The sequence below is a fragment of the Oncorhynchus mykiss genome, chromosome 5 (assembly GCF_057628025.1).
Source record: "Oncorhynchus mykiss isolate SJ-2025 chromosome 5, ASM5762802v1, whole genome shotgun sequence".
Taxonomy (NCBI): Eukaryota; Metazoa; Chordata; class Actinopteri; order Salmoniformes; family Salmonidae; genus Oncorhynchus; species Oncorhynchus mykiss.
Window position 1 is genome coordinate 56,283,512 of NC_143026.1, and position 118,840 is coordinate 56,402,351.

The window sequence follows — 118,840 nt, forward strand, 5'->3', positions numbered from 1 at the left end:
CTTGGGTGCTGCCGTAGAGTTACATTAGAAGTGCCAATCCAAGGAGGCTCAAGGTCATTGGCCACAGATAAAATGATGACAAATCACGTTATATCTACAGCAGCTTTGATTGGACTGAACATGTCAACATCATACTTTCAAAATCTTAGCAGCAGTCATCATCATGAATCAAGTCGACAATCTAACGGACAATCCTTTTTAAGCATTGTCATATGAAGAAAAAGAATGAAGAGAAATTATAGGTACATAAACATTACACAACAAGTTGGAAATCGCGAATTCAACAATCAGTGGTTTGGAAGGAATCACTGAAAGCATTGCAAAGCAATCACTAGCCTGCAATTCAGTGGATTGAGTGTGTGGTCCCAGGTATGGGTTTAAAGGTCTCTTTTTCCAAGTTTAAAAGGATAAACATTCAACATTGACCATGCTGTCTGTCCAGCATGACTTCTGCCACGCTCAAAAAAACTGGAAACTCAAAACTGGGAAATCTGACTTCAGTGAGTTCAAGACAACTGGGAACTCTGGAAAAAACAACCTCTGACTGGGAAAATACATATTGAAATTGTAAGCCGGGAAATCGGGCCTCTTTCTAGCACTCCGACCTGAAGATCACTGACATCATCATGATTCGACCATGTTTTTTCCCAGTTGTCTTGAAAGCACCATAAATCCAGAGAATGCCAGACTTTGATGTTTGATGACAAAGTTTGACCATGAAGGATCGCCACCCCACCTTCCTGTTCAAGTGAGAACAGCACAACAAGGTGAGTACAGTTATGTCTTGTATGCTGCTGCATAAATGATGTAATATGCCAGGGAAATATGTATACTGTAGCTAACAAAGTCATACTAATTGTATGTTGTGTAGTAAGCTGTTTGTAGCCCAAGTGCCTCACCCTAATAATTTGGTCCCTTTTCCCCTCTTAATTTCACCTACTGTTCTGACTTGGTGGTGCACATGTAGCTTATAGCCTGTTTTAGAGAAATGTAATCATCTAATATTTTAAGAGCTTCCATTGTCTGGTCATGTGCTCTCTTTATTTATCCTATGGTTCTGACTTGGTGTACAGGGAGAATATTGTAAAAACGGCCCATGTTTAGAATTCTGTCGCTGTACATCTCAAAAGTGCTGAACAAATAGATATATTGACTACGTCCATCCTAGCTCGCTCATTAATGCCTTAATCGACATTGCGGATTGTCTCTTATCCGCTCGTTGTCCCCTTAACCATAGTTTCAATGGCCATTAGAAACCACATTTGTTTAAGAAAGTCAGCCATATCAGCTGTTTTTTTTAAAGGCAGTAAATGAGGATGAATTAATTGTTTCACTGCCGACAAGGCTTCGCTGATAGCCAGGTGTAAGGTGTTGGGACTGCTGTTGGGACAGCTTTATGTAAGCCCTAAAAGTCTGTGGGCACCATTTGTCACAGTTATAGTGTAATTAATGCATTGTTTAGTGTTATAGTGATATTTTTTGGGGTGATATTTTTGCCCCACCAAGATTTACAAGCTAAAATCTCCAATGATCCAGACTGAAGAGAAATCTGCACATAATGTGTCCCTGATCACCTGAAGTGGTCAGCCAGATCTGAACCCAATCCTGTAGTTACATGTCAAACTCCGGTGGCCACGAAGTGTAAAATTTAACCAATTTAACCAACACTGCTGCATTTAAGGCATGTCTGACAAAATTATGATTCTAGCTTGTTAAAATATATATATACTGTAGAAACCATTGATTTTATCTTGAGTAAATTGGCTTAGTCTTGTAGTGAAGAGCCTAAAACGTAGCTAGATTCATAAACATATTTTTGGAATTCTGAAATGTATCGGAGTAAATGACCAAACTATTAAACTAGCTTGCCAGCTTGCCAGCTATGGGTAGCTAGCTACCTGACAAGAGTGCTAGCTAGCTATGTTAGCTTGCTAGGTGCATTAGTAGATTTAGGTGGGTTGCTATTAAGCTCAACTTCAAGATTTCCACAAAGGACTTGCCTCTCTGATCATCACTCTCCCTCGCTTGGGAAAGGGACATTTAAGGTACACTCGAATGTAACGATGTAAAACGTCATTCAAGGGCTGAGGGTTTAGGGCTGTCTACTTTAAGTTTGGACTGTAGCCCTGGAGTGAGGATTTTGTTCCAGCTAGGTACCTCAACTGACCAACTGAGCAAATTGATCAGTTCAGTGATTTCCTAAATTCAACACACCTGGTCTTCCAGTTCAGTTCAACCAAAAACATGAAGTGCCTGCGGCACTCCAAGACCTGGGTTGCCTACCCGTGGTTTAGCCTATCCATCTCTCTGTGACCACGATAACTACAGAACAAAGTTGACGACAAATAAAAAGTTGCCAGTGTCTTTGCAATTGATTCAAACAAGCAACATATACAAATACACAGTTGCCAATGTCTTTGAAATTGATACAAACAAGTGGCATATAAAAAAAAAAGCTTCAAATGAAAACCGAGAGGATTGCATTAAAATATAAACAGTAGGCCTGAGCTACAAGCCTATTCAGTGGCGATTTTTAGCATGTAAATCTTGGTGGGGCTAAAAAAAGAAAAGTGGGTTGCATGCCAGCAAAGCCACTACACAACACAACACTAAACAATACATTAATTGCACTAAAGCGGTGACAAAAAGTGCCCACAAACTGTTAGGGCCGACATAAAGCTGTCACAGCAGCAGAGTTCCAACAGCAGTCCCAAAACCTTACCACTGCTACCCCTGGCTTTCAGCGGAGCCTTGTCTGGCAGCGAAACTGTTCATTCAGCCTCATTTACTGCCTTTAAAAAAAAACATAGCTGATATGGCTGACTTGCTTAAACAAATGTGGTTGGTGCTGACAATTGAGATGTACAAACTATGGCATATGGGGACGACAAGTGGATAAGAGGAAATCCTTAATTTCGATTAAGACATTAATGAGCGAGCGGAAGTAGTTAATATAACTAATTGTTCAGCACTTTGAAATGTACAGTGACAGAATTTAGAACATGGGCCGTTCTTACAGTTTACTCCCTGTACAACAAGTCAGAACCGTAGGATAAATAAAGGGGGCATATAAAAAGAGACAATGAAAGCTCTTACAATATTCGATGATTACATTTCTCTAAAACAGGTTATAGGCTACATGTACCCCACCAAGTTCGAACAGTAGGCGAACGTAATAGGTGAAAATAAACCAAATTATTAGGGTGAGGCACATTGAGCGCCGTTTGGGTCTTTGCGTGTCAAAAAATATACACGTTATATACCACTATTTAACGCATTAAAATAATATTTTAATTTGACACGTCAAATAACACAATTCTAAAATAGAATGTTGTGTATGCTGAATGTGCACGTGCAAGCGAAGCGTCACCACTACTATCAGTAGCACTTTCAAAGCTGTACAAAAATAAGTTTGCAATCAAACACACACGGGCCACGAAAGATGTGTTTACAATACCACGCTGGTGAAAATAGATCCAAATAGACCAGGCACGTGGGCTGCTAACAGCTTACTACACAACATAAACTTAGTATTACTTTCTTAGCTGCAGTATACACATCTCCCTTGCATATGACATAATTTATGCAGCGGCATACAATACATTTTTGGACTCCCCTTGTGAAGGTGGCACAGCGGTCCTTTGTGGGCAAATTTTGTCACCAAAGTCTGGTATTCCCTGGATTTAAAACACACAGCCACTCAATTAAATAGCAGGCTAGTGGTTGCTATGCAATGCTTACAGTTAGCCACTGAGTCCTCATTGTTGAATTTATTTCCAACTTGTTGTGTAATCTTTATGTCCAATGGCCGATGAGCATCGATACGTTTCTATAATTTCTCTTAATTTTTTTATCTTCATATGACAAGGATTGAAAGTGATTTGCCAGTAGATTGTCAACTTCATTGATGATGATGACTGCTAGATAAGACTTTGAAAGTAAAATGTTGACATGATCAGTCCAATCAAAGCTACTGTACATATAACGTGATTTGACGTAATTTTATCTGTGGCCAATGACCTTGAGCCTTCTTGGAAGGGAACTTGTAATATAACTCTATGGCAGGACCCAAAGGGCTGAAATTTTGGATGTCTACACTTACTAAGGACTTACATTTGGCGAGGACGTACTGTCCCCATGAGTGACAGAACACTGAGCAAATCACAGAGCAATGCTCTTATTTTCTGCTGGCTCACACCACCGCCACAGAAAGCACTGAGCTAGGCTGAAACACCTGCATTCTGGAGCTGCCTCACTCAAGAAAATAATAAAAAGAGACCGTGCTTGTATGCGGCTTTATTAACTCAATGATTTATATATTTTTTCATTGTTTGCAAATTGATATGTGACACGTATTAATGCCAAAATAACATGCAAAGCTGGCAAGCCCCCCCCCCCCTAAAAAAAAATATTTATATTAAATATATTTTTTTATGGGGGGGCGGGGGTTGAAAATGAGGGGCTCAAAAGAGCCCCACCTGCCCTGAATGACGGGTCGCCACTGAGCCTATTTCAATCATATTGAAATACATTTCATGTTCAATCAATTGGGTTCTATTTTGGTACTTGTAGGCTGTTTGTAATTTGTCTCAAAATATTTAATGATGTGTAGCCTAAGATGTGTGCAATGATTTGTCAAATTGGTGATTTTGTGGATTTATATTGGCTAAGCATTAGAATAAGTCGCTTCAAAAGCAGCGCTCTCTTTCTTTCCGTCCCATCTCCATCGACACATGCTCCAACGACAGACTCAGCGACCGTTATCTCTGCGTGGCGTTTTGGGAAAAGCGTGATACATCTTCGGCCGTTGTAGGAAAGATGCATCGTTAAGATACTCGTAGGACTAAGTTCCATCGCTATCTGGAAACCGGTCCCAGACCTCGCCAGAGCTCACCCACGACAGTAAGGCAGTGATGGCAAGACAAAAGCTGGAAACTCTCCCCCAAAAAAAGTTCCTTGGCATGTTGATAGAGGAGGCACTTCTACCCTCTCTCTTATCGCTCATGTTTTGTCTGGTCCGCATCATGCGATACATTTGGGGATTCACTCAGCCATGCAAATGCCTAGAACTTTTAGTTCCTGGTTCAAACCTTACACATGCAACACTTGAAATCAGTTAAATATCCTATTGATATTGATTTTGTAATGTGATGTGACGCAGGTAAAGAAGTCAATGTTATTGGTTTGGTTCTGTGTTTTGATATCTGCGAGGATTCTATTAGGCACTCCTAGCCATGGGAATTTTGGTGGTGCATGTCCAGGGGTGCAGGACACATATTGCATTTGCCCCAGGCCGCTATTTTCATGCCACCCCCAAAAGTGTTTGTCTGCTACAATGCGCCATGCTTGAGATGAATGTTCTGATAGGAGAGTATTCATCTCCAGAAGGCGAAACAGGACGCATCTCGATGGAAGCACGCTAGGCCCTTTTATCCACCACTGCAGCGGAACTTAGATGGAATGATAAGGCACATTGCTCATACCACTGCAGGTCTCCTTTCTCCTTGTGTGAGAGCGAATGCGTGCGTAGGTGCATGTGTGTGCGTGCATGTTTTTTTCGAGTGTGTGTGTGTGTGTGTGAGAGAGAGAGAGAGAGAGAGAGAGAGAATGCAAAACACTGCATGTGTGTATCTGCTTGCAAGGCAGATATTTACAGAATTCCTTTTCCTCACTCCCACCCCTTCCCCTCATCTCACATGTATTGTTATCATCACCACTGACAAATGCTCAATCCAGTCAATTTGAGGTGAAAGAAAAATTGGTAGTGAGTCTTGTATGATAGTAACATTTAATGAATAGCCCCATATCATAAGATGAGTTGAGATGGATATGTTGATGATTTGCATGCTGATTTAGGAAGTATGGTAATAGTCATAAAACATGTTTTCCAATAGCCACCTCTCAGTCATGCAGAAACACTGTCCTCATCTGAAGGAGTTTGCATTTTGAGAGCATGTGAGCTGGCTCAATGGACTTCTTATGGAGACAGTCAATTCAATTCAAGTGCAATGGAGATTTTTATTTTGCATGTGGTTTATTATCAAAACCTAAGGGACTCACCGACAAAACCAATAAAATGAACCGCCTAATCGTTAATTTAATCAATGAATGAATAATCGTTTTACGATGAAAATAAATACCTACGACCAATAAAAGGAATGGAAAATAACACCCTGAAAAAAAACATGACATTCTAACCGACTTCAGCATGTTTCCAGCCTTGGGTGTGCCATAAAAAGCGACATAAGAGGACAAATGAATTTCACTGAAGGTAATACAGTATATGACAACTAGGTACAACTTCCTAGTACCGGACATGTGCTATCCTGTCAACTCCTTGTCCTGGAATGGCAAGGAGTGGCATGATGGCACAACAGACAGGCTATAACTCTCCTTCATCACGACAAATAAAAATATAGAGGTTGAGAGAGGTTGAGCTGAAAAGAACTTGAGGGTAAATTGAGATGACAATTCTTCACAATCTGATGGTATATGTTGAATTTGATAGTAAAACGAGCAATGACTATGAAACATCACTCAACACTCTAGCAAGCTTCGTGTAGAATTACTATTTCAATATCTTGTGAGATTTTGTCATGAAGCATTGGTTATGAAACACGAGATACAGGCTGGAACTAAGTGACATTTTGTTGCATCTTTTTATTCAAATAAATTAGGTAGTCTAATGATCATATTCAGATACTATACAACCAGCCTTTCATTACCAATGAATTTAAATAAATGTTGTATTGTCAAATGCCCATGCTATAAATACGCACACTGCCTAGCCTGTCGTTTCATTGTTTGTGCTCAAAATGTTCTGTGCCGTTTCATAAAAACGAATTTGAATCGAAAGTGATTTAATTTGAAATAACCACTTGGGCATACACTTACATGCCTTTACATAGGCTATCAAATACTCAAAAACAATGGCACCTATTAGAATACTCCATTGGGGTTAATTATATGCCATTGAATGGCATTTTCCTCCTCCTAGGCTTATACAGTAGGCCTATAGATTTTTTTTTTAAACGATAGTGAACATTTGACAGTAGGCGCGGCCAAAGCAGACAGGGAAATATGAATTATGTCCCTCCCTCAAGAAAACAAAACCTCCTGGGTTGGTATAGGCTAAATCTATAAGTAGGCTATTCTCGGAGTCGAAGGAGACAAAAGGAATAATCTTACCACAAATTTAACTACTCTTGAAAGGGATATTGACATTTGAAACTGTCAGGAAGTTGCTGTTGGGTTGTTTAGCGCACTACCGATAATTACATTTTAAATGCACTGGAAAAGTGAACAGAAATTAGAATGTTGCAATGTTGTTGACGAGAATGAAAACGTTTCCAACGATGGGGTAAGTTCTGTTTTTCTAGCCTAGGACTAACCTACTTAAAAAAGAAAAGGATGCGTCACAGATTCTGCTTTCATCGGAACAGGAATTGGGCCATCCTTTCACCGCAGCCTGCAAAGATATAGCTATAGGTGTATTGTAAAAAAAAAAGTGCGCAAAATGATAACAAAAGGGGTTGAAATAGAATTGCTTGAAATTACTTTGCCAATTATACCTGTCAACATTATATTGTCCGTCTTATATAGCGGCAGGTTCAGTGTTTTCACTTCCTAAATATTCAGCAATTAAGACTCCTCAAGTAGTTAATGAGACCTCTTCACCTTTAGGTTGTCCCGGGCAAACGTTTGTGTCAAAATTAATTGGTGTTATTAAATAAATCAATTCCCTTTCCCTGTCTACCTCGCGCTGGTTTTGATTGACATGCGAAATTGATACATTGGGGAGTCAAGCGATGTGCTAAGCAGTTCAAAATCCCCAAATGCAAATCTCAAGAGCATAATGCACATTTGATAACTATTACCTCAAGTGTCGCCTGTTTTTTTTTTTAAGTAATGGCTATCCTTCCCTTTTTAAATGTAATTTTGATAATCGCTGGGGTTGTCATGTTAAAAGGTGAAGAGGATGATAGTTATGGGATGTAGCTTGGGGAGGTTTTTTTTAAAGTCGCTGAGTGTGGCAGACCAAAATCCCCTGTTCCTATAGCTTGTAGTCATGTGTGAAGATTGCAAAGGCGACGTAGAGGTTATCAGTAGGTGGAGAGAGGGCAGGAGAGAAATTCGAATGGTAAAATTTCCTAATTTGATCTAATGAATAATTTGAAAACTAAAACATATGTTTTGCTTACAAATTCACCATGCACTAGGCTACTCACATGCGATTATTTTTAAATTATAAAGGTAGAGATGTTTGTTTGTTTGTTTGTTTTGTTTCAATCGCATGAGCCTGTCAAAATAATGTTAAAAAAAAGTCATTTAGCAAATAATAATAATAATTGGAATGAACCGGATAACCCGAGACGTCTAATTCCCGCATTAGTAACTGCCACTAATGCGTAATTTGCGCCAACGTTTTTGTTAGCAGGTGTATAAAGTAATATTCCGCAGAACCTGCGTCTTAACCGCGGTATGTTGTTCTATTCAGGGCACACCCGTGGAAGTTTTGGGTGACGATTCCTGCTCCCTCGGCTCATCCTCCCCGTCGCTACAGGCGATGGTGTCTGCACCTCTGTTGGGTAGAACTGTTTGTGCAAGTTGCAGTGAGGACATTTTGGATAAATACTTGCTGAAGGTAACATTTGTGATAGCATCTTGTTGCAACGTTTCACATTTTCTTGGGGTGGTAATTTTCGTGCATAGCTTGTACCTTTTGGTATTGATTTTAGTCGACTTACTATACCAAAATAGTCACTTTTTTCTATTAGCATTAGCCTACTACTAAATAACGTAAGAATATTCTTGTTATTTCATTACTGTATGTTTTTTTTTTCATAGGTTAACGACTTGTGCTGGCATGTGCGTTGTCTCTCCTGTAGCGTGTGCCAAACATCGCTTGGCAGTCATACAAGTTGTTACATCAAAGAAAAAGAGGTCTTTTGCAAATTGGACTACTTTAGGTATTTGAAATTGTTCTTGAATACATAAACGATACAATCGATTTTTTTTGTTTTGAATGTAAGGCATTTCTATGCGTGTTCACATCATCGTATTTGGCCTAAATAATACATCAATAAATAAACATATTATTATAATTTATTGGTGCATGTTATTTACAAGATTGGATAGCATGTTGCGGCTACATTTAAAAAATATATATTTTACCCTTATTTTACCATGTAAATTGACAGAACACATTCTCATTTACAGCAACGACCTTGGGAATGGTTAGGGGGGGGGGGGGGGGGGGAATAAGTCAATATGCTATTTATGATGTCCTTTTATTTGATTTAGCATTTAATTCCACGACTAAACCACCATCTAACCGAAATGGCGAGTATTTGCCTGACTATTAAAACCTGTAGACTATTTATTACAGAAGATATGGAACATGGTGCGCGTGCTGCGGTCGAAATATCCACTCTACAGACTGGGTCCGCCGGGCGAAGGGCAACGTGTACCACCTGGCGTGTTTCGCCTGTTTCTCCTGTAAGAGGCAGCTGTCCACGGGGGAAGAGTTTGCCCTGGTGGAGGAGAAGGTGCTGTGTCGTGTCCACTACGACTGTATGCTGGACAACCTGAAACGCGCCGTGGAGAAAGGTGAGCATTCTGCAGCAGAGTAATACAAATATTAGAACAATTTATGCTGGTATAGCGACCTGAATTATGATGGAAAATAAATCGAATAACCATTATGAAAAGCAGCAATCTTTGTCAATTCAAACATGTACTAATGTGTATTTATTATCAACATAGGTCAGGTGGAGGCTAAATAAGTAGTACTAACAAAATAGATGATGTTCAAAGTGTTTCTTACTTAAATATCTGATATTTCCACCTGTTCCTGAATAAACCAATGCTTAATGTGGTGCCCGGAGCACCAGCAATGTATATTGTATTATGTTTGTTAATACGTTCTGGAAACCACTGATGAAATAATAATACGATGAATGCATTGTCTTTGATTCATAATTTCTGGTCAAATTGATCATATATATGTATACCTTTACTATACTGTAAAATACATCAACCAAAAGATAAAGCCCCTTGACATTTATAATAAAACAGCCTAAATTAGTTTGTCAATTGATTTAAAAATAAATAAAAACTGCCTATTGTCTCTGATAGGGAACAAAAGTAACTTCCCATTTCTCAGATAAGAAGCCATTTGGTGTATAGATGTCAATAAACAAGATAAGCTTTAATATTATTGTCTTATGCTTGCCATGTCGAGTATCATGATTATGAGCTCATTAATTAAGAAGATCCATCATCTCTAATCAGGAAGTGGTGTGAACCTAGAGGGGGCGATGCCAACAGAACAGGAAGTGAATCAGCCTAAGCCGTCGAAAAGAGCGCGCACCAGCTTCACCGCTGACCAATTACAGGTGAGTATCACCGTACTGTCAATCTCTCCCAAACATAGCCACAATATATATTACATAGCATTGTGAGATAGCTGGATATTGAATTTTGGTTCAATATGGATTAATGCCACAAGTTTGTTCTATTGAGATTTCAAATCTTAATGGGAGCATAAATTCTGCTTGGCAAGCATTAATTGTCAATAGTGTCTGATTGTTCCCAGTCAATGGGTTCAGGCCAAGTGAGGAACAATGGATGACCACATGTGATTGACCTCTTTAGACCTTATGACCCCTCCAGGTGATGCAGGCCCAGTTTGCCCAGGACAACAACCCAGATGCCCAGACCCTGCAGAAGCTGGCAGAGCAGACAGGCCTGAGTAGGAGAGTCATACAGGTTAGATATTCATACACAGTTCTAATCAACGCATGCCTTAATCAGCATAGGATATGACTGAATTTCTGCAGTTCATTCGTAATATTTTTGAGGATTTGTTACGTTGAAAAACAACCTACGAAAAACACCCTTCTGGGTTTCCCGAAATTTCCTCAAAAACAGCATTCTGGGATTGGTACATCTGTTTACCAAAACAAGTGGTGGGGTGACGGCTTTGTTGTTGTTTGAATTTCAGATTTCCCCTTTAACCCTCACACTACCAACATATTTTACATAAATGGATTACCAACTGGGGTCATTTTGACCCAATAAGAAACGCCATTAGACATGTAATAATCAGCAATAAAAAAATTAATGAAAACAGACTGTTTAGTAAAAGTACAGTTAATTAGCATATTTTGTTAAAACCAAAAAATAATATATAATATATACACTACAGTTCAAAAGTTTGGGGCCACTTAGAAATGTCCTTGTTTTTTTAAAAGAAAAGCTAAAATTTTGTCCATTAAAATAACATCAAATTGATCAGAAATACAGTGTAGACATTGTTAATGTTGTAAATGACTATTGTCGCTGGAAACGGCAGATTTTTAATGGAATATCTACATAGGCGTACAGAGGCCCATTACCAGCAACCATCACTTCTGTGTTCCAATGGCGCGTTGTGTTAGCTAATCCAAGTTTATAATTTTAAAAGGCAAAACATTACAATTAAATCAATTTTAATCCCAACACAACACAATGTTGAAAAAGTAAAGGGGTGTGAATACTTTCTGAAGGCACTGTATGTGGATTGTACTTTGGAAATATTACATATATATATATACATATATATATACACTTACACAAAATACTGAACTCACACAAAATACTCTCTAATGTCATATATACAATCCACATACAGTGCCTACTCTCTAATGTCAAAGTGGATGAAAAATTCTAACATCTGTAAACAATTCATGAAACATAAAACAGAAATATATATTGATTAGATAAGTATTCAACCCCCTGAGTCAATACATGTTAGAATCACCTTTGGCAGCGATTAGAGCTGTGAGTCTTTCTGGGTAAGTTTCTAAGAGCTTTCCTCACCTGAATTGTGCAACATTTGCCCATATATTTTCAAGATGATTTAAGTCAAAACTGTAACTCGGCCACTTAGGAACATTCACCGTCTTTTTGGTAAGTAACTCCAGTGTAGATTTGGCCTGGTTTTTTAGGTTATTGTCCTGCTGAAAGGTGTCTCGTGGAAAGCAGACTGAACCAGGTTTTCCTCTAGGATTTTGCCTGTTCTTAGCTCCATTCCATTTCTTTTTTATCCTGAAAGACTCTGTAACTGTCTTAAAGTCCCCATTGGCCTCATGGTGAAATCCCTGAGCGTTTTCCTTCCTCTCTGGCAACTAAGATAGGAAGGATACCTGTATCTTTGTAGTGACTGGGTATATTGATACACCATCCAAAGTGTAATGAATAACTTTACCATGCTCAAAGGGATATTCAGTGTCTGCTTTTTAAAACGTTTACATATCTACCAATAGGTTCCCTTCTGCGATGCATTGGAAAACCTCCCTGGTCTAAGTGATTGAATCTGTGTTTGAAATTCACTGCTCGACTGATAGACCTTAAAGATAATCGTATGTGTGGGGTACAGAGATGAGGTAGTCATTTTAAAAAAGTATGTTAAACACTATTCTTGCATACAGAGTGAGTCCAACTTATTATGTGAAACGTTAAGCAAATCTGTACTCCTGAACATATTAGGCTTGCCATAACAAAGGGTTTGAATACTTATTGACTTTTTAGCTTTTAATTTTTTATTAATTTGTACAAATTTTGAAAAACATAATTCGACTTTGACACTATGGGGTATTCTGTGTAGGCCAGTAACAACACATCTCAATTTGATCCATTTTAAATTCAGGCTGTAACACAACAAAATGTGGAAAAAGTCAAGGGGTGTGAATACTTCCCGAAGGCACTGTCAGTACAAAAAAAAATCTGATTTAGCATCAGTTCATTGTAGTATCATTTCATTTTTAGAATTTTTAAGTAAATACTAATTACGTCATATTTATGTGGTAAAAACAACCCCAAAATTCGAAATATACTTCATTTTATTGACAAACATTTATTCATACATTGATCCTGAGAGACAAGGACCATGAATATGGCATAGTTTTCTTTAAGTACAGCCAGCAGTAGTACCTATGGCATAGTACCTATGGCAGGATGCTTCAAAAAGCATGCCCAAATCCTAAAAGTCACTTCAAACCAAATGTTACAGCAACCCAAATACCATAACAAGTGGTACATATAGAATATTGGACAATATTATAGGAAGTCTGGTATTTATATAACATTTCCCAAATAATAACTTTTTTCCCAGAAAGTAAACACCAATACAGCACTATGCACAGTGCATTCGGAAAGTATTCAGACCCCTTGACTTTTCCCACATTTTGTTACATTTTAGCCTTATTCTAAAATTGATGAAATAATTTCCCCCCTCATCAATCTATACACAATTCCCCATAATGAGAAAGCAAAATCAGGTTTAGAAATGTTTGCAAATGTATTAAAAATATAAAAAACTGAAATAACACATTTACGAAAGTATTCAGACCCTTTACTCAGTACTTTGTTGAAGAACCTTTGGCAGCGATTACAGCCTCAAGTCTTCTTGGAGATGACGCTACAAGCTTGGCACACCTGTATTTGGGGAGTTTCTCACATTCTTCTCTGCAGATCCTCTCAAGCTCTGTCCGGTTGGATGTGGAGTGTTGCTGCACAGCTATTTTCAGGTCTCTCCATAGATGTTCGATCGGGTTCAATTCTGGGCTCTGGCTGGGCCACTCAATGACATTCAGAGACTTGTCACGAAGCCACTCTTGCGTTATCTTGGCTGTGTGCTTAGGGTCGTTGTCCTGTTGAAAGGTGAACCTTCGACCCAGTCTGAGGTCCTGAGCGCTCTGGAGAAGGTTTTCATCAAGAATCTCTCTGTACTTTGCTCCGTTCATCTTTCCCTCAATCACAACTGGTGTCCCAGTCCCTACCACTGAAAAACATCTCAGCAGCATGATGCTGCCACCTCCGTGCTTCACCGTAGGGATGGTGCCGGGTTTCCTCCAGACGTGACACTTGGCATTCAGGCCAAAGAGTTCAATCCTGTATTGATCAAACCAGAGAATCTGGTTCCTCATGGTCTGAGAGTCCTTTAGGTGCCTTTTGGCAAACTCCAAGTGGGCTGTCATGTGCCTAAACTGAGGAGTGGCATGCATTTGCGACTCTACCATAAAGGTCTGATTGGTGGAGTGCTGCAGAGATGGTTGTCCTTCTTGACGGTTCTCCCATCTCCACAGAGGAACTCTTGAGCTCTGTCAGAAGGACCATCGGGTTATTGGTCACCTCGACTGACCAAGGCCCTTCTCCCTCGATTGCTCAGTTTGGCTGGTCGGTGAGCTGTAGGAAGAGTCTTGGTGGTTACAAACGTCAATTTATGAATGATGGAGGCCACTGTGTTCTTGGGGACCTTCAATGCTGCAGAAACTTTTTCGTACCCTTCCCCAGATCTGTGTCTCGACACAATCCTGTCTCTGAGGTCTATGGACAATGCCTTTGACCTCATGGCTTGGTTTTTGCGCTGACGTGCGCTGTCAACTGTAGGACCTTATATAGACAGGCGTGTGCCTTTCCAAATCATGTCAGGTGGACTCTAATCAAGTTGTAGAAACATCTCAAGGATGATCAATGGAAACATGATGCACCTGAGCTTAATTTCGAGTCTCATAGCAAAGGGTCTGAAAACTTATGTAAACAAGTTATTTCTGTTTTTGAATTGTAATACATTTTCTAACATTTCTAAAAAACATTATGGGGTATTGTGTGTAGATTGATGAGGATTTTTATTTGTATTTAATACATTTTAATCAAATCAGATCAAATTTATTTATATAGCCCTTTGTACATCAGCTGATATCTCAAAGTGCTGTACAGAAACCCAGCCTAAAACCCCAAACAGCAAGCAATGCAGGTGTAGAAGCACGGTGGCCTGGAAAAACTCCCTAGAAAGGCCAAAACCTAGGAAGAAACCTAGAGAGGAACCAGGCTATGTGGGTTGGCCAGTCCTCTTCTGTCTGTGCCGGGTGGAGATTTTAACAGAACATGGCCAAGATGTTCAAATGTTCACAAATGACCAGCATGGTCAAATAATAATAATCACAGGCAGAACAGTTGAAACTGGAGCAGCAGCACGGCCAGGTGGACTGGGTAACAGCAAGGAGTCATCATGTCAGGTAGTCCTGAGGCATGGTCCTAGGGCTCAGGTCCTCCGAGAGAGAGAAAGACAGAGAGAAAGAGAGAATTAGAGAGAGCATACTTAAATTCACACAGGACACCGGATAGGACAGGAGAAGTACTCCAGATATAACAAACTGACCCTAGCCCCCCGACACATAAACTACTGCAGCATAAATACTGGAGGCTGAGACAGGAGGGGTCAGGAGACACTGTGGCCCCACCCGATGACACCCCCGGACAGGGCCAAACAGGAAGGATATAACCCCACCCACTTTGCCAAAGCACAGCCCCCACACCACTAGAGGGATATCTTCATCCACAACCATCTTCAACCACCACATTTTAGAATAAGACCGTAATGTAACAAAATGTGGAAAAAGTCAAGGGGTCTGAATACTTTCCGAATGCACTGTATACATTTAGAGGGTTGCTGGTTTCTGTGTTACAGTTCTACCAAGTATTCATACCACTGAAATACTTTTATGAGCTGTTTTGACTGCAACAAAGCATATATGATTTTGTACAGTGTCATACATAGTTATACATAGTTATAACTTGGTATAACTATAGGACAGTGCATAAGGTGCTCCATATCTGCAGGTGATCTGTCTATCTGGACAAAATCACTGATACAGGGCCCCCTCCACCCACTGATGTATGTATAACTGAATGTTATGTCTCCAAAGAAACCTGGATTTAAAAAAAATACTTAAAAAAATTTGGCCTAGAAAAACGACCTTTCAGAGAAAACACACCAATACAACTCTCTGTAGATTCAGAGTGTTTCTGAGCTCTGTAGTGCAGTTCTATCAAATATTTATACCATTGACAGATGTTGTATACCTTTGGCAGATTTTTATTGCAAAAAAAAAGTAACTTTTTCTTTTGTACACAGTCGTACGAAACGTGGTATAGAAAAGTACAATGTCAGACAATGGTGTGCTATATCTCGGCAGATGATCGGTCTATCTGGTCAAATTCACTGATACAGGTCCCCCCTCCACCCTCTGGTGGTATGGATAACTTGAGTAACCTAGATTCACATAAAGGTCCTATTTATCAAATGACTACACTCTTCGAAAAAATAGTTCCCATAAGGGTTCTTTGTGGAGGGATAGGGTTCTACCAATAACATGTTTGATCAGAAGAACCCTTTTTGGAAGTCAAGGGTTCTTTGTAAGGCACAGAGTTCTACCAGGAACCTTTAACACATTAAGAACTGTTTTTGGAAGAAGAAAAAAAGGTTATTTGATGATTCTTTGGAAGGCAAGGAGGAGTATTTCAAATCAAATCAAATGTTATTGGTCAAATACAGATGGTTAGCAGATGTTAATGCGAGTGTAGCGAAATGCTTATGCTTCTGGATCCGACAGTGCAGTAATATCTAACAAGTTATCTAACAATTCCCCAACAACTACCTGTGAATGAGAATATGTACAAATAAATATATGGATGAGCGATGACTGAGCGGCATAGGCAAGGTGCAATAGATGGTATAAAATACAATATATACATATGATATGAGCAGTGTAAGATATGTAAACATTATTAAATTGGCATTATTTAAAGTGCCATTGTTTAAAGTGACTAGTGATCAATTTGTTAAAGTGACCAGTGATTGGGTCTCCATGTAGGCAGCAGCCTCTGAGTTAGTGATTACTGTTTAGCACTCAGATGGCCTTGAGATAGAAGCTGTTTTTCAGTCTCTCGGTCCCAGCTTTGATGCACCAGTACTGACCTCGCCTTCATGATGGTAGCGGGGTGAACAGCCAGCGGCTCGGGTGGTTGTTGTCTTTGATGATATTTTTGTCCTGTGACATCGGGTGGTGCAGGTGTCATGGAGGGCAGGTAGTTTGCCCCCGGTGATGCATTGTGCAGTCCCTCTGGAGAGCCTTGCGGTTGAGGGCGGTGCAGTTGCCGTACCAGGCTGTGATACAGCCCGGCAGGATGCTCTCGATTGTGGATCTTGTATAAGTTAGTCAGGGTTTTGGGTGATAAGCCAAATTTCTTCAGCCTCCTGAGGTTGAAGAGGCGCTATTTGCGCCTTCTTCACCACACTGACTGTGTGGGTGGACCATTTCAGTTTGTCGTTGATGTGTACACCGAGGAACCTAAAACTTCCCACTTTCTCCACTGCTGTCCCTTCGATGTGGATAGGGGGGTGCTCCCTCTACTGTTCCCGAAGTCCACAATAATCTCCTTTGTTTTGTTGACGTTGAGTGAGAGGTTGTTGTCCTGACACCACACTCCGAGTGCCCTCTCCTCCTCCCTGTAGGCTGTCTCGTCGTTGTTGGTAATCAAGCCCACTACTGTTGTGTCATCTGCAAACTTGATGATTGAGTTGGAGACGTGCGTGGTCACGCAGTCGTGGGGGAACAGGGAGTACAGGAGGGGGCTGAGCACACACCCTCGTGAGGCCCCAGTGTTGAGGGTCAGCGTGGTGGAGATGTTGTTTCCTACTTTCACCACCTGGGGGCGGCCCATCAGAATGTCCAGGACCCAAGTTTTACTCACATTGGCCACGGAGGGAGGGGGGGGGGCACAGTTCTTGTTAGCAGGCTGCGACGGTGGCACTGTATTGTCCTCAAAGTGGGCAAAGAAGGGGTTTATTTTGTCTGAAAGCGTGACGTCAGTGTCCGTGACGTGGCTGGTTTTATTTTTGTAGTCTGTGATTTCCTGTAGACACTGCCACATGTCTAAGCCGTTGAATTGCAACTTCATTTTGTCCCTATACCGGCTTTTCTCTTGTTTGATTGCCTTCCGGAGGGAATAACCACTTTTTATATTCATCCATATTCCCAGACCTCTTTCCATGGTTAAACACGGTGGTTAGGGTAGGTTTTTGAAGGGAAGGAGGGTTTCACATAGAACCATGAATTATATTTCCCAGCATGCTCTATTGCAGGGAGATTTTCTTTTACTTTGTAAACTGGGTGGTCCAAGCCCTGCATGCTGATTGGCTGAAAGCTGGGGTTTATCAGATCGTATAACATCGGTATGACAACAGTTTTATTTTTACTGGTCTAATTATATTGGTAACCAGTTTATAATAGCAATAAGGCACGTCATGGGTTTGTGATATATGGCCAATATACCACGGCGAGGTGCTGTGTCCTAGCACTCCGTGTTGCGTCGTACATAAGAATAGCCCTTAGCCTTATTGCTTAAGTAATAGCTTTGTTTTTCCATGCACATTGATTGGCTGATTAATTTAATGCTACACAAAGGTAAATAACATACCGTTTTCTAAACTAATCCAATCTGTTAGTAATTGGATTCATTGCACCAGTTACTGAGATGGTTGTTACAGTTTGAATACTGAGACTACCTCAATTATCTAATCTTCCCTACCTTGGAAGTCATTCTGACTGCAGGTTGTGGGTGATTAACAAATCCACTTGTTGGATACCCTAACTCTGGCTGGATTCCAATAGATATTACACATCACTTTGAAAGCCAGCACAATGTGACTTGCAGGCCCGATGTGGCCTGTCAACCAGGGGATTCCTAACACCTCTGCGTTAGGGTATAACTAGGCCCTCAAAGAAAGGCCTTATGACATACAGTACAGTATGTAATGTATTGTCATAAATAATACAATTTTAAATGCTAATAAGGCTGGTGGAACCGTTTATAGAGGGTTCTAGGAAGAACTCTCCAAAGATAAATGGGTTCTTGTTAGAACCCTTCATAGAGTGTTCTAGGTAGAACCATATAAAGGGGGTTATTTGAAGAACCCTACATATAGGGTTTTAGAACCCTCTGCAAAGGATTCTACCCAGCACCAAAAAGGGTTCCCCTATGGAGACAAACCGAAGAACCCTGTATGGTTCTACTTAGCCCCTTTTTTTCCCTTTTTTTTCCCCTTTTTTTCTGTAAAGGCAGAATTCGGTCCTTTTGGCTGGGGTCAAAATTACCCCAAAGGTCCATATTGATACAGAAACGCTAAACAATTGTATGGATTTATTAAGAACAAGTTGATTGACAGTCATGAAAAATTTGAGTAATTAAACAAACCACCCTAAAATGACCCCCAGTCGGTAGGTAGTAAGTATGAGGGTTAATTAAGTGTGTCCCTATTGAATGCCAGTACTAAAACATGACACTTCTTATATCCAATCCAGGTTTGGTTCCAGAACTGTAGAGCGCGCCATAAGAAGCATGTGAGCCCCAACCACTCCTCAGCCACTCCCCTGTCCTCCCTGCAGCCCGGTCGCCACTCCCAGCCCACCCCGGCCCCAGAAGAGCTGCAGTACACAGCCTACGGCACCCCGGAGGGCTCCATGCTCACCGCGCTGCACTCCTACATCGATGGTAAGCTGAGATAGCCCGCGAGATAGCTTACACCCCAAATGACACCCTAGTCCCTTTATAATGCACTACTTTTTGGCCCTATCAGCCCTGGTCAAATGTAGTGCACTATAAAGTGAATAGGGTGCCATTTGGGATACACAATAGGCTGCACCAGAGCCATATAGAAATACATATGAGTATATCTCTGGGCTGCAGTGTGTTCAGCAGTCAAATAGAGTTATAGGAGCAGTAATCTCTTCTGGACAGACTGGAACATAAATGGTATCATTTAAAGTTATGTCTGTCAAGAGACTGTGGGTTGCGATGACTTAAAAGAGACAGTATCTCCGGTGCTCTGGTTTTCTGCCACTGGTTATTTGGATGTATCAGGATTGGGTGATGGTGGTGCTTCAAGTGGGAGGGGGTATTTCTAGCAATGATTTCAAGCTTAACGTTTCGGAATGGGTCGAGTTTCTGACCCAATTACTCAAGATTTTAGTTCTGGTTTTCTGAAATTATAGAAAGATTTAATAGAAGAGATATTAGGGCTTTGACGAAACATTTGTTTTCAATATGGGATACGTCCCTAATGGCACCATATTCCCTATATAGTGCCCCTACTTTTGACCAGAGCTCTATGTGCCCTATAAGACCAGAGTAGTGCACTATAAAGTAGTGATGGATGTATTATTAGTGTCTCATGCTTGTCCTCTATCTCCACAGTGCACTCCCCTCAGTCTATGCTGTTCCATCCCCTGCTGCCCCCCCACGCCATGACCTCCCTTCCTGTGACCCACGCCTGAGCCAGACAAACACACACACACACGCACACACAATTTGCCAGAGCCTCACACACCACCAGGGATCTTCAGCCTAGTAGGTTTCTTCTTAACAAATTAATTAAGTGTAACATTTCATGTGACTTGTCAGTAAGGGTCATGTTAGAAGCCTTGTCTGTCTGAAAGGGGCCCCCATACACACTTAAGTTGTACAATTGATGTTCAATGCATTTGTCACAATGGTTGATAACAGCAGTTTATTTTTTCACTTCCAAAAATATACACACAAGTACAATGGTTGAGTAAACACGTTTGTGCGTACAAACTATTTTTTGTACAATACAAATATGAGTTGCATCACAACCATTGTGTCATACTTTATACATCAGTTGGATAACTGTAGTGTGTACAGAGCTTTGTGTATTTATTGCAAAGTGCCACAGTTTGATGCCGATCTTTTATCTAAGGGGGTGGGGGGGGGGGGGACTAGATTGCCATTGACAAACCATTGTGAAGTTTATCTTAAACGATGAATTATTTGTACATCAGTATTTTAAATTATTGTTGTTTCATGTATTTATTGTATGTGATTAAGAAAATAAATGTCTATTGACAAAATGACTTTATAGAATAGTGACCAGTTTTGACTCACAACAACAACCACAATGAAGCCGAGCTAAACAGGAAAAATGGACTCAACGTCATGAATGTAATGTACATTTTTTGAGATTGATACATGGCATGGAAGGCCCCTCCGTATACTCAATAAGGCACCAATGGTTGATTAGCATCAATTTCTAAAAAAAAAAATTTTTAAAGAAGCAAACCCCAATCAAATATTCGTGTTATTAAATAATATGCTTATATACAGTCCAAACATTCATACATACTCACTGTTATTTAAAATAAAGCATAGATATGCAAAATTCTTTACATAAAAAAAAAACACATCACTGAACAAAGTTAGGAATCTACCATTGGAGAGAAGATACAGTAGGCGTAGTGTATGCATCAGTCACAGACATGTCCGGCACTCTCTCCGAGTCTTTTGGCGCCTTGTCGCCGTGCTGTTTGTGATCCGTCCACGCGACGTGCTTGAGAGGTAGAGGGGAATGTAAGGCACACACTAACCATGAGCTTTTACGTGCGTCTACTCGTTGACGGTGGTAAACCAAAAATAATTCACATCCCAAAGAGGGAGGGATTCCTCTTATTGACCTCCTTGTCCGATTTGTCAAAAGGTAGTGTTCTACCACACGGCGATGGAAATGAACGGGTGAGTAGAAAGATACGACTCTACAGACGGTATATTATTTTGTCATCTTGTACAGTGCCTTCAGAGCGTATTCACACCCCTTGCCTTTTCCACATTTTGTTGTGTTACAGCCGGAATGTCAAATTGACTGGCCTACACACAATACCCCATAATGTCAAAGTGGACTTGTGTTTTTAGAAATGTTTACAAATTAATAAAAAATGAAAAGCTGAAATGTCTTGAGTCAATAAGTACTCAACCCCTTATGGCAAAACTAAAAAGTTCAGGAGTAAAAATGTACTTTAATGACTACCTCATCTCTGTACCCCAACGTTCAATTATCTTGAAGATCCCTCAGTCGAGCAGTGAATTTTAACACAGATTCAATCACAAAGACCAGGGAGGTTTTCCAATGCCAGGCATAGAAGGGCACCTATTGGTAGATATGTAAAAAAACAAAACAAAAACAAACAGACATTGAATATCTCTTTTAGCATGGTGCAATTAATCATTACACTTTGGGTGGTGTATCAATAAACCCAGTCACTACAAAGATACAGGCGTCCTTCCAAACTCAGTGGCCAGAGAGGAAGGAAACCCCTAGGAATTTCACCATGAGGCCAATGGTGACTTTAAAACAGTTACAGAGTTTAATGGCTGTGATAGGAGAAAATCGTAGTTACTCCACAATACTAACCTAAATGACAGTGAAAAGAAGGAAGCCTGTACAGAATAAAAAAATATTACAAAACATGCATCCTGTCTGCAATAATTCACTTACAGTACCAGTCAAACGTTTGGACACACCTACACATGCAAGAGTTTCTTTTATTTGACTATTTTCTACATTGTAGAATAATAGTGAAGATGTCAAAACTATGATATAACACATAGAATCATGTAGTAACCACAAAATAACAAAGTGTTAAACAAAACAAGATATATTTTATATCAAAGTAGCCACCCGTTGCCTTGATGACAGCTTTGCACACTCTTGGCATTCTCTCAAAATCTTCTTTCACTTACTGATTATTTAGTGTAGATCGTTGACAAAAATGACAATTCAATCCATTTGAATCCCACTTTGTAACACAACTAAATGTGGAAGAAGTCAAGGGGTTGTGAATATTGTCTGAAGGCACTGTACATACTATAGCATAGGCATAGATAGTTTATTGGCATCGTTGCATTAAAGCGGGACTGTTCTTTCATGGCAATAACAGGGAGAGAAGAAAACACAGGCGCCTGTAGTAATCCATTCAAATTATTCTCGGATGTGCATTACTTCCATATTTACACGATCATAAAGTTGTTGTGCCCTTACACAGGTCGAATTTCAATAACAAAAATGGTATTGGCGTGTGCATGTATGGGCATGTGCTACTGTACTGTGTACCAGTAGGAAAGGATGCTCCATCTCTGATACTGGCAGTGATGCCACTATGGGACAGACGACGCAGTAATGGCACATGATCTGTCCCCACAGTGCTGCTGCACAAAGAAGGAATGGGACGAAGACCTTCGACCAAAAACTTTGAATGGCATACAAGAGGGAAACATCATTTGTAACACTGTGATTTATGGTCAACGGTGGCTAGAATCCAATACAGGTAAGGGTCCTCAACGCTGCATTCCTGCTGATTTCCAGTTGCTCTTTGGCACTTACTGAAGCACCTAATTGTAGAGCTATTACATTCTTACAATTGGACAAGTTAGAAGGTTGCTACAACGAGACATTAGCACAATGGACAATGTATGGCAAATAGCTTTCTCAATAGGAGAAAATAAAAGTTAGTGCTCCAAGGAGCTTGAAGAGCATAATTATACATGGTAACTACGGACATTTCATGTACAGTATTAACCCAAGCAGCCCTTCACTCAGTTGTCTTGGTGTAACCTCTTGGGAGGTTTCTTAAAAGGCCCAGTGCAATCAACATTTATATTTCCTGTTTTGGTGGGATGGAGTTTTGGCCTGCCTGGTGACACCACCAGGTGACAAATGAGCTAATAGACCAATAAGAACCAGAGTTCCTAACCTCTCTGCCAATAAAAGCTGGTTTCCCCCTCCCGACTCAGACCAGTCCCAGACAGTCCTAGCATAATTCTTACTTGAGAAGATGCTCTTTCGCTAAGCTATTTTTGTTTCTCTTTGACCACTTTAATTGAAACCACAGTAACGCACCTAAATTGTTACCCAGACATGATTTGATATCGCAATTAAAAACCGCTGTACTGGACATTTAAGATGTCCACCTTAAGAGTGCCATCTTGTGGCTGGTTTGAGTTCCTGCATACAGAATGACACAGGCCTGCTGACAAGTAGCATGTGGTGCAAAATATTATTATACAAATGTACACTTCGCTGTTCCCTCAAGTAAGTGCTTCACAGTACATTGGTAAAACCAAGAACTTGCAGTTGCCTTTAAATGCATGATTTGGCCACAGATAAGCTAACTGCACTGTTGCCATTGTGCATTCATGGTGATACATTTGTTAGTACATCCAAGTACTGTAAGGCAAGATAAGACAATTCACATATTATGTCCAAAGAGCATAATAATAATGGTATCAGGTACAATATGGACCAGGATTAGAATAGTCTTGTCTTCTATCTCTACATCATGCACCGGTGCCTTCCCCCCAATCTCCATCACCTCTCCTGCCTCAGTCTCCTCCAGTCACCCTGTATCCATTCCTCTCTTCTCATGTTCCCCGCTCTCGCTTGTCTTTCCTCCTCTTGCTGTTCTTCTTGTCGAGAATTTGTCTCAGGGTGCTGCTCATGTAGAAGGGTCTGGCAGCAGAGCCGCTGTTCACCTCCAGATCCACCACTAAGGACAGGAACACAAAGCCAGTCACATACCACAGACACTATGTTACATACCCTTAACCTACCATTAAACATTCTCTAACACAGTCATATTCCTACAAATCTATTTGAAATGCCAAACTCATTTTTCATACTTACTCTCAAAGCATGGTTTCATAAAATCCACTTGATCCCAACCAAACCATCTTTTATTACCATTGTTTGAGAACAGGTCTTCCCCAAATCCTGTGCAATACCACAAACCCAGTGTCAACGTAAATATTTCATAAACCCTCTGTTTAATACAAATTAAGATATCAATTACCCAAGAGTTGTGCTATAATTGAACCTTTCACAAAAACAACCCCCCCCCCCCCCCCCAAAAAAAATGGAGTCATCGATACAAAATAATTCTGCTGTACAAAAACATTCAAAACATTCCAAAACAGATGCGAGTTACAGTACCTAGTATTAAAAACAGCACTACTATTCCATATAAAAGGACTAAAAATGGCTTTAACATCCTTGTAGAAACGGTATTTCTTTTAGAAACGGTTCTCGGCGTTAGAATGTAAAACCACAAAACCAATAAAGAGGAACATTTCTCCCATGTAGAATTAGGCACGTTTACTAGCAACTGCATTCGGGAATTCCTGAAATGTGTCAGGGTCTATTCAAATCTCATTCTTAGCATCAGCATCCGTGTGTACAAGAAGTCTTGAACCTTCGTCAGTCAACATTATATCGGTCACTTACAGCATATCAAGGATTGTTAAACCAAACCGTCCTACAAGTGTCTGTGACTCTGTAGACTCGTGGGTGTGTTCGGGTTTATCTATGTAGCGTTACACGTTACGTTTGGAGCAGTGTTCTTGTGCCCAGGACTCTGTAGAAGTATCTGTAACAGTGTCAATAAATATGGTGGACCAAAAGTGCCTCTTCACCTAATGTTAAGCATAAACAGCCAAAACAACAATCATGCTTGACAGAAAAGCCACCTCGAAGTTATTTTCCACACACGAGTGCCTAAAACAGCTCTGAGGTTGGGTAAAACCTCCCCCAATCCTAACCTTAACCACTGGTGAGGAAAATGCTAAACAGACCAACCCAAGATCAGCGTCTAAGGGCAACTTCACCTTAAACATGACCTTACATGACAGTACATATAACCGTTGCACAAACAGAGTAGTGTCAGAAGGGGGTGCCCTTGTACTGTGCCACCCCACAACTCCATAATGTCTTGACCATCTGAAAAAGTACACCAATTGCATCTGAAATACAGAGATCTCCTTTTGCAGTATGTGTGCCTCTAGCTATGTGTTGGGCTAATGGCAATTTCACCCTTGTCACACACACACACACACACACACACGTCCACTGTGCTGCTGCAGCGCTCTCCAAGTAAGGCAGAGATCAGCAGTGTCGGCACGGCAGAGAAAGAAAGGGACAGAAGCACGACAGAGGAAAAAAGGCAAGTATCAGAAGTATCAACGGCGGTGGCGGCGAGAGGGAGGAAGTTGAATAGACATAACCCCCACCCACATACACCACCCTCTTGGGCCCTGCCATGTCCTGCCAAGGCCTCTCTGGTCAGTCCTGGCCAGTCTGGAGTCTAGCCCAACCATTAGGCTCTGCTCTAGTATGCTCCAGACCACAAACACACCCACACAGACGGTGAATGGGCCAGTCCTTCAGCGAGTCAGTGTTCTTTCCTGTCACTAGGCAGATGTTCAGCGTGGTGGCCTATCAGGAGGCAGCATAGAGTTTGGAGCCCTGCTCTCTGCGGAGGATTCGGTGCAATTGAGGGGACATGTAAAAGGGCTTGAGGGGTGAGCCGTCGTTCCTCTCCAGGTCTTCACCTTAACCGGGCCCCAGGGGATAGGAAGCATTGCCACAGAGGAGAAGGAGGAGAGGAGCAGACAACATGTAGGTAGGAAGGCAGAAAGAGAGAATACGAGAGAAAGGAGTTAGCAGAGCCAAACGATTTAGAAAGTCAAGCAGCAAAATTAATTAGGAGAAAAGTTTAGGATGGTTCAAGTCAGCCAAAATGGCCAGTGAATTATAACCATCTAGATTAGAGTGCAGCCAAGGCAAGGTTTGACACGGGACATGCAAATAACACTGTCTCCATACAATTCAAATAAATTGTATAGTATAACATTTAATAGTCTTCACTAGTTCTTCACTGTAAGAACACGTGATAGAAACAATTTAATTGGTAAAACAATAATTACAGTGTAAAAAAACACTACGCAAGAATAACCTTTCGCCTGACTTATTTAAGAAAACGGTCCACCACTAACGTTCTAATAGGGTCATATGACATGGAAAACCTTTCAATTCACCAACAAAGTTCCAACACAGACCCCCTTTGTATCATATAAAAGGCCCTTGCACCCCCAGGCTGGGCTGTATTTAAAGAGGTGAATGGTGTACTTACAGAAACAAAGGAATAAGGTGTCCACACACATAGCATAGACATTGAAGAAGCCATGGGCAATTAGGTAGGATCCAAATATCACCGTCTGTCAATGAGAGAAGAGTCAAAGTCCGTGAACACACTTAGCAACAAGCAATGCTAACCCAAACTACATTTGATGTAATGATATTTCTTACCAGCAGGGGGACCCAGTAGTAATTTAGTGATGGCACTTCTTCTTGAATAACTGGTATCTTACGAGTGAAGAAGAAGAACGCTAGAACACCTGGGGGGGGGGGGGGAATAACAAAAGAAAAATGAACGACTAAAAACGAGAATACAAATAGTGCCTTTCAAAGAGATGCCTGAACTCCAGCATGCACAGTGTCACTGTTTCAAAGTACTCCTTCCCTTTGTGTATTGTGACTCATACAGTGGTTAGACATAGTCAGTACACCAGTGTGTGGGAAAGACAGGGAACTCACCAACACTCCCTGAAATAAGCACTTTTCCCAAGAAGAGCAGAAAGTCTGTCACCTTGTCCAGCACTGCCACCCTACAGAGGAGAGGAAACTCATTGGAGAAGCCCAGAGACAGACAGTCACCCCCATGATAGACAGACTCACTCTATTCTAATGGAAAGCAAGCTTTACAGTGCCTTACCTCACTACGTTCCTCATCAGGAGGAAGAAAGCATCCTTAGCCGAGGTGCAGAAGTTCTTCCCATATATCGCGATCTGGTGCGAGAAAGTATTCATGATTCCAACAGTTTGCGTAAGATAGTTATCAGAACTGCCATATCTGCTGTTCTTGAAGGAATGGTATCGAAAGTAAATGTCTGACAACAAGAGATTTAACTCCGCACCGTCCCAAACTCACCATGATGTAGGCGTTCCTGTTCATGAACTTGATGAAATGCTCCAGGCACCAGAAGCAGCATTTGAGACAGCAAATCAGGAAGCGGGCAAAAGCATTGTGCGCACCTGAAAAGACATGACGACCATGATCAAATAAATGTACACCACTGTATATAAACATATAAAAAAGGCAGTGGGTTTAGTATGAGCACAAAACCCACCTTTGAGTTTGTGATCCAGATACTCCAGAACAATGCGGAACATCTGCACTACAGCCAGAATCAGAGAGCCAAACGCCAGAGAGCCTGTGTGGTACCTGGAAGAGACACCATACACTCTATTACCAAACTGCTTGTGTGTGTGTTGAAACCATTTTGCTTAGAGTACATTTGGAAAGTATTCAGACCCTTTACTTTTTCCAAATTTTATTACATTACAGCCTAATTCTAAAATTGATTAAATTGTTTTTTCCCACCTTATCAATTTATACACAATACCCCATAATAACAAAGCAAAAACAGGTTTTTTAGAAATGTTTGAAAATATATTACAAATAAAAAAATTGAAATATCACATTTACCTAAGTATTCAGACCCTTTATTGAGTACTTTGTTGAAGCACCTTTGGCAGCGACTACATCCTAGAGCCTTCTTGGGTATGAGGCTACAAGCTTGGCATACCTCTGTTTGGGGAGTTTCTCCCATTCTTGAGATCCTCTCAAGCTCTGTCAGGATGGGGAGCACCGCTACACAGCTATTTTAAGGTCTCTCCAGAGATGTTAGATCGAGGTCAAGTCAGAGCTCTGGCTGGACCAATCAAGGATCTTCAGAGACTTGTCCCCAAGCCACTCCTGTGTTGCCTTGGCTATGTGCTTAATGTTGTTGTCCTGTTGGAAGGTGAGCACCTTCCCAACACCCTCCTCCTTCATTCATCGTTCCCTTGATCCTGACTAGTCTCCCAGTTCCTGCAGGTGAAAAACATCCCCACAGCATGATGCTGCACCACCATGCTTCACCGTAGGGATGGTGCAAGGTGTCCTCCAGATGGTGCCAGGTTTCCTCCTTCAATCTTGGTTTCATCAGACCAGAGAATCGTGTTTCTCATGGTCTGTCCTTTAGGTGCCTTTTGGAAAACTCCAAGCGGGCTGTCATGTGCCTTTTACTGAGGAGTGACTTACGTCTGGCCACTATACCATAAAGGCCTGATTGGTGGAGTACTGCAGAGATGGTTGTCCTTCTGGAAGAATGATGGAGGCCAATGTGTTCTTGGGGACATTCAATGCTGCAGAAATGTTTTGGTACCCTTCCCCAGATCTGTGCCTCGACACAATCCTGTTCCTTAAAGCTCATGGCTTGGTTTTTGCTCAAGTGTGTGCCCGTCTATATCAATTGAATTTACCACAGGTGGACTCCAATCAAGTTGTAGAAACATCTCAAGGATGATCAATGGAAACAGGATGCACCTGAGTTCAATTTCGAGTCAAAAGGCGAAGGGTCTGAATACTTATGTAAATAAGGTGTGTTTTTTTGCTATACATTTGCCAAAATGAAAAATAAAAAAATTATAAAAACTGTTTTCGATTTGTCATAATGGAATACTGTGTCTAGACTGATGAGGACACGTTTTTATTATTTAATCCTTTTTTAGAATAAGGCTGTAATGTATCAAAATGTGGAAAGAGTCAAGGGGTCTGAATACTTTCCGAATGCACTGTACACATCCACCATACACACACTCACTTCCCCCTTCAAATCATAGGCTTAAACACCTAAACGCACTTAGGGCCAGTTTCCTGGACACAGATTAAGAGTAGTCCTGGACTAGAAGGCATGCTTAATAGAGACTCTCCATTAATATAGCTTTTTAGTGCAGGACTAGGATTACTCAACCCCCTCCTCCTTATGTGCTAATCCCATATAACTGAGAAAGGGAAAGTCAGTTGAACGACCTTCCGCATTTAACCCAACCCCTCTGAATCAGAGAGTTGCGGGGGCCTGCCTTAATCGACATCCACGTCTTCGGCGTGCGCGGGAACAGTGCTCAGGAGCAGAACGACTGATTTTTTTTTACCTCGTCAGCTCAGAGGATTCGATCCAGCAACCATTCGGTTACTGGCCCAATGCTCTTACCGCTAGGCTACCTGCCGCCCCATTCAATGAACGTGAGCGTTTTCTGTCGAGTGAAGTGATTTGAGCAAGTCTACCTTACAGCCCTACTGAAGGAGGAGAACAGTGGACAGGACGGTATATCCTGGGGCTTCCTCAGGGCCCAGTAGTAGGAGGCGAAGGCCCCGGCCAGGGTGCACTGTCCCAGGGCGATGGTGAAGTTGACCAGCCACAGGAACACCAGCAGGTTACACAGCTGCAGCACAAATATGTAGCGGTGGTAGAGGCTCTCGCCGCCGTAGAAGGCAAAGGTGCACTGGGAGCCAGGGCACACCTTGGTCACGTTGGTCTGACTGAAGGTCTAGAGAGATAGGGGAAGTTATTCGGTTTGAAGGAAATGCCACCCAATTCCCTATATTGAGCACTCCCCTCTGATCAGAGCATACAACAGCACCCTTCTCCCATTCTCGATTTCCCTAGAATAGGGACTAGGGTGCCATTTCATGAAAGACCGAATGTAGCCAGAGCTCACAGATGTTGTCACTGGCTAGCTATTTCACAGCTGAATGATGTGTACTCCTGTTCAGGATTTCAAGGCCAATAGCATACAGTAGTTTTCAATACAGCTATAACACCAATGTGATAAAGAGGAAGAGAGCAGAGAGAAAAACAAACCTCTGGATCACAGGTGAGGTTGGCATACACGCATTTGTCCGGCGTCGACATGACCTTGTAGACAGCATCGCCGGAAGACGCCAAGAAGCTGAGGGCAAAACCAGTAAAGGGCAACACAGAGGAATGGAAGCAGAAACAAGCATCACAATTTGTACCTGCCTATGAGCCATCAATATTGGGATTTCCACTAATGGCTCAGCAGTTTTATTAGGTTCAATTCAATTCCAGTCAAGTTCAAGTATATTCCAATCACTATGACTCCATGGGTGATAGCTCAGAATGCGTCACCCGTAGCTACAATAGGTAACGCTGCATGTCAAGATAACTGTGTAAAGTGTACACATAGCAGAGTGAGGATGAGGCTTGGTAAATGTATAGAGAGGATACACAGCAGTGACCGCCCAGTACGCTATGCAGATGGCCAGCAGCACAAAAGTGATGATCGGATAGAAGAGAGTGGACATGATGTAGCCAATGGCCCTGGAGAAGAGAGAGAGGAAGAGAATGGAGAGAAAGTGGTTGTGTGGGGGGGGGGGGGTTAAAAGTTAGGTTAATTTTCCCACACCGAGCACACAGACGACGGGTTCGATTCAAAGTGACACAACAAGAGAAGGTCAAGAGGTCACTCTCCTGAGAAAAGATTGCCACTCACCTGCTCCCCTCCTTCAGCAGAGCGATGGCGATGCGTACTCTCCTCCTCAGGAATATCAGGATTATTATGATGACCGCCTCAATGACCGACAGGGAGATCACTGCAATATAAAATTATAACAATTAAGCAGAAGAAAAAAGATGCTATTCCTCAGACCAGAGACTCTCCTGGCGTTTGCCCAATTAATTTTAGCAATTTCAGGTTGCATACGGTTAACAGGAAATCCTATGGTTTCCCCATCTCTAATTCATCTACTGATTGAGAAGCAAAAGCAAAAACCAGCAGACATGCTTATCACCCAACTGCTTCACAGCAAGTCCAAGAGACTCTGCACCTTGTGATAAACACAGTAAAACTGAGTCGACAGCCTTGTGCTAGGCTAGTAGTTCCCGTGCTAAACAAATAGATGGGAGAAGTGGATGGCCACACACTGAAGATGAGCCAGGTCTGACTGAGCTGCAGGTAAACTCGGAAGTCCGTCTGAAAGCCGATGTCAGAGATGGTGACGTCCCCATCCCCGTATGGCTTCCCTCTCAGTGTACTGAACTCCCAGTAGCAGTGCCAGATCCCTGAGAAAGACAGAGGAGAGAGAAACAGAGAGAGAAAGAGATGTGACACGTTGAGATACTGCACCTGTACATCTGCTACATTTAGCTTGCCATGACAACAGAGGGGTTGACTGACAGCTGGAAGTGAGAAGATGTGGACACGGTCTCCCACACAAATCTACATACAGTAGCGGTATGTTGACCTTCAGTACAGTATGGGCTGGTGAAGTGTGGATAATGTACTCAGGCTAAAGATGGCATTGTGCTCTTTTAGTGAGGCAATAGTAGCTTTTGGGTCAGTGACGGAGAGCGTACTGCATTACTAACCGTAGCCCACCACAGCGATGACTCCGAAGATGATGAGCCACAGGAGCACTCCGGCTGTGAACCGCAGCAGCAGGATAAAGGCCAGACTGACCACCATGGTTATCACCAGACCTCTAGAAACACAAACACACCTGGAGTGAGGACCACAGTAAAACATATACACATACAAAAATACATGCATGAATGCATGAGGACACACGTGTGTCGGTCTTACATTAAGATCCAGTACCAGGAGTTGGCATAGTCCTCAAAGATCTTCATGCCAACCTCCTTGGCGTCTAGCAGACTGGTAATGCCACTGTGAGGGGAGGGAGAGGAGAAGCGAGAGCAAAAGATTGAGGGAGAAATAAAGAATGAGAACGTGCTCATTTACGGAGAGAACATTGGCCTGTGTTGTTTTGCAATCCCTCTCACTTGCACACACAGCACAGGGCCATGACACACTGCAGTTTATGAGGGGGCTGTACAGCCCTGGGAGACGGCACAGGTTGTAGGCAGGCGTCCCTTATAAATGTGTCACATGTCAACATATTAGTGTTATCAAAGCGCTAGGAAGCAGCAATGCTCTCTATGACTCTGAAGCAGCAGGTTACTACTCCACCACAGTAGCAAAATAACCCTCAGGAACGAGGATTGTTAACAGGAAAAATACATACAAATGAGTCTTGAAGCTTAGCTATTCCTGTAGGCATCTCTTTCTGTCATAACTACATGAACAAGCAGAAAATGGTAACAGTTCAATGTACAGTACAAGCTTGACAAAGAGCTGATGGCAACAATCACCAGGAATACTTCACCAGATATCCACTGTACCCACAGCTCTACCTACAGCTCTATCTAGAACCGTAGTGTTCTTCGGCTGTCCCCATAGGATAACCCTTGAAGAATCCTTGTTGGTTGCAAGTAGAACCATTTTACAGAGGGTTCTACCTGGAACCCAAAGGGGTTCTATCTGGAACCAATAGGGGTTATCCTGTGGAGACAGCCAAAGAACCCATTTGGAACCTTTTTTTCCTAGAGTGTTATTGTAGACATCGGACCCAAAGTATTCCCTGGTGCTTTTACTCACTATATTATCAGCCTCTACGGGACTGGTGAACAGCAGTAGCAAGAGACTAGAACCAACCTTCCCCTGGAGCTGTGCAGAATGTCTCGTGAGTGGAGCACCAATCTCCGTCTGTTTTATGAGGACAGCTACCACACGTCAGGAGGAAAGCTCACTCTAGGCATGAATTTCATCTCGACCATCATATTTCTCTAAAAAGCCCATGACCGTACAGCTATAATAGCACATAATGCAACCTACTCAAGTAATTCATGTTGTTATGAAAAAGGAGCCCTAGTAATACCAATGAAACCCTACCGATGTACCAATGAAACCAAAAGTGCTGTGCCACTGTGCCTAACGCACTCCACAGACCAGGCTATAACAGATGGAGTTTGGCCGAACCTGTCGAAAACAAAATAATTGATGCTTTGTTAAAGGTTTTGGTTGGAGGCAGTGTAATTGGAAGGAAATGCTCTGTCCTTGGACAACTCTTTGAAGTGCTTGGCATTCAGGGGAAAATATGTGAAAGGCACTAGTGGGCTGTTGACAAATCATGCGTGAGGGTGAGATGAGCCTAGCCATGCCTGAGGGTTCACCATCAGGCATAACAGAATAATAGCCGGAGAGATGATTATTATTATTATTTTTTTACTTTGACAAAAACGCCCCTCTACAAAGACTGTAATTTCTAATAGGAAATGGTGGCGCAGTCATCAACTACAGATGCTGAGGACATACACAGCTCAAAGTTTGGGCGAGATGAAAGATGGCATTACACCCGTCATAACAAAAGCATTACACCAGTCAAAACAATGACATTACCAGTCAAAACAATGCAGATGAAATTCACCTGTGGAACTCTATTTGTGTTCAAATATAGTCTATTAAAGTCAGAGGTAGGCATATATATATATATATATATATACATATATATACATACATACATACATACATACATACATATATATATATATAACTTGTGGTAATTACTGTGGTAATAACGCTAATTACTGCATTAATGTGATGCTGAGGCTGCTCTTATCCAGTTTCACGAAATGAACCTTTGCAAACATTATGATGAGAAAATATCACGGAAGGAAGATGTTGATGAAAGCTAGGGGGTGACGTAAGTCTCAGCTTTTAAAGCAATATAGTACATTAACTGTAAGCCAAGTTGTTACTCGTCTTTGCTAGGGCTTCAATATGGATGTTAGCTCCACATCAGGGCAACATTTGAAGGTAATCTGTCCTCTTTCCTTTCCACAGCCACAAGCCGGAGAGGAACAGCAGCAGATTACCCATGACGCACAGTCAGGTGGGAAGGTTAGTTTGCAGACAGTGAGCTCGGGGCTACAGAAGGTTACGGTTCAAGGTTAAAATACTGTAATTAGTTTGAGACCTTTCCACTCCTTGCTGCATGGCGGTAACTCGGCTAAAAAAGAAAAAAGCATTCAACTGGTCATAACATCCTTCTTTCAAAGGCAAACATGATGTACTAATGATGGCAGCTCGTTAACACAAAACGATCAAGACCCTGCATCGGTCTTAATTGCTGTTCTCTTATCTCTCCCACAAGTTAATCCATATACGTATTGATCGTTTTATAGACTGTATATGCATAGCATGAGGAAAGTCACTTAACTGTACTACTCTGAAGCTACAGCGTGAGCTGCATTTCCATGCAAACATGCATAGACGGATTTCAATGTGCATGAATGATCCACACTCTACTGGGCATGAGGGATCATGGCCCAGTTGTCCTACCCTGCAATAGCTGTCCAGTTGACTCTGGGTTCCAAGTTAGAATCCCTATGACAATATAATAGCTTAAATGCATTTGAATTCCCAAACATGGCCTCAATGAAGCCACAGTGAACAGATTTGTACAGCGTTAATTCATCTTTCAGGTTTACTGGTCAAAAGATATTCAACCATGTGAATCCACCACCCCTAATAGGCCTCCCACTTATACAATTCATCCCATAGTCTCTCTCGGCAGAAATTCCAAGATTTCGACAACAACAAAGGCTTCTGCAGAGCGACATTGGGGAGAGCAGGACTTACTTGGCAGCGTCTCGGAGATCGATCACGCTCCTTGTTTTACCTAAGCCGTCTTTGAAGACTGTCTTGTTGGCGACAGTTAGCGTCCCGTTCCTGGTGATGAAGTCTGGGAAGCACCGCTGGAGGACTGAAACACACAAACAAACAACTTGGTATTTCAATTTCATACACTGTGATATTATTATGGTTTTATATATATCCCTTTTCCAACCAGTCACATACCCTCCCCTCCCACAGAATCTAAGTCTTAGGAATAGACCGTATGAAAGTCACAATAAGGATAGTGGATGAACCGTGTGCAGAACTCGGATTCACTTACAAGGTCTGCTTGGCACTATCATGGAAGGGCAGTCCTCATCTCTCAAGACTTGTGCAACGGACTAAACAGAAAAAAGGCGAGAGGGAGAAGAAGTCAAACAATACCCACTGTGTGACGTCAAAGCCTCAGACTTGAGTTTTTAATAAGTCGTCTGTTCTTTCGACTAATAAATTGGTCGGAATATTAAAACGTGTATTTTAGGTTAGGATGACTGGTAAGACATCCTATCATCATATCCTATGACTTTGCCATTATCCAACAGGACCATGAGGAGAGTGGGCGTGTGGCTGAGTTGACTAGGAACAGACGACTGTCTGTCATACAGTACAGAACAGACTGGTAGGGAACCCTTTCTGCTCTATCTTCTATTCCTCAAATGAGCACTCTGCTCTGGGTACTGACTGAGTAGACACAGTGTGGGTGGGAGAACCAACGATTCAGCAGTAACAGTGTGATTGTGTGATTATGAGTTCCCACACACCATCTCACACACTCTCCCTTCCCCCCTTTCTCTCTCTTTCTGTCTCTCTAAGTCTCATCTGAGGTGCCATGCCAGCATGTCTGACGAACACGGACCAGTATCACAGTCTGTGTCCCACAAACCAACTCGTCAGAGCTGTGAGTGACATCAGCAGATGCCGCCTTCCTCACGCTTTTCTCTCACAGGACTTTCAAATGACATTCACATCATGTTTCCTTTACATAGTACATTAGGCCCAGTACTTACAGAAAAACGCATCCAATGATATTACTTTGTATCATTTCTATACAACAAGATATATTCTATGCAACAACTAAATGACTCAATCTGACTCCAATAAGATTTGAATTCCTGAAGAGGAAGGGCCTCGGTCGCTACTATTGAACACTATTATTGATCTTAATTTAATTCCAAAAACAAAAGAACGTTTGTTTAAAGGCCCAGTGTCGTCAAAATCATGATTGTCCTGTGTTGAATATAAATTTCCACTAGGGCTGTCCCCGTCTAAAACAAATCTTGGGTCGACCGAGAGTCACCTGTTCTTTCGACTAATAAATTGGTCTAAATATTAAAATTTGTATTTTCCATGTATAGACACACCCTGTGTGATTAAATAAAATCAACTATATGTATTGAGCTTATCTGATCCTTTCAGCACACTGTTTGATGAAATAAGACACAAATTACTCAAGAGAGAGCCAAATAACAAGATAACCCCCCCCCAAAAAAAAAAACTTAACCTGACCCGAACATCCTCCTCTCCCTCCTGCTGGCTTTTGCAGATTCTGACGTTACTCTCCTGAAGATGCTGGTAATAGGCTACACGAGGATTTGACAACCTTCCTCATAAGGAATGCCAATTTATCTTACCATTTCTACCCATCTGCCTTCCAGTTATGGTTTTCATATGCACATTTTCATGGAACTGATTCATTTCATTCATAATAACATCTTCATATCTCAAAATCATTGTCAAGTGGTTCATCTAAATTCTATCCAAATCTAAATGAAAAAGTGACACAAACCTAAAACATAACCTTCGTTGCCATTGCCATTGCCAATGCTGATACGCCTACTCCCGCTCCGGTGCTTGACGCCGCCAGACTACTAACCACCGGTCCTTGCAACCTACATTATGCACACCTGGCAACAATCATTACACACACCTGCTCCCCATCGTTATGCACACCTGGACATCATCATTACTTTTATTACTTCACCTTTATTTAGCCCTCATTAGCCTCAGTCTTCAGGCAGTATTGGTTTTGTATATCTTCATGTTCCTTGTAAACTTACCAACTGCACTTGCTTCCTGACTCCCTGTGTCTTCATTACAAACAATGTAAAAAAAAAAAAAAAGAAAGCCCACATAAAGCCAACAAATAAAAACATTGCAGCCTGCAGGTAGAAAATATCCCGATAAAAATAAATATCATCTAAATCACACTGGCAATGCATGGCCTGTCTGCAACAAACTTGAAGCACTGTATCAATTTGGGTCAGTCTCAAAGCTTGTGCTAGCAAACTTGCAACATCGTATAAAATATCCTGGGAGCTTATTGTTTCCTGCAGCAGTGAGCTCAGAACAGACACAGTTGTAGGCTATTTTGCGCAAGGGATAAGAGGTCATTAGGCAGGCCTGTTTCATGATGTTTCCACTGGATCACAGCGCTGTGATGTTTTTCCCCTTTCATGCGGAGTGGTTATTGAAAGGAAGAGCTGGAGAGACGTTTCTCAACGGATGTAAAAAAAAAAAAACAGACTTTGTTAACTTGCTGTTTGAGGTGAAAAAAAAGCATTACTTTGAGAAGCTCCACAACTCATTAGTGGTGGTGCATTAAGCCAATCAGAAATACTATCAGATCCCCAAATGGGCACATTTACATGCCTACATTTGTAGCCTATAAGCCTACTTCTATGCGTAATCAGGTGCACGTCCTTACTCAACATTGACATGAGGGCTCCAAACAAAAAATGACTAAATTGACAAAACTCGGAAATGGAATGAAATCAACCAAAACTGGTTTCTCACAAGCATAGGTTGTGTGTTCTGCAAACAACGTGTCCACTCCGACAATGAGAACGGTAAAAGACTGGAATAATAATATATTGAATGCATTAACAGAAATGACCGTAACATTGTAGATTAGAAATGATAGGAATTCATGGTAAATGTACTACTGGTGATATATGTAATGGGGAATTGATATACACTAACAATCCAACACAAACCATTCACAAAATGAAGTTACGAAAGAAACAATAAATGTGCACAAATTGTAGTGAGAGAGCGCATTCTGCAGAGAGATGTGCATTGTAGCCACACTCCCCTTCTTCTTGGGCTGTGCCATCCCTACGGCCTCCGCAATGGATTCGTTTACTGAGATGGATGTGAATCAGACAGGTTTCTCGTGTGCCATAAAAAAATATATATTTGCTACTGCTCAAAAAAAAATCTTGGTCGACCAACAGCCTATCGACCAAACAATCAACCAGTCGACTAATTGGGGTCAGCCCCAATTGGAATAATACTGTGGAATTGTGTAAGAGCTGTCTGAAAAGACTGCCTGAAATTTCTGCCTATTTTGGTGAGATGGAGTTTTGGCCTGTCTGGTGACATCACTAGGCGGTAAATTAGTTAATAGACCAATACGAAAGAGAGTTCCAAAACTTTCTGCCAATAACAGCTAGTTATCAGTTTTCCCCTCCCCACTCACACCACTCCCAGACAGTCCTAGCAAAATTCTTGCTTGCTCTTTGCTAGGTTTATTTTTGACCATTTTAATTTAAAACAAATCACAGTAATGTACTTAAATGCTCCATAGAAAATATTTTAATATTGAGAAAGAAAATGGCTGCAGTGGATGCGAGTACTCCACCGACTTATAGATCGATAACCATTACAGAAGATAGAACACTCAACGACTTGATAAGTGAGACCACAAGTAACTGGAGGCATCAGTCTCGGTACCTTTCTTGGATTGTCGAAGCCCGGCTTGCAGAACTGCCTGTAATACTCCCAGTAGCTCTTGTTGTACCTGTAGTTGTATTGCATGTCGAGGTATGTGGCAAATCTGTCTGGGCACTTGGAGACGCAGAGCTGGGAAGAGACGAGAAAGGGACAGCCAAGCATCAAATCAACGCTTAGTGACAGAGAACAAGCGAGAAAAAACGAGCAGGAACTTAATAGCATAATGTCTGCAGCGTTAAGAGGCAGCACTCACCTGGGTTGTAGGGCACTGGAGGTTAATGAGAACGGCAGGATTGGCACATTGCAATATGTTGAAGTAGAATAATATGGCTTTGTTGCTGTAACCACAGGGAAATGGAGAGAATAGTCATTAGTTTCCCAACACAAAGACAATGACAGTTTTATTAAGAGAACGCGGAGAACAAACGTGGTATGGAAAATCTAACAGCAGATTGATCCGTCTGTCAAACAGTGTGTAAAAACACAGGGAGCAGGAACGTCCGTGGCGGTTGTTGCAGGAACGTCCGTGGCGGTTGTTGCAGGAACGTCCGTGGCGGTTGTTGCAGGAGCGTCCGTGGCGGTTGTCAATGCTTCTTTGTTAAGCGCTTTTCATACATGGTGCGCAAAGCACTCAATAAACAAACTATTACAGACAACAATACAACTAGTAGGCAGCCAGTGCGGTGCAGGAAAACCCATTGAAAAATTATACTCAGATTATATTGACAAAGAATAGGTGTAAGGAGCAGATCAGCCTGTGATTGTCATAACAGGACGCACAACTGCAACTGCGTTTCAACTATAGTCTTCTTCAGGCAACGTTGCTCCTTATTTGTATTGTTATCAATCTAACTTGCATATAGTTAAAAAAAAAAAATTAAAAATCCTGCATCATACTGGCCTTGTTACATACTTGTTTTCTTTACTGGGTTACCTGCCATTTAGAGGGCCGACCTACCCCTGTCCTCAACTCACTGAGACTAATACAACTGACATGCTGAGGCCGGATATTAAAATGGTAGGAAATAGCAGTTTCTCTGCATTATGATTTCTCTCATATTGTTTGTGCCATATTGCGGGTGTCAAAAGTGTTCGAGCCGACACACCTCCCAAGCGGCTTTGGTATCTCTTCCAAGTGCACTAAAAGATTGGCATCCGTCTTTATACTCACGCGTTGGGGGTCCCCTGCTGTCCACAGAACTGTCCGTGGCTGTCGGTGGGGTAGACCACCTTCCTGGGGTCGCCATGGATCCAGGCTGAAACCAGACAAAAACGGCCGCATCATTAGCCTTTCCCTGCCCCTTCAACTGTCAATCACTCTGGGCATTTATGAGTCAGTGACAGGACCTCCCTGGCTGTGTGTGCATGGTAATACTCTGCCCGCCTGTAACGCACACTAACATAATCACTTCCGAATTTAAAGAAGCAGGTCAAATGGGATCAAAGGTAAGACTCCTATTATGAATCACAAATCAGAAAAACCAGATATGAAAAGATTAGCGAGTCAAGCTGAGAGCTGGCTGCTCAGCAATTACAGGACAACCTGAAAACCTTGAGACTACCCTTACAGAATACAGAGAGATCATTTGAGTGAAAACCACTGGGTTGTTTCACCAATTAGGTACCTTTTGAGAAGTGTAACCTAGTATAAAACGTTTTGATTTCAACTACTTTTAACATTGTCATAAAGAACACATGTTTAACTTCATAAAAAAAACAAGTTTTCCCATCTCAAGAGGTTACATTTAAAAAAATGACTTCAGTAAGTGCCTGTTAAGTGCCATATAAAGTAACAGCCAAAAATCCCCTTGTGACAGGGGGAATGGAAGCTTGATTTGTGCAACAGGGAGAGACAATTGAATGCAATACATTTAATTGTAGAGTAAACAGCCTATGGGTTACAGGGTTTACATATTATGGTCTGTTTTCCATCACAAAACACCAGAAAATGGCCAAAAAGGGTAAAACCAGCTCACCTGCTTTTACACTATGATTTGACCATTAGATGTTCAATGTTTCTTTAGAAAATAATACTTAAAAAGGAATAGTTTACCCATATGAAATCAAGAGTTCTGCTTTATGTAACAGGGTTGAACTTAAAATGAGGGCCATACGTAAATGAGTCACTAGTCACAATAAATAAATAATAATATTTTAGAAATGACTGTCAAGGCAACAAAATAACTAGGGTATAACAATAAATGGTGAAAACTTGTTGAAATCTTGGGATTAAGTGGGTTAAATTCTCCCTGGAAGTCACAGAAGGGGCCCCTGAGGGACATGTAAAAATGCTGAAATGTGGCACTTTAGCAAGTCTTTATTCACATCAAAAAATGTGTTTGTTGAAATTGTTGAAACAATTGATTTGTTGAATTTTCCTTGTGGTCTATATTAAAAAGGGCACTATATTAAAAAAGGGCACTTCAAAGTATTTTACAATTCAATGTTGGGGCACAATTTCTATTTGAAATATCAAAGTGATGCAAAATGCACTCTTTTCATGGAACGACACCACCAACAGAACCAAGGCCAGTCTGTATCTTTTGAGACTACTCTGAAATTCAATCCAAGCTGCAAATTTGTTTTTCTAACCTGTTTCAGTCATTAAAGTAATTATTTTCTGTTAGAGGACAAGGCATTCTATTCCCTTTCTAGCCAACAACACTGTACCTGCCTCACCCAATAGTCCGGATGAAACAGAGTTTATGCATGAGGAAGACCACGGGCGAGGAGAAAGAATGAAAAGCTGTTCACGTAATTGCAAACACGCCAGCGTCTATTTGAAGTCACCTCCATTTTCATGGCTCTGGCTCTCTTAAAGTAATTGGGCAACAGACAGTCCTTCCTCTGCCCAGACTGAGACGTGACTCCACTGCACACGGGAGTCAGAGGGACTGCACTTTGAGAAAAGACAGTTGATTTGACTCATTTAGGGTGTATGTGTGGGGGGGAGGGGTGTGTGTGTGTGTGTGTGTGTTTGGTTTTACTGTCCTTCTGGTTCTCACAAGGAAAAAAATATATTTTAAGTTTAGGGGTTAGCTTTAAGGTTAGGGTTAGAATTATGGTTAGGGGTAAGGTTTAGGAGATCGGGTTTTGAATGGGAATCAATTGTTTGGTCCCCACAAGAATAGTAAAACAAATGTGTTTGTGTGTGGGCACGTGTGTGTGTGTTTAAGCATGCATGTCTGTGTCTGTACAGACTGAGGTGTGTGCATGTGAGGAGAGTCACATGATTGATTCCAATCTACTGAGAGGAACACACTGCAGTAAGGCTGCGTTTACATCGTCAAGCACAACTTCTCTAAGTCCCTTAAAAGGAATGGAGGCCAGAGGATGTCACCCATAACCCTGGAGAACATGGTCAAAACCCCCAATCAAGAGATTAGACACACAGATTAGGGAGATGCCATACAGTAACCTCAGAAACAGAAAGTGACTCACATAAAATCATTAGACTCTGATGTTGCAGACTCCCACTCATTAAGGAATGGGTCTGACTCTGGGGAAATTCAAGTACTCATATTTCCACCTCCCACACACTTCACAACACCAGAAGCTCTGTTGCCCAACGCAAAACGGGATCCAATACAAAACGTTATCTAGCATTTAAATGGCAGTCGGTGGAACGCAGTTCGAATCCCGAGCCGGCAAGGTGTAAAAAAATTGCTCCCTGGGCGTCGATGACATGAACATCGATCAAGGCAGGCCCACGCACCTCTCTGATTCAGAAGGGTTGGGTTAAATGCAGAAGACACATTTTGCTCGAATGCATTTCCCTTTCCCACCCAAAGACTTTGTCAAGATGAGAGCTAGGCAAGCAGAAACTCATGAACACACACACACACACACACTCTCTCTCTCTCTCTACATGTACATGGGACTTCGACTCGCACAACGTGGAGCATCATCATAGGGTGGGCTGTGGTGTTACGAAACCAACGTGTCTGATGAAATAAGCAGCAACATGACAACTCACCCACGGTGCCCAGAGCGATGTAGCCGAGGATGAAGATGACGAATACGACACAGCACACCACATCCGTGCAGCCCCTGGAGAGAAGACAGAGAAAGAGAGGGACAGAAGGAGTGAGTTAAGAGAGAAAGAGTGTCAATTAGATGAGCCTAGTACCAAGGGCTCTGCCCTTGCCATGGCATCCCTGACAGTGGGCTTGTACTTGAGCTCCTAAGCTGGGTGCAGCATTTGCCACCTGACAAGACCAGGTGGCATCTCAAGACACAGGGCTCAGAGAAAAACATTCCGAGCTCCAATTTCTAATGAGACACGCTCCAACCCCCAGAGTTTATGTTCTCCACAGAGATCCCTCCAACAGAGGTTTTGAAGGTTGGATTGCACAATAGTATGTTACATCTCTGCTTTAGAGAGGGGAGGCTCTCTCTCACAGCTGGGGTTTCTCCTCCTGTCCACAAATAAGAAGTCCTCTCTCGTCTCTCACACTTCTCTCACCCCCAGAGAAGCTGTCAGCCTTGCCCCGCCAGGGCCCCGTCCTCAAAAACCCTTCCCAACTTCCACCCTGTTGTGTCCCCTCAGAGCGAGTACAATCCAAGTCTGAACTTTATCATACAGAGCATGCTCTGTGAAGGCTACAATAAGGAACTACACACCCGAAAGTAAGACCCTTGTGCTTTAAACACTCCTCTTTCATCCCCAGGAAGAAAGCCAGTGTCGAGTGGAGGCCAGAGGCAGGTCTGCTGTGGCGCTCCTTTGAGGTAGCTGCTTGTCCTTGTTTTGTATGCAGCGTGGTGCCACCATAGACTCCACGAGCAGTACATACGCACATTGCTTTTGAGCCTCCAAACACCATTTTTGTTATTAAATAGCAGATGGTCCTGCGGAGCTCAGGCCACAGATGCACATAGAATATCAATTTCATTGCAATGGATATTAAAAAGGATAAACTACTTAGATAGAGAAATACACAGAAACAAATATGCTGTATACACATACAAACACACATGCAAGAACGTTTAGGTTACCAAGGATGGCTCTTAAACTGATTTAGACTGAGGGAGTGGCACAGTTTAATCTTTGCATCACAAATTATCCAGGATTGTTTTGCTAGTGCTGTTGCTACTAAGCAGAAAGATCATAGCCCTACATAAATACTGTAGGTAATTGCAACTGCATTTGCATTCCATGCTAATGAGTTGTATTGGTGAAAATGGGGCTTGTTTTGTTCAACATTAGTGAAGATTTTGATTTCTTCACAGTTAAAAATGGCTGAAATCCAGAACTACAGTACCTATAATAAACAGATTTCTCACTGCTGAATTAAAATGGGCCTATTATTACCAATCTCATCTGAATTACATGGGCTTGATTGCAACAAACAGTCAGAACTTAACATGCTCCTGCAGGTTAACGCTGGATTCCTTTGAATCAAATCCAAATGTATTTATCACATGCGCCGAATACTACAGGTCAGCTCTGACAGCTGATGCTTAAAGTTAGAGAGGGAGATATAAGACTCCAGCTTCAGTGATTTTTGCAATTCGTTCCAGTCATTGGCAACAGAGAACTGGAAGGAAAGGCGGCCAAAGGAAGTGTTGGCTTTGGGGATACCAGTGAAATATACCACTATGGTGTTGAAAGCTGAGCTTTAGTCAATTAACAGTATTTTCACATAGGTGTTCCCTGTGTGTGGAGTGCGATTGAGATTGCATCATCTGTGGATCTGTTGTGGCGGTATGCGAATTGGAGTGGGTCTAGGGTTTCTGGGGTTATGGTGTTGATGTTAGTCATGACCTGCCTTTCAAAGCACTTTGTGGCTACTGACGTGAGTTCTACTGGGTGCTAGTCATTTAGGTAGGTTACTTTCGCTTTCTTGGGCACAGGGACTATGGTGTCCTGCTTGAAACATGTATACTACCATTCAAAAGTTTGGGGTCACTTAGAAATGTCCTTGTTTTTGAAAGAATTTTTTTTTTTTTTGTCCATTAAAATAACAGCAACTTGATCAGAGATGCAGTGTAGACATTGTTAATAATGTAAATGACTATTGTATCTGGAAACGGCAGATTTTCTATGGAATATCTACATAGGCGTACAGAGGCCCATTATCTGCAACCATCACACCTGTGTTCCAATGGCACGTTGTTAGCTAATCCAAGTGTATCATTTTAAAAGGCTAATTGATCATTAGAAAACCATTTTGCAATTATGTTAGCACTGTTAAAACATATATTTTTTTTTAAACAGCTGAAAACTGTTGTTCTGATTAAAGAAGCAATAAAACTGGCCTTCTTTAGACTAGTTGAGTATCTGGAGCATCAGCATTTGTGGATTCGATTACAGGGTCAAAATGGCCAGAAACAAATAACTTTCTTCTGAAACTCACCAGTCTATTCTTGTTCTGAGAAATGAAGGCTATTCCATGAAAGAAATTGCCAAGAAACTGAAGATCTTGTACAACGCTGTATACTATTCCCTTCAAAGAACAGCGCAAACTGGCTCTAACCAGAATAGAAAGAGGAGCGGGAGGCCCCGGTGCAAAACTGAGCAAGAGGCCAAGTAGATTAGTGTCTAGTTTGAGAAACAGACGCCTCACAAGTCCTCAACTGACAGCTTCATTAAATAATACCTGCAAAACACCAGTCTCAATGTCAACAGTGAAGAGGCGTCTCCAGGATGCTGGCCTTCTAGGCAGAGTTCCTCTGTCCAGTGTCTGTGTTATTTTGCACATCTTCATATTTTATTTTTATTGGCTAGTCTGAGATATGGCGTTTTCTTTGCAACTTTACCTAGAAGGCCAGCATCTCAGAGTTGCCTCTTCACTGCAGATGTTGAGACTGGTGTTTTGCGGGTGCTATTTAATGAAGCTGCCAGTTGAGGACTTGTGTCATTGCACATGGTGATCTTAGGCTTGTGTGCGGCTGCTCGGCCATGGAAACCCATTTCATGAAGCTCCAGATGAGCAGTTATTGTGCTGACGTTGCCTCTAGAGGCAGTTTGGAACTCTGTAGTGAGTGTTACAAATGACAGACAATTTTTGTTGCGCCTCAGCACTCGGCGGCCCCGTTCTGTGAGCTTGCGTGGCCTATCATTTCGAGGCTGAGCCATTGTTGCTCCTATGTCACACCCTGTTCTGTTTCACCTGTCTTTGTGATTGTCTCCACCCCCCTCCAGGTGTCGCTCATCTTCCCCATTTCCCCTGTGTATGTTTGTCTGTTGCCAGTTTGTCTTGTTTGTTCAAGTCAACCAGAGTTTTGTGTCTCTGCTCCTGCTTTTCCCAGTCTCTCTATTCTCGCCCTCCTGGTTTTGACCCATGCCTGTCCTGACTCCGAGCCCACCTGCCTGACCACTCTGCCTGCCCCTGAGCCTGCCACTGACCTGTACCTTTGCTCCCCTCTGGATTACCAACCTCTGCCTTGCCCTGACCCAGAGCCTGCCTACCGCCCGGTACCGTTGCCCCACCTCTGGTTTACAGTGAGGCCATTCTACTGCCAATGTTTGTCTGTGAAGATTGCATGGCTGTGTGCTCAAATAGCCGAATCCACTAAATAGCCAAATTCACATACTTTTTTATATGGAATGCAACAACATTGAAAGACAATTAAAATGTAATTATAAAACAAAGCACTTCGCAACGGTTTCTTTGGTTAAGATAACGATTTCCAAATAATAAGAAATTACTCTCCCTACCACATTTCTTTCCAATTCAGAAATCCACGTCACAGAGTGGTAAATCGGTGACGGATGATGGTTGCAATTGACATCAGCTGTGCGGGTGATTTTAGAGCGTAATGATGGTTTAACGAGAGATCAGCTGGTGATAATCTAGTGGCCATCAGTGATTACAATTTTCCCATTAAGACCTGATACTTAATTGTGAATGTCCAATTTGAGATATCTCTCCAAATGACATTGCCCATAAATCCCCTCCAGCTAATAACTGACCCATGGACCATCTGTTCAGATCTGCATTCTCCTGTCAAAGACCATTACCCACAAAAATCCTGACCGTAAATCATATTTGATGGCATAGACTCAAGGAATGACACAAGTCTATAACATGATGGCTATGGAACTGAGACTTTAAAGGCTAAGACATATTTCACAAACAAACCCAGTCCAAGGGAGCCGAGGCAGAAAATGTCTCCATCCTCACACCGACAACATTCCTGTAGAGACAGTGTGATACAGTGTGAAGTGGACCTGCGGTGTGCCCAAGGCACTGCCGGCTCTGATATTAAACACGGTATTAAAAAGAGGCAGACGAGGGACTACTTTTTCATTTCATTCAAAAGACAAGGAACAAGAGCTGTCGAGGTTGCCATGGTGAGGACTGAATTTCTCAGCGTCCATTAGGAGTTGAGTCAGGTAGCGGACCAGAGGGCAGCTAGGAATCATGGGTGATTAGTCGATGAGATCCAGGGGGTGGGACCCTGAAGCAGACCTTCTGTCACCTCTTCACCGTGAAGTGAGTCTCCACTGTCTTCTACCCAAACCCCCAGGGCCTAGAGACTTCCTAGTCCTCGCTGAATGAAAAGCATACCCATAATATGACGCAGCCATCACCATACTGAAAATATGAAGAGTGGTACTCAGCAGAGTATGTGAGCGGAGTTGAGCAGTCAGAAATCCCTCTTATCGCTCATGGAGTGGTGCTTTCCGGTGCGCCAAGTCCTTTCCAACTGCACCGCGAAAAACCGCTCCTCGCTCACAGGGGGGGAAAAAATGACACTCCAAATGTGTTCGATTCATTAAAATCACAATTTAACCAACACCCATCTATTTTTGTGACTACCTGGACCTCTCATCTGGTTTTGAAGTAATGAAACCAAACTGTACAACTTGAATGAAAAGTATTTTCATAAAAAAAAAAAAACAGGAAAAGGGGACTGTAAGAAGCGCTCATCATTTCAAATAGGCTACATTAGACAGAGACGACCTATTAAGGCAAAGTCAAAGCTAGCACTACAGAGCTAACACAGAACAACCTTTGAGTCAGGTGAACGCTGAAAGGAAGCTGGTAAACGAGACAAAAAAAAACTAGGTATCTTTCTCTCATCTCTGTGACGCAAAACGCAGCCCAACTGCAAATGTGGTCCAATGCCAAATCCCAGTCATAGTCTAAAAGTCTTAGATCTCCATAGCTGAACCAAAATCTCTTGGCTAGAACAATATCCTTTCCCCTGCTGGGTTGGTATGTACAGTGCCTTGCGAAAGTATTCGGCCCCCTTGAACTTTGCGACCTTTTTCCACATTTCAGGCTTCAAACATAAAGATGTAAAACTGTATTTTTTTGTGAAGAATCAACAACAAGTGGGACACAATCATGAAGTGGAACAACATTTATTGGATATTTCAAACTTTTTTAACAAATCAAAAACTGAAAAATCGGGCGTGCAAAATTATTCAGCCCCTTTACTTTCAGTGCAGCAAACTCTCTCCAGAAGTTCAGTGAGGATCTCTGAATGATCCAATGTTGACCTAAATGACTAATGATGATAAATACAATCCACCTGTGTGTAATCAAGTCTCCGTATAAATGCACCTGCACTGTGATAGTCTCAGAGGTCCGTTAAAAGCGCAGAGAGCATCATGAAGAACAAGGAACACACCAGGCAGGTCCGAGATACTGTTGTGAAGAAGTTTAAAGCCGGATTTGGATACAAAAAGATTTCCCAAGCTTTAAACATCCCAAGGAGCACTGTGCAAGCGATAATATTGAAATGGAAGGAGTATCAGACCACTGCAAATCTACCAAGACCTGGCCGTCCCTCTAAACTTTCAGCTCATACAAGGAGAAGACTGATCAGAGATGCAGCCAAGAGGCCCATGATCACTCTGGATGAACTGCAGAGATCTACAGCTGAGGTGGGAGACTCTGTCCATAGGACAACAATCAGTCGTATATTGCACAAATCTGGCCTTTATGGAAGAGTGGCAAGAAGAAAGCCATTTCTTAAAGATATCCATAAAAAGTGTCGTTTAAAGTTTGCCACAAGCCACCTGGGAGACACACCAAACATGTGGAAGAAGGTGCTCTGGTCAGATGAAACCAAAATTGTACTTTTTGGCAACAATGCAAAACGTTATGTTTGGCGTAAAAGCAACACAGCTGAACACACCATCCCCACTGTCAAACATGGTGGTGGCAGCATCATGGTTTGGGCCTGCTTTTCTTCAGCAGGGACAGGGAAGATGGTTAAAATTGATGGGAAGATGGATGGAGCCAAATACAGGACCATTCTGGAAGAAAACCTGATGGAGTCTGCAAAAGACCTGAGACTGGGACGGAGATTTGTCTTCCAACAAGACAATGATCCAAAACATAAAGCAAAATCTACAATGGAATGGTTCAAAAATAAACATATCCAGGTGTTAGAATGGCCAAGTCAAAGTCCAGACCTGAATCCAATCGAGAATCTGTGGAAAGAACTGAAAACTGCTGTTCACAAATGCTCTCCATCCAACCTCACTGAGCTTGAGCTGTTTTGCAAGTAGGAATGGGAAAAAAATTCAGTCTCTCGATGTGCAAAACTGATAGAGACATACCCCAAGCGACTTACAGCTGTAATCGCAGCAAAAGGTGGCGCTACAAAGTATTAACTTAAGGGGGCTGAATAATTTTGCACGCCCAATTTTTCAGTTTTTGATTTGTTAAAAAAGTTTGAAATATCCAATAAATGTTGTTCCACTTCATGATTGTGTCCCACTTGTTGTTGATTCTTCACAAAAAAATACAGTTTTATATCTTTATGTTTGAAGCCTGAAATGTGGCAAAAGGTTGCGAAGTTCGAATACTTTGGCAAGGCACTGTATGTGTGCTGCTACTCTAAGTGCTGTGAGGCAGTGGGTACCGGCTGGCATTCCTGTCAGTGACATGTGAAGCTCTGTGACAGAGTGTTCTATTCGTAAAGCTGACTCCACTTGGGGAGCCATTGGTGCCATGGCTGTGGTGGTGATGACCGGTCGACGCTGCCACAGAATAGCGTGGCTGAAATTCTGGTGTGTCACCATTGGCCGACTGTTTCCACCACACAATGGAAATTAACAGGGAGAGAGTTTGGGAGAGAGGGGTAGAGATAATGGATTCTCACATGTTGAAACACACCGGGAAGTTTCTCAAGGTCTGGAGAGCCAATAGATATAGCAGTGGAAGGCACAGGGGTTTTGAATGTTTTTCAACTTCCCTGCAGAAGTCTCAAGGACAAATTTACAGTCCATGTATGTGTATTGACTAAAAGGTGTGCAGTCCACTATTCAGGGCGGGACGATACCAATATCGGGATATTTTTTTCAAGGCAAAAATGAAAACAAAGCAGACCTGTATGTAAAATATTGTGTGCTGTAGCTTGGAAAATAAATAAAATGTGACTCTGGATGACAACATAATGATGTTGGTTTCCAACATTAGGGCTGTTTTCCTAAAGAATTGAAATCTGCTTCACATTTTGTTTCCTTGCCTCGATACTAATGGGAATCCCGATACTGGTATCGCGCCAGCCCTAGTCAATGGCATCATTCAATTCATACATTATTCAGATGTACTTTATGGATTGATATATCACCCGTACCGCAGCATAATGGAAGCCGGAATTATTCAGAGCTACAAGGCATCTCCATTTTCTCTACTCTTTTAGAGGACTGTTCAATAACCACAGATACAGACTTAATTTAGGCGGTGAGCTTCTGAGAAAAAAAGACAACCGAAGGAGAGTCAGTCCTCTCTCAGTTCTCATTTAAAAAGAAACTCTAAGCCAGATAAACATCAAAGTGTCTTCACTTTAGTCCACAGCTGTAGGAGTAAAACGAACTTGCGAGGGTGAGATAAAGGCTCGTGGGGGGGACGACATGCTTTCCCCAGCAGTGTATATGAAGCTGGTCCTGAATATGTCTATTCTACAGTATGAAGTAATGAAACGCTTCAGGGCAGAAATTAGTGGTGTAAAGAGTAAAATCACAAAGTTGAAAGGCTATAAGACATACACAGCTGCATCCTAAATTGGTAATTGAGAAATCTTGTTTACGATGTTGTCTTGTGGGATGGCGGACTCCAGTGAGAGCCAATGACAATCCAAACAAATGTAAACAAGACATAACAACAGGACATTGGTATATGTACTAGATAAAGCCAGGCATTCAAATAGAAAGGACGTAGCCAGGTTATACATGAATGGTATATGTTGGAAAGAAGTACTTAAATTGGCTGCTTCCCTGTGATATACGAGTTTGTGTTCCTCCGGTCTCCCAGGCTGGTTAACAATGTGTGTCATTGGGCTAACGCCAGCCGATCGTGTGACTAATAGCTATTGATCTGTGTGATGTAGCGAAGACAGCTGCCAGCACTCAGCCTCCCTCTCCATTAACAGTGCCTGGCAAATTATCAATCCGTCAACACATAGAGTGACGTGCAAAAGAGCTTATGAAACAATGAGGTTCATATTTTTATTTGGAGATAATAGAAGAAGAATAAAATAAGATGTGTAGTGGTTTTGATAGAATGCACAATTCAATTCTATGGCAGATTGAGAAGAAGACGATAGGCCCATCTTTGGCGCAAATCAAAAATCAACCTTTGGGGAATAACTATCAGTACGCTGTTGAACGTCCAACGTGGAGTCAATTACAAGCGCATTACTGAACATGTTTCTATTGCTTCTTCGTGCAAGGGAAGTTGGAGGAGACCAGAGGATACAGTACCTGTTATGGATAGGTCCTCTGAAGCCCGGGTCAAACTTGCGTGGCTCACCTGTAAGCGAAGCAGATCATTGCATGGTTAGCCTCTAACATGCAAAACAACTGTGCCCTTGGTGAACTACAAGGCTTAGAAACAGGAACATCCACAGTAAATCTCCAATAACCAGACAAGTGACATGTAAGAGAGCAAATTATAAGTTATTGCATGTAGACTTAGACTATAGAGCAGAAACTGTCCTCGAGAAACATACGATAACTGCACATGGCATTACTGACAGGAATGCTCATGGCGATCAATGAGAGAGTAAAACAACAGCACACATTAGTCATAATATTGTGTCTGGTCCTGTCCTGCAATAAACATAACATGCAACTGCCTGGGAGGGCACTAACTATCCCAGTTCACAAGTCCTTTCTGTGTCTGTGTCCAAAATGGCACCCTATTCCCTATATAGTGCACCACTTTTTACCAGGACCCATAGGGCTCTGGTTAAAAGCAGTGGACTATGTAGGGAATGGGGTGCCATTTGGGACACATCCTATGTAGCTGTACTGAGGTACTAACATGATGCCAAGCTACTATAGATCAGGGGTTCCCAAATTCAGCACGGGGGAACATCCCACGTCTATTTCTGTCTTATACTCTGTACACAAGCCTCTTGTTGGTGGAAGGCTTATTTCCTGCAATCCTACACATTTTGTCATAGGGTGAACAGAGCATTTTGCAGTTTTAAAGCTAATTGTCTTGTAATTCTATACATTTTGCCATGTCGTATGTGTATTCATGTGATATTTGAGTGACTCAAAGATTACAACAAAATCTATGGACTTAAAAAACATTAGCTGGCATAGACTAGTGGTTCTGGACATTTCTGACAAGTTATAAATAGATCTCTAAGGTATGCAATGACAAGAGGAAAACTGATGATGCATTACCCAATTTCAAAATTGCACCTTGTGCATTCTACTATTACAACTTTCAAGAGTAAGTTGAAAGCCGGACTGAGTCCCACCCCACAGTTTGGGAACCACTGCTACAGATAACAGAAAGTTCTGTGTTTCACACAGAGCCTTTGGGGGTATATAAATCATCGAATTTAACTGCACAGAAGCACAGAAGGCATATCTGGGTCACTGCACAGGAATCTCCACTTGACCCTGTAAATGTTATCAGTCCCACTTTAAACACACTATACACCACCCCACGTGGCCCTCCTAAAAATCTGGTTATGTGTGTGTGTGTGTATATGTGTGTGTGTGCATGCGCACGTGTGTGCCTGTTGCCTGTAAACTTGTGTGTGTGTGTGTCGACGTGTATGCCCACACGTGTGTGTATGCATAATGCATATGGTTTGCTAGTGCCCCCATGGAGTTGCAGTATGAACGGTTCCTGTGAGCACATTCATCATCACACAGAGTGTAATTTCTCAGAGCAGCATGAGTGGGCTTATCTCCCATCTGCCTGTCTCTGAAGACCTGCTTCTGCTCTGAGAGATACAGCTCACTTGGCAGAACCCAGAACCATGGATACTGTACTATGCACTGGGCCTCCTAACTGAGCACTCATTAATCACTGGATGTCATTGGCTGAGACGGCGAGAGAGTGAGAAAGACGCATGGAATCACTCTTATGTCGATGATCAATCCCATGGCTGTGATGTTCATCTTTTCTGGTTGAAGACATTCTCTGAGCGGCACTGTTAGGATATTCAGGGATGACATTCGGAAGAGTCATTAGTTAATTAGCATAACATTCGGAAGAGTCATTAGTTATTTAGCAGATGCTTTTATCCGAAGCGATGTACAGAATGTATCAGATCCAAGGGAATTGAACCCATAACCCTTGCGACAGAAACACTATAATCCAAACCACTGAGTATGGAGCCTATTGTTCTGTACTGCTGTTGTGTTTTGATTCTAAATAAAAAGATGGGGACCTTGGAGATTTTCTTGGATCTCTCAGCCAAGGACACGTAGACACAGGACCAGGTGCAGTCGTAGTTGATGTGTGTTAATAGCCTGGTCATGTTTTGCATGACAATGACCACAGGAGTTTGCAAAACAGCCCAAACAGATCTGGGACCAGGCTAGTGTGTGTGCTAGTGCCTTATACAGCACATTTACTTATTTTAATTGGCAAACTACATCGATATGATAGAGACACGGATGCAAATTGATGCTATAAAGATATGAGACATCAATGATGCAGTGAAATGCCATTTACTGTACTATGGCAGTATGCTTTAGCTTGCCATGTTCCAAGACGTGAAGGTCATGACAGCAACAACATCTATTTCCTTAGGCAAAAGCAGCAACAAAAAAAAAACTTGGCATTAAAATCAGTGCAAGATGTTGGAATGGGACCCAGGACACCTGCACCAGGTATAGACCTGGGGTTTTCAAACTGGGATCCGCGGACGAGGTACTGCAGGGGGCCCATGATTTTATTTGGGAGGGGGGGATTTTGGGGGATTTTTTATGTGGAACATTATTACTTTATGACCATCACTAGCTGCAACAGAATACCTTCGCGGATACCCTTTTTATGTCTCTGCATCCAGGAAATTACAGTCATTGGAGCATTTTATTTTTTTTTGTATAGAAAATTCTTAGGCAGGCCGTCTAAGTGTTAATTTTAAAGAATGGAAAATCTGTTTCAGTGTCAAGTTAACATTACTATCTTTGAAAAGTAAAGCCTCGTTCACACTGTAGGCCTTATTAACGCTCAAATCAGTTTTCCTTTTCAAATCCGTTTTCTTACAAGTGACCAAATCGTATGTGTGTGTTCTGACAAAAGTCCTTTGCTGACATGGCTACGCTAGTTGACATGGTAACGATGGGTCCGCGCACAGTGGTGTAGGCTAATTTATGGTGGTGCTCATGCTCGTGCAAGCTAAGGTGACAACAATGCCTGCCATGGACATTTCCCAGTTGCTTTGAATGTTCAAAATTGTAGTGTGATAATGATCTGACTTACAAAACAAGTCCTTTTTGGCTAGCCAAAGCAGTCAACTAGCTAGCTAGGTAGCTGCTTCGCTTTCTAGCACATTCCCTATTTGTTTGTGGACAATTACCAAGCTAGTTAGCTACCACATGTCCTTGTCAAACTGTCAACAGAGTAGCTAGCAAGCAACAAGATATGCCAAATAACAATGTAAAAACCACTTGAGGGGCAAATATATCCAATTGGCCAAGAATCAGATTTGTATCCGACTTCAAATAACCCATGAAGGTGGTTTTAAAATGTGGCTTAAAATATCAGTTTCCATGTGCTTTTTGGCTGTTCAGACTTCAAGAAAGAGAACAGTTTTGAATTGAATATGATTTATTTTTATATGATTTGAGTCACTTCTAACTGACAATAAGAACAAGGCTTTACAATCAAATAAAAGCTAGACACTCGGGGAGAATCAAAAGCGGAGAAACATAGCATTAGCCATGGCAAAATGCATAGACTTGCAGGAAATTAGCTTTAAAACTGCAAAATTGTCTCTCAGCTCCATGCCAAACTGTTTAGAATTGCTGGAAATTATCTTTACAACAGCAACATTTTCTCTACACCGCAAAGATACCTTTCTAGCTAATAGACTTAGATGTTAGTTTCCACTTCCTCTTCCAATGAACTGTGGGGAGGTCAAAATAATGACACTGTCTACCAAATCTATTAATTTGAAATATTGATTACTTATTTTCCATTAACATTCACGACAAGACATTACTTTTTTGTTGTTGATAACATGATGGGGGTCCCTGGGTTGCCGGTTTGCCTGTGTGGGGGGTCCCTGGGCAAGAAAAGTTTGAAATCCCCTGCTATAGACGCTTCCAACAGAACTTTCACAGCCAGCTCGAGTAACTGGCAATGACTATTGGCCAAACAGACTCGCCATTGACAATTCCTACAGTATATGGCTTCAGAGTAGATATTGAAAGTGGGTCCTGTGCAGTAGGAGATTGGTTGGATCTGTGTCAGCACTTCCGCAAGGCGTATGATACTAATAGAAACTTGCTACCTTTCTGTGATGCATCATTAGTTGCCTTAAGTTGTTTTTATATCCCGGTGGATGTTCTTACAAACCGGTGGCTGGCAGGTTGCATCACATTAACTCATATCAGAGCTAATTAGAGCTCCAGCTGCCGGGGGTTGTGAGCTGGCTATCTGTTGGACCGGAACTCAAGCAACCAGGCAGAATGCAAATCGACAGAAAACATTTTTTCATAGATATTGCTATGTGTGTGAATATTTCAAGCGACTGAGTGCTCCCTGGTCTTTGTCAGCCATCGTGGTGAAAACAGACGGGTCGGTATCAAGGGGAGGATTGAGGATGGGAATTCATACAGAGATGAAGGGAAGCCAACGGCAAGAGGACAGATTGTGCAACAGCAAGGGGCAGGAGGAAATTGTCTTGGGAGAGCCTGAGATATCGCTCTCTCTCTATGTCAGTGATGAACACTCAGTAAGTCCATGCAGAGGCCCGCCAGTGTGTTCTACTGGGGAACCAATGGGGGCCGTGGGCATCAGCCTCTTGTTAGGGTGTAAAAAGCGGTCACCAGCTTGGCGATCAATGTCTATACCATACTATTGGGTGCATATACTCACAGACCTAAATGCAAGTTTCCAGAGCACTCTTACAACATTAATCAACAACATGAGTGGCTGAAATTCACTAGATTCTCATCAGTACAAACACACCAAACCAGGATTTGCTTATTGGGCACAACCTGTGAATCCTGAACGCTTAGCTTTATTAGTGTACTCACCACAGTAGCCTGGCATTTCCTCCTCTCAGAAGGCCTCTGAGCTTTATTCTGGTTCACAAAACTGACTATAGACCCATTATACATTACCGGCGGGCCCGACATTCACCAGTAACACTGAACCACCAGTATACTTGGCCTTGGTTGATGACTGTACTCAGACTTGGCCAGTGCAAAGAGAGTAGTGGATGTGTGATGTGTTGCTGGGGTCAGGATGAACGAAGGGCTATAGTCAACAAAATGTGGAAAATGCCTGCGAGGCATATTGTGGCAGTTAGATAACATCATTGTGTTGGCTCTGTTGAACCCGTGCACAGCAACATCGAGGGTGCAAACTGATGGTGCCTGATGTCCTAAAGATAGCAGCATCATTTTTGAAGGTAAATATTGAACTTTTGCTAAATAAGGTGTTCAATAAACAGTCAAGTAACATATACTTATTTCAAATTTGATTCCCCAGCATTTAGAACTGCATGATTTTCTAAGCTTTGACTGTCATGTTTCTAACTAATTACTTCAAGAAATGTCTTCAAATGTGTCTGTCCCATTTTGTTTCCAAAGGCTGAAGTTAATTGAGAATTTCTGTGCAGCCCTGAAGATCATACTGTATGTGTAAGCACTAAGCAATGGTGAATAAGGCTTGGAATTGTGAGTCAATGCTAAGAATTTTGTCAAAGGGAATGGACTAAATGTGGAAGAAAAATGTTAAGACACGCTGCAATCCTTTTTCAGGATAATGCACATCATTTTAAATTCTAAATTGCTGATCTGCAATGAATACACCTAAGTACTAATTCCACTGTCCACACCAACATTGATGGTTTTTGGTCGTTTTTGGTTTTACTCTTATCAAAACATTGCATCTTTAATTTACAATCTGTAGAAACTTTGAGAATAGAAAGGTGCAACACTTTTGTCTAGCACAATTGAAACATATATGGCTAATAGAAGCTGAAGGGTCAGAGTAAAACATCTACCCAACACATTGATGGTGCCTGCCTGATGTCTTTATGATAGCAGCATCCTATTTGAAGGTAAGATTGAACTTAAATGGAATATCAGTTCAATAAACGCTCAAACAATTTTCTGTACAGCTATGAAATCAGATGAAATAACCCACCAAAGTCAATCAACAACCCATATTCAGTTCTAGAATAGTTTTAAATAAAATATTTACAGATTAAGAAGTAACTCAGTGTGTTTAGTTTATGTTACATTTAAAATATAGATATTTTTAGATCCATTTCCACAATGCATTAGATAATATAAAGATTTGGCCAAATCATATATTTTTCAGACACATTTTTTAAATGCAATTGTCTCAAGGCTTCAAAATCCTTTTTTAACATGTCTCCTCCCCTTTATCTACACTGGTTGAAGTGGATTTAACATCAATAAGGGATCATAGCTTTCACCTGGATTCACCTGGTCAGTCTATGTCAGGGAAAGAGCAGGTGTTTATAATGTCCAGATGTATTTCAATGTATTAAATACATTTTTGATAAATATATGATTTACGTATGAAATTAGAGATGACGGTGCATGTTGTGCACGTAGGGCACAGACAAATAGGTTGTCTGTAGTAGAGGTCGACTGATTATGAATTTTGAAAACTATTTCCCTCTATACCATTTGTATTTCATTAACCTTTGACTATTGGATGTTCTTATAGGCACTTTAGTATTGCCAGTGTAACAGTATAGCTTCCGTCCCTCTCATCGCTCCTCCCTGGGCTTCGAACCAGCAAGGCTGAGCGAAGGCTCAGAGCGAGTGACGTTTGAAATGCTATTAGCGTGCGCTAACTAGCTAGCCATTTCACTTCGGTTACACCAGCCTCATCTCGGGAGTTGATAGGCTTGAAGTCATAAACAGCGCAATGCTTGATGCACAACGAAGAGCTGCTGGCAAAACGCACGAAAGTGCTGTTTGAATGAATGTTTACACGCCTGCTTCTGCCTACCACCGCTCAGTCAGATACTTGTATGCTCAGTCAGATTATATGCAACGCAGGACACGCTAGATAATATCTAGTAATATCATCAACCATGTGTAGTTAACTAGTGATTATGATTGATTGTTTTTTATAAGATAAGTTTAATGCTAGCTAGAAACTTACCTTGGATTACTGCATTCGCGTAACAGGCAGTCTCCTTGTGGAGTGCAACGAGAGAGAGGCAGGTCGTTATTGCGTTGGACTAGTTAACTAAGGTTGCCAGACTGGATCCCTCGAGCTGACACGGTGAAAATCTGTCGTTCTGCCCCTGAACAAGGCAGTTAACCCACCGTTCCTAGACCGTCATTGAAAATAAGAATGTGTTCTTAACTGACTTGCCTAGTTAAATAAAAGGTATAAAAAAAATAATACAAATAAAAAAATCGTCACCCAAAAATATCGATTTCCGATTGTTATGAAAACTTGAAATCGTCCCTAATTAAATCGGCCATTCCGATTAATCGGTCGACCTCTAGTCTGTAGTTATCTGTAGGTAGTATGTGTCTGTAGTTGGTTTGTGTTTACAGTGTTTAAATATGGAATGAGGATGTTAGCAATATGTATACACAAATGCAATGTACAGTTTGCAAGTATGTGTGATGTGTGCTGTAGTGAGGGGTTAGTCTTGCGAAGCCAGATGCCGTAGTCTAGACAGAGGCTAGTGGCCATTATTTGTCCAAGCAAATAACAAGGCTCAGCAAATCTCTCATGTCTAATGTTAGCAATTTTTGTAGGAGAATTTCATCATCCAATGGAGATTTCATCATCCAATGCAAATGAACTGGTCATTATAGCTACTCTCTGGGGCATTGAGAGCAGACTGGGTATGGAATTACATATCACAAATCATTGTACTCCAATCCCATTTGCATCCTCTGTCTGCCAAAGCTAAAGATTATGGGTCAATCTACACCACAGCATTGACCTGCCATCATTGACCGTGACATAACAGATTGATGGTTTAACAAAGTTGTGTCACTCCCCTCAAATTCCACATTCCAATCATTCAGTGGTTAATCAATGGATGTCCTTGAAGATATACACTCACCGGACAGTTTATTAAGTACACCCATCTAGTACCGGGTCATAACCCCCCCTCTTTGCCTCCAAAACAGCCTGAATTCTACAAGGTGTTGGAGACATTCCACAGGGATGTTGGTCCATGCTGACGCGATGGCATCATGCAGTTGCTGCAGATTGGACGGCGGTACATTCATGCTGCAAACAACCCGTTCCATCTCATCCCAAAGATACTCTATTGGGTTGAGGTCTGGGGTCTGCGCAGGCCACTCACTGTCATGTTCCAGGCAATGTTTTCACACTCCTCAATTGTTCAGTGTTGGTGATCGCGTGCCCACTGGAGCCGCTTCTTGTTGTTTTTAGCTGATTTGAGTGGAACCCAATGTGGTCGTCAGTTGCAATAGCCCATCTGTGACAAGGATTGACAAGTTGTGCATTCCGAGAGGCATTTCTGCACACGACTGTTGTACTGTGCCGTTATTTGTCTGTTTGTGTCCTGCCTGTTAGCTTGCACGATTCTTGCGATTTTCCTTCAACCACTGACATCAACAAGCTGTTTTTCGCCCACAGGACTGCCGCTAACTGGATGTTTTTTGTTAATCGCACCATTCTCGGTAAACCCTAGACACTGTCGTGCGTGAAAAGCCCAGGAGGGCGGCCGTTTCTGAGATACTGGATTCGACGATCATACCACACTCAAAGTTGCTTAGGTCACTTGTTTTGCCCATTTTAACATTCAATCGAACAGTCACTGAATGCCTCGATACCGGTCTGCCTGCTTTATATAACAAGCCACAGCCATTTTCCTAAACGGGGTGGAGTACCTAAAAAAAATTGTCCGGTGAGTATTATAGGAGAGTTTCAACTAGACAGTCTTCGTTTCAGTCAGGCCGATTCCAAACAGTAAGCTGAGTGGTGGGAAGCAACTTCAAAATGCCTGTGCTGGAGCCTTTCCAAACGTAACAGCCCGGCGTGGGGTGATAAAGCTCAGCGCTTCAGGGAAAATCATTTGAGGGTGTTTTTCATCATGTTGTATTTCAAGTTTTTTGGTGGAAGAGAACATAATGCTGTTACTACTGGAGCCCTCCTGATGGGGCTGGTTGTAATAGTGTAGACTTATGGAGTTCGTGCCCAAACTGATTCACCAGGCAAATAGTCTGTCTGATACCGGATAATATAACAATTCATTCAGTCAATTCTTGGTCTAGTTCCATGTGAGAGCAACGTAGATATAGCAGAAACTAAAATGTATCTTATTACTGGGAGAGAGAAAAAACTACTAGGCAAAGATCTTTTCAAATCACTGTAAATGTAAAAATTCTCTTTTACTGAACTGAATTGTGTCATTAGCCTTGGTCGGACTGGATGTCCTTGGTAGAGGGCTGTGATAGGGCTGAAGAGGCTTTGTAAAAAGGCTAGAAAGGGATGCCAGACTGACTGTATTTGTGTCTGTTATAAAATCATTATTCAGGGATGAGGTAAGGCCACAAAAACAGCAGTATATTCCTTGATTAAATGCCTCTTTATGGAGATATATATTGGGCTTTTGTATTTTTGGTTGTCCTCATATACACTGTTGTCAATGTCAACCCAAGTACAGTATGGCACTGTTTCCCCTTGCTCTCATCTCTCTCCCCTCCTCCTCCTCCGACTTTCTCAGCCTTTCCCCATAAACACATCCAGTACACAGACACAACAACACAGGCGGACACAGGCACCAGTGTCCTCATGTTCCACTATGTAACACAGGCTTCTTTCATAGGGTGGCCAGGCAAACGGCTCCACCACTGCAGGTGCAGCGCCTGGGTTGGAGCTGAGACGCCTTTCAGTTGGCCTTTTCCATTCTGCCCATTCATGAACATAATTAGACGGAGTGGCTGGCTGCAGAATGTCGGGTGTTTCTCATCTTTGAGGGTCGGGTGTTTCTCAACCCCTTTCACCCTTTTTTCAGCATGGTGTCATGCAGGAAAAAAAAACTTCAACGTTCCGCATTGCAAATATCAATAGCTTAGCAAAGCAAGCACAGCGTGCAGGTTTGAGAGAACTTCTCTTTTCATTCATATTTGATGAGGCAAAGCCTTATTCTAAATTCAAATTTTTTATTTATTCATTCATCAATCTACACACAATGCCACATATTGACAAAGCAAAAACAGGTTTTAGACATTTGAAATATCACTTTTAAATAAGTATTCAGACCCATTACTCAGTACTTTGTTGAAGCACCTTTGGCAGCAATTACAGCATTGAGTCTTTTTTGGTTTCTCCCATTCTTCTCTGCAGATCGTCTCAAGCTCTGTCAGGTCTCCAGAGATGTTCGATCGGGTTCAAGTCCGGGCTCTGGCTGGGCCACTCAAGGACATTCAGAGACTTGTCTCGAAGCCACTCCTGCCTTGTTGTCTTGGCTGTGCGCTGAGGATCGTTGTCCTGTTGGAAGGGGAAATTTCACCCCAGTCTGAGGTCCTCAGTGCTCTGGAGCAGGTTTTCATCAAGGATCTCTCTTCACTTTGCTCCGTTCATCTATGCCTCGATCCGTACTAGTCTCCCAGTCCCTGCCGCTGAAAAACATCCCCACAGCATGATGCTGCCCCTACCAGGCTTCACCGTAGGGATGGTGCCATGTTTCCTCCAGTTGTTTCCTCCAGTTCAATCTTGGTTTCATCAGACCAGATAATCTTGTTTCTCATGGTCTGCGGGTCTTTAGGTGATTTTTGGCAAACTCCAAGCGTGCTGTCATGAGCCTTTTACTGAGGAGTGGCTTCCGTCCGGCCACTCTACCATAAAGGCCTAATCGTTACGATTTGGTCCTGCGGTACATACCTACACGTACGCTACGGTCAAAAGACGCAGGCCTCCTTACTGTCCCTAGAATTTCTAAGCATACAGCTGGAGGCAGGTCTTTCTCCTATAGAGCTCCATTTTTATGGAATGGTCTGCCTACCCATGTGAGAGACGCAGACTCGGTCTCAACCTTTAAGTCTTTATTTTATTGAAGTCCTATGATTGAGTGTAGTCTGGACCAGGAGTGTGAAGGTGAACGGAAAGGCGCTGAAGCAACTAACCACCCTTGCTGTCTCTGCCTGGCCGGTTCCCCTCTCTCCGGTTCCCCTCTGGGATTCTCTGCCTCAAACCCTGTTACAGGGGCTGAGTCACTGGCTTACTGGTGCTCTTCCATGCTATCCCTAGGAGGGGTGCATCACTTGAGTGGGTTAAGTCACTGATGTGATCTTCCTGTCCGGGTTAGCGCCCCCTCTTGGGTTGTGCCGTGGGGGAGATCTTTGTGGGCTATAGTCTGCCTTGTCTCAGGATGGTAAGTTGGTGGTTGAAGATTTCCCTCTAGTGGTGCTGTGCTTTGGCAAAGTGGGTGTGGTTATATCCTGCCTGTTTGGCCCTGTCCGGGAGTATTGTTGGACAGGGCCACAGTGTCTCCTGACCCCTCCTGTTTCATCCTCCAGTATTCATGCTGCAGTAGTTTATGTGTCGGGGGGCTAGGACCAGTCTGTTATATCTGGACCCTTTATCCTGTCTTATCCGGTGTCCTGTGTGAATTTAAGTATGCTCTCTCTAACGCGCTCTCTAATGCTCTCTCTCGGAGGACCTGAGCCCTAGGACCATGCCTCAGGACTACCTGGCCTGATGACTCCTTGCTGTCCCCAGTCCACCTGGTTGTGCTGCTGCTCCAGTTTCAACTGTTCTGCCTGCGTCTATGGAACCCTGACCTGTTCACCGGACGTGCTACCTGTCCGAGACATGCTGTTTTCAACTCTCTAGAGACAGCAGGAGCGGTAGAGATACTCTGAATGACAATTACTCCTGAGGTGCTGACCTGTTGCACCCTAGACAAACACTGTGATTATTATTATTTGACCCTGCTGGTCATCTATGAACATTTGAACATCTTGGCCATGTTCTGTTATAATCTCCACCCGGCACAGCCAGAAGAGGACTAGCCACCCCTCATAGCCTGGTTCCTCTCTAGGTTTCTTCCTAGGTTCTGGCCTTTCTAGGGAGTGTTTCCTAGCCACCGTGCTTCTACATCTGCATTGCTTGCTGTTTGGGGTTTTAGGCTGCGTTTCTGTACAGAACTTTGTGACATCAGTTGACGTTAGAAGGGCTTTATAAATGCATTTGATTGATGGATTGATTGATTGGTGGAGTGCTGCAGAGATGGTTGTCCTTCTGGAAGGGTCTCCCATATCCACAGAAGAACTCTAGACCTCTGTCAAAGTGACCATCGGATTCTTGGTCACCTTGTTTTTTACTCTGACAAGCACCTCCAACTGTGGGACCTTATAAAGACAAATCATGTCCAATCAATTGAATTTACCACAGGTGGACTCCAATCAAGTTGTAGAAACATCTCAAGGACAATCAAGGTTAACAGGATGCACCCGAGCTCAATTTCAAGTCTCATAGCAAAGAGACTGAATACTTATGTAAATAAGGTATTTCTGTTTTTATTTTTAATACATTTCAAAAAAATTCTAAAAACCTGTTTTCTCTTAGTCATTATGGGGTATTGTGTGTAGACTCCACACACAGAGACATGTACAAAGCTCTCCGTTGCCCTTACCATAACTCTACCCTGCAAAGCGCTACAGAGGGTAGTGCGTACGGCCCATTACATCACCGGGGGCCAGGTTTCCTGCCATCTAGGACCTCTATACCAGGCAGTGTCAGAGGAAGACCCCAAAAATTGCCAAAGAATCCAGCCACTCTGCTACCGCACAGAAAACGGTACCGGAGCATCAAGTCTTGGTCCAAAGGCCCCTCAACAGCTTCTTCCCTCAAGCCATAAGATGGGTGAACAGCTAATCAAATGCCTATCCGGACTATTTGCATTGACACCCCCCCCCCTTTTTTTTTTACGCTGCTGCTACTCACGGTTTATTATCTATGCAGAGTCACTTTACCCCTACCTACATGTACATATTACAATACCGGTACAGCCTGTGTATATAGCCTCATTATTGTGTTCCTTTTTTAAACTTTAGGTTATTTAGTAAATATTTTCTTAAGTCTTATTTTTCTTAAAACTGCATTGTTGGTTAAGGGCGTGTCAGTAAGCATTTCACGGTAAGGTCTACACCAGTTGTATTCGGTGCACGTGACAAATACAATTCCACTTGATTTGATTTGAAAACCGTAGCAGTTCTTTGAGGCTCATCTTCTTCTCTCTGGCCTGTATACTGTATCGACCCAGTCCGTCTGTGTTGTGTTCTGTCATAACCCTCCACCAAACCCAACTTATCACAAGCTTGGGACACCAAGGGTCAAGAGAGCGGATCTTTAGGGCAGACCTTCGGCTTCAAAGTGTTATTAGTATATTAGTAAACCCCACTGAACGTGCGAGCATGCACACACACACACACACACAGTGAGAACTGCCTTAACATAAAACCGCGCTGAGCCTCACATTGGGTGCAGCATGCTGATCACACTACCCACTCTCCCTGCTATGGCCCAACCTAAATAAAGGATTTGGAATCCATCACAGAAGAAATCAAAGCGGTCTAAACACTCTAGAGGGCTGTATTATATTTTAGTTTATTAGGACATGCATACACAACCACTCTCTTTCTATCAGCACTGTTCCCTATCGCTCTCACTAATGTCACATACACCTGGAAAAGTCTATCCTCTCCTTTAACAAACTAGAACTCCCAAATGTCTGCACTTATATCAGACTCCTGAGTCCTCACTCAGCTTAACTCAATTACCCCCAATAGATCCTCTGCCTATGCAGGAATCAAATCCACAACTCTGACTTAACAACCACCATGCTCCAACCAACTGAGCCACCAGAACCACAGATGCACTGTGGCTGGCATATCTGGAGTGGACTTCAACATAGGAGCAATATTTAAACAGCCCCCTGTTCCAAAACCGTAAGACACCACACTGACATCCACTCTGTAGGAGGGAGAGAGGCAGCAGGGCACAGGGTGGGCTCCCCCAGGGGGTTAGGGTTAGCATTTTAGTGTCAGCCTCTGACAGCTAGCCTGCAGCAGACAGAGCCAGAGTAGAGAGAAAGAGAGGCAAGCAGGCAGTGTGTTTGGGGGACTGTGACCTTGGCTACTTGTTTGATGTAGCAGGGTGTGATGGGAGGTGGGGGGGGGGGGGGGGGGCTAGGTCCCCAGGCATGTCACTAGCAGCCCTGTTTTCCTGTGAAATGAGTCTCATTCTGGACCAGTGACAGGCTCAACTGGCTTTGGTTTGGGTTTATATGGATTTTAGTGGTGAGACGCGGGAAACGACGCCTGTTTATTAATCTCGATTCACCTTCGGGGACTTGTGTAATATGTAGGTTTGGGGAGAGGCACCACAGTTTAAATGCTAAATCAAGTACACACACAAACGCATGCAATGTTGTTCCTTTATTGTTATTAACACTACACATTGCATTTCAGACTAAATCCTCTCCCTAATACAGTGATCAAATCAAATCATATGTGATTGGTCACATACACGTATTTAGCAGATGTTATTGCGGGTGTAGCGAAATGCTTGTGTTCCTAGCTACAAAAGTGCAGTAGTATCTAACAATTCACAGTAATACACACGGAAAGCGGTACCAGAGCGCCACGTCTAGGTCCAAGAGGCTTCTAAACATATTTTACCCCTCAAGCCATAAGACTCCTGAACATCTAATCAAATGTGACACTTCAATGACGTGCACAACAACTCTCTAATATCAGTCTGTTGCCAATTTGACTAAAGTTGCATGTGGCGTTATAGCCAGTACCCAAAACAATCACTTAGTTAACTTAATTGATTAAGTGACAGTAAGAATTGATTTTGGGGCCTTGAGGGAGGGCCAGCCTCTTAATGTGGTTAATGTTCATTTAGAACCTCTTGGTGCTTATCCTCAGGCTAAGGGATTCTCATAAGCCTATGCCTCAAGCGCTTTTTCCTTTCTCGCTCTCCTCTCTCTATTTCTCAGTCATTTTCTAATTCACATCAATGTGGAGTTGGCTGAGAACCCAGTATAATAGCATATCCCTGAAGTGTTTTACATAAAGGCCCTCACCTCTGCAGCCCCACGTACAGAATAAATAACACGGGAGCAGCAATCGATGACTTTCATCTCAGGATAATGATCCAGCTGTGTGTGGAATCGGTTGTTGGACCTGAATCATTCGACACCGTGTATTCTCCACCACCGTCATCATGATCCCCGACCTCACAGTATCACAGACTCAAACAAAGACCTGAAGCTGTTTGCATGCTGCGATTGCAGCCGTCTCATTCACTCTGTCTTTGGGTTGTGCTTAATAAATCACTGTCGTTGTAAGTTAGCCCAGCAGTCCAACACAGAGAGGGACTGTATCCATGCTGCAAATTGGATATTGAAGCAACGCCTGTGTGCATAGCGTTGCCTGAAACAAAGAGACATAGTTGTCCATTTAGAGCCAACTCTGTTCAATTTGCGCAGGGTCAAGAAAAGGCAGTTCATGTTCGCCTGACTTGATACAATGTGTGCTTGTGGAAGTTTTTAACTGACTCAAGTCTGTCATCATCTCCGAAACTTCAGGCAACCGTGATAGGCTCCACTGTAATAGTCTGAGGAAAGTGCTGAGGCATTTCACATGGGAAGAACATAACCTTGTTCAAAATAATGAGTACGAGCATCATACAGAGTAAACGAAGGTGTGTAGGAGTACCACACTGTGATACCATCAGTCTTCATATTGAGTGAGTGGTAGAAGAGAGCCGAGGCACTTAAAAGCCAATCATGGGTGTAAAAATGCCACACTCAGGCAAGCTGATCATGCGAGAAATGTGTTAATTATTAAGGTGCCCAGCTCATCATTTTTTGACGGTGAACGCTACTCTATCTAAATTGTCACTTAATAACGTTTTTTTGATTGTCTGTGAAAAAGCACTGGAAGTGTGAAAGTTGGTGTGTGATAGAATGTGCACAAACTGAGCATGTCTGCAAGTGTGTATCAAATCTATGTGTATTGTTGCTTGCTTGCCTAGTGTGTGTGTGTGTGTGTGTGTGTGTGTGTGTGTGTGTGTGTGTGTGTGTGTGTATGTGACTATCTCATCCATTTCCATTTTGCTAAAGGCAGGTTGGGGAGGACGATAGACTTTTTACCCCTAGTATCCCTCTCTGCCTGTGAAAGACCATTTGGACAGGCTGGCTGACTGAGCAACAGCACCAGAGAGAGGCCATTTGAACAGATCAGCTGACCTAAACATGGGGAGTCAGCACAACTCCATCCCATGCGCCACTGACTAAGTCTCCAACTGCCCAGGTTGCATTTAAAGACGCAGAGCCTCAATTCCCTTCTCAGATGGAGGAGCTTATTCCCATCCTTTAGATAATTACAGCAACGTGTTGCATTGGAGTGATCAGGTAGTTTACACCATAAGCATACAATCAAATGTTGAAACTTTATGTTCAGAATGTTGCAGTAAAGCTTTCTCTCTAGCTCTGCTTCATCACAGTGTTAAAGGGATAGTTCCGGATTTTGTGTGAAGCCCTTTATCTACTTCCCCAGAGTCAGATGAACATGTGGTACCGTTTTTATGTTTCTGCGTCCAGTATGAAGGAATTTGGAGGTAGTTTTGCGAGACTTCGTTAACTAGCTTAGCGCAAAGACATGCTAGCCTTTCCCGACAACATCCAGTCTTTGCGTTAAGATAGCGCTGACACTAGTTAGCAGTGGGCGCAGATACATAAAAATGGTACCATAAGTTCATCTGACTCCGAGAAAGCGGATAAAGGGCTTCATTGCCAAAATCCCGAACTATCCCGTTAAAGTGTGGGCTGAATCCTGAGTTTGGGGTAAGAGGTCAAACTCCAGCTGACATGCTAGAAACATGATTGGCAGGGGCCTGGAGTCATGGGAACCGAGTGACACACAGGGTTAGTGTGGAGAGAGATGACAGACACTGCAACTTTCCCATGAAGTCATACTGAATATACGGACCATGACACTCACTAACAATGACAAGTTCTACTATAGACACTCCCCTACATATTTATTTAGAACTTGTCTCTATACTTTGGCTCTATACTCCAGCATTGTGTTTTATGAGGTGACAGTACATAATGTCACCTTTTATGTGAGGATATTTTCATACATACAGTATCTTTTTTTATACCATTTAGAAATGAAAGCACTTTAAGTATCTAGTCCTTCCATTTGAAGGCGTTATAAGTATTTGGACAAATTCACTTATCGTGTATTGCACTTAGTCAAACGTCTAGTATTTGGTACCGTATTCCTAGCACGCAATGACGACATCAAGCTTGTGACTCGACCAACTTGTTGGATGGATTTGCAGTTTGCTTTGGTTGTGTTTCAGATGATGCTATGCCCAATAGAGATGAATGGCAAATAATGTATTGTGTGTCATTTTGGAGTCACTTTTATTGTAAATAAGAATAGAATATGTTTCTGAACACTTCTACATTAACGTGGATGCTGCCATAATTAAGGACAATCCTGAAAGAATCGTGACTAATGATGAGTGAGAAAGTAGCAGATGCATAAATATCATAGAACCAAGACAATCCTAACCTCTCCAGTTGGTGGTAATGGTGATAGGTTAGCATGTTATGGGGCATGACCTTTCTGCATCTATAACTTTCTCACTCATCATTATTCTCAATTCATTCATGATTATCTGTAATGATGGTAGCATCCACATTAAAGGGATACTTCAGGATTTTGGCAATGAAGCCCTTTGTCTACTGCACCAGAGTCAGATGAATTGGTGGATAACGTTGTTAATGTTTCTGCGTCCAGTATAAATCACGTTAGAGGTAGTTTGGCGAGCCAAGGCTAACTAGCGTTAGTGCAATGACAAAGTCTATGGTAAAACTAGCCTGCTAGCTTTTACCATAGACTTCCAGTCATTGTGCTAAAGTTAGTTAGAAATTTCCTTCAAACTGCACAGAGAGAGATAAAAATGGTATCCACAAGTTCATCTGATCCTGGGTAAGTAGATAAAGAGCTTCATTTTCATAATCGCGAAGTATCCCTTTAATGTAGTTCAGAAACATATTATATTCTAATTAACAATAAAAGAGTGGCGCCAATATGACACAATACATTACTTACCATTAATTTCAATTGGGCACAAAATAATCCCAAAACACAACCAAAACAACTGCAAATGCATCCATCATGTTTATAGAGTCACAAGCTTGTTGTAGTCATTGCATGCTATGAATATGGGCCCAAATACTAAACTTTTGATTCAATTGAATACACTATATGACACATTCAAATGGGGGGACTAGATACACTATACAGTGGCAAGAAAGAGTATCCGAACCCTTTGGAATTACCTGGATTTCTGCATAAATTTGTCATCAAATTTGATCTGATCTTCATCTAATTCACAACAACAGACAAAATAGGGTGCTTAAACCAATAACACACAAATTATTGTATTTTTCTTGTCTATACTGGGTACATATTTTAAACATTCACAGTGTAGGTTGGAAAAAGTATGTGAACCCCGAGGCTAATGACTTCTCCAAAAGCTAATTGGAGTCAGGAGTCAGCTAACCTGGAGTCCAATCAATGAGACGAGATTGGAGATGTTGGTTAGAGCTGCCCAGCCCTGTAAAAAAACACTCACAACATTTGAGTTTGCTATTCACAAGAAGCATTGCCTGATGTGAACCATGCCTCGAACAAAAGAGATCTCAGAAGACCTAAGATTAAGAATTGTTGACTTGCATAAAGCTGGAAAGGGTTGCAAAAGTATCTCTAAAAGCCTTGATATTCATCAGTCCACGGTAAAACAAATTGTCTATAAATGGAGAAAGTTCAGAACTGTTGCTACTCGCCCTAGGAGTGGCGGTCTTGCAAAGATGACTGCAAGAGCACAGCGCAGAATGCTCAATGAGGTTAAGAAGAATCCCAGAGTGTCAGCTAAAGACAGGCTAACATCTCTGTTGATGAGTTTACAATACGTAAAACACTGTAAAGTATGGTGGAGGAAGCATCATGGTTTGCTGATGCTTTGCTGCCTCAGGGCCTGGACAGCTTGCTATCATCGACACAAAAATATATTCCCAAGTTTATCAAGACATTTTGCAGGAGGCTATCTGTCCGCCAATTGAAGCTCAACAGTAGTTGGATGATGCAATAGGACAACGACCCAAAACACAGAAGTAAATCAACAGAAGAAAATACGCTTCAACAAAAGAAAATATGCCTCCTGGAGTGGCCAAAGGAGGGTCAACCAGTCCAAGGGGTTCACATACTTTTCCCACCCTGCACTGTGAATGTCTACAGACTGTGTTTTTCTTTTGTTGTGAATTAGATTAGATCACATTTTATGACACATTTTTCCAGAAATCCAGGTATTTCCAATGGGTTCACATACTTTTTCTTGCCACTGTATATACACATATTCACTTAGTGTTTTCAATTTAGTCAAAAGTTTAGTATGTGGGTCAATACTCGTAGCATGCAATGACTACATCAAGCTTGTGACTCTATAAACTCGTTGGATGCATTTGCAGTTGTTTTGGTTGTGTTTCAGATGCTGTTGTGCCCAATATAAATTACTGGTAAATAAGATATTGTGACATATTGGAGTCACTTTTATTGTTAATAAGAATAGAATATGTGCAGTATCAGTCAAAAGTTTGGACACACCGACACATCCCTGGGTCGCGAGCGACTGGAACGAGCTGCAACAAACACTCAATCAAATCAAAGTGTATTAGTCATATGCGCCGGATACAACAGGTGTAGTAGACCTTACAGTGAAATGCTTACTTACGAGCCCCTAATCAACAATGCAGTTAAAAAAAATGTTTTAAAAAATGTGAATAAGAAATAAAAGTAACAAGTAATTAAAGATCAGCAGTAAAATTACAATAGTGAGACAATATATAAGGGGGTACCGGTACAGAGTCAATGTGCGGGAGCACCGGTTAGTTGAGGTAATATGTACATGTAGGTAGAGTTATTAACTAAAGTGACGATGCATAGATAACAACAGAGTAGCAGCAGTGTAAAGGGGGGGGGCAATGCAAATAGTCTGGGTGGCCATTTGATTAGATGTTCAGGAATCTTATAGCTTGGGGGTAGAAGCTGTTTAGAAGCCTCTTCGACCTAGAACTGGCGCTCAACCTCAACCTTGCCAGTTGGTCAGCGCATTCTTGCAGTACACGTCCTGGTAATCCATCCATGCATGTTTCAGTGTTATTTGCCTCGTGTCACTGGGCAGCTCTCGGCTGTGCTTCCCTTTGTAGTCTGTAATGGTTTGCAAGCACTGCCACATCCGATGAGCACCAGAATCGCTGTAGTACGATTCGATCTTAGTCCTGTATTGACGCTTTGCCTGTTTGACGGTTCGTCTGTGGGCACAGCGGGATTTTTTATAAGCTTCCGGGTTAGAGTCCCACTCCTTGAAAGCGGCAGGTCTAGCCTTTAGGTTAGTGCGGTTGTTGCCTGTAATCCATGGCTTCCGGTTGGGGTATGTACGTATGGTCACTGTGGGGACTACGTCATCGATGCACTTATTGATGAAGCCAATGACTGGAACATCCCGGAACATATTCCAGACTGTGCTAGCAAAACAGTCCTGTAGCTTAGCATCTGCTTCATCTGACCACTTTTTTATTGATCGAGTCACTGGTGCTTCCTGCTTTAATTTTTGCTTGTAAGCAGGAATCAGGAGGATGTAATTATGGACAGATTTGCCAAATGGAGGGCGAGGGAGAGCTTTGTATGCGTCTCTGTGTGTGGAGTAAAGGTGGTCCAGAGTTTTTTTCCCCCCCTGGTTGCACATTTAACATGCTGATAGAAATTTGGTAAAACTGATATAAGTTTCCCTGCATTAAACTCCCCGGCTACTAGGAGCGCCGCCTCTGTGTGAGCATTTTCTTGTTTGCTTATGGAGGAATACTGCTCATTCAGTGCGGTCTTAGTGCCAGCATCAGTCTGTGGTGGTGTGTAAACAGCTACGAAAAATACAGATGAAAACACTCTAGGTAGATAGTGTCGTCTACAACTTATCATGAGATACTTTACCTCAGGCGAGCAAAACCTCAAGACTTCCTTAGATATCGTGCACCAGCTGTTATTTACAAAAATTGAGCACACAGCCATGCAACGTCCATAGACAAACATTGGCAGTAGAATGGCCTTACTGAAGAGCTCAGTGACTTTCAACATGGCACCATCATAGGATGCCCCTTTCCAACAAGTTCATAAAATCTCTGCCCTGCTAGAGCTGCCCTGGTCAACTGGAAGTGCTGTTTTTGTGAAGTGGAAACGTCTAGGGGCAACAACAGCTCAGCCGAGAAGTGGTAGACCACGCAATCTCACAGTACGTAACCTCTATCTGTCCTCGGTTCCAACACTCACTACCAATTTCCAAACTGCCTCTGAAAGCAACGTCAGCACAAGAACTGTTCTTCTGGAGCGTGATGAAATGGGTCTCCATGGCCGACCAGCCGCACACAAGCCTAAGGTCACCATTCTGTGCTTCCAACTTCAAATCAAATGTTAGTTGTCACATGCGCCAAATACAACAGGTGAAATGCTTACTTACAAGCCCTAACAACAATGCAGTTTAAAACATTTATTAAAAAATAAGAATAAGAAATAAAAGTATCAAATAATTAAAGACCAGCAGTAAAATAACAATAGCGAGGCTATATACAGAGGATACCGGTGGCAACAGTTTGGGGAATGCCCTTTCCTGTTTCAGCATGACAATGCCCCCGTGCACAAAGCGAGGTCTATACAGAAATGGTTAGTCGAGATCGGTGTGGAAGAACGTGACTGGCTTGCACAGAGCCTTGATCTCAACCTCATCGTACACCTTTGGGATGAATTAGGACACCGACTGTGAGCCAGGCCTAATCGCCCAACATCAGTGCCCGACCTCACTAATGCTCTTGTGGCTGAATGGAAGCATATCCCTGCAGAAATGTTCCAACATCTATTTGAAAGCCTTCCCATAAGAGTGGATGGAGTCTGTTATAGCAGCAAAGGGGGGACCAATTCCATATTAATGGAATGATTTTGGAATTAGATTTTTGACGAGCAGGTGGCCACATACTTTTGGTCATGTAGAGTACATGAAGTGCATTCATTTCAAAATGGTAAAACAGATAGCTATGCATGAAAACATTTGATCTCAAATTCAAAATGCTGGAGTATAAGAGCCAAATAAAAAAAATGTTGCTTCACTGTCTAAATAAATACTAGGGAAGTGTAGCCTACCTTTGCCTGTTGTCTCAAAGACTACATTGTGGATAAGATACTGTATGTGTTCAGATAAGCTGCTTGGACTGGGCTGGCTCACACACTGGTTTCAGCTATTCAGCTATTATAAGGATGACCCAATTATAATGATTGATCATGCACAGTAATGATTGATTATAATGAGGGTCAAGCCATCCTATAATCATGACCTTAAAATCACTACTTATAAGACGTTGTGACATGTACTTTCTGTAATAACAACAGACATGAGTAAAATAGCCTTCAGTGTATTGACTATTACTCTGTAATTACATAAGCCATAGCTAGAGCTTACATAGCTCTGCCTGCAATACTGTATCAGTGCTCCTTTGTCTAATAATCTGCGGCAAACTGTGTTATTACCGTATTATTGCTCATAAAAGCTGTCATTTCACACTTGAAATACTGTAGTTATGTGGCTTCTATGGCATCTGGCACGAGTCCAGGATTATATCATTTTCATAAACAACCTAACAAAGAGGACCAGCTAATGGACAGTCAATCTGCCCAGAGATTGAATATCCATATGCCAACCAGTCCGAAAACTGTCACTTAGGGACAAAGGGAAACAAATACTCTCTTTACATTGCTTGCCTATTTGCCAAATAACAATGGACATTGTTTATGAGCATTGTTGTTTATCTTGGCTTTCAGATGCAATTCACTTGTTTTCTTCATCAAACCAATACATTTAAGTCATCCATTGTCAATGGTTGAACAGGAAAATGGAAACGTTTTAATAATAATTGTTGAATTTAACCAGAGTATGCGTTTAAAACTGTAACAATAACCTTTTGTACCAATATGTTTGTGTACACTGCACGCCAAGTGTTAATCCCCAAGAGGGTGCACTGTATTCTGTGATCAACAAAAGCAGAGCTCCATAGCCAAACTATAATAGAAAGTTTCACTTGTGTTACATTTCATGACTGGAGTGAATTAAACAATATCATGACATTATTATATCCAGTAGGCCTACTTTCGAAATTAAAACATTGTTATTTTGGTAGCCAACACGCATGGTTAATTCGGCATCCAGTTTTGTAACAAAGTATTGCTTTATATGAGCGTTACATGTGCATAATATTGTATTGTATCTTGCTACAATGTTAGATTTTGGAAATCAGAGCTAGCGCCAGAAGCGACCCAATAACAAAAGTAAGCATACTGTTGTAGGCTATCCTTTGTCATGTCTTGAAGAAAGAACGGTTACCGACGTTAAACAAAGACGAACGTGGCGACTCACCATAGTATGAAGGAGGAATGTCAGTCTTCCTAGCCATTGCACCTCAGACAGGAGATTCTGCAGATATCATATGAGGAGGTGAACAGCGTTTTAATAGCCCAGTCTACGTAAATACAGTAGCCTACCTCGGGCCCTTGGTATGAGCTGTCTCCGCCACGCAGCTGAGCGAGCCGTGTTTACAGCACGAGAGAGCGTCATCAACCGTGTGATAAAACACTCTTAAAGGAGACGCATTCAGAGACTGGCACCAAGGTAGGCACGCTGATGGCAAATAAGAATGTTATACATGAATCTCGATATAGCCCTGATTCACACTTGACACTGTCACCATAATCTATATTGTGAATGTGTTAGTAAAATTGGAAAGCAATGTATCAATCAGATTGATTTATAAAGCCCTTCTTACACCCCAAACAGCAAGCAATGCAGGTGTAGAAGCATGGTGGCTAGAGGAAAAACTCCCTGGAAAAGGCCGGAACCTAGGAAGAAACCTAGAGAGGAACCAGGCTATGAGGGGTGGCAAGTCCTCTTCTGGCTGTGCTGGGTGGAGATTATTACAGAACATGGCCAAGATGTTCAAATGTTCATAGATGACCAGCAGGGCCAAATAATAATAATGACAGTGGTTGTAGAGGGTGCAACAGGTCAGGAGTAAATGTCAGTTGGCTTCTTTTTTTTTGAGTGAGTGATACGAGAACACTTTAAAATGATAATTTCTTTGATGCAATCTATAGCTATAGGCTGACTGATATAGTTGGTCTATATCCAGTTGGCTCTATTGCTAATATCCACCAGAAGTAAGAATGGATTGATAGCATATAACCTAATTCTGTGGCCTGTACTTAGAGCTTTCTCTCAGACAACGTTCACTATTTTACTGTGCAGCGTCCCTTGACTTTGACATGGACCCTTTGTGGAGAATCACTGTCCTCTGCAGGGCTTCTTGTGGCAGCACAGATCCCATCTCTGCCTGCCAGGATTTGGGAGAAATGTCATGTTAGGGTCAAGGCAAAGCAATGAGTGTTAAGCTCAAGCAAAAGTATCCAATTAACATTACTAGTCATGCATGACACAAAGTCTGTACCCCTAACCAGTTAAGAGTGGTTTGAGATAGTCCTCACATAGAGCTCCTTTAAGCATGTGACATCCAGTGGAGAAAAGTGGTGTTGAGCTGAAAGTGTCCATCTCAGTACGACAAGTTAATTATCGAGGGACTCTTACCATTGCTCAAATTCTTTGGGAACGTCTCTCTCACACACACACGCACGCACGCACGCACACACACACACACACACACACACACACACACACACACACACACACACACACACGCACACACGCACACACACACACACACACACTACAGTAGATGAGCATGGCCAGGAGGTGGCAGCAGAGGGTAGGAAAAGCCATGAACATACTGTAGGTTTGGTGCTGGCAGGATGTAATGTGCATATCTGCCTATTTGTACTGAATATTTATGTTTTATGTACTTTAACATGAAATACAACTTCTTTATCATTATTTTACAAGCCATACCCTGTGTTCAAATAAGGGAATATGTTTTAAAGGGATGGTTCATACAAATGACAAAAATACATGTTTTTCTTACCCTGTAAGCAGTCTATGGACAAGGAATGATAGTAATTCATGTTTTGGTTTAGTTTCCCTGGCAACGTTCCCACGTGCTAACGTTTTAGCATTTGTGTCACAAATCCCATTGAAGCGCATCATGTTCAAATCATGTATAAGTGACTTTGTTGAGCTTCACAATCAATTTTAGACACTTTCGAATGATTTGGATATTAGCGAAAAATGCTAAATTCGGTACGATAACTTTAATGGGATTTGTGCCACAAATGCTAAAATGTGCCATGGAAACAAAACCAAAGCATGGATTGCTGTTATACCTTGACCAAAGACTGCTTCTGTCTCTCTCTAATGCTGACGTCGATGAAACCCATTTAAAGTACTAAAGTTTCAGAAACGCAATCAATAAAAAGAGATTGATTTCCCTCGGGCAGATTATATGGTGATTTACTGATTTGCTGCACTGAAATGAGGAGTTGTTTTTTTCTGCTTTGAAGTAACTTTCATCTACATCCTGATTAGTCCTGGAGATCAGAATGCATTCAATGCAGTTGAAGATATTCAATTCCCTCCGAAAAATATATCTCTGGTATTGTCAGTGGTGACTCGTCATTCAGGGCATGTGTTTTGAGCCCCACCTGTTCAGTAAAAAAAAAATGTATATGTATATACAGTACCAGTCAAATGTTTGTACACAACTACTCATTCAAGGGTTTTTGTTCATTTGAACTATTTTCTACATTGTAGAATAATAGTGAAGACATCAAAACTATGAAATAACACATATGGAATCATGTAGTAAACAAAAAAGTGTTAAACTGTAACGGCTGTTGGAAGGAGAGGACCAAGGTGCAGCGTGGTACGTGTTCATACGTTTATTTGAACTGAACACTGAAATAACAAAAATAACAAAGAGAAAGAACGAATTTGAAACAGTTCTGTCTGGTAGGGACACAAAAACAGAAAACAACTACCCACAAAACACAGGTGGGAAAAGGCTACCTAAGTATGGTTCTCAATCAGAGACAATGATAGACAGCTGCCTCTGATTGAGAACCACACCCGGCCAAACACACAGAAATAGAAAACATAGAACACAAAACATAGAATGCCCACCCCAACTCTCGCCCTGACCAAACCAAAAATAGAGACAAAAAAGGATCTCTAAGGTCAGGGCGTGACATAAACAAATCAAAATATATTTTACATTTTAGATTCTTCAAAGTAGCCACCCTTTGCCTTGTTACAGCTTTGCACACTCTTGGCATTCTCTCAACCAGCTTCATGAGGTAGTCACCTGGAATGCATTTCAATTAACAGGTAAGTCTGGGTCTTCCTTTCCTGTGGTGGTCCTTATGAGAGCCAGTTTCATCATAGCGATGGATGGTTTCTGTGACTGCACTTTAAGAAACATTCAAAGTTCTTCAAATGTTCCGGATTGACTGACCTTGATGTCGTAAAGCAGTGATGGATTGTCATTTCTCTTTGCTTATTTGAGCTGTTCTTGCCATAATATGGACTTGGTCTTTTACCAAATAGGGTTATCTTCTGTATACCCATCCCTACCTTGTCACAACTGATTGGCTCAAATGCATTAAGAAGGAAATCATTTCCAAAAATTAACTTTTAACAAGGCACACCTGTTAATTGAAATGCATTCCAGGTGACTACCTCAAGAAGCTGGTTGAGAGAATGCCAAGTGTGTGCAAAGCTGTCATCAAGGCAAAGGGTGGCTACTTTGAAGAATCTCAAAAATATTTTGATCTGTTTAAAAAAAAAAAAGGTTGCTACATGATTCTGTATGTGTTATTTCAACAATGTAGAAAATTATAAAAAATAATGAAAAACACTTGAATAAGTAGGTGTGTCCAAACTTTTGACTGGTACTGTATATACAGTGGGGCAAAAAGTATTTAGTCAGCCACCAATTGTGCAAGTTCTCCCACTTAAAAAGATGAGAGAGGCCTGTAATTTTCATCATAGGTATACTTCAACTATGACAGACAAAATGAGAAAAAAAATCCAGAAAATCACATTGTAGGATTTTTAATGAATTTATTTGCAAATTATGGTGGAAAATAAGTATTTGGTCACCTACAAACAAGCAAGATTTCTGGCTCTCACAGACCTGTAACTTCTTCTTTAAGAGGCTCCTCTGTCCTCCACTCGTTACCTGTATTAATGGCACCAGTTTGAACTTGTTATCAGTATAAAAGACACCTGTCCACAACCTCAAACAGTCACACTCCAAACTCCACTATGGCCAAGACCAAAGAGCTGTCAAAGGACACCAGAAACAAAATTGTAGACCTGCACCAGGCTGGGAAGACTGAATCTGCAATAGGTATGCAGCTTGGTTTGAAGAAATCAACTGTGGGAGCAATTATTAGGAAATGGAAGACATACAAGACCACTTATAATCTCCCTCGATCTGGGGCTCCACGCAAGATCTCACCCCGTGGGGTCAAAATGATCACAAGAACGGTGAGCAAAAATCCCAGAACCACACGGGGGGACCTAGTGAATGACCTGCAGAGAGCTGGGACCAAAGTAACAAAGCCTACCATCAGTAACACACTACGCCGCCAGGGACTCAAATCCTGCAGTGCCAGACGTGTCCTCCTGCTTATGTGTCCTCCAGTACATGTCCAGGCCCATCTGAAGTTTGCTAGAGAGCATTTGGATGATCCAGAAGAAGATTGGGAGAATGTCATATGGTCAGATGAAACCAAAATATAACTTTTTGGTAAAAACTCAACTCGTCGTGTTTGGAGGACAAAGAATGCTGAGTTGCATCCAAAGAACACCATACCTACTGTGAAGCATGGGGGTGGAAACATCATGCTTTGGGGCTGTTTTTCTGCAAAGGGACCAGAACGACTGATCCGTGTAAAGGAAAGAATGAATGGAGCCATGTATCGTGAGATTTTGAGTGAAAACCTCCTTCCATCAGCAAGGGAATTGTAGATGAAACGTGGCTGGGTCTTTCAGCATGAAAATGATCCCAAACACACCGCCCGGGCAACGAAGGAGTGGCTTCGTAAGAAGCATTTCAAGGTCCTGGAGTGGCCTAGCCAGTCTCCAGATCTCAACCCCATAGAAAATCTTTGGAGGGAGTTGAAAGTCTGTGTTGCCCAGCAACAGCCCCAAAACACCACTGCTCTAGAGGACATCTGCATGGAGGAATGGGCCAAAATACCAGCAACAGTGTGTGAAAACCTTGTGAAGACTTACAGAAAACGTTTGACCTCTGTCATTGCCAACAAAGGGTATATAACAAAGTATTGAGATTATATAACAAAGTATTGAGTATTGAGTATTGAGTATTGGGGTGGCAGGGTAGCCTAGTGGTTAGAGCATTGGACTAGTAACCAGAAGGTTGTAAGTTCAAACCCCCCGAGCTGACAGGCAGTTAACCCACTGTTCCTAGGCTGTCATTGAAAAAAAAAAAAAATTCTTAACTGCCTTGCCTAGTTAAATAAAGGTAATAAATTCATTAAAAATCCTACAATGGGATTTTCTGGATTTTTTTATCATTTTGTCTGTCATAGTTGAAGTGTACCTATGATGAAAATTACAGGCCTCTCTCATCTTTTTATGTGGGAGAACTTGTACAATTGGTGGCTGACTAAATACTTTTTTGCCCCACTGTATATATATATATATATATATATATATATATATATATATATATATATATATATATATCCATATATATATTTGTTGATGCCTGTTTTGGCATTAACATGTCACATTTCAGGTTGTAAACAATGTAAAAAATAAAACATTAAAACAGTTTCTTTTTGCTTTCTTGAGTAATGCAGCTCCAAAATGCAGGTGTTTCAACCAAGCTCAGTGCTTTCTGTGGTGGAAGGGCAGCCAGTGGCTAACTGCAAGCGTTGCAAAAGCAATCACTTTTTGCCTCCCCCTTCCTGCTATTCGGTTGAGAGGGTGTGTGGTCCAAGTCTGGTTTTAAGGGTCTCTTTTCCAAGCTTGATTTGATTTGATTTGATTGGGATCTCTTTTAGTCCTCATTTTGACTAATCGTCCAAGAGTCCTTAACATTAAAATACAATTTATATTACAAACACACTTTCACATATAACACACTATTACAAACATACATAATATGCTAGCATAATGACCCAATAAATACTCAATCTAAAAAATATTGATTCTTCATCTACTATAGTCCCACAACATTTCTATATACTATATTTAAATTGTTTTTAAATAATGTTTACATTTATATATTGAAAGGTTTCTAGTTTGCTCAGTTAATTTATTCCATTTCTTTATTGCTCTAAATCGAAATGTTATTTTGCTTCTTTTCTGTCTGGATAACGCATAGATGGTGGACAATCTATTCCTAGTATTTACGGGAATGTCTCTCTCTTACCAACTGAATACCATTGTGAAATTAACTTGGCCATTTTTAAATTATGTATATTATAAAATAAAATAAGCATGTTTTTTTCAATTATCTTGTCAATTGATGACCAACCAAGAACACTGCGCATGACTGCAACAGAAGAACCATATCTCCACCTTAAAACAATCCTTGCTGCTTTATTCTGTGCATTCTGCAGCCTCCTAACTTCACTTGATGATGCATTTCCCCAGACCACCGAACAGTAGTTCACCTGACTCTCAATTAATGCTTGTGTTATTTGCTGAAGAATTTTTCCTGGTAAATATTTTGCTATCCTTCTGATTATGCATGCTGATTTAATATTTTTTTTACATAGATTAGTAATTTGAGACGACCATGATAAGCAGTTGTCTAGCTGCACTCCCAGTAGTTTGGTTTCTGCCACTTTTTCAATTTGTACTCCTCCCATACTTAATTGTATCCCATGCTGTTTTGGCCTTTTCCTAGTTGAACAGACCAACATAACTTTGGTTTTCTTGGTGTTTAAAGCAAGTTTGTTTTGGCAAACCGATTTCCTGATATTCTCCAAATCTCCTTGTAAAGCTTGCTGTACCTGTTGAACCGATTGTCTTGCTGCATAAATTGTAGTATAATCTGCAAATATAGTAGCTTGAGTTTCAACCAAGGCATAGGGAAGGTCGTTGGTATATATTAAGTAGAGAAGTGGCCCAAGGCAGCTGCCCTGCGGTATTCCACATTTTAACACTTTAGGGGAGGAAAATGAACCATTGATATAGGTGGACTGTTTCCTGTCAGTTAGATATGACTGTACCCAATTCAATGCTACCTCCTTAAAACCATAATGCATTAATTTTGTCAAAATTATTTCATGATCCACTAAATCAAATGCTGCACTGAAATCTAAAAATAGTACACCTACAAACTTGCCATTATCCATAGCATTGAGCCACTGGTCAGTCATGTCAACCAATGCAGTGGTAGTGGAATGATTTTTGCGATAAGCATGCTGATTGGCTGTAATCAGATGATTCTTTTCCATATACTCCCATATTTGTCTACTCACAATACCCTCCAATATCTTACTGAGTGTAGGGAGTAGACTAATTGGTCGACTATTGGCAGGAGTAATGGGTTCTTTACAGTCTTTTGGAATAGGACACAGTTTCGCATGCTTCCATACATTTGCAAACAACCCCTTTTCCAGTGACCAGTTAAATCAAATCAAATCAAATTTTATTTGTCACATACACATGGTTAGCAGATGTTAATGCGAGTGTAGCAAAATGCTTGTGCTTCTAGTTCCGACAATGCAGTAATAACCAACAAGTAATCTAGCTAACAATTCCAAAACTACTACCTTATACACACAAGTGTAAGGGGATAAAGAATATGTACATAAAGATATATGAATGAGTGATGGTACAGAGTGGCATAGGCAAGATACAGTAGATGGTATTGAGTGCAGTATATACATATGAGATGAGTATGTAAACAAAGTGGCATAGTTAAAGTGGCTAGTGACACATGTATTACATAAAGATGCAGTAGATGATATAGAGTACAGTATATACATATACATATGAGATTAATAATGTAGGGTATGTAACATTATATTAGGTAGCATTGTTTAAAGTGGCTAGTGATATATTTTACATCATTTCCCATCAATTCACATTATTAAAGTGGCTGGAGTTGAGTCAGTGTGTTGGTGGCTGTTTAACAGTCTGATGGCCTTGAGATAGAAGCTGTTTTTCAGTCTCTCGGTTCCAGCTTTGATGCACCTGTACTGACCTCGCCTTCTGGATGATAGCGGGGTGAACAGGCAGTAGCTCGGGTGGTTGTTGTCCTTGATGATCTTTATGGCCTTCCTGTGACATCGGGTGGTGTAGGTGTCCTGGAGGGCAGGTAGTTTGCCCCCGGTGATGCGTTGTGCAGACCTCACTACCCTCTGGAGAGCATTACGGTTGTGGGCGGAGCAGTTGCCTTACCAGGCGGTGATACAGCCCGACAGGATGCTCTCGATTGTGGATCTGTAGAGGTTTGTGAGTGCTTTAGGTGACAAGCCAAATTTCTTCAGCCTCCTGAGGTTGAAGAGGCGCTGCTGCGCCTTCTTTACGATGCTGTCTGTGTGGGTGGACCAATTCAGTTTGTCTGTGATGTGTACGCCGAGGAACTTAAAACTTACTACCCTCTCCACTACTGTTCCATCGATGTGGATAGGGGGGTGTTCCCTCTGCTGTTTCCTGAAGTCCACAATCATCTCCTTAGTTTTGTTGACGTTGAGTGTGAGGTTATTTTCCTGACACCACACTCCGAGGGCCCTCACCTCCTCCCTGTAGGCCGTCTCGTCGTTGTTGGTAATCAAGCCTACCACTGTTGTGTCGTCCGCAAACTTGATGATTGAGTTGGAGGCGTGCGTGGCCACGCAGTCGTGGGTGAACAGGGAGTACAGGAGAGGGCTCAGAACGCACCCTTGTGGGGCCCCAGTGTTGAGGATCAGCGGGGTGGAAATGTTGTTGCCTACCCTCACCACCTGGGGGCGGCCCGTCAGGAAGTCTAGTACCCAGTTGCACAGGGTGGGGTCGAGACCCAGGGTCTCAAGCTTGATGACGAGCTTGGAGGGTACTATGGTGTTAAATGCCGAGCTGTAGTGGATGAACAGCATTCTCACATAGGTATTCCTCTTGTCCAGATGGGTTAGGGCAGTGTGCAGTGTGGTTGAGATTGCATCATCTGTGGACCTATTTGGGCGGTAAGCAAATTGGAGTGGGTCTAGGGTGTCAGGTAGGGTGGAGGTGATATGGTCCTTGACTAGTCTCTCAAAGCACTTCATGACGGAAGTGAGTGCTACGGGGCGGTAGTCGTTTAGCTCAGTTACCTTAGCTTTCTTGGGAACAGGAACAATGGTGGCCCTCTTGAAGCATGTGGGAAAAACAGACTGGGATAGTGATTGATTGAATATGTCCGTAAACACACCAGCCAGCTGGTCTGCGCATGCTCTGAGGGCGCGGCTGGGGATGCCGTCTGGGGCTGCAGCCTTGCGAGGGTTGGCGCGTTTAAATGTTTTCCTCATGTCGGCTGCAGTGAAGGAGAGTCCGCATGTTTTAGTTGCGGGCCGTGTCAGTGGCACTGTATTGTCCTCAAAGCGGGCAAAAAAGTTATTTAGTCTGCCTGTGAGCAAGACATCCTGGTCCGTGACTGGGCTGGTTTTCTTTTTGTAATCCGTGATTGACTGTAGATCCTGCCACATACCTCTTGTGTCTGAGCCGTTGAATTGAGATTCTACTTTGTCTCTATACTGACGCTTAGCTTGTTTGATTGCCTTGTGGAGGGAATAGTTACACTGTTTGTATTCGGTCATGTTTCCGGTCACCTTGCCCTGATTAAAAGCAGTGGTTCGGGCTTTCAGTTTCACGCGAATGCTGCCATCAATCCACGGTTTCTGGTTTGGGAATGTTTTAATCGTTGCTATGGGAACAACATCTTCAACGCACGTTCTAATGAACTCGCTCACCGAATCAGCGTATTTGTCAATGTTGTTGTCTGACGCAATACGAAACATATCCCAGTCCACGTGATGGAATGGTCTTGGAGTGTGGAATCAGATTGGTCGGACCAGCGTTGAACAGACCTCAGTGCGGGAGCTTCTTGTTTTAGTTTCTGTCTGTAGGCAGGGATCAACAAAATGGAGTCGTGGTCAGCTTTTCCGAAAGGAGGGCGGGGCAGGGTCTTATATGCGTCTCGGAAGTTAGAATAGCAGTCATCCAAGGTTTTTCCAGCCCTGGTTGCGCAATCGATATGCTGATAAAATTTAGGGAGTCTTGTTTTCAGATTAGCCTTGTTAAAATCCCCAGCTACAATGAATGCAGCCTCCGGATAAATGGATTCCAGTTTGCAAAGAAGTCAAATAAAGGTCGTTCAGAGCCATCGATGTGTCTGCTTGGGGGGGAATATATACGGCTGTGATTATAATCAAAGAGAATTCCCTTGGTAGATAATGCGGTCGACATTTGATTGTGAGGAATTCTAAATCAGGTGAACAGAAGGACTTGAGTACCTGTATGTTGTTACGATCACACTACGTCACGTTAACCATGAAGCATATGCCCCCGCCCCTCTTCTTACCAGAAAGATGTTTGTTTCTGTCTGCGCGATGCGTGGAGAAACCAGCTGGCTGCACCGATTCCGATAGCGTCTCTCCAGTGAGCCATGTTTCCGTGAAGCAAAGAACGTTACAGTCTCTGATGTCCCTCTGGAATGCTACCCTTGCTCGGATTTCATCAACCTTGTTGTCAAGAGACTGGACATTGGCGAGAAGAATGCTAGGGAGTGGTGCACAATGTGCCTGTCTCCGGAGTCTGACCAGAAGACCGCTCCGTTTCCCCTTTTACGAAGTCGTTTTTTTGGGTCGCCGGCTGGAATCCATTCTGTTGTCCTGGGTGGAAGGCAGAACACAGGATCCGCTCCGGGAAAGTCATATTCTTGGTTGTACTGATGGTGAGTTGACGCTGCTCTTATGTTCAGTAGTTCTTCTCGACTGTATGTAATGAAACCTAAGATGACCTGGGGTACCAATGTAAGAAATAACACGTAAAAAAACAAAAAACTGCATAGTTTCCTAGGAACGCGAAGCGAGGCGGCCATCTCTGTCGGCGCCGGAAGATAAATATGTATCTCAGAGGAACTGCAATCTGGGGAGCAGCTCAGCGAAGCAAAAAATTGTCCATAAGACCATAACCTGTAGATTTACCATCAGGTAATGACTTCAACAGGTTTAACACCTCCTCCACTGACACCGTTTGTAGACTAAAAGAGCAGATCTTATTGCTCATAATATGATCATCAATCCATTGGACAATAGCTTGTTTGGAATAATGCATGTCTACATTATTGCTTAGTAATTTAATTTTCTGTGTAAAAAAATCTACAAAATGATTGGCAATATCAACTGGTTTTGTTATTATTCTCCCGTCAACCTCCACACTACATGGGCATGATGAGATAGATTTACCAAGTAAGCCCTTAACTGTGTTCCATACCCTTTTAGAATCATTTTTACAATCAGTAAAAGCATTGTTGTAAAATAACTTTTTTTTCTTTCTATTCAATTTAACTGCATAATTACGTAATGTTCATTAATTCTGTTCATCAATTTCTAATTTTGACTTGGCTGCTAAGACTTTTGCCATATTTCTTTGAGAAAAAGCTTCACCCAGTTCATCATCAATCCATGGAGATGGACGGGCACCAAGATGTTCTCTTTCTTACAGGGGCATGATAGTCCATTACCTCCATGAGCAAATCAATAAAACATTTTGTAGCGTGATTTAAATCATCCTTTAGATTAATCAGCTCCCAGGGTACAGCAGCTAAATCATTTAGAAATAACTCACGATTAAATGTTTTAAAATGTATTTTGACCACAATCCTAGGGGGTTTCTTTGGAACCTTGGTATTCATGGTTATGATCACAATATTATGGTCTGTCCAGCCCACTGGCATTGATCTGGCTTTTAAGCATTGCAATGGTATATTAGCTTAAAAGGATAAACATTCACACGCAACACCATGGGCCAGAAAAGGTTGAATACATTGGCCATGCTGTCAATCCAGCATGACTTCTGCCGCTCTCAAAACAACTGGAAACTCGGACCTGGGAAATCTCAGAATTCATTAAGTTAAAGAAAAAAACTAGCTCCTACTGGAAAAATACATTTTGAACGGTCATCCAACTCGGAATTCCAAGTCGGGAACACGGGCCTCTTTCTCGAGCTCCAGCCTGAAGTACACTGACTTTATGAGTCAACCTTGTTCCCAGTTGTCTTGAAAGCACCATAAATCTAGAGAATGCTAGAATTTGATGACAAAGTTTGATGACAAAATTTGCCCATAATGAAATTTGCCACCTTCCTGTTCAAGTGAGAACAGCACAACAAGGTGAGTCCAAAAATGTATTGTATGCTGCTGCATAAATTATGTAATATGCCAGGGAGATATGTTTACTGTATCTAAGAAAGTAATACTAAGTGTATGTTGTGTAGTAAGCTGTTAGTAGCCCATGTGCCTCCCAATACTTTGGTCCCTTTCCACCTCATAACTTAGCCTACTGTTCTGAATTGGCAGTGCACATGTAGCCTATAGGCTGTTTTAGAGGAATGTCATCATCGTCTACTCCCATTCCTGACGTCCTGACGTCGCAGGTATACTAACCACCGGTCTTGGGATCCATCATTACTCGCACCTGCACGTCATCATGAGGCACACCTGGACTCCATTACCTCACTTAGTACCTCCCCTATATCTGATACTACCATAGGGTCTTTCCCCAGTCAGTAATGTTCCTGTGTTTATGCGTAGATGCTACTGTTATGTTGTCTCGTTCCTTGTTTGTTCTTTTATTTAACATTTCACCTCCTTCTCGACTTTCAGCGTCTCCGTCACAATGACGTCATTGATCTTCAAGACATAGCTCTAGAAAGAAGCGGGAGTTACAATTCTGAGTTGGATGACCATTCAAAACATACAGTACTTCCCTGTTGTCTTGAACTCATTGAAGTCAAGTTTTCGCAGATCCGAGTTAACAGTTGTTTTGTGACACAAATCACGCTTCATTGTCAGCATGGCCAATGTTGAATGTTTATAATTTTAAACTTGGAAAAGAGCCCCTTAATCCCAGATTTGGGACCACACAGCCACTCTGTCACAACCTGTCGTTGTGATTGTTTCCACCCTCCTCCAGGTGTCACCCATCTTCCCCATTATCCCCTGTGTATTTATACCTGTGTTCTCTGTTAATCCGTTGCCAGTTCGTCTTGTTTGTCAAGTCAACCAGCGTTTTTGTTCTCAGCTCCTGCTTTTCCCAGTCTCTTTTTCTCGCCCTCCTGGTTTTTGACCCTTGGCTGTCCTGACTCTGAGCCCGCCTGCCTGACCACTTTGCCTGCCCCTGACCCTGCCTGCTGACCTGTACCTTTAACCCACCTCTGGATTGTTGACCTCTGCCTCCCCTGAGCCTGCCTGCCGACCTGTACCGTTGCCCCACCTCTGGTTTACTGATCCATGCCTGCCTTGACCTGTCTATTGCCTGCCTCTGTTGGAATATTAAACCATTGTCAATTCGATGTGTCTGCATCTGGGTCTTACCTCGATTCCTGATACACTCCACTGAATAGCAGGCTAGTGATTGCTTTGCAATGCCTGCAGTTAACGTTAGCCACTGTCACTGTTTCCTTCCAAACCACTCATTGTTGAATTTGAGATTCCCAACTTGTTGTGTAATATTTATGTCCAACGGCCAATGAGCACCGATGCATTTTACAGTGGGGCAAAAAAGTATTTAGTCAGCCACCAATTGTGCAAGTTCTCCCACTTAAAAATATGAGAGAGGCCTGTAATTTTCATCATAGGTACACTTCAACTATGACAGACAAAATTAGAAAAAAAATCCAGAACAATCACATTGTAGGATTTTTAATGAATTTATTTGCAAATTATGGTGGAAAATAAGTATTTGGTCAATAACAAAAGTTTATCTCAATACTTTGTTAGATACCCTTTGTTGGCAATGACAGAGGTCAAACGTTTTCTGTAAGTCTTCACAAGGTTTTCACACACTGTTGCTGGTATTTTGGCCCATTCCTCCATGCAGATCTCCTCTAGAGCAGTGATGTTTTGAGGCTGTTGCTGGGCAACACTGACTTTCAACTCCCTCCAAAGATTTTCTATGGGGTTGAGATCTGGAGACTGGCTAGGCCACTCCAGGACCTTGAAATGCTTCTTAAGAAGCCACCATAATTTGCAAATAAATTCATTAAAAATCCTACAATGCGATTTTCTGGATTTTTTTTCTCATTTTGTCTGTCATAGTTGAAGTGTACCTATGATGAAAATTACAGGCCTCTCTCATCTTTTTAAGTGGGAGAACTTGCACAATTGGTGGCTGACTAAATACTTTTTTGCCCCACTGTTTCTATAATTTCTCTATTTCTCTTCATATGAGAAGGATTAAAAAGGATTTGCCAGTAGATTGTAGACTTGATTCAAGATGACTACTAGCTAAGATTTTTGAAAGTATGATGTTGACATGATCAGTCCAATCAAAGCTACTGTACATATGTGATTTGACGTAATTTTACCTGTGGCCAATGACCTTGAGCATTCTTGGATGGACACATCTAGTGTAACTCTAGGACAGCACCCAAAGGGCTAGAATTTTCTAGCTCTCCCCTTAGACTTGGTGGTGACGTAGTGTCCCCATGAGTGACAGAACACTGAGCCAATCACGGCGCAACACTCCGTATTTTCTGCTGGCTTGCCCCACCACCACAGAAAGCACTGAGCTAGGCTGAAACACCTGCATTTTGGAGCTGCCTTACTCAAGAAAGCCAAAAAATACCATGTTTGTATGTGGCTTTGACTCAATTATATATACAGTTGAAGTCGGAAGTTTACATACACTTAGGTTGGAGTCATTAAAAACTAGTTTTTCAACCACTCCACAAATTTCTTGTTAACAAGCTATAGTTTTGGCAAGTCGGTTAGGACATCTACTTTGTGGTTGACACAAGTAACGTTTCCAACAATTGTTTACAGACAGATTATTTCACTTATAATTCACTGTATCACAATTCCAGTGGGTCAGAAGTTTACATACACTAAGTTGACTGTGCCTTTAAAAAGCTTGGAAAATTCCAGACAATGATGTCATGGCTTTAGAAGCTTCTGATAGGCTAATTGACATAATTTGAGTCAATTGGAGGTGTACCTGTGGATGTATTTCAAGGCCTACCTTCAAACACAGTGCCTCTTGCTTGGCGACACAGGAAAATCAAAAGAAATCAGCCAAGACCTCAGAAAAAAAATTGTAGACGTTCACAAGTCGGGTTCATCCCTGGGAGCAATTTTCAAACGCCTGAAGGTACCACGTTCATCTGTACAAACAATAGTACGCAAGTATAAACACCATGGGACCACGCAGCAGTCAAACCGCTCAGGAAGGAGACGTGTTCTGTCTCCTAGAGATTAACTTACTTTGGTGTGAGAGATGCAAATCAATCCCAGAACAACAGCAAAGGACCTTGTGAAGAGGCTGGAGGAAACAGGTAGAAAATAATCTATATCGACAGTAAAACAAGTCCTATATCGGCATAACCTGAAAGGCCGCTCAGAGGCTTGCAAGCCGAAGAACACCATCCCAACTGTGAAGCACGGGGGGGGGGGGGGGGGGACAGCATCATGTTGTGAGGGTGCTTTGCTGCAGGAGGGTCTGGTGCACTTCACAATACAGATGGCATCATGAGGTAGGAGAATGGTGTGGATATATTGAAGCAACATCTCAAGACATCAGTCAGGAAGTTAAAGCTTGGTCTCTAATGGGTCTTCTTAATGGACAATGACTCCAAGCATACTTCCAAAGTTGTGGCAAAAAGGCTTAAGGACAACAAAGTCAAGGTATTGGAGTGGCAATCACAAAGCCCTGACCTCAATCCTATAGAAAATGCGTGGGCAGAACTGAAAAAGAGTGTGTGAGCAAGGAGGCCTACAAACCTGAATCAGTTACACCAGCACTGTCAGGAGGAATGGGCCAAAATTCACCCAACTTATTGTGGGAAGCTTGTGGAAGGCTACCCGAAACGTTTGACCCAAGTTCAACAATTTAAAGGCAATGCTACCAAATACTAATTGAGTGTATGTGTAACCGATGTGAAATGGCTAGCTAGTTAGCGGGGTGCGCGCTAATAGCTTTTCAATCGGTGACATCACTTGCGCTGAGACCTTGAAGTAGTTGTTCCCCTTGCTTTGCAAGGGCCGCGGCTTTTGTGGAGCGATGGGTAATGATGCTTCTTGGGAGGCAGTTGTTGTGTGCGGAGGGTCCCTGGTTTGAGCCCATGTAGGGGAGAGGATAGGAATGGAAGCTATACTGTTACATTGATGCTGTTGACCCAGATCGATCACTGGTTGCTGTGGAAAAGGAGGTCTTACATCTTCTTTCACATGCAAAATCGCTCTAACACACGACCCCTATTATTGTGACAGCCATGAAGCTAAACAATAACAATTTCAGTACAGTCCAAAGAAAATGACAATAGATATACAATGCACAATACTTGGGTCCTTGAGTGAGTCTTCATGTGTGCATGCGTAAAAATGCATACCTGCAGTAAAATATTTAAACAGTGATGACAGGACGGTCACAACCTTCACTCGTTAGGTAGGACACAATATACAGTATCTTTTAGACAGGAGCAACAGTAATGATACATGCCCTCAATGTGAAATGACATTAATCCATAAATACAGAGCACAACCCTTTTTATATAAACCCTTTAAGGTAGTAAGAAAATAAACATTCACTTAATATTTCAATGAAGAAGCAAACACTTGATTAACTTTCCGAAATAGGCTTTAAATACATTAACGGCAACATAAATATATACATAGTCACATTCACTATTGACTATGGGATATATGAGCCAGTTTTCCAAAGACACTATTTCGTTATAGAGTTGTAAACAGTTTTTACATACAGAAGAAGGAGACACAAACCTGCTCTCAGAATATCTCTCTCAGACTGAAGAGCAGACAGACCAACTTTCCAAATAGGGGAGAAGCACTCAAAACCCACTAGTTGTTCTTTCAAGGAAAATAATACAAAAATGTTACGTCTGAAGACCTCTCGTATTGCCAACCTTACTACATGGCAGCAAATATTTGTATGAATTCGACAACACATAATGAAAGGAAACTTGATTAATATCACACCTTTTTCTGAAGTGAATGGTTTCACCCACCACTCTGCCGGCAGAACAGCAGTGTTCATTTTCTGCAGCTCGAGCAATGTTGATCAAAACTACATTTTTACTGTGTCACCCATGTAATGTCGGATCATCATGAACGAAGGTATGTTCTTCGGCAGATAGCCTAGCAGTTAAGGGCATTGGGCCAGTAACTGAAAATCACTGATTTGAATCCTGAGCCGGCAAGGTGGAAGAATCTGCTGTTCTGTCCTTGAGCAATGCAGTTAACCCAAACAACTGCTCCCTGGATGCCAATGATGTTGATTAAGGAAACCCCCTACACTTCTCTGATTCAGAGGGGTTGGGTTGAATGCATTCAGTTGTGCAACTGACTAGGTTTCCCCTTTCTTTGTGTATTTATGTGATGGTCTTCTTGTAACGGGTATGAATGTGTCCTTGGGCTGAAAGAGAAGACTGGTTAGACCGGAAACAGGTTTGTCCTCTCCATCCCCTCCCGGAGGACCTGAGCCCTAGGACCATGCCTCAAGGCTACCTGGCCTGATGACTCTTTTCTGTTCCCAGTCCACCTGGTCATGCTTCTGCTCCAATTTCAACTGTTCTGCCTGCGGCTATGGAACCCTGACCTGTTCACCGGATGTGCTACCTGGTCCCAGACCTGCTTTTTTCTACTCTCTCTACCGCACCTGCTGTCTCGAACTCTGAATGCACCGCTATGAAAAACCAACTGACATTTACTCCTGAGGTGTTGACCTGTTGCACCCTCTACAACCACTGTGACTATTATTTTTTGACGCTACTGGTCATCTATGAACATTTGAACATCTTGGCCATGTACCGTTATAATCTCCACCCAGCACAGCCAGAAGAGGACTGGTCCCCCCTCAGAGCCTGGTTCCTCTCTAGGTTTATTCCTAGGTTCCTGCCTTTATAGGGAGTTTTTCTACCGAGCTTCTGCATCAAATTAAATCAAATGTTATTGGTCACATACACATGGTTAGCAGATGTTAATGTGAGTGTAGCGAAATGCTTGTGCTTCTAGTTCCGGCAGTCCAGTAATATCTAACAATTCCCCAACAACTACCTAATACACTCAAATCTAAAGGGATGGAATAACAATATGTACATATAAATAAGCAATGGCCAATCGACATAGACAAGGTGCAATAGATGGCATTTACTTAACTAGGCAAGTCAGTTAAGAACAAATTCTTATATTCAATTACAGCCTGCCCCTGAACTGCCTTGACAGATTTTTACCTTGTCAGCTCGGGGATTTGATCTTGCAACCTTGCAAGTTACTAGTCCAACGCTCTAACCACTAGGCTACCTGCCGTTTGAAGGTACAGCATAGACATATGAGATGAGTAATGTAAGATATGTTAAAGTGCCATTGTTTAAAGTGATCCATTTATTAAAGTGACCAGTGATATGAGTCTCTGTAGGCAGCAGCCTCTCTAAGTTAGCGATGGCTGTTTAGCAGTCTGATGGCCTTGTTTTTTAGTCTCTCTGTCCCAGCTTTGATGCACCTGTACCTCGCCTTCTGGATGATAGCCGGTTGAACAGGCAGTGGCCGGTTGATCTTTTTGGCCTTCCTGTGACATCGAGTGCTCCAGGTGTCCTGGAGGGTGGGTAGTTTGCCCCGGGTAATGCGTTTGGCAGACCGCACCACCCTCTGGAGAGCCTTGCGGTTGCGGGCGGTGCAGTTGCAGTACCAGGCGGTGATGACAGGATGCACTCAGTTGTGCATCTGTAAAAGTTACACTGGCTTGTCTGGCTGCCATGTTTTTATTTTAACCTCCCATTCCCTTATCTACACTGAAATAATATCATTTCAGCAGGCCTCTATTGTCATTTTTTCCCCCTATCTCACATAGCTCATTAGCACACTCTTGTGGTTGAATATATATGTATATATTGTAGGTCCTAGGATACAATAATGAATAATGTGGAACAGCAGTGAAAACCAACCTGCCAATATTTAAGATTTAATAAATAAACTATTTTTTGGTACAGTTATGTAATTCATTTATTTTCACAGATTTTTTTGGTTGTACACAATCAAAGTCTGAAATACTGAATTCTGTTGTGTGGAATATGGAGGAGGTGGTTACTGTGTGGGTGGATGGTTCTGCCTGTCACTTGTTTTCAACAGGCAGCCAGTCTCGGAAGGGGGACGTGAAGAGGGAGACTGCAAAGTCCAGGCACTGCTGCTCTCTTTGTTCTGAGTGTTTGCAGTGCTAGTGTTTTTAATTAATCTGTGTATCTCACATATTATGAGCCCAGTATGATGGAGCAAGAAAACCTTCTTAGCAGATAATGACATGACAATAACAGTAGCTGTAGATGATGTAATGAAAAGTTGGAGGGTGGTTGGTAATGGAGGGCATCAGGTGGATCCACGTCTGGGTGTTAGGCAGAAACCCTAGGTCCCGGAGAACAGGAGCAGAGTTAAAGGGAACAGGGGAGGAGACAGAGACGTAAACAAGCAAACACAGATTACACTTTACTAAGAGAAAATCTGATGGATTAGTGCAGTGTTATAAACGGATATGTACTTTTCAACACTTTTGGAAGGTATAGCCTACCTCAAGCTGGTCCCCCTCCGACTCAGAGCACAGAGAATCAGACTGATCCAAACTCACTGGTGGGTGGGATACCTCCTGGGGGGCTAGGACAGTCTGTCCTAAAGTCATTTGGAGAGATACATTTAAGAGGTACATTTTTACAAGCTCAGCAGAACTACCATTTCTTGCTTTCTCAAATGTCAACCGAAGCTTAACACACTTTGTCTATTGGGCTTCCTTGAAGTGTAGGGCGTCAGTGCTTTCAGTGATCGACCGTCCAACTGCTCCAACTGGAGAAGATTGTTGGCTTCAACCGAGGTAACTCTAGGAAGACAAAGTCAAAAATATCAGGTTTAGGGAAACTAAAACTAGCTTCAGGACATTTTGTGTTGTGTGCAAAGAGAATTGCCTTCAGGTTGTTCTCCCACCCTTCCTGGTACCAATCAAGGGACTTGTCCATGGCAGTCTTGAGAGTCTGGTTGGTCCATCCCCAAACCTGGAGGAGGGGTTAGGAAAGCGACACCTATTGACAATGTAAAATAGTAAAATATTGAAATATGTCTGATTATGTATCATGGAAAAACAACAACAAATTGTAAAAAATAAATAAAACAAACCACTGGTGACAGAATATAACCTATAACATCCGTACCTTGTTCCAGCGTTCATGACCTCGGTCACTCAACATGACCTCAGGAGAACAGTGGGTGTTGAAGAAGTCCATCATCGCCTTGGAGGTGGCCTCGCCACTCTTGTCCTTGATGGGTATCATACAAAACGAAAACCTATTTTTGGTTCAAAGCACACTTTTTTTATGGGTTATAGAAGGGAATTTAGAGTTAAGCACGTACTCTTCCTTTACTGACCTTAATGGGTGTTGCCTCCATCCACTTGGTAAAGTGATGGGTCGCCGTCAGACACCAGCTGTTGCCATTCCTGGATTTAGTGAAGGGTCAGATGAGGTCCACCCCTAACATTTAGAGTGTTAGAGAGATTACTTTATTCTTACCCGTATCTGTGTCATACAGTATGCATATTTTCATATTTGTAAGGATACTGACACACATACACACACATTCTATAATATTCAACTCTGCTGTGGTCAAATATTTTTTGACCACAGGGACACTTACCGATCATGTGCCATCGTGCAAACAACTTTGATGGGCTTCAACTCCAGCGCCACAGTCTTCGCCCTTTCAAAATTCTGGCAGGCTAGACAGGGTGCTGAGCTTTTAAGCAAAAAGTGACAAATTTAAACATTGATATGACATTCATTGAAGTCATAATATTTTCAGATATAATAGAATGTGATTGATAACCAAAAGGTTATTTCACTTTCCCAGCTGTCCCACTCCTTGGCAATTCCCTGTCAGACTTTGGTTGACTTTGGCAATCAAATCAAATCAAATCAAATCAAATTTTATTTGTCACATACACATGGTTAGCAGATGTTAATGCGAGTGTAGCGAAATGCTTGTGCTTCTAGTTCCGACAATGCAGTAATAACAAGTAATCTAACTGATCCAAACTCACTGGTGGGTGGGATACCTCCTGGGGGGCTAGGACAGTCTGTCCTAAAGTCATTTGGAGAGATACATTTAAGAGGTACATTTTTACAAGCTCAGCAGAACTACCATTTCTTGCTTTCTCAAATGTCAACCGAAGCTTAACACACTTTGTCTATTGGGCTTCCTTGAAGTGTAGGGCGTCAGTGCTTTCAGTGATCGACCGTCCAACTGCTCCAACTGGAGAAGATTGCGCTTCACTCCGAAATGCCCAGCACGCATCTCGGTCAGCATGGCCTCTTTCTCTTCCTTAGTACAAATCCTCCTCCTGTGTGGCTGGCCATCCTCCCCACGTAGGTACATATGATTGCCTAACAAGTTGGAAGAGAAGAGTTGTTGAAATACTCAAGTCTAAGTACATTTGCACTGCTATCTTTCTCTCTCTCCATCTCTCTCTGTCAGTCTTCCACTCTCTTCCCACCTCTCTCTCCCCTCTCAATTTCATCCTATCTTTCTCACTTTCTTCCTCTCTCTACCCCCCAATGTTGGCACATTGGCCATTATTTAGAAAAATGTATGGAATCATTCCTCTAAAACGGTCTGGCTAGCTAGCTAGCTAGCTAACAAACATACAGTGTAGATGATCTTCAAATTCATTGCTTTACACTATCATATCACAGCAGTGGCAAGCCATGGTTGACCAATAACACACCTCACCATAGTATGAATTAAAACAGACACCACCAAACCGATCCTATGTGTGTTCCTATCACTTTGTGGACAAGAGGCCGACTGAAGAGCATCCTTTCCCTGAGAAGTGGCTGGGCTATGACAAGTACAGACCAGAAGGTGACATCTCATCAGGACATCAACAAATATAGGTAGCTGTTAGCTAGCTCCTACTCGCTAGCTATCGTCACAGATGGTTGTCCTGAATCGGGCAGAAGTTAGCTAGCTTAGCTAATTATGTTACTAGTTGGTAGCCACTCCTAAGTCCTAACACACTGTACCTAGCTAACTGTTGCCTAGCTTACTCACTTAGCTGGCTAGCTTGAGGACAGCCCATCTGATACAGTTTTGTTTGCTAACTAGCCTAGCTAATTAGTCCCTACATTGTTAGCTATCAAACAACTTCTGTCTGACAATGTCACCCCCATGCCAGGAGTATCCCCATCATTGCTGGCATGCCACTGGCCATGCTCATGACATGTCTGACTAGCTAAATTATTAAACGTTCAACTATTTTCTTTTTTCTTTACCTAACCATGACCAGTAGGCTGTCTGTGTATTTTATTGTGTTAAACTTGTGGTCTCTCTTATGTTTGTTTGACAGATGAAGACAACTGTGGTGATGCAGAGTCTGATCTGTGTGCCAATGCCACCGCAGCATAAAGATGCTGATACTCAATGGGAGGTTCCAGCACTGACTGATCGCAGCTACGTGTCAAGAGAACCAGTCAACAAACAAACCCAATGTGGTGGTGCAGAGCCATTTGACCCACACCATCCTGAAGAATGACACTAGCTCAGAGTTGTATACTGGCCTTCCTCATAGTGTTTTCTTTGACCATGTAGCGTTTCTGCAGCAATTCGACACGGCTAACTTCAAAATGCATATCACTGATCAAACACTGATAACCTTGATGGATCTGAATCTACTCCAGGGTGATCTTGCTGAAGGCTTTGCTGTGTCCCAGGGAGTATTGAGCAGAATACTTTCCTACTGGATTGAAACAATGGCGGAGCACATGAGGAACTACATTCCATGGCTGCCGAGGGAGACGATCCAGAACACAATGCCTCAGTGCTTTAAAGAGATGTTCCCCAACACCACTTGCATCATTGACTGCTCTGAAACCACTCATCAGAAAGCACACAATCTCCATTCCAGAGGGGAGTCATTCAGCCACTATTATTCCAGCAATACTCCATGTGGAGGCAGATGCAGTGACAAATTCATCACCCAAAACTCTGGCTTCCTGGAATACCTTAGGCCTGGCGATGATGTTATGGCAGACAGGGGCTTCACCATCCGAGATCTGCTGTATGAGAGGAAGGTAAACCTTGCCATACCAGCCTTCACTCAGGAAATGAGAGCAGCTGTCTGACGAGGATGTCACAAGCACGAGAAGGATAGCTAATGTATGTAAACATGTTGAGAGAGTTATCGGACGATTCAAGGTGTTCAAAATCTTCTCCCAGACTGTTCCCATCAACCTGACGCACAAAATGGACAAGGTCATGGTGAGATCATCCATGACTGAGCAGTGAGAATGTTCATATGAAATGTAACTCTATATACACTATAATTTCATCCACATGAGACCCTGTGTGTACATATAGATTCCTATTTAATGTGAATCATTTTGATGTTCCTACATTAGAAATGTACTGTAACTTTGCCTGTTCCTGATCCTTACAGGCACCCGATAGGTGCCGTTATCATGCCTTCTTCAATCTATTTCAAACACATTTTCTTCAACACCAAAAATGTCTCTAACAGACCAACAGTGAAGACAACTGCTTTCGGGGAACAGCGAAGACACCGTTTTCTTCATTGGTGCCCTTGAAAACCAAACCCAGAATCAAACTGAAAACACAATTTGAAACCTTTAGACATGCCTCCTCGTCCTTCATTTCAAAAGGTTAAGTATCAAAGAAAATGTCAAGAAAGTTTAATTTCACAGTGTTTTTATTAACACCACAATTTGCCAGGTGCAAGATGAATTATGGTATGCTTAGATAAGTTCATGAAGTGCCTTAATATGAAAAAGAGCTACACAAGGTACAATACAAATATTAATACATCATAAGGAGTTAGATAAACATGAATGAAGAGAGCTGTACAAGGCAAGATATAAAAAAAACATCAAGAATTATGCAAATATAATCAGGTAAATGTGCATATGAAGAGAACTGTGCAAGACTAAAAAAACACCAATCAAGAGTTATGCTTAGATAATAAGGTAGAGCTGACAGAGAGCTTTACAAGGCACAACATATATGAACTATTTAAAAACACAGAAGTATTAGGCATCTAGATACCACATAGATTAACATATTTGGGGCACAGAGTTAGTCTACCTGACAGGAACTCATCTACTGTCCTTGGCAGTATATGTGTGAAATACAATTCAGAGATAACATCAGCACAGAACTTCACATCAAAAGGCACATCAATAACAATCTGCTCAGATGGAGCCCAGGCAAGCAGTTTGCATCTCTCCAGTACTGTGCAGAACATTCCCATTTGCACCTGCATGTAGTACCCACGGGCTCCATTAGGTTGCCGCTGAGAAACCCCATCCATCAGCTTCACATCGGTGAGTTTGCCAGAGAACAGTTCAGTCAGAGACTGAATGTCCTGTTCTTACTCAGAACAGGACATTTGATTTCTAATAGTTCTTGAGAGTGTAACACTCCATCTGGGCTTGCAGAAAGCCATGGCTCCTTGACACACTACTGTGCCTCTACGCTCCAGACTAAAACCACAGCTCTCCATCCACCTGCTCGTTCTCCTTGCCATATGTGGTTGCAGAGTTGCCATGGAACCTGGGGAAGAGATGCTCCCGCACAAAGTTGCCGGGATTTGTTGAGGTGAGCACAGGAACCTTCTTTGTTGAGCAGTGATCTGAAGTTTGCGCACAGCCATACCACGCATGGGAGGCAATCTGTGCTTTAGTGACCTCCTCCAAGCTGGCACATTTACACTCCTCCGGCTTAACATAAACGTCATAAAATGAGAGCGTTTCTGACACTGCATGTTGATGCCGTGTTCACCATGAGGCTGCTGTAGCGGTGTGGCTGCTGCTGGAACCTGATGACTGTTTGGCATAGCTTTGATGCACTTGTGCAGAAGGCTCCCCACTGGAACTTTGGCCACGTCCAAACTATTCTAAAGTGTGTTGTGGGAGTGGTATGCAGGAGTTGGAGGTAGAGATGGAAAAGTGGCTGGGGTGCTGTCAGAGAACTCGTCACTCGGTTTGTGACCTTTGAAACGGATCTCACTCAACCTTTTTGGAACTAAAATCCCGCTGCATCCCTGAGTTCCACTGGCATTGCTCATCTGGTACAGGACACCCCTATCAATCCTCCATACACAGCATTCTGCACCTTCAACAAAATACTACTGTTAGAATTGTCAATTACAGTACAGAACACTAGTTTACATGGTGTACACAGCTGACTAGTTTACACGGTTTCCTTTAAAAAAAATGTAACCTTTATTTAACTAGGCAAGAACAAATTCATAGTTACAATGACGACCTACTAAAATGTAAAAGGCCTCCTGCAGGGACGGGGGCTGGGATTATAAATACAAATGTTAATAAAAATAGGTCAAAACACACATCACGGCAAGAGACACCTCAACACTCCATAAAGAGAGACTTAAGACAACAACATAGCATTGCAGCAACACATGAAAACACAGCATGGTAGCAACACAACATGACAACAACATGGTAGCAACATAACATGGCAGCAGCATAACATGGTAGCAGCACAAAACATGGTACAAACATTATTGGACACAGACAACAGTACAAATGGCAAGAAGTTTGAGACAACAATACATCAAGCGAAGCAGCCACAACTGTCATGGAGAGTGTCCATTATTGAGTCTTTGAATGAAGAGATCGAGATAAAACGGCCCAGTTTGAGTGTTTTTTTGCAGCTCGTTCCAGTCGCTAGCTGCAGCAAACTGAAAAGAGGAGCGATCCAGGAATGTGTGTGCTTTGGGGACCTTTAGCAGAATGTGACTGGCAGAACGGGTGTTGTATGTGGAGGATGAGGGCTGCAGTAGATATCTCAGATAGGGGGATGTGAGGCCTAAGAGGGTTTTATAAATAAGCATCAACCAGTGGGTCTTGCGACGGGTATACAGAGTTGACTAGTTTACGGAGTAGTATAGAGTGCAGTGATGTGTCCTATAAGGAGCATTGGTGGCAAATCTGACAAGGTAAACATATGTCATTCTGCCCCTGAACAAGGTAGTTAACCCACTGTTCCTAGGCTGTCATTGTAAATAAGAATTTGTTCTAAACTGACTTGCCAAGTTAAATAAAGGTTAAAAAAAAACTGCTGATCTATAAATTATGTCTCTGTAGTCTAGCATGGCCAGGATGGTCATCTGAATCAGGGTTATTATGTCAGCTGAGGTGAAATAGGAGCAATTACGATAGAAGAAACCAAGTCTAGATTTAACCTTAGCCTGCAGCTTTGATATTTGCTGAGAGAAGGACAGTGTACAATCTAGCCATACTCCCAAGTACTTGTATAAGGTGACAAGCTCTAAACCCTCAGAGGTAGTAATCACACCAGTGGGGAGAGGGGCATTCTTCTTACCAAACCACATGACCTTTGTTTTGGAGGTGTTAAGAACAAGGTTATGGGCAGAGAAAGCTTGTTGGACACTAAGAACGCTTTGTTGTAGAGCGTTTAACACAAAATCCAGGGAAGGGCTAGCTGAGTATAAGACTATCATATGCATATAAATGGTTGAGAGAGATTCCTACTGCTTGAGCTATGTTGTTGATGTAAATTAAGAAGAGTGTGGGACCTTGGATCGAGCCTTGGGTTACTCCCTTGGTGACAGGCAGTGGCTGAGACAGCAGATGTTCTGACTTTATACACTGCACTCTTTGAGACAGGTAGTTAGCAAACCAGGCCAAAGACTCCTCAGAGACACCAATACTCCATAGAATGGAATGTTCTACCGTATCAAAAGCTTTGGCCCACAAGAATGGAATGGTCTCCCGTATCAAAAGCCTTGGCCAAGTCAATAAAAAATAACAGCACAACATTGCTTAGAATCAAGGGCAATGGTGACATCATTTAGGAACTTTAAGGTTGCAGTGACACATCCACAACCTAGCTAAGTAACTAGCTAACGTCAAACGTATCAGTCATAGAAAGGGTTAATGATAAATAAAAAGCCAGCGAGCTACCTTCCATAGTATTACAGCTGCATAACTGCAAGACTTCCCCTGCCCTGCAGGACTTAAATATGTAAGCTTTGCAGGCCTTCATTTTACATGGGTATTAAAAACATTTTTTTAAAGTTAACAAATGTTCCAGGTTCGCAATAACTATCTTTCACATGGACACTGAAAAAATCCGCAAATGGCTCTATGTGGTATGGATCAAGGACAGGAGAGGTGTTCGAACAGAGGTGCTTAAAGGAAGGTGCACAGGTAGGCCTCATGAAAAACAATGTTTCATATGCTATTTTTAATCACAGTAATAGGCAGTGATTTGTCAGTCAGCGTGAGCTTGATATCGTGAAAGAATCCTTTTCATAGCATCACTTTCATATACTGTACATTAAGACAAATCCTTCTATGTTGAGTATTAGAAAGCAGTTTACATAACCTGAAAATAACTTGATATTTGAGTGCATTCACAACAAGCCACCTGCAGACAACTTACAAAATGCAATAGTGCATTCGAGGGTTTGTTTTCCTGATGAAAATAGTTATTTGATGCATGGCCTACTATTTCTAACTGGGAAAATAAATTCCTACGTCTTTTGTGAGTAAAATCCTTTTTCCAAAATTGATTTAGGTACATTTTTGTGAAGAGGTATGAGGGTTGTGATATGGGTCATTTAATAGTAAAATCATTTAAGGGATCAATACATTTCTATATTGCTTCCCCAGTATCTGCATGAACCATCAGGCCAAGTGTTTTTGGTTGACCCTACTGGATAGATTATAGTAATAAGGAAAACAGCATACACATTTGGCTTGTGTATTCATTTGCATATAACTAATCAGAATTCCATTATGTTTACATAAAAAAGAGAATACTTCAAAATGAGAAGATCCTGCCATGAAAAATACGACTGGGTGGACATAAAGTGGAAAGGAGGGGAAATAACTCCCACCATGCAGCAGGACACCTTCAGCTGCGTGGTCTTTGTAATGCAGGTTTGATAGTTATAATTTCAATAATGTGACAATTAGGTCAAAAACTCTTATTTTATTTTTTTGGTGTATATGGCAAAGGAAGTTGCTCAGAACTTTGACCAACATCCCCTCCCAAATTGATATGGAACCTTCGAAAACACATGGAGCAACTGCGAAACTTCTTATTATGATCCCACGAAATTTTGAGCTAACTAGCTAACGTTCGCAAACGGCAAAAACGCCACAACGGAAGCCCTCCATAAAACATAACGTTCAGACATTGTTTTGATTCCGGGTTCTTAAATAAGGTGAATGGGTAATTGTTTACAAGTTGTTAGTTATCCCATAAAACCATCACCGAAAACCCATATTTTCATTTTCTTCTGTGGTTTGGTAACTTCCTATTCTTCGACGGACTCTGGCTGAACTGAGGACAACCGAAAGGGGGGCGTTGCATTTCCAATCCGTTGTGGATGTCCCCATCGAAATGCATGACATCAGGCGCAACGTAAATGCAGTGTTTGTGCGTAATTTGAATGAGGCTTCAGTCTTCACTCGTTCATTGCAATCCTAGCGAATCATTCTTGCAAAAATTATATCCAGGTTTGTCACACAGTCCCTTGTTGATGAGTAGTAAAATTAATAATGGTTTCCAGTATGCATAGACAGGTTCCAGTTGATATTGGTAACAGGTACAAAAACTATCAAGATAAAAATGATGAAATGAAACCGTTTAAAGAAAGTTAAAATAATTAAAAGCAAGATTGAAAACGGTATCTTAACTCGCAGTCTATCTAGCAGGCTCCAAAATATCTTCAATACAGTTTCTTTCACATACAAAATGTCTCTAACAAATGCATTCACATAAGCTTCCCAATGTTATTCCTTGCATGTCTGTATTATTTATTTATTTATTTTTATTTATTTCACCTTTATTTAACCAGGTAGGCTAGTTGAGAACAAGTTCTCATTTGGCCAAGATAAAGCATAGCAGTGTGAACAGACAACACAGAGTTACACATGGAGTAAACAATTAACAAGTCAATAACACAGTAGAAAAAAAGAGAGTCTATATACATTGTGTGCAAAAGGAGGTAGGCGAATAATTACAATTTTGCAGATTAACACTGGAGTGATAAATGATCAGATGGTCATGTACAGGTATATATTGGTGTGCAAAAGAGCAGAAAAGTAAATAAACAAAAACACTATGGGGATGAGGTAGGTAAAATTGGGTGGGCTATTTACCGATAGACTATGTACAGCTGCAGCGATCGGTTAGCTGCTCAGATAGCAGATGTTTGAAGTTGGTGAGGGAGGTAAAAGTCTCCAACTTCAGCGATTATTGCAATTCGTTCCAGTCACAGGCTGCAGAGAACTGGAACGAAAGGCGGCCAAATGAGGTGTTGGCTTTAGGGATGATCAGTGAGATACACCTGCTGGAGCGCATGCTACGGGTGGGTGTTGCCATCGTGACCAGTGGACTGAGATAAGGCGGAACTTTACCTAGCATGGACTTGTAGATGACCTGTAGCCAGTGGGTCTGGCAACGAATATGTAGCGAGGGCCAGCCGACTAGAGCATACAGGTCGCAGTGGTGGGTGGTATAAGGTGCTTTAGTAACAAAACGGATGGCACTGTGATAAACTGCATCCAGTTTGCTGAGTAGAGTGTTGGAAGCTATTTTGTAGATGACATCGCCGAAGTCGAGGATCGGTAGGATAGTCAGTTTTACTAGGGAGCTGTTGGCCGAGGTTGGAGTAGCCAGGAGGAAGGCATGGCCAGCCGTTGAGAAATGCTTGTTGAAGTTTTCGATAATCATGGATTTATCGGTGGTGATCGTGTTACCTAGCCTCAGTGCAGTGGGCAGCTGGGAGGAGGTGCTCTTGTTCTCCATGGACTTCACAGTGTCCCAGAACTTTTTGGAGTTAGAGCTACAGGATGCAAATTTCTGCCTGAAGAAGCTGGCCTTAGCTTTCCTGACTGACTGCGTGTATTGGTTCCTGACTTCCCTGAACAGTTGCATATCGCTGGGACTATTCGAAGCTATTGCAGTCCGCCACAGGATGTTTTTGTGCTGGTCGAGGGCAGTCAGGTCTGGAGTGAACCAAGGGCTATATCTGTTCTTAGTTCTGCATTTTTTGAACGGAGCATGCTTATCTAAAATGGTGAGGAAGTTACTTTTAAAGAATGACCAGGCATCCTCAACTGACGGGATGAGGTCAATGTCCTTCCAGGATACCCGGGCCAGGTCGATTAGAAAGGCCTGCTCACAGAAGTGTTTTAGGGAGCATTTGACAGTGATGAGGGGTGGTCGTTTGACTGCGGATCCGTAGGGGATACAGGCAATGAGGCAGTGATCGCTGAGATCCTGGTTGAAGACAGCGGAAGTGTATTTGGAGGGCCAGTTGGTCAGGATGACGTCTATGAGAGTGCCCTTGTTTACAGATTTAGGGTTGTACCTGGTGGGTTCCTTGATGATAATGTCATAAATGTCATAAATGAATCATGCATGTATTATATAGCACATAATATATCATACACATAGCCTGAAGCATGTTTAATATTCATCCATGTTCATTCTAACATCAGAAGCAAGTCCAATTTGACCTCTGGATCATGAGTGATAAGGATTTACCCCCCTCATTAGTTGTGTTTTGCTATAACATGTAATCATTTGCACAGACATTAAAGTTGCATTAGGCATATTAAACAGCCTGATTAACAAAAAAAAAAAAAATGTCCCAGAGTAGCCAAAAGCTGCCTGTCACACCGTCTGATCTACAGCCATTGGAAATGGCTTTCCAGCAGCTTGATAATGACATCATCTGTAATGTTCCCATTTTGTTTCAAACGGATTACTTGCTGTTGCTGTACTATTTGCAGACACAATGGGTCATTTAACCCAATGCAATTTTCCATTTGAAATGTTTGAGCTGAAGTGAGTTCATAATCAGAGCGGACAGGGCAGAGTAATGCTTATCTAGACTATCTCTGTTTCAACTCAGTGGATAATAAGGAACTGCAGTTGCAATCGACCCCAGTGACTCCCTATAATTGAAACCCATGAAGTGAAATGGGAAGTGATTCAATAGAGTTCTCTCTGCTATTGCGCTCGAAAACAAACAAAACAACAAAACAAAGGAAAATGTTCCCAATAACAAAACAAACCTGAGAGTATTATGCTGTAAAAGATTAGGTCTATCTGAAAGAGGAAATTGCATCCATAATTGGTATGATGGGTATTGCACTGGTACACCGACAGTTTCTTCAAAGACGAAGTGACTCTCCGGCTTGAAATATAGGCCTGTGTGGTGTACAACTGGGCATTAGAGAACTGAACATTCACCTTCGGTAGTAGTATGTTCTGCCAGATATCCATTCACTGGAAGCTGTTGATATGGGAGTCTCTTGGCAGTTGGAACCGTCTGAGTCATGTACTCAGAGACTGCTCTTAGACACCCCCCCTGGGGACCGCAGAGTCAAAGCTCCCACCCAGCATCTGTCCAGAATACATTAACATTCAGCAGCTTTGTCCACCTCTGACCTGCTATTATCTGTTGCAGATTGTGTAATGTCCACTGCACTGCCTTCCGTATAGCTCCTTTTAGTTTGTGTGGCTATCTATCCCTACACTACCTCCTATGCTTATTTGCTCACCAATATGTATTCCTATCGAATACAAGATGATAGCATATACAATTCACATTGAATAGGTTTGTCTGAAAGTTATCCAGTAAGTACATCTAATATACAAAGCCAAAATGTGATTGCCCATAATCACTATCACATAGATGACACTTCACAGAGCTGGACTTATGGAGTGAGTGACAAAAAAGCGTGTGGAATATCAAACAGATGGGGGCAGAGCTGCTTACTCCCCTTCTGCATTGTGCTTGGGCGAGCCGGCCATCTGCCATTTCACTGTAAAATACAGCCTATTTAATCAAATTTAAAAAATGTTGTTCCACAGACAGCATTTGCTTCCTTTATGTCACTGTGGTCCCCCTTAAGCTCATTTCTGAGATGCATAATACCTCAGGGAGCTATCTAATTAAACACATATACTGCTTGTGGGAAACGAGGGAATAGCCAGCTAATCCATCCAAGCATGGTCTTTCACTTCAATAACCAACTCATCGGCCTTGGTTCTACTGCACATTTTGAAACTGCCCTGTGAAACACCTGTTGTTAGTTAGTCTCCCTAGGCAGACAGTTTGCCTCCTGCTATGTAAACAATGCTGGTCCAACTCAAGATGTCATAAAAAAAATGCATCCCCCTATCCATCCTAAAAAATATTTTCCCATTGTACTGTAAAATAAATTGAACACCGTCCCCCCCTCATAGAATAAACTCAAAATAATGTTTTATGACCACAAGTAACAATAACTATAGCAACCCTGTGTTTTTAAACATGGATATCTACTTTGCTTTTGTGGCACAGTCGATGCCACACCGGGCTACTGGTCAGAAGGCTCAGGGTTCATCGACTACCACACAGGAGCTCACTCTCCCTGCCTGCTTCATTACTTCACGATCAGAGCCAGTTGCAGACAAGGGGGAAATTAGATTTTCAACATTTTGATGCTATATTAATAATTATATAAAATATATGCTAAGAATTTTCCACCAACAGGTTTCTGTGCCAATGTACCACACAACCAATAAACAAAACATACCGACATGGTTTGAATTTTCAACACCATAATAAAACACATCCCTCCCTACCTTGTTGGCTTAATCAGTATCGAAAGTTTGGCTTGACTATCTCTGAATGGCATTAAACTTTTTTGGTGTTTTGTAACAGATGTGTCTTTCCATTCATCTAATTGCCTCTGCACAATTTGGGTTGATTGATTGTTTTATTGATTTCCTAAAAAAAAAAATGTTTAATGTGACCGGGATTACGCAATAAAGTGGGACTTATTTCCATTGTGGTCCCTACATTTGCTGGGGCATATGCTACAGTAGTATAAGGACTGAAAGCACGTCTAATTTACACATCTCCATCTGGCTTTCGGGGGTCAACTTATTTTTTTTGTAGGCCATATTGGATAAGGACACAATCGTTTGTGCCTTTTCGGGCTTGTGGTCATAAAATGTCTTTAATGTAAGGCTCATAAAAGGTATGTAATGTAGGGCTCATAAAATGTATTTAATGTATGCTACCGCAACAGGCTAGCATCAGACATGAATCTTCAAGCCAATCAAAGCTGGGTTATTCTCAGGATGGAACATTTGTAAAACACATGGAAAATATTCAACCCCAGTCTGTAGCTTATTCTTTAGATGTTTGGGGCTGCTTCTGAACCATGATGTGCAGACATAATCAAAGGGACAGTGGACTAGCGCACTTGCCAGAGTCTTTAGGGTGTCTGTAGGTTTCCATCCAATTGGCTACAGATTTTCAATGCGAAAATTCAAATCTGCATAAAAACAATATGCACATTTCTGGGTTTCCAACAGGAAGATTTGCCGCGGGACAACGTGACTGGGAAGATTTGAATTTACCGGACATCCATTTGCTTGGCGGAGACAGTTCCATCAATAAACTAGGGATATTGGCCAAATGAGCCACATTTACATGTCCTTGAAAACAGCCTATAGCAAATTACAAAAAATACTATTCCCTGTGTTTCGATGTGAAGCACATGCAGAACTTTGTAACTAGAATCCTGACTAGAACCAAAAATTTGATCATATTACTCCAGTGCTATAGCCTCCCTACGCTGGCTTCCTGTTATTAAGGCAAGGGCTGATTTCAAGGTTTTACTGCTAAGCTACAAAGCATTACATGGGCTTGCTCCTACCTATCTTTACGATTTGGTCCTGCCGTACATACCTACACGTACGCTACGGTCACAAGATGCAGGCCTCCTAATTGTCCCTAGAATTTCTAAGCAAACAGCTGGAGGCAGGGCTTTCTCCTATAGGACTCCATTTTTATGGAATGGTCTGCCTACCTATTTGAGAGACGCAGACTCGGTCTCTACCTTTAAGTCTTTACAGAAGACTCATCTCTTCGGTAGGTCCTAGGATTGAGTGTAGTCTGGCCCAGGAGTGTGAAGGTAAACGGAAAGGCACTGAAGCAACGAACCACCCTTGCTGTTTCTGCCTGGCTGGTTCCCCTCTCTCCACTGGGATTCTCTGCCTCTAAACCTATTACAGGGGCTGAGTCACTGGCTTACTGGTGCTCTTCCATGCCGTCCCTAGGAGGGGTGTGTCACTTGAGTGGGTTGAGTCACTGACGTGGTCTTCCTATCTGGGTTGGCGCCCCTCCTTGGGTTGTGCCGTGGCGGAGATCCTTGTGGGCTATACTCGGCCTTGTCTCAGGATGGTAAGTTGGTGGTTGAAGATATCCCTCTAGTGGTGTGGGGGCTGTGCTTTGGCAAAGTGGGTGGGGTTATATCCTGCCTGTTTGGCCCTGTCCGAGGGTATCATCGGATGGGGCCACAGTGTCTCCTGACCCCTCCTGTCTCAGCCTCCAGTATTTATGCTCCAGTAGTTTGTGTCTAGGGTCAGTCTGTTATATCTGGAGTATTTCTCCTGTCTTATCCGGTGTCCTGTGGGAATTTAAGTATGCTCTCTCTAATTATCTCTTTCTCTCTTTCTTTCCTAAGCTCTAGGACCATGCTTCAGGACTACCTGGCCTGATGACTCCTTGCTGTCCCCAGTCCACCTGGCCTTGCTGCTGCTCCAGTTTCAACTGTTCTGCCTGCGGCTGTGGAACCCTGACCTGTTCACCGGATGTGCTGCCTGTCCCAGACCTGCTGTTTTCAACTCTCCAGAGACAGCAGGAGCGGTAGAGATACTCTGAATGATCGGCTATGAAAAGCCAACTGACTTTTACTCCTGAGGTGCTGACCTGTTGCACCCTCGACAACTACTGTGATTATTATTATTTGACCATGCTGGTCATTTATGAACATTTGAACATCTTGGCCATTTTCTGTTATAATCTCCGCCTGGCACAGCCAGAAGAGGACTGGCCACCCCTCATAGCCTGGTTCCTCTCTAGCACTTTGAGATATCAGCTGATGTAAGAAGGGCTATATAAATCAATTTGATTTGATTTGTAACCAATTATTATTATTATTATAATATATTTTATAAATCAAATTTACATAACTATTCAGACCCTTTACTCTATACTTTGTGGAAGCAGCTTTGGCAGCGATTACAGCCTCGAGTCTTCTTGGGTATGACACTTTAAGCTTGGCACACCTGTATTTGGGAGTTTCTCCCAATCTTCTCTGCAGATTCTCTTAAGCTCTGCTACTTTCAGGTCTCTCCAGAGATGTTCGATCGGGTTCAAGTCCAAACTCTGTCTGGGACACTCAAGGACATTTAGAGAATTGCCCCGAAGCCACTCCTGCGTTGTCTTGGCTGTGTGCTTAGGGTCGTTGTCCTGTTGGAAGGGGAAATTTCACCCCAGTCTGAGGTCCTGATCGCTCTGGAGCAGGTTTTCATCAACGAGCTCTCTGTACTTTGCTCCGTTCATCTTTCCCTCAATCCTGACTGGTCTCCCAGTCCCTGCAGCTGAAAAACATCCCTACAGCATGATACCGCCACCACCATGCTTCACCGTAGGGATGGTGTCAGGATTCCTCCAGACGTGACGCTTGGCATTCAGGCCAAAGAGTTCAATCTTGTTTTCATCAGACCAGATAATCTTGTTTCTCATGGTCTGACAGTCCTTTAGGTGCCTTTTAGCAAACTGCAAGTGGGCTATCATGTGCCTTTTACTGAGGAGTGGCTTCCATCTGGCCACTCTACCATAAAGGCCTGATTGGTGGAGTGCTGCAGAGATGGTTGTCGTTCTGGAAGGTTCTACCATCTCCGCAGAGGAACACTGGAGCTCTGTCAAAGTGGCCATCGGGTTCTTGGCCCTTCTCCCCCGATTGCTCAGTTTGGCCAGGCGGCCAGCTCCAGGAAGAGACTTAGTGGTTCCAAACTTCTTCTTTTAAGAATGATGGAGGCCACTGTGTTCTTGGGGACCTTCAATGCAAAGGGTCTGAATACTTGTGTAAAAAATGTGCAAAACAATATAAAACCTGTTTTCGCTTTGTCATTATGGGGTACCGTGTGTAGATTGATGAGGAAAAATGTGTATTTAATCAATTTTAGAATAAGGCTGTAACGTAACAAAATGTGGAAAAGGTTAATGGGTCTGAATACTTTCTGAATGCACTGTATACCTGCGGTATAGTTAAGCAATAATGCCCGAGGAGGTGTGGTATATGGCCAATATACCATGGCTAAGGGCTGTGTCCAGGTACTCCACGTTGCGTCGTGCATAAGAACAGCCCTTAGCCATGGTATATTGGCCATACAGTGGCAAGAAAAAGGATGTGAGCCCTTTGAATTACCTGGATTTCTGCATAAATTGGTCATCAAATTGAATCTGATCTTCATCTAAATCACAACAATAGGCAAACGCAGTGTGCTTAAACTAATAACACACAAATGATTGAATTTTTCTTGCCTATATTGAATACATAATTTAAACATTCCCAGTGTAGGTTGGAAAAAGTATGTGAACCCCGAGGCTAATGACTTCTCCAAAAGCTAATTGGAGTCAGGAGTCAACTAACCTGGAGTCCAATCAATGAGACGAGATTGGAGATGTTGGTTAGGGCTGCCTTGCACTATAAAAAAACACTCACAAAATTTGAGTTTGCTATTCACAAGAAGCATTGCCTGATGTGAACCATGCCTCGAACAAAAGAGATCTTAGAAGACCTAAGCTTAAGAATTGTTGACCTGCATAAAGCTGGAAAGGGTCACAAATGTATCTCTAAAAGCCTTGATGTTCATCAGTCAGTAAGACAAATTGTCTTTAAATGGAGAAAGTTCAGCACGGTTGCTAATCTCCCTATGAGTGGCCGTCCTGGCAAAATATGTGGACAGATGAAACTAAAGTTGAGTTGTTTGGAAGGAAGGAACACAACAACATGTGAGGAGAAAAAAAGGAACAGCACACCAACATCAAAACCTCATCCCAACTGTAAAGTATGGTGGAGGAGCATCATAGTTTGGGGCTGTTTTGGTGCCTCAGGGCCTGGACAGCTTGCTATCCTCAACGGAAAAATGAATGACCAAGTTTATCAATACATTTTGCAGAAGATTGTAAGGCTATCTGTTCGATCAACAGAAGTTGGGTGATGCAACAGGACAATTAACCAAAACACAGAAGTAAATCAATAACATAATGGCTTCTACAGAAGAAAATATGCCTTCTGGAGTGGCCCAGTCCTGACCTCCACTGGATTGAGATGCTGTGGCATGACCTCGAGAGTGGTTCACAACAGACATCCCAAGAATATTGCTGAACTGAAACAGTTTTTTAAAGAGGAATGGTCCAAAGTTCCTCCTGACCGTTGTGCAGGTCTGATCCACAACTATAGAAACGGTTTGGTTGAGGTTATTGCTGCCAAATGATGGTCAACCAGTTATTAAATCCAAGGGTTCACATACTTTTTTCACCCTGCAGTGTGAATCTTTACACAGTGTGTTCAATAAAGACATAAAAACGTATAATTGTTTGTGTGATATTAGTTTAAGCAGACTGTTTGTTTATTGTTGAGACTTAGATAAAGATAAGATCACATTTTATGACCAATTTATGCAGAAATCCAGGTAATTCCAAAGGGTTCACATACTTTGTCTTGCCACTGTATATCACAAACCCCAGAGGTTCCTTATTGCTATTATAAACTAGTTACGAATGTAATTAGAGTAGTAAAAACAAAAGCTTTGTCATACCCGTGGTATACAGTCTGATATACCACGGCTGTCAGCCAATCAGCATTCAGGGCTCAAACCACCCCGTTTATAATAAAAGTTAGCACATGGAAAAGTGTAGTGCATAAGGGCTGTACAAAAACAGCTTGATATAGGGGAACTGCATGCAAGCAGTTGAAGACATTTGGCTAGGATGGAAGAAATGAGTAAAACCTGCAAAAGAGTGAATGTAAATCAAGGGAAAAACACACTGTCCAGTACAAAAACACAAAACCAAGCTGATTGATAGATTGATAGATAGATAGGTAGTTCAAATAAAATCATATTTTATTAGTCACATGCGCCGAATGCAACAGGTGTACAATGAAATGCTTACTTACGAGCCCCTAACCAACAATGCAGTTTTAAAAAATCCGGATAAGAATAAGAAATAAAAGGCCTCCCGGGTGGCGCAGTGGTTAAGGGCGCTGTACTGCAGCGCCAGCTGTGCCATCAGACTGAATGATTCTTGGACAGAAGAACCTTCAGGCTTAATTCAGTAAGATTAAAAAATAGATGTCTTTAGACTAGATTAATAAAAGGTACACCCAAACAAATGGTGTAAAAGCTCAAGCAATACAATTCAGAAAATCAGTTCAACAACGCATCTGTATGGTGTCCCAGCAGTAGGCTTAATCAGAAACAAAACCAATCATTATGGTATCATGCTCGAGTACTGGTCTCTGTCTATGACGGAGGTGACTGGCTAAGATAAGCTAGCTAGCTTGTTCAAAATGTTTTTTTTCCCTTCCCATTATACAGCTACACGCAGCGGGTCTTCACAGTACAGCAACAGTCATAGCAGTCTGCCATAGACTGTTTTGAACAGCATTTTTCAGTCATTTCAATTGTTGATATAGAATTTCGTTAGAACCTTAATTCATTATTTATGATAATATTGTGTGTGTGTATATGTGTGTGTTTTTGCGCACCGCATTGGAAGAATTGTAAATCCATTGTGAAAGGCTATGGAGTTTGTGTTGCAAACTATTCAGGTGAAAACTGTCCTCATACTGGTCTTTTAGACCACCTATTGGTTCTAATAGCTGTATGCTGCATTTGTCTATGGCAGAGCGGAGTTGAGCACTGTGTCATTTTGACGGCATATGAAATATGCCGTCATCAGAGGCTATCGCTTGTGTATCTTGGCTAAATTGATATTACATTTGATTGTTGGAGCTATCTGTTTTATGGTAAACTTGGGCTTCATCAAGGTTTATTTGTGAGTAAATCTTCCTACCCAGCCAGTGACCTCACTGTATCCTATACTGTTTATTTTCTATAAAGCATCTGAAATTGATTCAGAGATGTTTTGAACAATAAAACAACATATTTCAATATATTTTTGAATATCTAATGAAGGTAAATACATTTAAATTGATTCAAGTTTAATTTTGTGCATTTTCTATTGCTGAAAAGGTCCCTGTTCCACGATTCAGGGGAAGTGGGACATTACTATAAATCTGATTTTCATAAAATAAATAGTAACTGTTTACAAGAATGGTTATTATATTTTAAAACACTACCAATAACTAGTTATGTTAACACCAAATGCTAGATTGTGGAATTGCAATTGACAGAAGGAAAGCTTTATCATTCTAGAGCAAGGTTTCATTGGTACGGTGGTTTTTTTATGTGTTTTAACTGGTCACCCCATCTAGGAAATCTGACCACACACACTACAATGTCCCACTAACCAAAACCATTTTTATTCATGCACCGAACACATTCAGCAACAACCCAATAACTTTTGTTGTGATTGGGTTGCAAAATTGCCAAAGTACAGTAGTACCCTCAAACACAAATGTACCACTACACCAGATGTCCCACATGCTGACATCGCCCTATCTATATCAGAACAGCAATGATGAAATGCTCTAATACATTTACAGAACTTCTGATCATTTTCTTGCCTTAGTACCTGACTTGCATATCTTAGAACACATTTAACAACACCTTAAATACATAATGTCATCGGTGAATACAGAAGGAGAATGTGATGCAATTGTGTTCACTTTCTCTGAAATCAGTAAATACTACTGCTCAGAATTCTAAATTGCCCCATCAGTGTCATACCATGTACAATATACTGTATTTAAACATCTAGGAAATGGGGACCTCCTAATTGTTAGGACTTTTTACAATATTTTAGACATGCAGAGAAGGAAGTGGGGTTACTTCTAAGTAACCTTTGGTTACTCCTAAGTCATCATCTTCAACATTGTGACCTTCAATTATAGAGCTTTGCTTTGGTGTGAATTAAGGCCTAAACTCTTAGAAAAAATGTGCTATCTACAGTAGAACCTTAAGGGTTCTTTGGTCTTCCCCATAGGAGAACCCTTTGAAGAACCCTTTTTGGTTACAGGTAGAACCCTTTACACAGAGGGTTCTTTATTGAACCAAAAAGAGTTCTACCTGGAACCAAAAAGGGTTCTCCAATGATGACAGCCGGAGAACCCTTCTTTTTTTTTCCTTCTTTTTTTTCCTTCTATTATTATTATTATTATTTAAACAATACAAAACATACACATTCAAATGTCAACATACAGACACACAAAACATTCACAAAATCACCACTACCCAGACCCACCTGTTCACACCGCCATCTCCCGCATCACTCACCACATGGCCTCAAACTGCATCATTTTGTTTCTCTCCGTCGCCCACACACTTTCAACATTAAGATAATAAAGCATTTTGACCTTTCCATTGTGTTAACTGTGGAGATTTGGCTGATTTCCAGTTTCTAAGTATACCTTTTTTCAAGATGATTGACGAGAAAAGTATCGTCCAACCCGTCGCGTATCTCACTGCACCCTCATATGCCATGTCTTGTAATATGCAGACAGATAGATTACATTTTTACAAATGTTTGTTATTTAGCAGACGGTGTTATCCAGAGCAAACTTCCAGGAGCAATTAAGGTGAAGTGCCTTGCTCAAGGGCACATAGACAGATTTAATGGTAAACATAACATAAACTAAACTTATTTGCAGATTATCTCCTAATATACCTGACCAATTGAAAACTAAATGTGCCCCCTGTGCCCCTCGTGCCCCTTTCCAAAGCATTATTTGTGTATATTTTTGCTTTGGGTCATTTTTTAAATATTGTTGTTAAATCTATTATTTCAGCAAAAAATTGAATCCAATACGCTAAAAAAAGAAGATACAGATTTATCAATAATGGTTGTTGATATCAAAACAGCTTTTGACCATCTTGATTGGAATGTTCTAATCAAACCTTCAGAGGCTTGTTATTGTATTTGTTTGTACGCGTCTATCCTTAATTAACCCTGTTTGAGTGATATGTATCAAGTCTGATTGTTTATTGTATTATCACACTTTATTAAACTTATGGGTCTATAATCAACAGAGGACTCTCCAGATTTTCCTGGTTTTAATATAACCCTTTTTTCCTGTGTAAACATTCATATCGGTTGTGTTCCTACATTTTATTCACCTTTCCTTATTTCTATTGTGGATAGTGTTTTTGTGCACCAATGGAAAGTCTACAAAACAGATGAGCAAACCAGCCTTTGTTTTGAAGACATGGAATTGGATTGTAATGACACCGGTGAATGAATCCTGCACACAATGTGCTTATTAAAAATATATATATATATATAATATCAGGAGTAATATTTGATTTGATGTATGAAATTGTTTTGTGAAATATCAATAAAAGGAGAGTGATTGCCTATAATTCTGCACCTTTGGACAGTTGTACTTCCAATTTGGATAATCGTGAATTAGTGGCTGCAAAGAAAATATGTTGGTCTACTGGGATTTGTAAAAGACAGACTAACTTTCTGTTTTGTCTGCTTGGACTCGAGATAAGCATGGCTGTGTTAATCTTTTTTGCTCTTTTGATGAATGTATTTATGATTTGAGAAAGCAATTCTTTTTTTTTAAAGCATTTACTATTTTGCATAAGGCAACATTGTTCCCAATTTTTTTTGAAAGTGATTTAGAAAAACTGTAATTTTCGAGGGTCCTGCGCTGTTGTAAATCAACCAAATACACGTGAACACCAAATGCTTTTTCAATTTCAACTTATTTTATGTAGCAGCAATAGTGAATCATTCAAGGGTGCCAATATATTCAGCCTGGTCTCATAGACTAGAAGTAACATAGTAATTGTAAATCGGGGACACTCAAATTAGTATGATATGTTACTTTGGTATGATTACATAAGACAGACGGTTACTTAAAGTAGGGTGGTTGGTCGGGGTGAATGGGTGGATGTACAAGGCGAATGTCTAGCAACCCAAAGGTTGTCAGTTTGGATCTCATCACAGACAACTTTAGCATTTTAACTAATTAGCACTTTTTCAACTACTTACTACTTTTTAGCTACTTTGCAACTACTTAGCATATTAGCTAACCCTTCCCCTAACCCTAATCTTAACCCTTTTAGCTAACCCTTCCCCTAACCCTAACCTTAACCCTTTAACCTAACTCCTAAACTTAACCCTAACCCCTAGCCTAGCTAACGTTAGCCAGCTAGCTAACGTTAACAACCTAGCTAGAATTCGTAGCATATCATACTTTATGCAAATTCGTAACATATAGTACATTTTGCTAATTCATAACATATTGCACATTTTGCAAATTCGTAACACATCATACGAATTGTAAATCATAACGTATCATAGGAAATGAGTGATGGACATCCACAAATGAATACATACCATACAGAATGTAACATATCAGACTAAATGGAGTGTCTCAGATTTACGTATAGAATTTCCTGGATGACCCCAGTGATGTACTAGGCCGTACGCACTACCCACCGCAAGTCACTACAGAGGGTAGAGCATACGGCCCAGTACATCACTGGGGCCAAACTTCCTGCCATCCAGGACCTCTATACCAGTCGGTGTCAGAGGAAAACCCTAAAAATGGTCAAAGACTCCAGCCACCCTAGTCATAGACTCTCTCTGCTACCACATGGCTAGCGGTACCGGAGTGCCAAGTCTAGGTCCAAAAGGCTTCTGAACAGCTACTACCCCCAAGCCATAAGACTCCTGAATAGCTAATCAAATGGCTACCCAGACTATTTGCATTGCCCCCCCCCCCTTTTACAATGCTGCTATTCTCTTTTATTATTTGGTATTTGGTATTTTTTTAGGATCCCCATTAGCTGTTGCAAAAGCAGCAGCTACTCTTCCTGGGGTCCACACAAAACATGAAACATAATACAGAATGACATAATACAGAACATCAATAGACAATAACAGCTCAAGGACAGAACTTCATATAACATTTTTGAAAGGCACACGTAGCCTACATATCAATGCATACACACAAACTATCTAGGTCTAATAGGGGAGAGGGGTTGTGCCGCGAGGTGTTGCTTTATCTGTTTTTGAAACCAGATTTGCTGTTTATTTTAACAATATGAGATGGAAGGAAGTTCCATGCAGTAAGGGCTCTATATAATACTGTGAGCTTTCTTGAATTTGTTCTGGATTTGGGGACTGTGAACAGACCCCTGGTGACATGTCTGGTGGGATAAGTGTGTGTGTCAGAGCTGTGTGTAAGTTGACTATGCAAACATTTTGGGATTTTCAACACATTAATGTTTCTTATAAAAAAAGAAGTGATGCAGTCAGCCTTTCGTCAACTCTTATTCAAGAGGGACTGGCTTGCATAGTATTTACATCAGCCCTCTGATTCCAATAAGAGCAAAACGTGCCACTCTGTTCTAGGCCAGCTGCAGCATAACTAGGTATTTCCTTGCAGCACTGGACAACACGACTGGGCAAGAATCAAGATTAGGCAAAACTAGAGCCTGCAGAACTTGCTTTTTGGAGTGTGGTGTTAAAAACGCAGAGCATCTCTTTATTATGGCCAGACTTCTCCCCATCTTTACAACCATTGAATATATATGTTTTGACCATGACAGTTTACAATCTAAGGTAACGCCAAGTAATTTAGTCTCCTCAAAGTGTTCAACAGCCACACCATTCATTACCAGATTTAGCTGTGGTCTAGAACTTAAGGAATGATTTGTACCAAATACAATGCTCTTATTTTTAGACTGCAACTCTTTGTTAAGGGTTTCAGTGACTTCATTAGCTGTGTTTGCTGATGCGTATATGGTTGAATCATCAGCATGCATGGACATACATGCTTTGTTTAATGCCAGTGGCAGGTCATGGGTAAAAATAGAAAAGAGTTGAGGGTCTAGAGAGCTGCCCTGTGGTACACCACACTTTACATGTTTGACATTAGAGAGCTTCCATTAAAGAAAACTCTTTGAGTTATATTAGATAGATAGCTCTGAATCCAAGATGTGGCTGAGGTTGAAAAGCCATAACGCATACGTTTTCTCAACAACAGGTTATGGTCAATAATATCAAAGGCTGCACTCAAATCTAACAGTACAGCTCCCACAATCTTCTTATTATCAATTTCTTTCAACCAATCACCAGTCATTTGCGTCAGTGCAGTCAGTACATGTTCAGTGCCCTTCTCTATAAGCATGCTGAAAGTCTGTTGTTAATTTGTTTACAGAGAAATAGCATTGTATTTGGTCAAACACAATTTTTTCCAACAGTTTACTAAGAGCTGGCAGCAAGCTTATAGGTCTGCTGTTAGAATCAGTAAAGGCCGCTTTACCATTCTTGGGTAGCGGAATTACTTTGGCTTCCCTCCAGGCCTGAGGAAAAATACTTTCCTCTATACTCAGATTACAAATATGACAGATAGGAGTGGCTATAGAGTCAGCTACCATCCTCAGTAGCTTTCCATCTAAGTT

General features: G+C 41.9%; 3 protein-coding genes across 11 annotated transcripts; 2 read left to right on the forward strand and 1 right to left on the reverse strand.

Annotated features, from left to right (window-relative positions):
- The first annotated feature begins 7,068 nt into the window (after positions 1-7,068).
- On the forward strand, positions 7,069-20,757 carry LOC110524059 (LIM/homeobox protein Lhx8). Of its 2 annotated transcripts, XM_090235239.1 has the most exons (9): positions 7,161-7,360; positions 8,060-8,140; positions 8,498-8,644; positions 8,848-8,969; positions 9,389-9,609; positions 10,294-10,397; positions 10,675-10,770; positions 19,191-19,380; positions 20,083-20,757. In XM_090235239.1, exons 1-9 carry the CDS (start codon positions 7,286-7,288, stop codon positions 20,160-20,162), a joined length of 1,116 nt encoding a protein of 371 aa, XP_090091365.1. In that variant the 5' UTR covers positions 7,161-7,285; the 3' UTR covers positions 20,163-20,757. The 2 variants fall into 2 exon arrangements, with proteins under 2 accessions (XP_021459035.1, XP_090091365.1); XM_021603360.3 differs by lacking the exon at positions 8,060-8,140 and having other exon boundaries at positions 7,069-7,360.
- On the reverse strand, positions 20,379-74,781 carry slc44a5b (solute carrier family 44 member 5b). Of its 8 annotated transcripts, XM_090235232.1 has the most exons (24): positions 74,575-74,767; positions 51,330-51,378; positions 42,639-42,712; positions 39,834-39,918; positions 38,916-39,000; positions 38,663-38,791; positions 35,211-35,271; positions 34,895-35,018; positions 34,230-34,262; positions 31,997-32,080; positions 31,783-31,895; positions 31,339-31,476; positions 30,908-31,007; positions 30,643-30,735; positions 30,256-30,343; positions 29,679-29,941; positions 27,697-27,791; positions 27,498-27,601; positions 27,282-27,355; positions 27,104-27,174; positions 26,816-26,904; positions 26,640-26,724; positions 24,359-26,058; positions 20,379-24,221 (listed from the first exon to the last, which is right to left on the reverse strand). In XM_090235232.1, exons 1-23 carry the CDS (start codon positions 74,609-74,611, stop codon positions 25,946-25,948), a joined length of 2,187 nt encoding a protein of 728 aa, XP_090091358.1. In that variant the 5' UTR covers positions 74,612-74,767; the 3' UTR covers positions 20,379-24,221; positions 24,359-25,945. The 8 variants fall into 8 exon arrangements, with proteins under 8 accessions (XP_090091358.1, XP_021459041.3, XP_021459040.3 ...); XM_021603366.3 differs by lacking the exon at positions 34,230-34,262; XM_021603365.3 differs by lacking the exon at positions 24,359-26,058.
- Positions 74,782-94,745: 19,964 nt separating this feature from the next.
- LOC149983520 (uncharacterized) lies at positions 94,746-97,826 on the forward strand. Its single transcript, XM_090236689.1, is given in 4 exon segments — positions 94,746-94,769; positions 96,717-96,864; positions 96,959-97,467; positions 97,469-97,826. Coding segments are annotated over 4 exon segments (867 nt in total). The 3' UTR covers positions 97,655-97,826.
- The last annotated feature ends 21,014 nt before the right edge of the window (positions 97,827-118,840 follow it).

Coding starts and splice junctions, on each gene's coding strand:
- LOC110524059 (XM_090235239.1), top strand. CDS start 7,286: ATGCACTGGAAAAGTGAACAGAAATTAGAATGTTGCAATGTTGTTGAC. Junction 8,970..9,388: donor TGCAAATTGGACTACTTTAG/GTATTTGAAATT, acceptor TATTTATTACAG/AAGATATGGAACATGGTGCG. Junction 19,381..20,082: donor GCTGCACTCCTACATCGATG/GTAAGCTGAGAT, acceptor CTATCTCCACAG/TGCACTCCCCTCAGTCTATG.
- slc44a5b (XM_021603365.3), bottom strand. CDS start 74,611: ATGGCTAGGAAGACTGACATTCCTCCTTCATACTATG. Junction 38,792..38,915: donor TCCAGTGCCCTACAACCCAG/GTGAGTGCTGCC, acceptor GTCTCTTCCCAG/CTCTGCGTCTCCAAGTGCCC. Junction 31,896..31,996: donor TCCTGGTACTGGATCTTAAT/GTAAGACCGACA, acceptor TTGTGTTTCTAG/AGGTCTGGTGATAACCATGG.